General features: G+C 39.0%; 2 protein-coding genes across 4 annotated transcripts in view; both read left to right on the top strand.

Moving 5' to 3' along the window:
- The window catches only part of SLCO1C1 (solute carrier organic anion transporter family member 1C1), a 61,577-nt gene extending 34,579 nt beyond the window's left edge, over positions 1–26,998 (top strand). For 2 of the 3 annotated variants that reach the window (XM_075553064.1, XM_075553063.1), the window contains 6 exons: positions 3,481–3,676; positions 7,764–7,929; positions 11,118–11,302; positions 15,002–15,066; positions 25,145–25,262; positions 26,776–26,998. In XM_075553064.1, the coding sequence (XP_075409179.1) occupies positions 3,481–3,676; positions 7,764–7,929; positions 11,118–11,302; positions 15,002–15,066; positions 25,145–25,262; positions 26,776–26,998 (953 nt within the window). Of the gene's footprint in view, positions 1–3,480; positions 3,677–7,763; positions 7,930–11,117; positions 11,303–15,001; positions 15,067–25,144; positions 25,364–26,773 lie in introns of all 3 variants that reach the window. The other variant, XM_075553062.1, reaches the window with a different exon arrangement.
- Positions 26,999–60,468: 33,470 nt separating this feature from the next.
- Positions 60,469–126,546, top strand: SLCO1B3 (solute carrier organic anion transporter family member 1B3). Its single transcript, XM_075553326.1, has 14 exons — positions 60,469–60,531; positions 75,040–75,181; positions 80,275–80,407; positions 85,799–85,920; positions 86,859–87,005; positions 87,199–87,297; positions 95,584–95,826; positions 96,544–96,708; positions 97,863–98,058; positions 99,918–100,083; positions 102,322–102,506; positions 117,645–117,709; positions 121,494–121,611; positions 126,333–126,546. Exons 1-14 carry the CDS (start codon positions 60,469–60,471, stop codon positions 126,544–126,546), a joined length of 2,058 nt encoding a protein of 685 aa, XP_075409441.1.
- The last annotated feature ends 17,633 nt before the right edge of the window (positions 126,547–144,179 follow it).

Below are 144,179 nucleotides of genomic sequence, written 5' to 3'. Positions count from 1 at the left end.
TGTATTTGTGCTATGGCCAAGAAGGGAGGCCTGGTGGCAAAGCGGGTGATGCACTGGGCTCCTGACCACCAGCTGCTCCTCATAAACCTACCAGGCAGTTCTCCTCTGTCCCATTGGGATGCTGGAGCTGAAATTCAGTCAATGACAGTGAATGAGATGACAAAAGGATACCCAAACAGGAAGACTAATTGTGTTTTTTCATCCGCTTCCAGTTTTCTATTGGAGGTGAAAAAGTCCTAATTTTCCCTTGCTTTTCTTTCTGTAAAATTTAGATCTTAATACTTATTTCTTACAACATTAGAGTAATACTGTGAAGTTTTCATTCGTAGCATGGAATTTTAGTTCACTCCTAGAGAAGCTCTGAATGCATCCCAAGTTGATTAATGTGACTCGACACTTTTCATCTTAATTACTAAAGCTATCCTGCACCTATACAGAAATTGAAATGAGCTCTTCACAGTTGAGCTGCTTCACTTCTCTCTTTTAATCAAATCAAAACATTTCACACATTCTCCGAAACTTCTTTAGTGGTTAACAACAAGGATTAGAATCCTTAGCTTAAATTTTGCTAATGGAAAATTAAATGAGCTCTCTCAAATTTCTTTAGTTTCTCTGATGTTTAGATGAAAAGAAGTATGTATACTGAATTTAAAGGAAAATACTGAAACAATTTGAAACAAACTAATAGTCACTTTTCTAAATTATGCCTAATTTTAATGATAAACATTTTAAACAAATGAGTTTCATGAGAGAGAAGATGGTGTGTTCACCTCTTCCATGGGGTCAGGATCAGGAGAGAGAGAGAGAGAGAGAGAGAGAGAGAGAGAGAGAGAGAGAGAGAGAGAGAGAGAGAGAGATTGTATTCTTTCACCAATTTATAGCCTTGGGACATACAAGGCCCCTTAGCTACAGGCAGCACATATATAACAAGATGGGCAGTCTCCTGTACTAGACGTACCTGAGATCATTGGGGGATCAACCTAATACCAGTGGTGGGGCAGGTAGAAAGGAGTGGACTGTCCCGTGGGGAAGGGGGACAATAGTCACATGTCTGCTCCTATAGATAAGGGCTGCCAGATGCATCGTAATTAGCCATGTGCTTTTAAGTAGTAACATTAAGGTAGCACTATTATGGGAGGATATTGTGGAGATGATTTTTAATTAGGAGAACGTGACTGTGACGCTCACTCTTCTCCAACACACAAACATGAAGGCCTCCCACCACCCAGAATCCTGGCTCCCAGGCTTCTCGGTCATGAGCATCAAGAATTTGTCTGCATACACGCTCTTCCCGGTCCTCACTTTCCCACAACTAAGAACATATTCTTCTCCTGTACACTGTAGGACTAGACCAATTTAAAATCTCATAAGCAGAGCATGAAGAGCCTCTTTCCTTGAGGTTTTCCCAGAGGTATTTTCTCTTCCCAAGCTTTTCAACTTTCTAAACGTGAGGGAAGACCTGTTCATAATAGCTTAGTGTGATACTTTTGTCCTAGATATTGCTCTAAGAATTTATCTGGAATAATGTCAATTACTGTGCTCAGCAGCACCACATTTGACTTCGTCTTACAGGTGAGGAGACAGGTGACAGAACTAAGAAAATTAAGTGGCACAGCTGAAGGTCAAACCTGGCAGTGGGTGTCTAGAGCCTGGATCTGGAGTCTGGCAGTAGGAGTTTGGAGTCTGGCAGTGGGAGTCTGGAGTCTGGAGTCTGGCGGTGGGAGTCTGGATCTGGAGTCTGTCAGTAGGAGTTTGGAGTCTGGCAGTGGGGCTCTGGAGTCTGGAGTCTGGCGTCTGGCAGTGGGAGTCTGGAGTATGGAAGTGAGAGTCTAGAGTCTGGCAGTGGGAGTCTGGAAATGAGAGTCTGGAGTCTAGAGTCTGGCAGTGGGAGTCTGGAGTCTGGCAGTGGGAGTCTGGAGTCTGGCAGTGGGCATCCGGTGTCTGGCAGTGGGAATCTGGAAGTTGGAGTCTGGTTGGGAGTCTGCAGTCTGTCAGTGGGAGTCTGGAGTCTGGAAGTGGGAGTCTGGAGTCTGTCCGTGGGAGTCTGTCAGTGGGTCTGGAGTCTGGCAGTGGGATTCTGGTAGGGAGTCTACAGCCTGTCAGTGGGAGCCTGGAGTTTGGGGTCTGGCAGTGAGAGTCTGGAGTCTGTCAGTGAGAGTCTGGAGTCTGTCAGGGGGTGTCTGTCAATGAGAGTCTGGAGTTTGTCAGTGGGAGTCTGTCAGTGGGCGTCTGGGGTCTGGCAGTACGAGTCTGGCAGTGGGAGACTGTCAGTGGGCATCTGGGGTCTGTCAGTGAGAGTCTGGCAGTGGGAGTCTGGAGTCTGGAAGTGGGCGTCTGGCGTCTGTCAGTGAGAGTCTGTCAGTGGGAATCTGGAATCTGGAGTCTGGCAGTGGGAGTCTGGCAGTGGGCATCTGGGGTCTGTCAGTGAGAGTCTGTCAGTGGGAGTATGGAGTCTGGCAGTGGGAGTCTATCTGGCATTGGGAATCTGTCTGGCAGTGGGAGTCTGGCAGTGGGAGTCTGTCTGTCAGTAGGAGTCTGTCTGTCAGTGGGAGTCTGTCTGGCAGTGGGAGTCTGTCTGGCAGTGGGAGTCTGTAGTCTGGAGTTTGCATCCACTTTGTTGGAACTCTCCCTCATCTTGTTTTACATGAACATTTATCTGATTACTAATAAGGTTGAACATTTATTTAACAAGGTTACTATCTTCTAAATCCTTTTCTGAAGTGACAGAAGAGTTGTTGTAACATAAATTAAAAGTGTAGCCTAGGAATCAGACTGCTTACATTCAACTTTATATTATGCCACTTAACCATGATAATGAATGAAATCACTCTCTGAAATGGAGATAATAGGTCTACCCCTGAAGATTGTTGTAATTTCAAATATGACAGACAATACATTTTCTTCTTACTTAGAGGGCTGGTCTATTATAGACAGACAATGCATTCATGTTATTTATTGCTATTATTATCTAAGAGACTAGGCAAACAACCGTAACAATAACAAACTTGTTTGGCTAAGAAACAAACCAAGACTTTAAAAAAATTCTCTGCATTCCTGGTGCTTAATATTCTTTTATATAAAACTTTATCTATAATAGTGAAGATTCGCTGAATGCCATCGGATTCTTTCTGTCTTTTCTGGGATCCAGCCAGAATGGCATTCATTCATTGATTCTCTCGGGATTTACTGATTTCCTAACTTGAGCAAGGCATTGTCCTATACAAACTCTAAAATGATTGACTTGAGCTATCCTTTCTCCATGACCCAGTTACACATCGAAGATTCCAGGAAAGTATTAATGTGTGCCAGTCTCGGTAGATGATAGTGACTGAAAGTTGTCATAATTTAAATGAGTACAGTCTAGTAATGCACCAGGCACTATGGAATCACTTTGTATAGTTACAGAGAAATTATTCTAGAGACTACACATTATAGTGATTCAAAAGATTGATGCAATGATGTATTTCTCCTGCTCCTCAGGGCTTATCAACATCCCGGCAGTGGCTCTTGGAATATTCTCTGGGGGGATAGTTATGAAAAAGTTCAGGATTGGAGTGTGTGGAGCTGCAAAACTCTACTTGGGATCATCTGTCTTTGGTTACCTCCTGTTCCTCTCCCTGTTTGCACTGGGCTGTGAAAATTCTGATGTGGCAGGACTAACTGTCACCTACCAAGGGTATGTCCACTTATTACATGAAGGGTTGGCTGTTTAATGAAATTAATTATGCATGGATTTTGAGACTAGATTAACTTTGTTTTCAAACATTAAAACTATGGGAAGGAAATGATTATTTTAATGTGACCCAACTGACTCCACATGACTTGGGATCGGTTATTATAGACAAAATTTGTCACCTCAAGTATGCCTCAGAGAGATTTAGCAAAAGCTACACCTATACTCACTTTAGATAATAGGCCTACATTACTAACGGGGTCAAGTTATCATTGAAACACAACAACAGAGACCTTGAATTTTACCTCTGACAGTTCTTAGCTTCTTAGTTGAATATAGATCTATGGATTATTTAATTCAGTATAGATTCACTTTTCAAATTGCCTTTTAAGATTTTGTAAGACTTAAGCAAGAAAGAGTTCATGGAAGATGTATTTGACTGCCACAAAATAAGTGCTTCATTCATGAAGAAAATATATTCTACGCCTGGATAATCAAGGAGGTTTTCATGCCATTCTAGATAGTCTGTGTGTCCTTAAATCACATGCATTTTCAGAATACAATGACTCTTTCGAACGTGGCCCCCACGATAGCTCTCTCTAGTTGGGTTCCTTACAGTTGGTAAGAGGATGTTTATGGATGCGTTCAGAGTCAGGCTCTCTCAAATGGATGTGTGACGGCACTTCTAAATCATGTCTGAACCACATTTGTCCCTTTCAAAAGACCTTCCCATCACTCCACCTCTGACCGTTCCCAGAAGCAGCTCTCTGTATCTATGTGTTCTTGTTGGGCCATCAAGTCCATTCTGGTCCATAGTAACCCGTGTAACAGAGTGGAATGTCATCATATCTTTTTTTTAAATGTTTGCTATAAGCAGTGGATTATACATTGTCCTGCGAACCACAAGCTATGAAGTTCAAAACGATCAGCTTCCCCGCAGAACGATGAGGTTGTCTACTCCTGTACAGATTTGCAGTCTCAGAAATCCAGAGGAGTGTGTTTTACTTGGGCTACATAGAGTCACTATTGAGTCACAGAATCAACATGGTTTCTGAGAGTTATCACTTCAAGATTGATAGATTTAACCTAGTACAGTATTGTTTTAGCAAGAACCAGAATGTACGTAAAAAAGGATTACTTGTGAACATAATTTGGAAGGGAGTCCTGGAGAAAGGAGATGCTCTGGGGCATCTCTATTAGACCCTCTGAAACACATGGTCAATGGACAGGGACAGAGTACTTGGTGTTTTACAATTTACAGAGTACATTAACTTGCATTACCTCCCTTATATTCTCAGAACATCTTTACTAAGTGAGTTTTGTTATCTCCATTTATAGAATATAGTGTTTAGAAAGGACTTGAAAATAGCGTGACTCAAAAGTTACTATCATTTTTTCACAATAACATACACACAACATATAGATACAGCAAATTTAGAAACCTCAGTAAAGGTGTGCTTACATAATAATTTATGGAATGTTGAAAATCAAATAAAAGAATATAGTCATTCCATAAAAGAATACCTTCTTTTTCAAACTAGTCACCTAGAATGATCATTACTGCTTTGCAGTAATACAATCTTTGTTTAAAAATGAATACAACCCTTCTTTTAAAATTGGTTTGCATATTTTTGAGAAATCCTCAACAATAGCAAAGACTTAGTCTGCAAGAATCTCTTTGGAATTGGAAGGTGTGAAATTAAAAGAAATAAATAAATGAAAATGAGAGGCCAACATCTCTCATGCCTATTTTGAAATATTTTTAATCCCTTGGATATAAAAACATACCAACCAACAAAAAAAGCATTCTTACCAATGAGTCTCTCTATTTCGACTCGTAATGCCCCTGTGTCGGGTTTCGGAGGCTATAGGAGCAGATGGCCTTATCTCCCTCCGACAACGCAGCTGATGGGTTTGAACCACCATCAGCGTGGTTAGTGGTTAGTAGTAAGTCTTGGGACTTACCTGACCCTTCTTGGACATTATTTTGAAATATTTGTGAAACATTCTTGCCATTGACATGTTTAATCATAATGCTTTGTCAACATAGTTTTATTATAGTAGCTATATAATTAATTTATGCCTCAAGACCTCTATAGAACAGTGTAGAATTTCCCCTTGGTTTCCCAAGGTTGTTATCTTTATGAATGTAGATTACTATATCTTTTGTCTGAAGAACTGCTGTTGGGATTGAATCATCAATGTTTTGATTAGGAGCTGAGCATTTTAACTACTGCACCACCAGGGCTCCTTAAAACCCTTTAAAGCAGCAGTTCTCAACTTGTGGGCCGCGACCCCTTGGAGGGGGGGTCCAATGACCCTTTCACAAGGGTCACCTGATTCATAACAGTAGCAAAATTACAGTGATGAAAATAATTTATTGTTGGGGGTTTACCACACATGAACTGTATTAAAGGGTCACGGCTTTAGGAAGGTTGAGAACCACTGCTTTAGGTGATAAAATTAAGTAACTTTGAGTAAGAGAAAATAATAGACTTAATAAAATCACACACATACACAAATCTTTCTAAGCTTTATCCTGAGTTGCTTTATTCCAAAAAGCTATTTTGGTTCTGGATATTAATTCAGCTTTAGTTTTGATAATGAAAGCAATTTCTTTCTTGCAATAATGGGGGTAAGCTTGATGTGAGACAAGGATTCTAATAAATGGTATAAAGTTGAGCAAGTTGCATACCGTCTCTGGACCTTGCTAGTATGGCCAAGTGAGTGAATGAGTCCGGATCGCTCCAATGTTCCTTTCGGCTACAATCTTCTATGCCTCCGCCCTACATTCTCTATAAGGATCTCAGTAGTAACTGATAGCTATGGAAGAGAATAAAATTACATTTTTGTGTAGGCCTGGTTAAGTGCCCTTTTACTCTAGGGACATCTCAAAGGTTTGTCTTTACCTTCCAGGTAACTATCGAGTGCCGCTATAATAAGAACAGCAAAGGGGGCTGGTTTTAGGCAACACACATTTATTTTCACGTAATTTAGGAACAAGAAGCATGAATTGAGGACATCCATTTTAGAGGCAGGTTTCCTGTGTTGGCACTGGATAAAAGTCCTTATTTTTACTAAGCTTCTGTTCCTGACCAATCATTTCTCATGGCTTTGCATGTCTCTTCACCCATCTCTGCCCTTGGATTGCTTTTCTTTTATATCTCCACAGAGATTGACTGAAGACACACCCTACACTAACCCTGCCTCATTAACATTGCAGAAGCAGCCCATTCCCAGTAGAACCAGAAACACAGGCATAAATGTTGGGATTTATAATACATATACCAAGGAGATCCAAATTTATTAACTAACAGTATTTAACCCATAGTCATTTTCCTTCAGAATAGGACATTACATTGATTAAGAAATTATGATCAAAACCAATATAGGAAATAACTCTCAAGATTATGGGCCCAAATGACAGATTCTTCCTCCAAAATACAACAGCAATCTCCTTGGATTAGATTACTTCCCAGAAATCCTGATTCTTAGATACCATATGTACTCGAGTATAAGCCAACCTGACTATCCACCGAGGCACACCTAATTTTACCACAAACACTGCATAAAAAGTGGGTTGAAAATCTTGGCTTATACTCGAATATATACAGTAGCTATATTCCAGACCTTATTCTTGGTGCTGGAAACAATGAAAGGGAATCAAACAATTAAATCTTGCCCTCACAGAATGTTGATTCTAGACTGAGTATTTAAGTAGCATCACCAATTATTTCAAAAGTTTGCTTTGCTACTTGCCTTTATGGACATTTTCACGTTTGCATGGAAATATTTCAGATTATACTAGAGCCAGTACACTGCTGTCAAAGCAATAAGCTAAGAAAAAACCGTGTGCGAAGGAGTACACTTTCCAAGATAACTGTTCCCAGGAAGCTGATGGATAATGGCACACTCTTTATAACCAGAAGCTGGCATTCCGTTAGCTGATTTCTGATGTCAAGTGTGTTTCCAGTGTGTCGTCTTTGTAAGCAGTGTCATTTGTATCACCCAACTCATAAACATGATTTTAAAAAATTGAAGAGGCTGTCTGCCGCATGGTATTGACGCAGAATCTTCTATTCCTTTGCAGAAGCAAAATGGTCTCTTCTTCTCAAGAAGCACTATTTTCCGATTGCAATTCGCGATGTAAATGTTCAGAGACAAAATGGGAGCCCATGTGTGGAGAAAATGGAATCACATATGCATCGGCATGCCTTGCTGGCTGTGAGAGCTTCACCAGGAATGGAGCAAATATTGTAAGGAATCTCATCTAAAATCCATCCTTTGGGGTCTACTAGAGCATATTGAACTTCGAGAGCGCAGAGGAATGAACGTCACAGTCCACCAGCGCTGATAGGAACCCTTGCTTTTACTGTGCTCCTGAACGTTTGTGTGAGGGATCGAGAAATGTATGCCCATCACTAGTGGAACTGAGCTTGTTGAAATGATTGAGATAAGAATTAGAACCAACAACTGTAAAAAGCTTTTGTATCAGATTTTATTCTTTCATTTAATTTATGAACTTTTGATGAGGGATGTGAACTTTTGATGAGATCATACGGCTAAATAAGCTCTGCGTTGCAATCCACATCGCCTGACCCCAAGACCCATTGTTCTTGTAGATTAAGGGTCAGGACAAATCAAGGCCAGTGTAAGGAGTCCAGTCCCAGGCACAAGAGGACTTGTAAGAAATTAGTGGTTCTGGCACGAGTCTGCATGTGGAATATAAACTATTATGTGAAATAATAAGAAGAGCAGATGAGTGTGAATGAAGGAAGATAGTGTTGGCAATATAGGAAGGAAAGCCATTGTGAGAGCATTGATATACGACAACATTAATAAATTAACAATATTTATCACACCTTTACATTTCTGTCCCAACCTTTGTGTTGGTGCTGACTCCAACCAATCCTACAGGACAGGACAGAACTGCGTCTGGGAGTTTCACATACTGTAAGTGTGTGCAAGAGTAGAAAACACCTTCTGAGGAATGGCTGGTGGTTTTGTACTGTAGATTCTAGGATCACAGCTCAACGTGTAACCACGACACCACCAGGTCTACTCCTAGGGATAAAGCACAGGGGTTAGACCACTTAAAATCCGTGACTAATTGAATCCACCTTTATCGAAAAATTTGGAAGGGTTGCAAGTTCAACCAAAATTGAGTTTACATGTGCTTATCAACTAAACATTAATACTGAAACACATCTGTACTCATAAATGAACACTTGTGGATATTCTGCTTATTGTATCATGTTTGACTTAAGAGTAGGACGCTCGGGGCTCTAGCAATTATGCATAAGGCTAACACAATGATCTAAAAAAGTTTTTGTCCAATCTCTTTTCATATTTTATTTATTTTTATTGTTATTCCTTTGTCTACGACTATAGGAAGTTTTGCCCAAAGCACAACTAGCATTTATTAAGAATGTTGCATGCAAGGGATTGAGAAAGTTACTGTGTTAGTTTGTGTAGACGAGAAACAAATCCAGAGACATTGATATGTGTATAAGAAAGAGCTTTATATACAAGAGCACTGAATATTGAGAAATTATCCCAGCCCAGTCCAGATCAAGTCCATCAGTCCAATATTAGCTCATATGTCTGATATCAATCTATAAAGTTCTATTCAGACTCACAAAACACATGCATTGATGCTGAATGCAGGAAGATCAGAGGCCAGTGGGTTGAAGGTCTTGTGGATCCAGTGGCAGTGTAAGCAGCTCAGCATTGGCAGGGGTCTCCATGTGTCTCCTCCGTCTCTAGAGTTCTAGTGTAGCTGCATGTGTCTTGTCAACAGAAATGTCTCGTGGGAGTGAGCCTGTGTCCCGCCTTCAGTGAGTTATTTATCTCCATAGCACCTCCAAATGAGGTCATCAAGCTATGACCTGATTGACAGGCTAAACTCCACCCCTTCACTCTTAATGTTCTCGAATTGACAACAGATTATGTAACTACCACAGTTACTTTATATATATATTTAAGTTTAAACCTACCATATATACTTGAGTATAAACCAACCCGACTATTAGCCGAGGCAGCTAATTTTACCAAACAAACTGCATAAAAATGTGCTTAAAAACTGGCTTTTACTTGAGTATTTATAGTAATATATTTGAATCCCATGGTACTCAAGAAATTGGATATCATTATATCCATTTGCCTCAGAAGACAATTGAAGTGCTACAATAAGGAACTTGCCTAAGCTCACATTACCAAGAAAGTGGAGGTTAAGATTAATAATTTTTTCCTGACCATAAAATAATCTATATTATCACTTTCTGAAAAATGATTTTTATTGTAGGTTTTAAAATTCACAAACTCATCTATGTTGGAAATTACAACTAGTTTTATATATATACACACATAAATTTTTAGAAAGAAACTGATCAGATAACCTTATTCTTTGCTAATTTTCATGCACTAAAAATAGTTTTTCTTGTGACCACTATAAATACTGTCCCATCTTCACCCTGTGCCCATTGCCCATTTTTAATGCAAATGTACCAAAGTTGACAAATGATGAATTCAAATCAGTTGCCTAAATTGGGCCAGACATTGTTTTAAGTTTCAGATGTACGATGATGACAAACAGGCCCTATCTGCCTTTTGGGAAGCTACATCCTTGTGGGGAAATCGGTTACTGATAAGCACATCACCGTGGTCAATAGTGGTGATCACTGTGTGAAGAATGCAAGTCCTGTTCTTTTGAATGGCTGCTCCAGGAAGGCCTCGCCAATGAGAGCTGAACAGACGTGTGCAATGCAGCTGCTCACGGTGCCCCATCTGCAAGAAGCCTTGCTCTGGAAGAGAAAGCACAAAGCCATGAGGAATGGGCAAACTGGCTTGAGGCTTGAGTAGGCGGAGTTGGGAACTGACAAGTGTACCTGAGCAGAGGGAGAATGGGAAGAGTGGTTAGCACTGAGATCAGAGGGGAATTCAGATGCTGCATCGTGAAGAGTTTGTCAAGCACTGTAAGAATGTGATCCTCTACATCGACGTACTGGGAAGTCAGTGTCAACTGGAGGGCAGTGACCAACCTGACTGACATTTGGACACAGTCACTTTATGACCTCTGTGAAGACAGGGGATGGCTGGAAATGAATGGAAGCAGCTTGACTCTGAAGAGGCCATTGCTGTCATTAAGATAAGAAAGAGCAGGGCTTCCGTGTGGATGCAATAATGAAAGAAATGAGCACGGTTTATAGGATTTGCTGAAGAACAGACTCTGCAGCATGTAGACCAACTATAGGCTCGTTGGATAGTAAATGATGTTTCTGTGTAGATTTCACTTTGGTCTAACAAAGACAAGTTCAAAAAAAATTTTCCCTGCTGATTGACACAATGCTTGTCTGCTGCACAGGGGGCGCCTTTGAATATGTATTTATCTCTGGTTTTATTTAATATTACTGCAATAATTGGATATTTCCCTGTTGTGTTTCAGATATTTTATAACTGCGCCTGTGTGGGAATCCAACCATCTCAATCAGGAAACTCTTCTGGCACTGCGGGCAGATGTCCAAAGGACAATGGGTGTCCCCAAAGGTTTCTGTACTTCCTTGCTGTTTCAGTCATCACATCGTACACGCTATCTCTAGGTGGCATACCTGGATACATATTGCTCCTGAGGTGAACATTTATTCTCCCAACTCTGAATTAAAATGCAATGTCATCAGCAAGAACCGTGATTCAAATTCTGTTCTGTGAAATCATCTTGATTCCTTGTAAAGTGGTCCACGTTTTTCTATCACTTGTGTTTTCTACTTTAGGTTTTGGTGTAAAAAAATCTGCTTAAAAAGAGTTTTAAGATATTTGGCTAGCTGCTAATCTAGAAAATGACCTTGGTGACCACACCATTGTAGCCAATGCATTTATTAGACTACTTTCTAAAGCTGGTGGTATAGTAGTAAGTACGATACGCAAAATGTGTTTGGGATTGAATGTAGCTTCACTAGATTTATACAGGTAATACAACTTATAAGATACTTTAAGAGCTCGTCTAATACCACAATGTTTTACATTTGTTATTTGTATAAGTAGGCAATTATCTGTAGGCATTTCATGACTGTTGACATAATTGAGGATTCTGATTCCTGAATAGCATGTCAATGATCACAGTTTTTTAATGAAACCCTAAAAGAATTACAAAACTATATAACCATTGCATATTTAAAAATTAATAATTCATCATTTTAATCACAAATTTAAATAATAGTTACTGTGTAATTCCTAGAGTATTGTAAATACTCATGTTTAAAAAGTATAATAATTAAGAGCATCTTTTAGATGTATTCCATGGTGTCTTCAAAATCACCCAATAAGCCTTAGCTGCATAGTGGTTAGCATTGAGTATGCTAACTGAAAGGTCGGTAGTTCAAAACCGCCAGCCAAATCATAGGATAAAAGCAAGGCTAACTACGCCCATAAGCAAGTTACAGTCTTGGAACCCCAGAGGGGATTTTACCCTGTCCTACAGGGTCGCTATGAGTCCAAATTGACTCAATGGTAGTGAGTTTGATTTTTTTTTGCTTTGCTTTAATTGTCCATACTTTTCCTTCAATTTTTCCCAATATATTTGTTTTATATTCTCCTTAAGGAGGTATTATGTATTTTACTTTGAAAAGTTTTAGAAATTATGCTAGATATAAAACAAGGTTAATACTATGGAAAACAAAAATATGAACACTAAATAAGTACAATTTCTATTTGTAAAAACTTATGTGAAAAAATAATTTTTGGTCAAATATGTAACAACTTTCCTGTCTTCACGAATGTCCTTACAGAATATAGTTTATGCTTAAACATTTTAATTGATCATCTTATTATACATTCCTATAAATAACATATAAAAATTCAACTTTTAGAACATAATATGACCAAGATTCTCTTTGATTATTTTTTCTGATTAAATTAAATTTTCAAATATTATTATTAAACAATCATTCAAAATAGCCTAAATTATTACTCATAAGAGGTAAAATTTGCTGGAAATCAAGCTTTTATGAGATTCAATGAGTGATTCTTAAATTAATTCCTATAGTAACCATTAGTGAGATTAACAAAGAATAGTGCATTCTCTTCTAATTTCCATATTTTATACTACAAAATTTACTTCACAAATGAAAAAGAACAAATAATTTCCAAATCTGTTGTTCTCAAAAGGGAGTGTGGATAACTGAGGTGTTTGTTTGGACAAATGACAGCACAGGTTTAGAAAGAGCAGAAAACGTGGTCCTAAGGTTTCCAAACAGTGTTATTCTTCCCAGGCAGACATTTCTTCAACTTGACAGGTAGCCACCTGGGCCAAGTAGAGAATCGGACTTCTACTGTACCCACCTCCCATAGTGGCACTTCCCTACTGTTCATTTTTTAAGTTTTCTTTACATATTATTTATATATTGTACAGTTCAACAGTTCAATCCTATTAAAAAGAGTTGTACAATCATCACCACAAACAAGTTTAGAACATTTTCTTCTTTTTTGTACTCATTGTTTTCAGTTCCCAACTTTAAAATGGGTCAAAAGAGAGAGCAAATGATAAGCTAGTACATCTTAGCCTAACTACATCTACCATAATTGACTTTACAATGCTTTTTGGTGGATAACAATCCTGTTCAGCTATTCATATCTCTCTACTTTGGTCTGAGGGGATTCACTGGCTTAATCCATGTGTGGACCCTATAAATGGATTTGGAGATTCTATTGTCATCTACTGGCTGCTACTGAAAACCAGGTGTTCACAATTTAAGTTCTGATACCATTACCTCCTTCATATGTGAATTCAATTGCCTACGATCCTTGGATCACACAGGCAGCTGATATGCTTCTTCCATGGGAATTTAGTTGATGACTGCTTGTTGGAAGACAAACCTTTAAGAACTCGTATACTATTCCTTCTGATAGCCTGGCACCATCTGATGTCTTCACCACACATTCCTAAAGCACCCACACTACCAGTCTTACCAAAGTGTTGGTGCTTGATGTCAGATAAATGCCTTTGGGTTGAATGAGAAAAGTTGTCGTTTTTTCCCCTTGTAAGGCAGCGATGAACTGTTATAGCACAAATTGTGTACTTACTTACACTCTGTAACAATTATATATCAACATAATTATTAGTATTTTTATTCATATGCCAATCAGTTATATTTATACAACTGCATTAATTTTGCTTTTATTATTTTAGTTACGCTCACACTTAGCTAATAAAATCAGTCCCCTGTTATCCCGTCCTAATACTTCATAGGCCACAATAATTATTTAGGTCAATTGAGTCCTGGGCTTTTCAACTAAAACTCTCCCAAATTTGGGATAGGTTATTAATTATTTTTGTCACTTCAGTTTTTTTCAATTTCTTCTTACTTTTCTTGTTTTATTTTATTTTGCTAAGTACCTATGATTTTACTCTACCTGAAATCATTTAAATATGCCCTGTAATCTGGCAATTATCTTCTAGAAATATTCACTGTATAAACTCTTTGAAGCATCACACATAATTTGTGTTGTTAGATGCAGTGGAATATTTCACTTCTAGAAATATCCACTCTATAAACTCTCTGAAGTGTCACACATAATTTGTGTTGTTGGGTGCAGTTTAGTTGACTCCAAGTCATAGCAATCCTTTGCACAATAAAATGAAACACTGCTTGGAGCCAGGCCACCCTTGCGATTGTTATGTTTGAACCCCTTGCTGTAGCCGTTGTGTAAATCCATCTCATTGATGGTCTTTCAAGTCCTTGCTCACTCTCCACCATGCATGACAGTCTTTCCCAGGAACTGGGGTCTCCTGATGGCATAGCCAAGGTCCAAAGTGTGTGAGATGAAGTTTCACCATCCTCACTTGGAAGGAGCATTCCAGATGGCCTTCTTATAAGACAGATTTACCTTTTTCTTCTGGAAATCTATAGACTTCCAATATTCTACATCACTGTTATAATTCCAATGCCTCAGTTCCTCTTTGGTCTTCTTTACTCATTGCTTAGCGTTCATAGGCATACATGGAGATTAAACATATTACATCTTAGGTCAGGGGCACTGCAATCCTCAAGAGTGACATTTTTGCTCTTTAACAGTTTGAAGAGGTCTTGGCAGCAGCCTTCCCCGGTGCAGCACATCATTTGGAGCATGGCTTTAAACCCGCTGTCCATAAAAGCCTCGCAACCTTCGAGTCACAGTCAGCTCAACAGCAGTGTTTTTTATGCTTTGGGTTTTTAATGCCTAATACGTGATTGACTTGTCCATATATGCTATTGAGAACTAATATAACTTCATGTGTGTTGCTTGTTTTAACTGATTATATATAAATATTTTATAATAATGTTTTGGTTTTAGGTGCATTAAGCCACAACTCAAGTCTTTTGCCCTGGGCATCTACACCCTAGCAGTGAGAGTCCTTGGTAAATATAATCCAAGCTGTAATTCACAGTAGCTATTAGAAGTGTATTTCAAATGCCTTTCTAAATAACTTTGCATAATTACCATTTATAATTAATTGAGCAGTTGGTTAAGTCTTTTTATCCCTCCCTCCTTTTCAACTTCTTTTCTTCCTCCCTCCCTCCCTTTGCTCTCTCCCTCCTTCTCTCCCTCCCTTTCTCCTGCTTTAAATCTCTCATTCTTTTCACCAAAAATGAGTGTCAATACTTATTTTCAATACTTTCCTGAGTTATAATAAAGTAACTTGATAAGAGTAATGGCAATTTTTGTTTCATAATCTTGCTTCGTCTATGATTAGGCTATTGTCAATAGGCCATTGCTGTTAGGAAAGGACCCTCTGAAATGAAAGTAGGAAAAAAATGCTTATGACAATTTCCAGTTATTTAAATGGAAGAAATGATTTCCAACTATGTTTAATGTGCTTCTTAAGGATCTGCCATTAAATAGAAAGCTAAGATTATTCAAGTAATTGAAGCAATATGGTTTTAAGTTGGTGATTTTTTCAATATAATTGATATATTTCTTTTGACTGTGAGGTGTTTATAATATGTATTAGTCAAAAGTCACAGAAAACCTGAGTGTATGAGACAGATAACTATGTCCTTAAGGAATTTATATTCTAAAAGAGAAAATGAAATAGTTGTGTATGATCCTCTGCCATTTGGCAGGGCGGGGTGGTGGCGGGGGTGGTAGATAAAAATCTCTCTGGGATTAAAAGCAAACTCATAGCTTTAAACATTTGAAAGGAAGTTTGACTTGCATACATCCTGACATAAATGTGTACAGAAAGTATACAGGTTCAATCTAATCCTGATGAAATTGTAGAAGTAACAAAATGGAAGTTTATGCCATATGGTATAGAGGTGATCTAAAAGAAATATGAGTTATTGACCTTGAACTATATTCCTGAACAGTATTGGCCAGTCAGGAATTGGCCTCAATATCTACATCTCTTTGGGTATTTTTAGATAGGTGTGTTAGTCTGGGTACTTTAGAGAAACAAAGCCACAGAAACCCATGTATAAGAGAGAGTTTTGTATTAAGGTTAAGTGCCTGTCAAGAAAACATCCTAACCCAGTGCTGCCCAAGCCCACAAGTCCAACATTAGCCCATATGTCCAACACCAATCCACAAAGTTCTCCATCTCACAAAACACACGCAATGATGCCGACTATAGGAGGAAAGCTGAGTCAGTGAACTTGTAAGCATCTCAACCCTGGCAGGGGTCTCCATACGGCTGCTTCAGGACCCAGGGCTGCATTGGAGCAGGTCCATTAGGCTTCTCCTTGGGGATGTCTTACAGGAAGTCTTGCCAGCTGAAGCAGGGAATTGGCTAATGCAGCTGCACCCTGGTCCGACCATCAAGAGACCTGAGACCAAAGAACTCAAAAGGCGAGGCTTACAGAGCCATTTATCCCTCCACCCTTGTCTTAACCCTCCATGTATTTATCGACCAGGCTGGCACAATAAACTAACTATCACAGTAGGCTATAGTGTAAACAGAGGTTCAAGCAACAGAAATTATTCATAAAATTGATTCTGTCAGAAATATATATGTTTGAAAATATAAAAACTACCATAAGCCAGACCAATAAAAAGTTGGTAAGCTGGGGGACAGGTTAGAATTTATATAATAGGCAAGGGACTAAGACCCCTATTATATAAACAATAAACTCAAAGATCTCATTGCCATCAGTCTATTCTAACACCTGGCTAGTAAGTAGGGCATGTAGACAGCAACTGCCCCTGTGGGTTTCGGAGGGTGGAACGCTGTCCTGGAACCAAAGGCTCCAGCTTTCTCCCTCAGAGGAGCTGGTGGTTGCCCATGGCTAACTCAGTGAGCACCAATAGTCCTTGCACCCACTTCATCACCAGATCGAGACAGCGCCTCTTACGGAGAAGCAATTAGCTAGAAACCCATTAGAAACATACACAAAATATATGAATAGCCATTTGGTAGAAAAATAAAAGCAAATATCTCCAAATATGGGATATGATCCCCTAATTCACAAACAAAGGACAAATTATGTTAAGAGCCCATTGATTGTATATCAGATTGGCAAATTATCAAACTTTATTCATAATGTACGGAAAAACAGATGTTTTTGCACATTACTCTTGGTAAAATGGTGCCATTGCTGCAGAGTTATTTGGCAATTGCTATCAAAATTACGTGTCCATTTACTTTTTCATCCAGCAATCCAACTTCTAAAAATTGACACCAAAAATCTACTAGACAGATCATGAAATAATTCTAGTTATTATGTGTAAGTCGTAGAGTCCTGGCATTATTTATTGTAATGGCAAAGGACTAGAAGCAGTCTCAATGTCCAATAATATGACTCTTATTGATTACACTATGACAAGCCCACATATAGTATGCTATGCAACATTAGGCAGGAAGGAGAAAAATCTCTCATTTAGCAAGTTCATTCCAGGATACAGTATTAAATGAAAGGAAGCAAACTATTAGCAATATCCAAAGTATGTCATTAAAAATAATGACAGGATGCCTGTCCTCCTGTAACTTCACAAGGAGCAAGTGGAATCAGGGTCAACAGCTGACAGTTGATTCCTATACGTTGGGAGTCAAACATATCTCTTCTCCCTAACTGTTTTCACCAATTCTAATGACAGCTCTGCCTGGCTGGGTTTCCCTCTCTGGGTTTCCTCTGGGTTTGGTCATTTGTTGCATAGACCATATTCATGATTATGGGATTGATTGGGGAAGTGATCGATTGCAATTCATGGTCCCAAATGCCCCAGGACACCTCAGCTGTGACTGCAGGCAGGTCTCTTAGTCAGCTCCTCGGTCCCTCTGCAAATGTTACAAAGCTATTTGGCGCCACCATTAAGTACTCCGAGGCACCCACTCCTCCAGGACGCGCATGCGTGCAAGTACTCAACCCTCCGGCTCCTTGGGTTGGCCACCCCGTGTAATCACCACGCTCCTAGAAACAGGAAGCTCACTGCTCTTGTTCCCCTCTCCTCTTTTTGTGGCCCCCAGGACTCGGTTGTTGCTTCTTGCTATCTTGTGCCATCTCTGTTTGTTTTTTAATTAACTAATTTATTTTAATCGTTTTATTGGGGGCTCATACAACTCTTATCAAAATCCATCCGTCCATCCAGTGTGTCAAGCACATGTATCCATTGGTTGCCATCCTCATTCTCAACATTTTCTTTCTACTTGAACCCTTGGTATCAGCTTCTCATTTATTCCCTCCCTTATGAACCCTTGATAATTTATAAATTTCTATTATTTTTTCATATCTTACACTGACCAATGTCTCTGTGTGTCTCTTGAATGTAAGAGGCTCTCAGCCAGGAACCCCAGGTCCCAACTCTTCCTGGTCGGAGTGAGTTCTCACTTTCTACCTCTGGGATGGATCATTTCAAGTCATGTCAAATCATGGAATGGGTGTTCCATATAAGTTATTTGTATGGTTCCCTCACACACAAAGGGCCATGCACTGTATTTGCATTTTTAGCAAGCTGTCTTTATTTGTGTAGTTCCCACTGCCCCCGCCCCAAACATTTAGTTGTAATTACAAAAGTGTGACTAGAAAGGCCATGTAAAAGCTACCCATAGTATGTCAAGTGCCTTTTACATAATAAGTGTGGAAAAGTGAAAATATTATAAACACCCAAAAGTGTTTGCTGTTATTTTAAAAGAAACATTGAAAGCATAAACTAGTAACTAATAAAAAATTAATTGTCTATAGTGGGAAAAGAGAAGAGAAAGGATAAGATGTAATTGAAACTCTGGAAAGTAATTTGTTATACAATTTTTAATTTGAAAGTATGTAAACTTCTTATAATTTTAATTTAACAGGAACAAAAAATTCTTTTTAAAAAACTGTTTTGATAGTCTTATCATACTGGTATTGTTATGTTGAAATAGTTGTATCTTTTAATGAATTAAGTAAGGCCTTTTTAATATCTGAAATGAATATTTTCAGCATAATGGAAAAATGATAATAGTCTAAGATAAAACAAATCAGTACAAATCAATCCTTGAATTTGAATTTAGAGCAATGATAGAAATTCACTGTACATTGGTACAGATAGCAACTGGAAATACAGGGAATCCAGGACAGATGACTCCTTCAGGACCAGTGGTGAGAGTGGCGATGCCTGGAGGGTGGAAGGAATGTGGGGTAGAAAGGGGGAACCGACTACAAGAATCTACGTATAGCCTCCTCCCTGGGGGATGGACAGCAGAGAAGAGGGAGGGGAGAGATGTCAGACAGAGTAACATATGACAAAATAATAATAATTTATGAATTATGAAGGGCTCATGAGGAAGGGGGAGTGGGGAGGGAGGGAGGGGGAAAATGAGCAGCTGATATTAAGGGCTCAAGTGGAAGGCAAATGTTTTGAGAATGATGATGGCAACAAACGTACATATGTGCTTGACACAATGGATGGATGTATGGATTGTGATAAGAATTGTACACGCCACCAATAAAATGATTTTTAAAAAGAAATATAGGGTCATGTTTAGTGCTCACATGACAAACTTGAGGAGATTAACCTAAAGTAAGAAAATTGAGAAACAAAATAAATTAAAATAATTTTATATATTAAAATAAAAATTGAATATGAATATGGAAAGTGAAGCATAAATTTTAAATATGTTGGATATTGAAATAAATCAAATATATAAAGTTATGAGTTCACAAGGTACTTAACAAATTTAAGGAATATTGGACCACGAACTCATTTTGCTTAAAAGAAATAAAGGGGATACACAGTAAATAAAGGTAAAATTCTTAGTCATTCCAATAGAAGGAAGTATAGACTCTTTTAAAAATTCTATGGAGGGAGTTATTGTTTTATTATTTTGAGGGAAGCTGCAATCACATGTTGCACTCTGCATTTAGCTACCATGTATTTGTGAGCTCAGCAATCCCCTCTCTTTTGTTATTTGTGTATGTGATATTTTAGAGGCCAAGACAATTGTTTTGCAAAATATTTCACCATTTTGATTTGTCTGTTGTTTTGCGTGTGTTTATATGAGGGGTTTCTAAAAGTTCCTTGAAACGTTCCATCTGACATCTTGAACAATTCCATTATCTTTTAAGTCAAGAGCTATTTGACATTCCCTCATAGCCAGATGAGATATTTGGGGCAAGGATACTACACGGGTGATGTGTGCTGTGTGCTCCTCAGTACATCAGATCAGGGAGCACAGAGCTTGCTTGGGGCCAGTGGCGTCCATCAGCTTTCTAGTATTGTAAAATATAATTTTGTAGTTCCTGAGTAATCTGTAATATGATCCTTTGAGATGATGTGAATATTTTGTTTCTCTCCAAAATCCTTCACCTAATGTTTTATTGATGATTCTTGATTGAAGCAGTTACAACATGAGTTACCTTTAAACAGACCCGTTTAAATATAAAATATTTAAAAATAATTTCTATTTGTTATTAAAGAGGAACGCTTTGTACCTAAAACTTATAGGTATCATAAGTATCTTAGACATTTTTCATGCAATGAGAATATTTTATTATTTTGAGCATACAAAGCAATTCTCTAACAGAGGCGGCATATGTAAGACAATTTTTTAATGATTTAAAGCTCAAAGGCCAAAAAAGGTCCAGGCAGTTGATGTAACTGAGGGAAGTAGACAGGGAAGAAGCAGTAACAAGCAGGAAAGTGAGCGCCTTGTCTGCCAGGAGGGAAAGGAGTGCAGGAGGCCGGTTAAGGCAGCTGCTATTCAGTTCTAGCCAACTGTGACCAAAGGCTGCCAGCTATCAGAGCTTTTAAGAGCATCCAGAAATCTGGGGTTTTATGTGAAATCTCCTGGGTTTGAAATATTGGCTATGAATTTTTTAAAATCCTGGGTAGACCAAATGACAAATGTTAACAGACCCCCAGTATGACACACACTGCATAAACTTGAGTTATGAGCAGATAGCACGCTGCAATGTATTTTGGTGAAAAGGGCAAGAATTTGTGGAAGTGACTAATTGATCTTGCTAAAGACCAGGCTTTCTCTGACCCTTCACAATGATGTACAGGGTAGCGGTTTATGAGACGTGAAGGAGTCTGTCTTACACAAATTCAAGGTGAGAAGTCACTTGATGGAGCTGTGCTGAAATTTGTATATAAGAGATATTTGTGTTCCCCGAAGAGGGACTGAATTTTCAAGAAGCAATTATTGAGAATATACTAGGGTCTCTAGCACAGGGAGGGAGCCATGGTAAATACTCCCTGGAACTTAGAGCTTAGCAGGAGAGACAGGCTGTAAACAAGCCTTTTCAGAAGTGCAAGTGCTACGGAATGTAGAGCAGAGGAAATGAATGATGTTCAAGATGTCAGACGTAACTCTCACTGAAGGAATAACATTTCATCTGAAGTTCAAAGGACAAGTTGTTATTAAGAGGAAGAAAGAGAAAAAGTAATGTATTTCCATTTTTTTTAAATGTACCTCCAGACTTTCAAGCACATATAAGGTCTTTCAGGGGCAGGGACTGTAAGTTACTGCTGGTGAAACAATATGGGTAGAGACACTGAGGAAGGGGATACAAGATAAATATATAACTTTTGTCATTAAACTGTACATGTAAACATTGTCAAGAGACTGCACATTTTGTTGTGTACATTTTCACTACAAAAAGGAAAGATAGTTTAAAGAAAATTATAGCAAATGTACAAGAAGAAGCATATTCTAAACCCTGAAAGAAATCCACTCAAGATGGTGTCTGAAATATAGAGAAAAGAATATTTCTCACAATGAAGCTGGAAAGACAGTCAGGACCAGTAGATAGCAGCACTATTTCAGAAAAAAATGTCTTGAGAAATCATCTACTTAAACAAATGACCTCAATAGTGAATAAGAGTCCCAGACACATAGTGGGTACATGTTGGGCTGCTAACTGCAAGGCCAGCATTTCTGAACCACCTGTTGCCTGTAGGAGAAAGATGAACTTTCTACTCCCAGTAAGGGCCACGGTCTCGGAACCCCACAGGGACAGTTCTACCCTGCCCGGTAAGGTCACGATGAGTCAAACTAGACTCAATGGCAGTGAGGTTTTAGGGAGGGGGTGGGGGGTTTGCCCTGCCAGATGACATGTCCAACATTCATGAGACAAAAATCTCACCATCTTTGCTTCTAAGGAGCATTCTGGTCGTGTTTTTTCCAGACAGATGTGTAATTCTTCTGGAAATCCATAGTACAGATCCTAGTCTACACCAACACATTGGTCCAAGAGCGACAGTGCTTTTTTGGTCTGCCAGACTTAGTTTGCAGCTTTGCACACATAGTAAGTGATTGAAAATATCATAGCTTGGGTCAGGCATGCCTTAGTATTCCAAATGGCATCTTTTCTTTTTAAAACTTAAAATAGCTCTTTTTTAAAAAGTTTATTTTTTTATTAATCATTTTATCGGGGGGGCTCTTTCAAATCTTATAACAATCTACCATTCAATTGTACTAAGCACACTTGTACATATGTTGCCATCAATATTTCCAAACCATTTTCTTTCTACTTGAGCCCTTGATATCAGTTCTTTTACCCCCTCCCTCTCTCACCCTGCCAACCTCTTGAATCCTTGATCAAATAAATATTATTGTTGTTTTATATCTTATACTGTCAGCTGTCTCTCTTCACCCATATTTCTGTTATTCCTTCCCCTAGGGGGTGGGCTATATATCTAGCCTTGTGATAGGGCTCCCCTTTCTCCTCCCCACCCCCTGCCCCACCATCACCCTACCTTCATGATATTGCTACACCCACTACTGTTCCTGAGGTGTTTATCTGTCCTGAACACCATGTGTTGAGAGCTCTTATCTGTACCCATGTGTGTGTACTCTGGTCTAGCCAGATTTGTAAGGTAGAACTGGGTCATGGTAGTGGTGGGGGGGGGCTTTCAGGAACTAGAGGAGTGATGTGTGTTTCATCGGTGCTATAGTGCACCCTTGTTGAATCATTCCTTCCTTGTAACCCTTCTGTGGTGACGTGTACAATTGTCTACAGATGGGCTTTGAGTCTCCACTTCAACTCTCCTCTTTCCCATCAATATAATTGTTTGTTTTGGATCTTTTGATACTTGATACCTTATTCCATCAACATGATCACACAGGCTGGTGTGCTTCTTCCACATGGATTTTCTTGCTTTCCTGCTAGATGGCTGCTTGCTTAACTTCAAGCCTTTAGGACCCCAGACTCTATCTTTTGATAGCCAGGAACCATCCATTATCTTTACCATATTTGCTTATGCACCCATTTTTTCTTCAGTTATCATGTCAGGAAGGTGAGTGTCAAAGAGTGCCAGGTTATTAGAACAAAGTGTTCTTGTGTTTGGGCCTTGATTAGAGGCCCAAAGTCTGTCTTCTATCTTAATACTTAACATATAAATATATGTACACTGGGTTATATCCCTTTCATTATAAATTAATATATTTACATATATACATGCCTATAGTTATACCTCTGTAAATAGCTGTTGCCACCTACTTCTTTCATCTATTTCCTTTCACCTTCTACCTGTCCCACTATTGTGCTCACCCTCCATTCAGCTCTCAGTAATTCCTCTTGGATACATTGCAATTGATCAAACCCCACCAGGCATTATATGCCCTCCTCGCCATCAATTTTAGGTTTCTTATTCCCTTATCCCTGAGTTTGTTGGCTCCCTGCCCCCCTCCCCACTCCTCCTCTCCCATGTCCCCACAGGACCAACCAGTCCCATTGCTTTCTCTTTGGGATTGTTTGTCTTGCCTATCTTATATAAATAGACATAGGGAGAAAGAAAGAAAGAAAGAAAGAAAGAAAGAAAGAAAGAAAGAAAGAAAGAAAGAAAGAAAGAAAGAAAGAAAGAAAGAAAGAAACCCAATGGATAGTTTGGATAGCTCCTGGTCTGTCTTCTGACCCTTTGAGTGTTCTCCAATCGGGTCTGATGAGGTGCCAAGTCTTGTACCCCACCCTCCCACCCCCACCGAGTCAGAAGTCTATTTTGAGGATTTCTTTGGGAATTGGTTTCTTTGCTCCCTTTGCTGCAATGTTGCAGTCCCTTCTTGTTTCACCCAGCTGTGCATGGGGCAGGCAAGGCACAGATTACATACAATATCTCCAGTACTATCCCCTGTAGCTCTCTGGGTCAGTGAGGGATCATTGAGGCCCTATGGTCCTCTATGGGCATTGGCTGCTCCAAGCATGGATATCATCCCTGGGGCTTGGTGAGTAAAGATGAGTCTCTCTCTCTCTCTCTCTCTCTCTCTCTCTCTCTCTCTTCCTTTTAGTTTGCACCTATATGTGCTCTGGTCAGAACCGCCACTCTCCCTGGTCTGTATCTTCAGTCCTGTCTTTCCTCTCTGTGAGTTCACTGCTCCAGGCCAGTATGTTGCCCTCGAGACTTGGTGCTCAGGGATGGGGTCTGGTCCCGCTCTCTCATTCCTGTGGAGACATAAACAATACCCTCCCTGTGGGTGTGTTAGTGCCCTGCTCCCCCATCACCCTGAAAGAGCTCTTGTGTAGCAGAGGCTCCCAGTGCCAGATGATGTTTGGTTTCTGGAAGGCCGCTTCCATGGGCATGTATTCTGAATACAAGTAAAATCAAATCTTTAACAACTTCATTCTTATCTCATGTTGTAGTATAATCCACATTTGAGGCTATTGTCTTTCATTTTTATAAGTAAATGCTATTCATCTATTATGCAAAGTGTAGTGACCTGGGAGCAGATTAAACATGATGGTAGTCATGGAGAGGGCGGGAGGATTCTTGGGAAGATGACTTCCAAAGCTGTAACTTTAGCAACTGGTGACTAGTGATGGAGGGACCGATCCGTGGAGGAAGACAATGACCTTACATTTGAAGAAGCATTATCCTGGAGAGAAACAAATGGTGGTTTTCCATGAGATTGGAATTTAAGAGAATAGATGATGGATAGAGATTTTGAAGGTGTCCATAACTAATTGTTGCCATTTTTGTTTCCCAAACACTAATTATTTGATTATAACAACATGGGTCCAGTAATCTGCATTAAAAGACTACTCGAAAGATGTGTCATTCTAGTAACAATGATTTCTCTCACAGCAGGAATTCCAGCCCCCATATATTTTGGAGTTTTCATTGACACCTCATGCCTCAAATGGGGTTTAAAACGCTGTGGAAGCAGAGGATCCTGTAGGTTATACGATTCAAACACTTTCAGGTACCGTGTCAAACATGTCCCCGCTCCCTCAGCGCTATACTATCCCAGTCTTTCACAATGCTGCTCACACGCTTCTTTTTCCTGTGGCTCCATCGCTTGTAATAAATAAAACAGCCTAATCCAATAGAAGGGTCAGCTTTATCGGATGCTATATTATATGGTTATTTGGCTAGCACTTTGATTCAACCCCCCCACACACACACATCCATACACTTTACTGCCATTTTTAATATGTAATCATCAAACGAAAATGACCTAAAATTCCAGAAGAGAGTAGAATTTTAAAAGTTTATCCACACAAATGCATAAGTAATTTCCCAAAACTCAGAAGCATTTAAATTCAGGTCACACTTTTGGTTTAATTCTCTTCTTTTTCAAACGGAGCCAAACTGTACCATTGACGTCAGATGTAATCCCCCTGGGCAAGAGTTGGATTTGGCTCTAACTCTGTCTGGATTTTATTGCCAAACTGATGTTCAATTATTCCAGTACTTGAAATGCATGAGAGTAAAAGGTTCCGTGTGTGTGTGTGTGTGTGTGTGTGTGTGTGTGTGTGTGAGTAGGGGTGGTGGGGCACGTCTTTTCACTATGGAATCATTCAGTTCAATTCATCAAATATTTAGAGTCCTTATTGATGAAAACTTCAATGACTTAAAGTAAGGATTTTTCTTTTTAGACTGATAAGCTGATTATTTTTGAGAGGAATAAATTTGGTGTTGATTCGTGTAAGTTGGATGTGAATTGAAAAGATGATCTCAAGTAAGATTGAGTATTTTAGCAGGGTCTGATGTTATGTGAGAAATTTATTTTAGTCTTTGAAGGAGACCTGATCTGGAAGTATAATTTCTGGTTTATTCACATTTGCTAAGACTGCATTCAAATCAATATAAAGACAGTATAACTCAATTGGAGGCTAAGAATATGTTTGCAGGGGGAACTAGAATGAATCTTTCACCCTGTCCTTCTGTGATTAAGTGCTTCTGAGAGATTGTATAACTGAAGGCTTCTCGTGGAAGGGATGCATTTTAATGTCGGGTTCATTACGTCATTCTGGCCTCCTGAGAGCACTGATTCCACTTAGCATCACTTCATTGCACTTTTTCTTCTGAAGTGAATCTGGTCAAAGTCTGAAGGAGGGAGGGTAACCACATTGTTCTTCATTGGAACCTGAACACTTTGCAGAGCAAAAACTGCACTATGAAAAATTACATGGGGAAAGAGTAGCATAAACCAAGGCTGTCCCAGATGAATAGGAGTATGTTCTCTTTATCTAAGCGAACAATTTAGCAGAAGATGAAAATGATTAGGTAGTTAGTATTCATTTAAAATGTTGGCACTACTAAGATATTGCTTCATATTAACGAATGTTCTCCAATTGTCTGTGCTCAAAGTAAAATCTTTTGTACCTGGTGACTCTTCATTTTTAAAGAAAATGACCAAGATATTATGACCTTTCATTTCTATCTGGGGAGTTTTTATAATTATGATTGAGATTTTTCCTCTCTTCTTTTAGACACATATATCTGGGACTAACTGTGTTGCTGGGAACCGTGTCCATCTTCTTAAGTATTGCACTGCTTTTTGTTTTGAAGAAGAAGTGTGTTACAAAATATCAAAACCTTATGACCATGAGAGAAAGAGCAGCCATTGCCACAAGAATTGGGAAGGAAATTTGTACTACAAATGACCATTTACTGCATCCTAACTACTGCCCAGGCAGGGAAACACAACTTTAGAAAAATGGGGACTTCAACCATGTTTTCTAATCTCTGGAAATTCTGCCAGCGAGTGTTAATCAGATGAATTTACTCTTCGTTCAAAAACTCTCCAGGTTGTTTTTGATCCTAGGTGTATACTACATAGAAAACCTGATAATAGATGAAATTCAGCATTACAGAAGATACATGGTACAGAAGATACATGGTACAGAAGATGAAAATGTTAATAGCAAATGTACAAATCCTTCATATTTCTTACTCATGTTTATTTTGACCTTGAGTCCATCGATATATTAGCTGTATTACTAATAGAACAATTTTCCTCGCTGCCTAGTGGGCATGCTTAACATAATTTCTAAATAGGGTTACTTGCCTAAGTTAAGGTAATGCTGCTAGAAAATTAAGTGACATCTTGACTTCATGTAAGTGTCACTGTGATGATGATTATGGAGAGACTCAGAACATGTAAAGGAAGATTGAATTTTAAGTTTCTTTGTTTTGAAATACAGTATTTTCTCTGAGAAGTATATAGGGTCAAATGACCTTCGGGGATTAGAATTGTGGATTATAGGCTTTCTACTGTTTAATTGCTTGTGCTAGATGTGTGACATTATGAGTGACTATGAATATAAAGTAATAAACTTAATCTTAACATTCTGGCATTGCTGTCCTATAAATTCAATTAATAAAAAATGTTATCAAATATAATTGGAAGCATGTTTATTGTATATCAACAGCTCCCTACTTCTGTAGATGATATGTTCCTAAAACCATGCTTGTAAAGTTGAATTTCAAAAGTCTACATACAGTAGACTTAACTATGATAATGGAAACAGAGAGTCACAAGTAAGACTGGGTGTGGTTCCTCCTAGGACTCTACCAACCATCCATCACAGGGCCAGTGGGACTTTTAGAAAAGAGTTTTTCATTGCTACAGCCTCTCAGAGAGCTCTCTGTTTCTCTGGAATTGAAAATGTCAACTCGGGGATTTCTGCTTCCCTAATGTGCTGGCATTCTTTAAACTAGGCTAGATTGCTCAGCTGTCTACCATGTCCCATTGTCAATTCTATAATACAATACTTTTTCCTTCCTTTGGCACTACTGCACAAGAAAGAGAGACAAGGTAGAGGATGGCTATCCTTGGAAGAGAACCTCTGGAGTTAGCTCTGTCTCACCATCCAATCCTGTCTGCCCTGTGAATGCAGCACACCAACCCAGGGGGAAAGGCGGGAAGGGCAAGTTGACTTAGGAAAGAGGCACAGAAATCATTCCTGCATGCATATGCCTTACAAATGCACAGGGAAGGACAATGGCTTGACTGAAGTGATTTTCTTGTCAGAAGGAAGGTGCTTCCATCATTTGATCTTTACAGTATCCTTGATATTAAAATCCCCAGTGTACATATTACAAAATGGAGACAAGGAAGGGCTACTCAAATTGGTTGAAGACAATGGTAAAACCCAAATCTAAATATAAAATTGTCTTTTAAAAATATTTCTAGTTCTTAAATACTTCCTTTCCCCCACTATCATGATCCCAATTCTACCTCACAAATCTGGCCAGACCAGAGGATGTAAATTGGTACAGATATCAACAGGAAACACAGGGAATCCAGGACAGATGACTCCTCCAGGACCAGTGGTTAGAGTGGAGATGCCTGGAGGGTGAAGGGAACATGGAATAGAAAGGGGGAATTTATTACAAGAATCTACATATAACCTCCCCCCCGGGGGATGGACAGCAGAGAAGAGGTCAGGGGGAGATGTTGGACAGTGTAACATATTACAAAATAATAACAATTTGTGAATTATGAAGGTTTCATGAGGTAGGGGGAGTGGGGAGGAAGGGGGAAACAAGCAGCTGATATTAAAGGCTCAAGTGGAAGGCAAATGTTTTGAGAATGATGATGACAACAAATGTGCTTAACACCATGAATGGATGGATGGATAGTTATAAGAATTGTATGAGCCCCCAATAAAATGATTTTAAGAAAAGAAAAAGAAAAAAAGAGCTACATTTGTGTAATCCCCAAGGAGAAATTCTACTCTCTCCTATGTGTAAGGTGATTTTAGGTCAGAGGTTTTGGTATATTTTTGTTCTGGGGTAAAAATACTGAATGTTGCAGAAAGCATCAAAATAAGATGGAAGGAATATATGCCATGTCCCTCAAAAGAAAAGCAAAATCACTGCCATTAAGCTGATGCTGACTCATAGTGACCCTATAGGACAGGGTAGAATTTCCCTGGGTAATTATTAATCTAGTTACTGACTCTATAGATTTACCTATCCTTGATTTCATAAACTGAAAAAACATACAAAATAAAATCAAGAAACAAATAACAACAACAAAAGCCTAACAACAATGTCAAAATAAACTGAGAAAACCCTGAAGAAAGCAAAGCATAAAATATTAAAAACTGAAAAGCAAGCATAAAATATTAAAAACTGGAACGAAGTCAAAATAGACCAAGCGAGAGAGAAAATGGCAAGGTGGTACATTTTAACACAACTGCCTCTGCCATAATTGGCTTTACAATGCTCTCTCTCTGAGAACAGTGTGATGCACATCTGTGCACTATGGTCAGAGGCTCAATTCCTTGTGGGCTGCTGCAAATGAATTTTGACTTTCCACTGTCCTACATAGCCTTCTGCAAACCGGGTGTTCAGCATTTAAGTGTTCAAAACAAACCTTTAGGATACCAGGCATCATTCTTTCTGATAGCAGGACACTACCTGATTTCTTCAGCACAATTTTTTATAGGGCTATGTCAGAAGAACTAATTGTTATAAGGAGTATTGTAGTTTCTTAAATCAGCTACAGGTTAGTGTAAGGTAAATTCTCATGATATTTCCTCTTGCCTCATGTGGATATGAAAATCGGACAACGAATAAGGTAGATCAGGGGAGAGTTGATGCATTTGAATTATGATGTTATGAAGAATACTTAAAGCACCTTGGACTTCCAAAAGAATAAACAAATCTGTCTTGCAGGAATTGCAGCCATAATGTTTCTAAAAAGTAGGAGTGGCAAGACTTTATCTCATATGCTTTGAACATGTTATCAGTTTGTGGGAAATGACATTAGGCTTGATAAAGACTACAATGCACAGAGAGTATCATAGGACCAGCCCCACCATGAGACACGGCATCCCTCATTGACCCATAGCACTGGGGCACAGTGTGGGAATGGTGTCCAATCCAACCCCACCACACCGTGGCGAAACTCTAACAGCATGCAGTAGAGCAGCAAGGGGAACAAAGCAATGAAGTCCCCAGGGAATACAAAAAACAGACTTTGGGGCCCCATCAGACTCAACCAGAAACACTCCTAAAGATCAACAAACATACCTGCAACTATTTATAGCCTTTTCTTTTTTTGTCGATGTTTTTGTTGTTGTTGTTTTGTTTTGCTCTGTATTGTTTATTGTGCTTATTTTTTGTCTTTGGGTGTCTATTTAGCTAGATAAGATAAGCTGTTAAAACAATCCAGAGGAGAAACAATGAGACCAACAGTTCCAGGGAGACATGGGAGAAGGGGAGGTGGGGGAAAGGAAGTGGGTGTTAACAAACTCTGGGACAAGGGAACAACAAGTGATCTAAATTGATGGCAAGGAGAGTGATGGATGCCTGGTAGGGCTTCATCAAGGACAATGTAACCGAGAGGAATTACTGAAACCCAAATGAAGGCCGAAAATAATAGTGGGAAAAGAGGAAATTAAAAGGAAATAGAAGAAAGAACTAGGAGGCAAAGGGAATTTATAGTGGTCTAAATGCAGGTATATATATAGTGGTCTAAATGCAGATATATATATAGATATAGATAGATGATAGATAGATAGATAGATATTTATAGGTTAAGTATTAATGTAGCAGATGGACATTGGGTCTCTACTCAAGTACTCCCTCAATGCATGAACACTTTGTTCTAATAACCTGGCATTCTGTGATGCTCACCTTCCCTACACTATTGCTGAAGACAAAATGGGTGCATAAGCAAAAGTGGTTTAAAAAAAAGCTGATGGTGCCCAGCTATCAAAAGATATACCATCTCGGGTCTTAAAGGCTTTAAGATAAACAAGCGGCCACCTAGCTGAGAAGCAACCAAGTCCACATGGAGGAAGCACACCAGCCTGTGTGATCATGAGGTGTTGATGGGGTCAATTATCAGCCATCTATGACCCAGGACAAAATCATACCACTGTAAATGGGAGAAGGGGTATAGAGTGAAGAACCAAAGCCCATCTGTAGACAATTGGACATCCTCTTACAAGAGGGTCACAAGGAAGAGACAAGCCAGTCTGTGTGCAGTATAGCACTAATGAAACAAAACTTTCCTCTAGTTCTTTAATGTTTCCTCTTCCCCACTGTCATGACCTCAGTTCTACCTTATAAATCCTGGTAGACCAGATCATGTACACAGGTACAAATAAGAGTTGGAAACACAGGGAACCCAGGAGAATTAAACCCCTCAGGACCAATAATGAGAGTAGGGATACCAGGAGGGGAAGGGGAATATGGGGAGGGAGAAAGAGGGAGCCAATCACAATGATCTACATATAACTCCCTCCCAGGGTTACAGACAACAGAAAAGTGAGTGAAGGGAGACACTGGTCAGTGTAAGACATGAAAAAATAATAATTTATGAATCATCAAGGGTTCATGAGAGAGGAAGGGAGGGAATAGGGAGGGGGGAAATGAGGAGCTGATAAAAAGGGCTCAAGTAGAAAAAACGTGTTTTGAAAATGATGATGGCCAACATATGTACCAATGTGCTTGACACAATGGATGGATGTATGGATTGTGATAAATGCTATACGGGCCCCAATAAAATGATTTTTTTAAAAGAAGAGTGCCTGTTAATGAAAGATTTCAGTGTGGTAGATGGACACTGTGGCTTAGTCATGGGCTCAAACATAACATAATTGTGAGGATCTTGCAGGGTAGGGCAGTGTTTCACTGTGCTGTAGACAGGATTTCTGTAAGTCATTGCCAATTTCATGGAACCTAATAAAATGAGCTGTTTCTTATTTATATTTTAATGGTCTTTCTTAATGAAAGTTTATTTTTCTTAATGGTTTTTCGATTGATTCTTTAGCAGTAACATTACCAGGTGAGTATCGGGAATCTGAGCAGAGGAGATGACCTGTTAAAGGAGATGACACCAAACGACTGTCATAAATTTTATGTGCTATATTTCAGCAGAATGGTTTCATATGAAAGAATATCTCTGTAGTTAGAATGAAAAAAGCCTTTTTCATAAATCCATTCAGAATTACTTTACAGGGCCTTTGTCACCACATGAGTGGGTCAGCATATTGTGAGGTACCTTTGGCCGAGATTGCTACTTACCTAGTAAATAAAAAGTCTGGGACCATTGTGGAATGGAGCCATGAAAATAAAGTGTATTCCAGAAGGATGTAGGGTCCTTCAAACTTTTTAAACCGGGGGCTAGTTCCTTGTCCCTCAGAGACGTTGGAGGGCCGGACTACGAAAAGAATTCTTACGCACACTGCATATATCTTATTTTGAAGTAAAAAAATACAAATGGGGCAAAATGGATAAATGTCCTTGGTGGGCCGCATGTGGCCCGCGGGCCATAGTTTGAGGATGCCTGAATCGAGGGTATTAGCAGTTAGATTGGTATTGGGTTGCTGTAGTTTCAAATTACTATAATTATAGGATTTCAGCCTACAGTGTGATCTACAATTCAATGTAAAGAAAGCCAATGCTGCACTAGCAAGTAATAGCATATTAAACAGAAAAACTGAATATGTCTGTGTCCCAGTATATGCCTTAGAGTGTCTCTTAATATTATCATAGTGTATGATCATCAAGTTGGTGCCACGCCATGAGGACCCGAAAGGATCACCACCCATCCTGTGCCAGCCATCCTGACCATTGTTCTTCTGCTTGCGCCCATTGTTGCGGCAATTGTGTCAATCCATTTTATTGGGGGCTTTCCTTTTTGTCACTGCCCCTCTATTTTACTGAGCATCAGTAGTGGGATTCAGATGGTCCTCAGGACCAATCCCTACATTTTTGTTGAGTTCAGTGAACATAGCTGTTAAAATGGCACTTGGAATCAGGATTCTCTCTAAGGTGGGGGGCTGGGCAATAGAGAATGTGGGAATCACAAATTTACATTTCTTAGTCTTTTATAACATTCATCTGCACAACAGCATATTCTAAGTGTCCATAATAATGTTCATTTAGTCCATTGGCACAGAAAACTTAGAACTATGCTTGTAGTAGTTATTTATTCATTTAATAAAATTTGCTATACTTTTGACAATATATTACATTTTTATTCCCTTGCATTTGTAACTTCAGTAAACACAGACCATAAACAAAGAGAAAAAGTGCCAATCAGAATAACATGTTGTAATTCATTTCAGTTTTATGTTACACCCCAGATTCTCATGCTATATCAAGTGAATTATACAATTCTTCAACGTGTTCAAAAGGCAAGAATATTGTCAAAACTTGCTGTTAAGTTGAGCAGAAGCAGAAAGGGGTTTTTCAAAGATGAACTTAATTTGTTCAGAGAAGTGAAGTCACCTGTTTCTCCTCTATCAACTATGACTACTCTCGAATTGGCCTACCTCTAGAGCAGTGGTTCTCAACCTCGAATCAGGTGACCCCTGTGAAAGGGTCATTTGACCCCCCCAAAGGGGTTGTGACCCACAGGTTGAGAACCACTGCTCTAAAGGTATGGGCTCCTCCTCCAATAGTGAAAAGATGGTTAAAGATATCTCAAACGGCTGATGGTGCTTGCATAAAAGGGAAGAGTATTGTTAGTGAGGGTGCCAATCAAGAAGCAACATGGAAATAGCCTGGACAACAAATTTATTTTTTTAGATATTACTTCATTTTTTATTAATATTTTAAAACTCATATAACATCATCTAGTTTGGGTACCTCTTTTATTATTTATATTTAGTATTAACTGCATAAGATAATAAACTACATTTTTGTATATATTTTTATACTTAAAACGATCATCAGGGAAGCAAGCCAGTCGCTAAGTTATTTGAAGCTCACCACTGCCACGCAAGATGTTCTTCTGTAGCGACTGGTTTCTCCTGACAACATCTATAACACATGAGACAAAATCTCACCATCCTTGCCTCTAGGGGCATCTGGCTGTACTTCTTCCAAGACAGACGTGGCGGTGTTTGGGCAGTCCATGTATTTTCAGTATTCATCAACAGCATCATCCAAATGCACTCATTCGTCTCCAGACTTCCTTAGTCAAGGTCCAACTTTCACATACGTGAGGCAATTGGCAATACCATGGCTTGGGTCAGGCCTACCTTAGAGTTCAAAGGTTCAAAGGGACGTCCTTGCTTTACAGAACTTGAAAGAGGTCTTGTGCAGCTGATTTACCCAATGAGTTGAGTAGTTTGATCTCTTGACTGCTGCTTCCACGTGCATTGATTGTGGATCCAAGCAGGGCAAAATCTGTTTATCGTGCTATTACTTGTTAGTGCAACTTTTGGTTTCTTTACATGGAATTGTAATCCATCCCATAGGCGAAAACCCTATGATTATAGTTAGCAGAAAACTACAGCAACCCAATTCCAATGTAACTTCTAATACCCTAGATCCTTCAGGAATGAAAGTTTGGTTAAGACCACCTGGCAAAGAAGCATGCCCAAGAGCAGTGATTTCTGAGGTATAAAGAAATACAGAAATGGAGGAAAGCATTTCTAAATACCAACTAAAACCACCTGGCCAGTTGTAGAAACAAGAGTTGTGTTTGTTAAAAGTATTTCCTCTTTTTTCTCTATGCATCAAATATGTTTGTTTTGGTCATTGATAAAATGCAATCTGTAAATGGAGTTAGTCCATTTATGTTTAATTTTACCTTGTTAAGTACAAGTATGACTTTATCTTTATTTAGAGATTGCGTATTGTTTAAGGAAATGTATATAGGTGCCACCTTGACGAGGCATGGGCTGTGGCGGTGAAGGTGTTTGTCAACTTGGCTGAGCCGGGATTCTTAGTAAGAACATTGGCAGTAAGATGGGGTACTCCCTGTGAATAAATAGAATCTCTTCCATGATGAAATCTGCTATGAGCTGCCATTCAAAACGAGAGTTTCTTAGTGGATGTGACCTATTTCCAGTATATGTCATTGTTCTGGAAGGGCTTGCTTGCTCTTTGCTGGGCCTGAATTCTGCACCTGACTCATCATCTGACTTCCAGTGTTTTGAACTTGAGCCAATGGCTTGTTGTATTGTTTGTTGATCCTGGCTGTTAGCAGCTCCCAGATATTGCTTCTCCAGAGAACCTAGCCTAACACAGAGACCTGAGAAGACAGAGTAGAAACCCCACAGAGTTTCCTAGTCTGTATCCTTTATAGTAGCAGATCACCAGGACTTTTAGTCTACAGAGTTGCTGGGGAGTTCAAGCTACCAACCTTTCAGTTAGCAGTCCAGTACTTACCGCTGTACCGCCAGGACTGGCAGTGACTTTGGAGTATCTATTACCACAGGAATCAGAGTAGCAACACGATCTAATCTCTGAAATTGTTATTTAACAAAAACACGATCAAGTCCACAGAGTGAAGTGGCATTATCATAGTCCACAAAATCAGGTTATTTATTAGCTGGGCGAGGTTTGGGATGAGGGCAGCCTGACATCTTGTCCTATGATCATTCCACTGAGACCTGCCATTTGACCAGCCTGAGTTGACAGAAAAGGCCTTTGAAGTTTCAGATGAACAAATTTGGAATAACATCTGATGGGAAAACCCAATAACTTTGTAAATAAATCACTTACAGTCATTTAGCATGAGATTTGGGGGATTACATATATTTACTGCCAAAGCATTACATAATCTGAGCCCAATCTACCTCTCAGAATTTACTTTCTCCCAGCTTTTTAAACTCATTCTGCTCCCCTGTGGCCAACTTGTGGTTCCATTACATCAAGCAGCCTCTCTAGGATCTTTTCCCTGGCTGTGTCACCTGCCTGGGATATCTGTGCCCGGCGCTTTGCTCGGGGTACATTCCCTCTTTGTTCAAATGTTAGCCCTCTCCATGCCTTCTGTGACTAAGCTATCTAAAATAAAGCCCCCATCCCATTAGCCTTGCTTAGTTTCTTCATGACAATTATCTTTCCTTAAAATACATATTCTTTGTAATATATATGTTGCAGGCTCCACAGAGAGTCAGGGAACAGTTAGGATTCTCCACTGCAGTGAGCCTGGAATCCAGTAGACACTCAATGACTGATGACCGAATGGCCAGCAACTGCATCCTCAAACGAGAGAAGCTAAAAGCAAGAGTCCCAAACTTTTCAATGTAGAAGGTTTCTTTTTAATTAAAAGATAATGTTGCCCCTAAAAACAGTATAAATAAATGTCACCCAGTGAAAATCAACAAGCGTTGTTGTTATTCATGTTTTATATGAGGAGTCTTTCACAGAAAACTTTTATTAAGGTATTATTTACCATTTATTAGCATTTACTGCTGAGGTTACTCAGGTGGATCTACACATGAGGCCTTTTAAAAGATTTCATTTTCTAGTATCCAGGCTCCAACCCCAGTACCACTCAATTTCAGATTATACAGTGCTTTAGGCCAAAACTGGCTTGGATTAAATCCATATTTTAAAAACCCAAGCATTGATTTATTTCATGCCTAAGGCCAATGTGATTGCAACGTGCTCCATGCTTTAGAAGCAAAATCCAAAGTAGTGAGAGATTCCAGTCCCAAGACAGAAAAGTATTCAGGAGCCTAACAAGTGCATCTGTTCTGCCTTATTCCCAAACATATTTAAAAAAAAAAAAAAAACCTTACCACAGCCGTGGCCATTTTGAAAGTATATTTTGTGATTAGATGCTAGCCAGTAGATCATTTGTTATAATTGTGTTTGTGATGAGAGCTTGCCGGTGTGCGCTTTTAACGGAGCCTTTAGTATTAAATAACATCTAGACCTCAAATGCCTGGGAATTCCCAAGTTCTATGTCCCTTTGCTCATCCACTGCCCTGCCCACGTCCTTCATCTCTCAGGGAATCGCTTTGCTCTCACAAGAGCTACCTACTGTTCACTTTTCTTATCCATAGGAATCTCCCAGAGACCCACGGGCAGGATCAGCCAATGCGCTCACAACTTCTCACTCTAGTTATTCTTTCAACCTGGGAGCCCAAGGTAGCTCGAGCAATTGAACTTTCTGTGCAAATGAAACTAATTAAAGCTCTGGGTCAGAGATAAAGTCCCACTGCAATATTCGGTTTTGCCTTTCTGTTGCATTCCCGCCAGAGGATAAGGTCCTATTTCCAACTATTAAACAGTTATTTTAAAAGAGAAAGAAAAACAACTCTTTCTTGATCCTACAGCTCCCTCTAGTTACTATTGTATCTCTCCTCTTAATTTTTATAGCTGTTTCTGTAAATATCTCTATAAAGTATTAACAATTATTATTCAATAAACAATGATGCATAGGTACTGTGCTAAATTCCTTAAATGTGTGATCTCTTTTAATAGTCTGAACAATGCAAATTTGAATACAATGGTATCCCTGAGTTAAAGATGAGGGGGAAACTGAAGCTTAGAGAGTTAACCTATTTCCACACAGTCACAAATATGTCCGCAGGCTGGGATTCAAAATCACACTGTTGGGGTCTTAGATACTTAAGACTTATCGTCTGTACTAGCTCAATGCCCATTCATTCTACAATTCACTAGAACGATATTGTAAAGCTTCTGACTCAATTAGAAAAACATGACTTTTTGTTTCGATGTTAGTTTGCCTTCATTATTTTTTTTTCAGTTTTCCTCCAGAACCTTTCTTTACCTTTTCATATTTATTTGTCTTTCATTGTTCCCTTCTGAATTTCTCTGGTCTATGTGTTCATATGTATACCTTCCCTTAGGTTTTCTTCTGCCTCTTATCCAACGATGCCTTCTATAAGTGACATTTGGTGGGAAACTGAGGACCAGGAAGAAAGCGTATGTGTGGATAAATGCTTTCTTATATTTAAGACGCCTGGGAGGCCTGGTTCTGGGTGGAGGCCTTCACATTTGTGAGTTAGAGATGAGTCCCAATCACATTCTCATAATTAAGATCAATCCCCACAATATTCTCCCATAATAGTGCAACTTTAAAGTCACCTCTTACAAGCACGGGGCTGATTGCTACCGGCCAGCAGCTTTATCAATAGGAGCAGACATGTTGCTATTGCTCTCCCTGCCCAGGGACAGTATATCCCCCTTACCCACCCCACCCCAGCAATGAACTCAGGGGCCTCTAGGGTTAGGGTACAGTCCACTTTGTAATGTATGTGGTTACCTGTCATTAGGGGGGCTTGCATGCCCTGAGACTATATAAGTTGATGTAAGAATCCATTTTCTCTCTCTCTTTCTCTCCCTCTCTCTCTCTCCCTCCTAGACCTGGTTCCTGATACCATGGAGGTGAGCACCCCAAATCTCTTCCCTTTAATTACACAGCTGTCTCCTAGGACCCATACAGAAGAGGGTTCGATGCCACAACATTTCTAATTGGGCACTTTTCCCTGAGTTCCAGGACCAGAGTTAGCTATTTGTCACATCTTAACCAAGATGCCCACAAATATCTAAAACTTAATTTGTTTATAATTGTACCTATATTAGTATGTATACACGTGACTTTTGCAAATATGGGGAAATCTACAGTAGAACCCCGGTAATTGACCACATCAGTACTCGACATAATTGGATTTTGACTTGAAATGTGGAGAAGATTTTTCATCGGAGCTCAAACAAAGCATCGGAATCCAACCTGACTCAGGTGATTTTTTGTAAACAAGAGCAGTTCGTGTTTAGGTCACTCAGTGTTAATTGGCGTTGTTAGTACACGTGGTTTAAACCTTTTGCCGCTGTGTCTCAAGCGTTTTCCTATAATTTTCTTAGTTTTTGTGGCTTTTTGTACTCCTTTTAGATAACATGGGTCCTAAGAAAGAGTCTTTTGAAAAGAATCTTCATGATCAGGAACTGTTTAATCGTGTTATCGATATTGTTGATGATAATTTAGTAAACCCTTTTAGAAAACAGTTAAGGAAACGCCAAAAGCAGACCACATTAGACAGTTGTTTTGGGGTTTTTTTTTGTTTGTTTGTTTGTTTTTAGAGAATGCCAGCCAGGTCCTAGTGAAAAAGGGTTAAAAAATGGGAAAAACCTCCTGAAGAGCAGCTCCCAGTTGATTTTAAGGAAGGGGATTCCCCTTCCTAACAATGACTCTCCATCCCTCCTCTCCACATCCATGTCCACAGATCCAGATCTTCATCTGTGTCAAGGTATGGGCCAGACTGTAGTTGTTAAAAACTTTTTTAATATTATGATCCTTATTTAAATTATATTATTTAATTCCGAACTTATTTACTTTGAAATTTCTGTGTAATGTTTTGTATAAAAAGGCAAGGTTAACATAAAAATTTGGTGGTTGAGAACAGAGTAATTATTTTCAGTTATTTATGGCAAAATTTGATTCAGAATCAGAACTCAACTGTATCGCATCTTGACGCTCCTTCTAGAACAGATTAGCATTGAGGTCCAGGATTCTACTATATAGGGGAAAACTCCATTCTCAGGATTATGTAAGCCGATAGATAAAGGTAAAATTGTTCTTAATGTCAGTGTACAGAGCAAGTTTTTTGGACAGATTATTTGGCTAAACAGTCAGTAAGAGAGAAGATCCAGGCCCCGTTTATATGATCAAAAGATTGACACTGAAAGTTCTCACCTATTATAAGTTTTAATATGGCACTCCGTAGGAAATGAGAGCAATAACTACAAGGGAGTCAAATTCTCTCAAGCCTTTCCCAACATGGTCACCTAGTATGTATGCAGGCAGGCCATCCAATACCTGTCACAGCAACTCAACTTTGCCATTGGAGTGTAAAAGTAAGCAAAAACACTGCACAAACATATGTGGTTGTGTTCAAATAAAACTTTATTTATGAAAGTAGAGAGGACCAGATTTGGTCCTCGGTTCCGTTTGCCAGAGTCTGCTGAAGATAAAACAAACAAAACAGAAAAACCAAATAAGCCATAATCACCAAAGCATTTCTGACAACATTTTAAAAAATCATCTACTATTTAGTAAATATTTTGGACATTTTGATGACTTTAAAATTCAAAGATAGATTCTTTATTCATGAGCCAGAGTATTAGTGGAGAGGAAAATTCCCAAGTACCTACAGTTTACCTACAACTAGTCTATGGACAGAGCCCTGATGGCATAGTGGTTACTCATGGGCTGGTTCTGCAAGTTTGGCAGTTCAAACCACCAGCCACTCCAAGGGAGAAAGATGAGGCTTTCTACCCCAATGCATAGTTATCGTCTCATAAACTCACAAAAGCAATTCTCCCCTACCCTGCCCTCTAGGTCTAGGGTCACTACGAGTCAGCAAAGATTCAATGGGAGTGGGTGAGCAGTCTCTGAACTTCTTGAGGGCAGTTACTATAACGTATTTGTTAGTGCAAATATTCAGCATCTACTATATTGCTTGGCATATAATCCTGTTCAATAAACGTGTATTGATTGGATGAACTGACCGAAGTCTTTTTTGACACTGGCGTGCTGGACTCAATCTCTAGACCAAGTATCCTATTCCAGGTCCGATGTAAGTGATCCAAATGTGTTTCTGAAACCAAACCAGTGACCGTCACAGTGACTCTGATTCATGACAACCCCGTGGATGTCAAAGTAGCATGTGTACCCTCTGCAGCATCCAGGGATTCTTCTAGGGTGTATAAAAACAGAGCCAAAAATTAAGGCCCGTTTTCATTGGCTTAATTCCTACTCCCAGCAACTATGCAATAGTAGAATGGCCTCACAGGCTTTCCTAGTGACGGGTTCAAGTCGCTGACTGTCACTTCTCAGCCAGGAGTGTACGCACTTCATCACCAGGATTCCTCTACTGGAGTACACAGATGACGAATAAGCAGACATCCGTTCCCACTCGTTGTTTCTTAAAGTGTGACAAGAAAGCTGGGTCTTCTAACAAATGTTGAGTGCATGTGAAAAGGGTGGTTCTCTCTTGCAGGGCCCTACGTAACCCTGAGACTAACCAGGCTGTCTGAGCGACAGCTGCCGTTCCTCCAGGTGCGACTAATCTTGTCTAGATGGCCTTAAACTACTGTTATGTTGCTTGTAGCTTACTATATTTTCTTGAGCAGTAATTTAAGCACATTCCCCCTTTTTAGAACTTCAGTTCATTGGAGTAATTTTTTTCATAAACATATTAAGAAACCACCATGTGCAATAGTTGTATTTTTTTCAATGATCCTGCTCTTAGGTATTAACAGTTCTTTGTTAAATATTGAATATTCTTTTATAGTCTATGCAGTTCAGAAGAGGCATTTGAGGGTTTCAGAAGCAGCGCAGCTTTGTGTGAGGAAAAAAAGTCTTGAGAATATAAAACATTGGTGCTTAGGGAGTAAAACCCTGTCTTGGATAGAGATATTAGAAAGGACATCCAGATACACTGATCATATATTAATAAAAATAATAGTGATAATATTTTAAATACCATCATAATATAGTATTTTTAAAGCTTCTGAAATTTTATTTTGCAAGATAATTTCTTTAAATATATTTCATGTTAAGTGATTCATTAAGGATATCACTGAAAATCTCATCTCCTTTTTTGAAAGAATATATTATTACATGTGGGCTTAGAAAAATACTACATACAAATATCTCGTGTGCAGGATTATAATGAACCAAAGAACAGTATTAGAAGTAAGGATATTGAAGTTAGGGTCACAGGTGTATGCACCAGGAATATACAACATACTAAAGTAGTCAGAACCTGTAGTTGTCTTAATCTTTATTAAATGTTTGCTATATGAATGCTTCTTTTTTCTTGCATTTATTTATTGATTGATTTATTTATAGTAAATGCTTTTATTGGGGGCTCTTACGTCTCATCATAATCCATACATCCATGATTGTGTCAAGCACATTTGTACATATGTTGCCATCATCATTTTCAAAGTATTTTCTTTCTACTTGAGCCCTTGATATCAACTCCTCATTTCCCCGGCTCCCTCCCTCCTTCATGAACCCTTGATAAGTTATAGATTATTATTTTAATATCTTACATCATCCTCTGTCACCCTTCACCCACTTTTATATTGTTCATCCCCCTGGGAGGGGATTATATGTTGATTCTTGTGATTGATTTCCTCTTTCTTCCCCCACTCCCCATCTTCCCCTTCCCCTCCTGGTATCACTATTCACATTGTTAGTCTTGAGGGGTTTATCTATCCTGGATTTCCTGTGTTGTGGACTCTTATCTGTAGCAGTGTACATGTTTTGGTGCTGTGTGATTTATAAGGTAGAAACGAGATCCTGATATTTGGAGGCAGGGGTGAGGAGCATTAAAGAACTAGAAGAAAGTTGTATATTTCATCAGTGCTGTACTTCACCCTGCCTGGCTCGTCTCTGCTTTGAGATCCTTCTGTAAGGGGATGTCCAATTGTTTACAGATGGGATTTGCGTTTCCACTCCATGCCCCCCCACCCCACTTCACATTGGTATGATTTTGTTCTGGGTCTTAGATGCCTGATACCTGATCCCATCGACACCTCATAATTACATAGGCTGGTGTGCTTCTTCTATGTGGATTTTGTTGCTTCTGAGCTAGATGGCCACTCATTTATCTTAAAGCGTTTAAGACCCCAGATGCTATATCTTTTGATAGCTTGGCACCACCAGCTTTCTTCACCACATTTGCTTATGCACCCACTTTAGAGGAAAGAATTAGGAGATAAAGGATGTTTTATAGAGGTCTAAATACAGGCATGTACATATGTAAATAAATTTATATATAATGATAGGAAAATAGATCTATATACTTATATCTGTATGTTAAGAATTAAGGTAGCAGAGGGACATTGGGCCACAACTCAAGTATTTCCTCAACGCAAGAATACTTTGTTCTAATAATCCAACCTTCTGTGATGCTCACCTTTCTGACATGGTGGCTGAAGACATAATATGGTATTTTAAACATAATTCACATGCCATAAAATTCACCTGTTGAAGCATAAAATACACTGGTTTTTAGTATAGCTGCCATCATTATCGTCTAATTTCAGAGCATATTCATCACCACAAAATTTAAAGTTGCTCTTCTTTCTCCCTCACCCTGAATTCCTGGCAACCACTGATCTGCTTAGTGTCTCTATGGATTTTCCTGTTCTATTTCATCTAAGTCGAATCATGTGTGCAGCCTTCAAATGGTTCCGTAATTTACTCTTCTTAACAGCCTTATAAGAGAGGTGCTGTGGCCATCCTGAGTCCACAGACACGAGGACTACATGGTTACCTGGCAAAGTCACACATACTAGGCAGCAGGGCTGGGCTTGATGTCCAGGCAACTCTCCTCAGAGTGTATTTATTCTCCAGACTGGAACACTAGTCTCACCTCATCGAAGGTGTTTCATGAAACGTCATTTTTAGGGTAACAAAGAATGAGCAGATTAGGTCTTTGAGAAAATATAGAATCCATGTTTAGGTACAGTGTACCATTGTAATCAAGCTGGTGGGCCCAGTGAGAAACAGGATCTTCACTTGAAGTAATAATAATGGAAGCAGATTCAAATTCTTGGGGGACATGTGCTGACTGTTAAAAGACTAGACAAGGGGAATGGTTTCCAGAGGGGACCATCATTAAAGAAAAGAAATGTTACTAGTGTTAGTTAACCAAGAAAGAAACATCAAGAGAGGAGTAACCATGTGAGAAAGTTTATTGTGCCAACCTGGCTGATAAACACATGTGGGGTTAATTGAAGGGCGGAGGGATAAATGGCTTAGTGAACCTTGCCCAAGGAGAAGCCGCATGGGCCTACCCCGATGCAGCCCTGGGTGCTGGAGCAGCCGTGTGGAGACCCCTGCCAGCGCTGAGATGCTTATATGCTCACTGATTAGGCTTTCCTCCTGCAGTCGGCATCATAGTGTGTGTTTTGTGAGATGGAGGAGGACTTTGTGGATTGGTGTCGGACTTATGGGTTATTGTTGGACTTGTGGGCTTGGGCAGCACGGGGTTGGGATGTTTTCTTGATGTGCACTTACCCTTTACCCTTGAGAGAGTTTTATATACACGAGTTTCTGTGAATTTGTTTCTCTAAAGTACCCAGACTAACACAAGAGGCAAGCATGTTTCTGGGGGGAAACGGGAGAAAATAGGGTGAAGAAAACTATGAGACTGCAATGTAGCTATGAACCCAAGAAAGGAGAAAAAGAAGGAATTTTCAATGCAAAGGCTCTAGAATCTTCCACACAAACTCAGACATCAAAGGAGCTCAGCCCTGCCGACAAAGGGTCTGCTTTACCCCTGTGTTCCTTTGTAAGGGGCTCAGCAACCCAAGCCATGAGCAGCCTTGGTAGAGACATTAATAAGAACCTCAGAGCTCAGCAGCTGAGACCATTGATTATATGTTTCCTGTAGGTAGAGATGTGGGAGGTATACTTTAGCAAGACCCCAAATATTGTGGTAATTCACTATAATAATCATCACAAATGTAGTTTACACCCAACCCCACATACACTATATGCCTTTTTTAAGTTCATGAAAATGAAAAGCATTTTCTCAAGAACTCTATGAAATATATATATATATATATATATAATATGTTTATGATATGTAGGTGCCTGAAACACAACCCATGGACCTGAAAACCTACATTTACTGAGCCTATTAAGCTTATTACACTCATCACAAACTCTACTCACAGGATATTTTTATATCCAGCATCCAGGAGCTGTTAAATGAATATTTCAGTATATCTTCTGGAAGAGGTGGGAGAGGGGAGGCCAGTGGAGTAAGAGAGATGATAAGAGATGCAGATAGTTACCAGCTTTTGTCGTTATCTAATCTGTTGTCAATTTCTTATACACATATGAGTGTCTGTGATGGGTTTCTCTAGTCAACCCAGACTAGCACACCACCTTACTGATTTTCTACTGCTGCTTTAATGAATCATCACAAATTTAGTGGCATAAAATCACACGAATTAAGTGTTTCACAATTCTAAGGAGGTACACGGTAAGGATGTACAAGATTTGGAATCAGTGGTGATGGGCTAAAAGCAGTGTATCAGCAGGATTGGTTTTATCGGGAGGCCCTAAAAGAAGAGACCTTCCATTTCTCAGTGTTACATGTTGGGTTTCCATCCACACGTCCTCACTTTGAAGCCACCAGCTGCTCCCGGGACGCTCTACCCTGTCTTAGAGGTTTGCTATGAGTCGGCGTGGAATCTACAGCAGAGAGTTCTTGAACGACCACTGGTATTTCTTGGCCTGTAGTTCATTTCCCTGTTTCAAAATGCGGACTTACGATCTCTGCTTCACCACATTTTCTTTTTCTTTCTCAAGATTCAAATCCCCTGCTGCCTCTCTCTTCTAAGAACACTTTCCGTTGTTTTAAGGACACCCAGTATTCTTTTCTAATCTAAAGATCCTTCATCAAATCACCACTGCAAAATTTCTGGTGCCCTATAAATTAACATGAGCAGGTTCCAAGGATGAAACTAAGGCTATCTCTAAGGACCATTGTTCAGCTTACCAGACCACTATGCTCAGCTTCTTTCCATCTGTGGTTAATAAATTACCTTATATTTTCAAGGGGCTCTGCTAAAGTAGCACATCCTGAAAACAGACACCATTCAAATGTTGATTTGATTATTCACTGTTTTAGTCAGCAAATAGTAGGTAACCACTAAGTATCTGGAACTTCTATATTTTCTGAAGAAATAAATGGTATGGCTACTTCCTGCCCTTATGAAGTTCAAGGTTGCCTCAAGCTCTTTATTAACCCATGTGTTAATGACCCCTACCTCGCACCCCTCCCCCATCCTGTGTGCTTATGTCTTCCCTAATTCAAGTCTGCTTTCCTAGTCTTAAATCCTATAGGACCATCTTGCAGGAAGGATAGGACGAGAACTGAATTAACTTAACCATATCACTTCTGTAACGTAACTAATTTATTTAGCATTAACCTACTCAGATTATGCCTCATGGTTCCATTATTAAATTTATTTTATGGAGCCTAAAATCGCAGGGGAATTTTTTGTAATATCCCAGGTATGGGTTCAATTAGTAAAGGCCCTAATCCCCTTTGAATAAGGCTTAGTCGTTGCATACAGAGTGTCCCCAGAAAGAGTTGATTCCTGGAGAAGGAAAGTTGCCTTGGCGACCAAAGTGCTCTGTGCCTACAGAGAGACGTGCACCTCTTTCCGTATCCATCTCTGCGGATCCGAGTCTGCCTCCACCTACTGGCTGAAGAACTTCACAAATCTCCTGACCATCAGGTATGGTTCATATTTGTTTTTTATTTGTAGGCATAATATCACTCATTTCTCCATAGGCCTTTTCCGTTCTTTCAAATCTCTCAATGTTCTCTAATCCCAGCTTCTGGATTTGTTAAGATGAACCATTAGTGGGTTCTGTTATGAAAGTTGTTAGGCAACTAGAGCTCTCCAAGTTATCCAACAGGATGCCTGATGCTTTGAAAAAGTTCTTGGGACACAGCACACACTGCAACAGTCCTGAGTGAAATGTGCGAGATGATTGCAGGAGATGTGCTCATTACAGGAACTTCATCATACACGTGATGGACAGGCAGATGCCGTTGCTAGACAGACTATTGTGAGAAATGTGAGAGGCCTTTATTGTGTCCTGTGGGAGAAAGCAACATAAGAATTCCCTAAGTGAGTTGGAGTTGCCAGAAACTTTAAAGAAAAACGTGGTCTGTAGTGAGGAGAATAAGAACAATTGGAATTTCTGTTAAGAAAAGCAAAACAAAACAACAACAACAAAAGTCAAACTGATGCTATTCAAGAGAACACAGTTCTGTCCTTTAAGTATGAAAAAAAAATTGGATGCAAAGAAAATTAGAAAAATCTGAGAGAAGTATCTCTATCATATGAAATATATTACAGGATTCTGCCATCAGATCCTGCTGAAATAAAATCAACATTGAGATTCCACTTTGGAACAAATCAATCAAGATCTAGATATCTGCATAAGGATAAAACAAGAGGGGCAATATTTATGGAGGGACTTTTTGTTTCAATATTTTTGGAAAAGAGCTTAAAATTAGTTTTACAAAAGGAACTTATATTCTTAGAAATAACACTTTTAGATCTATGACATTATACTGTAGAAATAATCATAGATACATTTAAATATTTACACAAAATATAGTCACTACAATATCATATATAAATTGAAAACACCAATTTTAATCTAACATGTTCAGAGAGACCATACATTCAGGCTTTGTTTTTAGGACCAAATAAAGGTGAGACGGAAGGAGAGAGATAATAGAGCATTGTCTGTACCTCTTTTTCAATAGCCTAATTATTTAGTTTTTCAGGACTTGGAAAAGGGTACAATTAAAAGTAAAAACCTTTAAAAACAAAACTTCTTAAGTAAGATTTTGAGACACTCTGGAGAAATATATGTTCTTCTGCTGCCTCTCCTCAGTCACAGAGCAGGTCATTTGGGGGAAGTTTTGCTTTCTAAGATGATTGCCAGGAGTCATATGTCGTTGCTATTGGATGCCATCGAGCCAGTTGCAGTCCTGGTAGAGGTCGAACACTGCATAATAGAGCCCATGCTGCCTGGTCCTGTGTCGCAATCACAATCATTGTTCTGTCTGAGCCAACTGTTAAAGACACTCTCATTGCATTTCATTGAGGGCCTTTCTTTCTCTCAATGCCCTGCTACCAGCCACGATGCTTTCTCCACAAACTTGTCCTTCCTGACCACATGTCCCAAGAATATAAGCCAGAGATGGCCATGTAAACATAAATTATATGAATTAAATAATATTTAAAATTTCCATTTCCTCATCATACTAGCTTCATTTGAAGAGTTCAATAGGTGCATGCTGCCAGTCTGTACCATATTGCTCTTTCAAAAATGCTTTTATGCACTGCTCTGAAGTCTCAGCAAATAGTTAATACAATGTCTATGCCTTATTGAGCAGGGGTGAAAATTTATTCCTCCATTGAGCTTCAAAAAGCCTATTATTTAATAAGAAAGTTTTATTTTCCGGGACTTGTCATCACTTTGGTGCAGTGAAAACTCTTCATATGCTCAGTTGGTGATCAAAAGGTTGGAGGATTGAGTCTACCTAGAATTGCTTGAAGCCATGCATAGCGTTGTGTGAACAGAACAAAGGAATACTGCTTGATGTGATTGCACTCTGGAATGATATGATATCTGTATTAACTCCCAATAAAATGGTTTTGGGGGAACAAAAAGAAATGCATCAATTCTTTTTTCAGTCTTCTTTATTCAATATGCAACGTTCACATAAATCTGAGGTAATTGAAAAGGCCATGGCTTGGGCCAGACACATTTTTGTTCTCACAGTGACGCATCCTTGCTGTTCCACATCGTAGAGAGGTGTTTTTTTTTTTAGCTCTTTTTTTAAAATTTTATTTTATTTTTATTTTTATTTTTTTTAATTTTTTTTTATTGTCAGCAAGCAATGCTGTATCATTTTATTTTTTTTAATTTTTTTTTAACAATTTATTGGGGCTGATACAATTCTTTTCACAGTTCATACATATACATACATCAATTGTATAAAGCACATCTGTACAGTCTTTGCCCTAATCATTTTTTTTCTCTTTTCTTCTTTTACATGTTATTAGGGACTCCAACACCTCTTACCACAATCCATACATATACATACATCAATTGTATAAAGCACACCCATACATTCCCTGTCCCAATCATTCTCAAGGCATTTGCTCTCCACTTAAGCCCCTTGCATCAGGTCCTCTTTTTTTTCCCCCCCCTCCCTCCCTTTTCCCCCCTCCCTCATATGCCCTTGGTAATTTATACCTCGTTATTTTGTCATATCTTGCCCTATTCGGGGTCTCCCTTCCCCCCTTCTCTGCTGTCCCTCTCCCAGGGAAGAGGTCACATGTGGCTCCTTGTAAACAGTTCCCCCTTTCCAACCCACTCACCCTCCACTCTCCCAGCATCGTCCCTCACGCCCTTGGTCCTGGAGGTATCATCCACCCTGGATTCCCTGTATCTCCAGCCCTCATATGTACCAGTGTACAGCCTCTGTCCTATCCAGCCCTGCAAGGTAGAATTCGGATCATGGTAGTTGGGGGGAGGAAGCATCCAGGATCTGGGGGAAAGCTGTGTTCTTCATCGATACTACCTCACACCCTAATTAACCCATCTCCTCTCCTAAACCCCTCTATGAGGGGATCTCCATTGGTCGACACTTGGGCCTTGGGTCTCCACTCTGCACTTCCCCCTTCATTTAATATGATATATATATACATATGTACACATACATATATACATATACACATACATACACACACTTATATCTTTTTTTTTTTTTGCATGGGAAGAGGTCACATGTGGCTCCTTGTAATCAGTTCCCCCTTTCCAACCCACTCACCCTCCACTCGCCCAGCATCGTCCCTCACACCCCGTAGAGAGGTTTTGTGCAGCAAATTTGCCCAATATCATTTTGCCCAATACGTCCTTTAAAATCTTTATTGCTGCTTCCTTGAGCACTGGTTATAGATCCAACTAAAGTGAACTCCTTAACCACTTAGATCTTTTCTCCATTTATCATGCTATTATCTATTGACCCAGTTGTGAGAGTTTTGTTTTCCTTTGATTGAGTTGTAATCCATACTAACGGTTGCCGGTTTTGTTCTTCATCAGCAAGGGCTTCAAGTCCTCTTGCTTTCAGCAAGCACGGTTATGCCATGTCCATACTGTAGGTTTTTAATAAACGCTCCACCAATCTCGGTGCTGTGTTCTTCTTACAGTCCAGCTTCTCGGGTTATTTGCATACACATTGAATAAGCAAGATAAAAGAATACAGCCCTGGTGAACATCTTTCATACCATGCAATAGACCCTTCTTCTGCCTGAGTGACTGACTCTTGATCCATGTATAGCAGCAGTTCTCAAACTGTGGGTCGCGACCCATTTGGGGGTCAAAAGACCCTTTCACAGGGCTTGCCTGATTCATAACAGTAGCAAAATTGCAGTCATGAAGTAGCAACGAAATTAATTTTATGGTTGAGGGGTTCACCGCAACATGAGGAACTACATGAAAGAGTCATGGCATTAGGAAAGTTAAGAACTGCTGATGTATAGGATTCAGATGAGCACAATGAAGTGCTCTGGAATTGATTACTATTTTTCTCAAGCTTATCCATAGTTTTTATAGTCCACACAGACTTTGAATAGTCAATAAAACACAAGCATACATCTTTCTGGTATTCTTTGTTTTCAGCAAAGATTTATCTCATGGCAACCACAATGATACCTCTTTTTCCATGTTGTTGTTGCTTTCTTCAGACAGCTCCCTGTCAATATAGTACTACAACCATTTTAAAATTATCTTTAGCAAAATTTTGCTTTTATATCATAGTAATAAGATTGTTTGATAATTTTCACATTCTGTTGAGTCACCTCCCTTTGCAGTGGATCCAAATATTCATCTAGTCCAGTCTTTCAAATTTCTTGGCATAAACGACAGAGTGTTTCCAATACTTTTTCAGTTTAATGAAACATTTAAATTGGTCTTCTGACAATTTCTGGACCCTTGGTTTTCTATTAATGTTTTCAGTGTAGTTTGGGCTTCTTCCTTCAGTGCCATTGGTTCTTGATCAGGTCTTTTGGGTAGTTACTCTGTGTATTCCTTCCATCTTCTTTTGACGCTTCTACATCAGTCAATATTTTGCCCACAGAATCTTTCAATATTTCAACTTGAGGCTTTATTTTTTTTCAGTGCTTTCAGCTTGATAAATGATGAGCATTTTCCATTTTTGTTCTCTAACTCCATTCCTTTTCACATTTTATTATAATAATGTCCTTTGTCTTCTCAAGCTGCCCTTTGAAAAGTCTGCGTGGCACTTTTACACCCTCATTTCTTCCATTCACTTTAGCTACTCTATGTTCCAGAGTAAATTTCAGAGTCTCCTCTTTGATCTTTTCTTTCATTCCTATTTTTTTTAAATATCTGTTGTCTTCCTTCATATATGATGGTCTTGGTATCATACCAAAGCTCATCGTATTTGGTACAATTATTAACTCGCATTAACTCCTTAGTGTTCAATGAGTTAAATATATTCTTTAGATGTTCTCAAAATTCAGATGCACTATCTTAAAGATGACATTTTTATTCTTATGGACTTATTTTAGTCTTCTTCAGCTTCAACGTATATTGAGAGTCAGCTCCCAGTCAGCCCTTGGCCTCAGTTTGGCTGCTGATATCTAGCTCTTCCATCATCTCATCCCACCAATGTGGTCAATTTGGTTCCTATGTATTCCGTCTGTAGACATCCATGTGTTTGGTTGCCATTTATGTTGTTGAAAAAAAGTATTTGCGATGAGGAAATTTGCAAAATTCTATCTCCAGCTTCATTTTTATTAGTAAGGCCATATTTTCCAAATATGGATCTTTCCTCGTGTTTCCAACTTTCACGTTCTGATTTACTTGACTGTGCAGCCCCAAGCCCACCCTGCTGCCTTAGATTTATCACTAGCTTTAGAGGTTGGTATGTAAGTTTGAATGATATTTATATTTAACTGGATTTCCTTATATATGTATAAATACTATCCTATCACAGACAGCATTGTACTTCAAGATAGGTCTGGAAATGTTATTGTTTCCCAGGAATATGACACCATTTATCTTGAAATTGTCATTTCTAGTATAGTAAGCCATGTAATTGGCTGATTCAAAATGGCCAATACCAGCCCATTTTCACTAATGCCTAGGATGTCAATCTTTAAGTACTCCATTTCATTTCTGACAACTTCAAATTTGCCTAGAGTCAGACTTTGTACACCCTACATTCCAATTATTTATCGAATGGTGCATTATTTCTTCCATACCTAGTAGAACGACTGAAGTTTAAAAAGCTTATTCACACCAAGAGGTGGTTAGGGTATGATGGACCTGAAACTTGCATCTCACGGACTGCTGTCAAGGAGAGGCCAACACACAGCAAGTCTACAAGGCAGAGTAGAACTGCCCTTGTGGGTTTCCTAGACTATAAATCTTTATGGAAGTAGAAAGCCACTTCTTTCTCTCATGTAGTACCTGATGGTTTTGAATTGCTGACCATGTGGTTAATAGCCCAACACACAATTGACTATGCCACCAGGGTTTTTGCAACTTGCATACTCTTCTAATAAAATAAAAAAATTACAAAACCTCATTAGAAAAAATCAACTGAGAAATCTTAAAGAAATAAACATACATTTACTATATGATTGAGACATTTCAATACTAGGTGTTTATTCCCCCCAAAATGAAAACATGTATCCACACAAAATTTTTTAAATAATTTTATAACATTTTATTGCCTCAAATATGAAACATCCTAAATATGCATTAAGTAAAAATACAAATTCTGTTAGAGGAATAAAATAGAATACCACTCAACTTTGAAAGGGATGAACTATTGACATTCACAAACCATGAGTGAATCTTAAAATAAGTGTGATGAATGAAAGAAGGCAAAAGAAGTACGTGCTATCTGATTGCACCAATGTCAAACTCTAGGAAGTATTTTCCTCTGTAGTGACCTAGAGAGGGTCAGTGGCTATCTGCGAATGTAATGACAGGAGGAATGGGGAGTAGAAAAGTTCTGAGAATGATTGTTATGTTTATTATCTTGCTGTCATTAAAATGACCAGCAAGAAAGAAAAGATCAGCCTGGGTGTCAGAAGAGACTCTGAAAGTTGCTCTTAGTGATAAAGTAGTGAAGCTAAATAGAAGAAATTATGAAATCAATTCTCTAAATAAAAAATTTCAAGTAGCAGCTCAAGAAGACAAAGTCAAATATTATCGTAAAAACCCAGAATTAGAAAACCAAAGGGGACAAAAACACTTAGCATATCTTAAACTGAAAGCACACAGGGAAAAATTCAAGCCTCAAGTTTCAATATTGAATGAGTCTATGGGCAAAATATTGAATGATGCAGGAAGCATCACAAGAAGATATAAACGATAAACAGAGTCACTGTACCAAAAAGAACTAGTCGACATTCCACCATGTCAGGAGGTCCCATATGACAAAAACCAAGGGTGCTGAAGAAAAAATTTCAAGTTGCACTAGAAGCATTAGCCAAAAAAGAGGCCCCAGGAATGGATGAAATGCCAATTGAAATGTTTTCACAAGCTGATGAAGCACTGGAAGCACTCACTCCTCTCTGCCAGGAAATTTAGAAGAGAGCAACTTGGCCAATGAATGGAAGAGATCCATATTTGTACCCAGGCCAAAGAAAGGTAACCGAACAGAAGGTTCAAATTATAGAACAATATTATTGATATCAGAAGCAAGCAACTTTTTGATTAAGATCATCCAACAAGAGTTGCGGCAATACTTAGACAGGGAGTTGCCAGAGGTTTAGGCCAAATTCAGTAGAGAACATGAAACAAGGGAAATCATTTACTGATGTCAGACGGACCTTCGCTACAAGCAAAAAAATACCAAAAATGTTAACTTGGGTTTCATAGACCGTGAGCATCATAACCAACTATGGATAACCTGGAGAAGAATGGGAGTTACAGAAACTTCATTGTGCTCATGTAGGAATTGTATATGTATCAGGAGGCAGTTGTATGAACAGAACAAGGGAATACTGAATGGTTTAAAATCAAGAAAGGTGAGCTATAGAGTTATATTCTCTCACTGTACATATTCAATCTGAATGCTGAGCAAATCATCCCAAAAGCTATATTATATGCAGAAGAATGTGGCATCAGGATTAGAGATAGACTTATTAATAACCTTCAGCATACCTTGCTTGCAGAAAATGAGGACTTGAAGCACTTAATGATGATCAAGGACTGCAGCCTTCAGTACGGATTACAGCTCAATGTACCACAGACCAAAATCCTCATATCTTGATAAATGGGGAAATTGTCAAGGATTTTGTCTTGCTTGGATTCACAATCAATCTTCATGGAAACAGCAATCAAGAGATCAAAAGACGTATTGTATTAGGTAAATCTGCTACACAAGACCTCGTTAGAATTGTGAAGAGCAAGGATGTTACTTTGAAGCCTATGTTACACCCGATCCACTGTGATATTTGCAATTGCCTCATATACATGTGAAAATTAAACATTGAATAATGAAGACCTAAATTGAATAGATGCATTTGAATTGTGGTGCTGGAGAAGAATATTGAAAATACCATGAACTGCTAAAAGGATAAACCTGTCTGTCTTAGAAGAAGTAAGGCCAGAGTGCTCCTTAGCGGTGAGGATGGCAAGACTCGGTCTTACATATTTTGGACACGTAACTGGAAGAGACGAGTCCCTGGAGAAGGAGATCGCGTTTGTTAAAGCAGTGAGGGAGAGGCAGTGAGGGAGAGAAAGAGCCTAAAGGAATGGATGGCATCGTGGCTGCAACGAGGGACTTAGCCACAGAAACGACTGTGGGGATGGCACAGGCCTGGCCAGTGTTTTGTTCTCTTGTTCATATTGTCACTATGGGTCAGAATCGACGGCATAGTGCCTAACACCACCGCCACCACCAAGGGTAATCCGTAGATCAAAACTCATTTAGTTTCACATTTTATGTATGTGAAGCTTATTGTACACTCATCGATCTTCAATAAAACAGTTCAACAAACATATCTCCAGCAAATACTTTGAAAATCTCATTTTCCCCTGTGAATGAGCTGTAAGAAGGAACACAAAAGCCTTTGTCTTCGAGTAGAATGTGTTCAGAGGAGAGCTATGCGCTCCATCAGATTTCCAATGGATGCCTTTTGTTTCAGGGGGAGATCCTCGGTCCTTTCTCATGAGTCACCTCTGCGGTGGATTCATACTTACAATAACTTATTTTTTAAATTTGCAGCTTTTAAGTTAACACCTAAGCATAGTAACTGTTTGTACCCCCCAAAGACTACCTTCAAATGATTACCAAAAATCACCAAATCCCTTGTCACTGAGTCAATTCACAGCCTCAGAAGCCTGATCTGGGCTCATTGTGCATTGACATCAACCTGATCACAGTGGTCTGGGCTTTGCTTTGGTTTATTTTTTTGAGAAGTAAGGGCTAAAACCAGTAGGTAAGGGGCGGTGATGGCCGAGTGGATGAGGCATTGGGCTGTTACCCTCAAAGGTCAGTGGGCCAAACCCACAAGCTGAACTGCAGGGAGAAAATGGGACTCTCTAGCCTTTTAATGATCTACAGTGTGAGGTACTTTAATGGAGAAGTTCTGCTCTGTCTTTATAGTGTTGTGATAAGTTGAACTTCCTGGGTAGCAGTGGATATACACAATCAATGCTCACAGAAGCAGCAGTCACGAGATCAGATAATGCATTGCAGTGTGTAGCTTTGCTGTGCCAAATGACTATAAAGTGTTGAAAAGCAAGGATGTTATTTTGAGGCTTAAGGTGACTCTAGCTCAAATCATGGTGTTTTCCATGGCCTCAGATGCACGTGAAAGTTGGACGTTGACTGAGGAAGACCAAAGAACAGCTGCATTTGAATCCTGGTGCTACTGACAGTACCAGGGACTGTCACAAGAACAAACAAATCGGTCTGCACCACCAGAATACTCCTTAGAGGGACAAATGGTGAGACTTGTTCTCACTTACTTGGAACATTTTTCAGGAGAGAATAATCCCCAGAGAAGGACGTCTTGCTTGATTTCTACTGGGAACAAAAGGAAGGCCCATGGCAGGATGAGTTGACACAGCGCCTGCAACCATGGCCTCAAACATTAGACCAATTGTCAGGAGGGGGGTAGGAGTGAGCCGTGTTTCCATGTGTTGTACTTGGGTCATTGTGGGTCAGAACTGACTTCATGGCACCTCACAACAACCTTCACAACAGTGGGTGCATGAGTGTATGAAAACGTGTTTGCAAGGAGAGTTTTCTTTGTTAACTCCACAAGGCTGTAGTAATGCACTGCTGTAGAAGAACTCTGATGGTATACTGGTTATGTGTTGGCCTGTTTATCGTAATAGCAGCAGTTTGAAACTACTACCTGTTCAATGATAGAAAGCCGAGGCTTTCTATTCCCATAAAGTTTTACAGTCTTGGAAACCCACTAGAGCAGTTCTGCCTTATCCGAGAGGGTCACTGTATGTTGTAATTGACTCAATGGTAGTGAATTTTTGTTGTTGTTATTGTTGTTTGCTTGTTATTATTATTATTTTTAAGTATGACTTCAGGGTGTACCCTCAACCTAATCACTTCTGACAAAAAAGGAATAAATTACATGCTCACACTCACAGGGAAAGACTGATATAAGGAATCACAACATGTCCAAAGCAACTAAAAAGAATAAAATTTACATTGCTGAGAACTTGAGTTGGACTTTTTTCTGCAGAGCTATGAGAAAATAAATTTCTATTCTTTAAAGTCACCTACTTGGTATTGCCATTAAAGCACCTATAAGTATCAAAGACCCTAAGACACTGGAGTGTTTATTCTAAGTGACCTAGGAAGTCAGTGGAAACTTTTAAACACAATTTTCACAAAGAATGATTTTTGTATCAGTGTCATGTTTGACTCTTTAACCATGATGAATTTCTTACTGTTTTTAATATTTTTGTTTATTGGTGATTACATAATTGCTTCTCTATGATTGTAGAGAACATCTTGACTTCTTTAAACCTTCTTCTAGTTACAGGTTTAAATGATCTGTGTGTAAGGTGATGCTGTTAGCAAGCCGCAGAGACAAATTGGAATCTAAATTTATCAGAGGCCACAGACTGCCCAGATGGTCTCATAAATAAATGTCAATCATATTTTCTTTATTTGGTCGGTTGGTTGTAGCAAACATAGGCAATTCTATTGATCACGACTGTCATCATGATGTTGACTTTGAGAGAACGGTTGCCACATGTCTTTCTTCTGGCCCCCCTGCTCTTCTGCAAACACAAAGGGTGTAATTACTTACAGAGCACGCACAGAGAAGGGCATAGAAAATGCTCTTTGGCCTCTGGAAACACTCCAGAATGTCACCACTGCTAGTTTTAGGTTAGGGATTTCTAATTTCGTCAGGTAATTTGTACTGTCCCCAAACTAGTTGTCATGGCCTGTGCAGCAGTGCTGTCGAGCAAATGCAAAGTAGTATGAGGGCGTCTACACTCATCCTACTCTGAATGGAAGAGCAGTTAAATGCTACTGAAAAGGAGCTGAATCTCTGTGGTTCTCAAACCAGGCATTACATAAAAAATCGTGTGACGTGTTTATTAAAAATGCCTTATCTTTGTATGTTCATTCTTACCCAGCCCTACCACATGCATTTCTTTTAGCTGTGGGATGTTGTTTTAATGAAGAATTCTGGTAGATTCTGACTCAACAGAGAAATATTTGGAATCCCTTCCCAATTCTTCTTTGTGCCAGTTCTACAGGCCCCAGGCCCTGTATTTTCTGCTTTATTCCCCTACATACTCTGTGGATCCCCTTATGAATCCACTTTTACAAGAACAAAACAAGAATCAAACCCAGCGTCCAAATAACTGTAAGAGGAACGTTAGTGTATATTGTTGTAGGTAGATCAACGATTGCCCTATGACAGCGATAATGGGTAAGAAGATTTTAATACACGCATTTGCTCGTTGCTATCGGCATTTGTGCTGTGAGGACAAAATCTCTATTGTATTCATATTTGTACCTCCAGAATCAAGTCTAGTGTCTGTGGTATAAAAAGCTCTGCCACTGAGTCAATTCCCATTCACTATATGACAGAGTAGAACTGTCCTTCAGTGTTTCCATGGCTGTAAATCCTAATCTTTCTCTTGAGGAAAGGATGGTGGATTTGAGCCAACAGCCTTTTGGTCGGTAGTTCAGCCCGTAACTTATTACACCACCAGGGTCAAATAGGCTATCAAAAATATTTGAGTAAGTGAATGAAAAATGAATTGCATTTCACCTCTATTCAAGAAAAATTCAAGTGGGTGGAAACCTTCCCTTCTCTAGAAACCAAATCCAAAGGAAGACACTATGTGACTTCTTTTCCTTATGTTTCTATATAAGCAGCCTATTATACAAACTAATCTTGACTTTTGTAAATATTTTTAAATAATTTATATAATTGATCCTGTACTGCATCGCTACTTTCCTATCTTCAAGAAAATCTCATCATATTAAAACTGTATTCAAGAGCCAAGTAAAAAGAGTATCTTTTGATTCTTTGAATTCTTAAATAGCTTGAAAACCCATTTTAATATTTTCTTTGCATTCCTTTGTTTGGAAAGAATTTTGAATACCTGGACAATCTGATATGTATGTATTCCTTAAAAACAAAACAAAACTTATATAGTCATATTAATTACATAATCAAGTACAAGCATTTCTTAGAAGTAAAAATTGTTTTTAACTTAAAATAAGTTATAAATTCTGAGAAAGTATTGATATAACCTTTAAAATATAGGAATATAGGAATAGCAGACTTCTGGAATTACCTAGGCAATTTTCTTCTATTTGTCTAGGTCAGTGACCTAAAGAGGTGGTTAATCATCATTAGACTAACAAAAAAGAAAGGGTGAAAAAGCTGACCGTCAAGGGATTTCAGCAACACGTAAAGGGATGGACGTGGTGATGTCGGAGTGGCTGTAGGATTCTAAGTCAGGTAAGAGCTTTTGAAATTCTCTAATTTTAACACTTCTACATAAGAATTCTTCACAAATGTTAAAAAAAGGATTTTAATAATCACATTAAATACTACAAATTTACTATGTATTGAAAATAATCAAATATCTTTTCTGGACATAGACATACATCAGAATTATATATTTTAAGGTTTATTATAGGCATATGTCATAAGTACAAAATAAAATTGAATTCCTGTTGCTATTTATTTTCTAGACAAGCTGAGCCACACATTTCTAGAAAACAAATGAATTTCTGGTTGCCTTCTTAAAATTGCTACAGGACGATTATTTTTACTAACTTCACCGAATTATTAGATCAGACCACTTGGCTTTTCATTCTACCTCCATGGAAGAAGTGGAGGGCTGTTAGTTCTTGAATAGGAAAGGGAGGAATCTCCAGGTTACTGACTGACCTCCACTATGACAGGAAAGGAGACTCGTGGGCTTCCAAAAAGCAGGTTCCCCATAATGGATCTGCCCTGGGCCTGCAGGATTTGCGACGAACTCACAAACACAGAGGCGGGGGTGAAGAAGGCCGTGCAAGTTGTCACTGCAAGGGATCGGCAGTGTGGCAGAAGCTGTCATAACTAAGAGTCACAGGCAGAATATCAAAGAGAGTATATTTGGGCAGAATCACCACCAAGAGAGGGGGAGAGCGGCAAGGGGGAAGGGGGAAGAAGACATACATAAAAGGAGAGCAGAACCTTGGGGGGGGCTTGGGGGGGTCATATAGAGACAGTGGTTCTATATGACTGAAGGTGATCGTGGGTGCATCGAGATATGACACCACAGACTAGGTCTGGTTTAATTTTAGATATAGTAAAGATACGAGCTTGATGGTTCAGGAACTTGTGAAAGAGTCTAAGAAGGTAGATGTATTATAGCTAAGGAGAAGGATAAGAGACAGAATGAGTCAGTCACAAAAAACAAAGCCCACAGCTGTGAGGGAAGAGCCTTATGAAATATTTGTTCCATAGACAAGGGAAAAAATATATCGAAAATGAAAGGGACACAATCTACCTGTCTAGGTCAAAATTTATTCATAGAATTTTGATAAAAGAATTGATTCAATGGCAGAGAATTTGGTTTTTATTTTTGTTTAGTAGCAGGCACTAAATCCTTGTCCGTTAAATAGATAAATAAAATATACTTAAAACATATTCTGTCACTGCTGAATAACTAATATCCATATATCTGTGCTTGGTTGTCAGCATACAAAAGTATTTTCGATATTAAATTTGCTATTATACACATATATAAACAAGAACAGGTTTCTAAAGCTTAGTGAAAGTATCATTTTTCTATTTACAAAATGAAATCCAATGAACTGCATTAATTTATTAATATTTAGATAGGGTTCTTTGTGGAACAAAGCTCAAAATTATAAAAGAGACTAGACCCATTGGTTGGCTAGAGACTGGTAGTGCCCCTAAGCCTGGGCTGGCCCTTAGTCATTCTGCAGTCTGATTTGAACTCCCTCCCACATTAGGAAAACTGGCTAATGAAGCTGAAAACGTCAGCATATTTTCAAGGGCAAAGTTCCGAGGGTTAGGAAAGAAGGAGGAATGGAAATTGGGCACCGAGGGAGGAAATGGGATCAGGGATGGCTCACGGGGGGGGTGGGGTGGGGGGTGGGGGGGGCTGACAATGGATGAGTTGACACAACATGTACCAATTGTTGAATGTAAAACTGATGATCGAGTTTGTAAATCTGTACCAAATTCACAATCTCAAATTCACAACGCTAAAAAAGAAACAAAGGTAGGGAACGCTGTATTGAATGCGCCCACATTTTTAAAGAGGAAAGTTACATATCCATTTATGAATATAACATAACTCTGATAAGCAAAACAAACTCCTTGCCATGGCGTCAGTGCTAACTCCGAGTGACACGCTGCGGCATAAGGAAAGTGTAACTGCGGGAGGAGTAAGCCCAGTCTTTTTCCCGCGCAGCTGCAGGTGGTTTCCAACTGCCAACGATGCGAATCACAGCCCAACCTGGACCTGCTACACCACCAGGGTTCTCTCAGCTCTGATGAGATTATTAAAGACTGATAACATTAGTTTCCAAGATATGAAGGTAGACATCTGGGGAGGCAGGGTTCAGAGGGAGAATATTCTCTATATCACTTTTTGGTCTTTTTCATTTTAAATTATATGCATATATTTTCTCTTCCAAAATAAATGAGCAAAATTTTTGTTCTCTCAAGATGAGGTTAGTCGAGCAGCTCCAGAGTCTGTGAGAACTAGTTGGCGCTCACTTGATCCTGTTTAGAAATCCACATCTTCTCTGCTCCCTGAGAATTTATTCCAGTGGCATCTCGCATCAGAAATCTTCTTTAAAAAAACCCTCAAACCCATTAGTGTCAGTCAATTCCAAGACATGGGGCTCTGTGTGTTACAGAGTAGAAGGCGTCTATAGAGGTTTCTTGACTATGAACCTTAAGGAAGCCATTGTCCAGGTGTTTGGTACATAATAAACCACCCCCTGTAGGTTACTAGAGAACAAACGGGGCCCTCCGGGGACCTTCTTACGTCACTCCAACAATAACTCAAGCTATTATATTTTGAATATCTAGTATGTGCAAAGCATTATCTAGTACTTTTCAAAATTATAAAGACAAATTATTTTTTTCTTTTAAATATTTATTATGTATTTATGCAGAAATGTTTTTCCTTTTAAAGTCTGCAATTTAACATTTGGCTCACACAATCTACTGGGTGAGTCTCCATTGTCTTCTTCATTTGTTGTTCTGAGTTTCCCTCCCTGACTTTATCAAACCAGCTAAATTACAATTCCCACTAGGCTGGGACTATGCATAGTTATTTTAGTTTTTTAATTCTCCTTTTCCCTTTGTATCTAGTTCTACCCTACTAAACACATTAGACCCTGAGTTAGTATAAGTGGATTTATTGTTTGGATGATTGATAATGCTGTAATTAATTTTTAATTAATTTTTTTAAAATTTCCCCCCCTTCAGAGGCAATCATTTCCAGTCAAGAATTGATGAGAACATTCTATTGGTAATTGTGGTACAAAGATGGACCCAAATCATCCTTTGAATGCAACAACAGAGGAGCAGCCAGCCAGCAAAAGGAAAGCTAGATGCTGCGATGGATTCAAGGTAGAATGAGTTTCATATTTCCAAACTGAAATAAGTAAATGGGGAAGTTATCACTTTTTTAAAAGTAGATAAGTTAAGAAGAGCATTTTTTTCAAATTAGCTCTCATTAGAGCACACATTAAAACATTTTTAAAATGCACATCTTGATTTAAATCTATCTGTATATCTGATGACATTATTGCTTTGGTGATATTTCAGGTGTTTGGATGTTTAATACTGGTGAAATTTAGAAATAGTTTGATGACATTTTCTATTCCTTGATGCATCAAAAGATATTTGTTAATGTGAGAATAATAAAAGAAAATGTTGTTAATGAATAACATGCAACACCAAAAATTGCATATTTGATCATTTGGAAAATTGGTCTATGGTCTATTGGTCTATTAATTGGTCTATGGTCTTGATAATATAGAGCTATATAGGTTATAATATTATATGTCATTATGTATTATATTATAAATAATTGCATATAACAAAATTCTACCATCAAGCCAGTTCATCCTGATTCATGCTGTTACGTTGTCAGGTGCCATGAGTCAGTTCTGACACATGGTGACACTGTGCCCAATCCTGGACCATCCTCCATCTGTTCCTATGTTTGGCCCCCCAGGAGCAGCCATCTCCTTGAGGGAACGTCCTCTTTTTTGCTACCACTCCATTTTACCAAACACGATGTCCTTATCCAGGGACTTGTCTCTTCTGACAACATGTCCAAAGTAATAATATAGTTTCTGAGTCTGTAAATCTTTACAGGAGCAGATATGTCACCATTCTCCTGCTGAGAAACTGTGGCTTTGAACTGCCAGCCTGGAGGTTAGCGTTTCAATGCAGACTAGACAGTTCCACCAGGGTGCTTTTATAAGTATAATACACAGAGATAAGCACATAAAAGGTAGTTATATTATCTTTAAGATATGTATATCTTTAAAAAATAATTTTATTGGGGGCTCATACAACTCTGATCACAATCCATACATGAATTGAATCAGGCATGTTTGTACAATGTTACCCTCATTCTTTTCCAGGCATTCACTATCTGTTGAGCCCTGGGTATCAGCTTTCCTTTTCCCCACCCCTCCCCACCACCCTCGTAAGCCCCTGATAGATTGAATATTGTTATTTTCATCTCTCACACTGACCACTGTCTCCCTTCCCCCATGTTTTCTGTTGGTTCTTCCTCCTGTAGAGGGGTGTATGATTCTGTGTCTATCATTGCGATCGGTTCCCCCTTTCTCCCTTCCTCTCCCCCTTGTCCTCATACCCTTCTGGTAGCACTACTCCAACTCCTGTTCCTGGAGTCTGTGTGTCGTGAGCTCCCATCCCTCTCTATACCTGTGCACATGTTCCGGTCTAGTCTGAATTAGGAAACAGCACTGGAGTCATGGTAGTGGGAGTGAGGAAGCCTCAAGGAATGAGAGGAATGTAGTGTGTTTCATAGATACTTTAGTGCACCCTGGTGACTCATCCCTTCCCTGTGGCCCCTCTGTGGGGAGATTGTTCCACTGTCTACAGATGGGCTTTGGATCTCTGCTCCAGCCCCCTTGTTCTCAATAATATGTTTTTGTTTGTTTTGTGTCTGCTGATACCTATTACCCGGTCCCTATGACTCCTCTTGATCGCACCAGTATGTGCTTCTTCCATGTGGACTTGTTGCTTCTCTGCTGAATGGTGCCTTGTGTAACTTCAAGCCTTTAAGACCCCAGATGCTATATCTTTTAATCACCAGGCACCATCCGCCTTCTTCGCCACATTTGCTTATGCACCTGTTTTGTCTCTAGCAATTGTGTTGGGAGGGTGAACATCTCAGACTGCTGATTGGTTAGAACAGTGTTCTTGTATTGAGGGAGGGTATGAGCAGAGAGCCAAAGTCCATCCCCTACCTCAGTGTATTGCTGTATAAATATATATACATGGGCCAATACCTCTATTATGGGGATTAATGTATTCACATATGTACACTACTATGTTTATACCTCTATCCATTTCCTTGCTTCCTTGGTCCGTCCTCTGCTTTCTTTTACCTTCCTACTGCCCCACTGTCACTTTCCCCGTATTTCTTTCTCTTAGTACCATTCTTAGCTAGCTTGCTGTTGCTCCTACACCCCTGCGCCCTGACCTCAGATCCATATCTCCTCCTCATTATTGACTCCAATAGTAGTTTCCTTTTTTCTAGCGGACTACTAAAAAAATTCTGAAATAACAATGACAAGACCAGGCCCAAATTCCTGGGGATGAGTTAGAAAAGCCATTTAATATTCCCATATGCATGTTGGCAATAGTAATAAGCCTGAAATTTGGTTTTATCACAAAATCTGGGATATTAAATTGTGTAGACTGTATGGTAATGTTTAGAAATAGGACAAAGTACCACTTGAGCACATAGTAGTAGATAATTGTTTTCCCCATTTTATAGAAAACTAGGGCTCATGGAATTTGAGAAGTTTGCCTAAAACCACCTAAAATTTAGCTTGAAATGCCGGGAGGAAAATGTCAAGAAAAGAAAAATCCGCCATGGATGTCTTTGACTAATATCCTAGGTTCATTTCCTTAGTCAAATTCATAGTGTTTGCCAGCTGAATAAAGATCACAGAGAACAGACCCCATTGCAATAATGTTACAGATGGGTTCTTTGGACTTTGCTCAGGGCACACGAAGTCTGCTTTCAGAGATTGTTTTCAGAAAAAATTCTCTCTCTGATAATACATTTGAATAATATTTAAGCAGAAGAAAATCATTAAAATGATATTGGTTAACGCAAGTCTATGATGATCTATTGTCGGGGGGAAATACTGTGTGCTGTATTATTTGCTCCTTTAAAAACCATGATCTTGCAATCATTTGGTTTGTGTGTGCGTCAGAAGCTAAAATCAATAAGCAGTAGCTGCTGGCACAGTTGAAGCGAAGCTGCACAGCCGTGTGCAACGTGCATGTGCACAGAACTGACAACCGGAGACTCCGAATACCTAGTGAGAACGTCCTGCATTCCAGACACTGGTCTGATGTCTTCTTAAAATTTAATTGTTCAAAATATGTAACATAAAGCATAACATTTCCTTGGTTGACCTTTTGCCTGTGATTCACTGGCATTAACCGCATTGATAATGTTGTGAAATTCTCATCACTGCACATGTTCGGAAGTTTACATCACCACAAACCCTTAAGCAAATCCCCCCCGCCACGCCTTTCTCTTCGTCTAGAATCTGGTCATCTATAATCTATCTTCTGCCTCTAGGAATTTGACTATTCCAGGTCGTTCATATAAGTGGAATCATACATATTTTCTATTTATGTTTGTCTTAATTCATCTAAGTTTTTAAGTCTAATCACTTTGTAGCCTGTGCCAGACTTCCATTTTAGTGACATAATAATATTTTGTCTATTAGCTACGTTTTGTCATTTGTTGAGTGGCATCTAGGTTGTTTCCATATTCTAGCTATTAAAGAATAATTACATATATATATACATTTACATATATACTCATATATATACACCTATGAGGGATATTGCTGGGCCATATGATAATTCATTTTTAGGAAGACAAACTACTTTCCACAGTGACTATACTGTTATACATCATACAGAAATGATTGAGGATTCATTCTTGAAGAGAAAACGACCAATCTGTCTTGTTTTCCTTATTTTAAATATCATAGTGGGCAGGGAGTGTTATCTCATCTCAGTTTTTATTTGCATCTCCCCAATTACTGATGGAACATATTTTGACATGCTAGTTGGACATTTGTGCATGTTCTTAGGAGGATGTCTATTCCTGTCCTTTGTCAATTTTTTAATTAGGTTGCTTTCCTTTCTATCGTTAACTTGTAGAAAGTTCTACATATATATATAATAAATTCTTCATATTAAATCTTTATCAGTTATGTGATTTGCAAATATTTTCTCCCATTCTCTAAGCTGCCTTTCCATCTTTTTAATAATGGTCTTTGGTGTGTAAATGTTTTCCTTTGGATAAATCCAATTTATCTTTTTCTCTTCTAGCGCTCATACTTCTGGTATCATATCCAGAAACGGAACTGCCAAAGGCAAAGCCACAAAAAATGTACTCCTGTCTTTTCCTCTAGCAGTTGTGTTCTGTTAGTTCTTATATTTAAGCCCGTGCTTGAGCCCTCAAGGTGCAGGGATGAAGCAGTTGTTTGCTAACTGAAAAGGAGGCAGCTCAAACCCACCAAGAGCTCCGCAGAGGAAAGCCGCAGCACTTGCCTTTGCAAACATCACAGGCTTGGAAGCCCTCGGGGGCAAGTCTACCCTGTCCCATGGCCCTGTCCTAAAGTCACTGACTTGGAATCAATTTGATGGCAATTATTTTGATTCCATTTTTTACTTATCCCGCTTGTTCCATTTTTTAATTTAATGTTTGTATCAGGCATGGGGTAGGATTCCAGCGCCCTACATTTTAGCTGAAAATGTGGTTACTCCAGCACCATTTATTGAAATGATTATTTCCTCTACTGAATGAGCGTGGCACTGTGTAAAAAAATATTGGCCACGTGTATATGGGTTTATTCCTGGATTTTTATAATCTTGGTCTATACGTGTACTCTCCTGCAAGTAGTAAATCATTTGGATTCCTATAGTTTTCCATTAAGTGCTGAAAAGTGAGACTTCTCCAGGCTTGTTCTGTTTGAGGACCTGTTGCAGTTACTCACGGCTTCTTGCAAAGTCATATGAACGTGAGGATCAGCTTTTCTGTTTTTTGCAAAACAACCCATTAGTATTTTGATAGAAATGGTGTAGAATCTGTAGATTCCGTTGGTTAATATTGGCATCTTAACAATGTTGTCTTCCAATCCTTGAATATAAATATCTTCCCATTTTTAAAGGTCCACTTTAAGTTCTTTCACCAATATTTTGTAGTTTTTAGTGTACAGGGATTTTGCCTTTCTGGTTAAATGCATTCCTCAATATTGTTGTATAAGAAATTAAACGAGAAACTAGATAGTCCATATTCCTCCTCCATTATCTGACGGAGTGAAGGTACAGTGGGATACACATTGGGCTGCTACTATAATCTAATGTCAGTGGTTTGAATCCACCCAGCACACCAAACCAAGGCTATCTACTCCCATAAATAATTACAGTCTTGGAAACCCACCGACGCAGGTCTACCTGTCCTATAGGGTCACTGTGAGTTGGGATTGACTTAATGGCAATGTTTCTAAATGATATTTAATTGAAAGTTTAGAACTCTACAGAATCTGCATGTTTCATTGGGTTTTGTTTGCTTTTGTTTTGAAATAGAAAATTGATACTATTTCAATATCTAATGAACCCAGGTGGTATACTGGATTAAATTTTAGGTTGTTAATCTCAGGTCAGCAGTTTGAACCCAGCAGTGGCCTTGGAAGAAAGACAAGCCTTTCTATAAAGACTTATAGCCGCAGCAACCTAAAGGATCAGTGCTACTCTGCCCTATAGGCTTGCTGTGAGTCAGCATTGACTTGATGGCAGAGAATTTGATGAGATCTCAGTAGCTTCAGTGTTATATGACTATTCACACTTTGATTTCTTTAATCATTTTTAAAAACTTATCTTTTTCTAGGCATTTCTCCGTTAGGTTTACCTTTTCAGTTTGTTAGTATAGCTCTTATCAATTTCTGGGTTTCCATTTTAATTTTCATTTTAATGTATTCATTAATGCACATGGTATTTTGAAGTGTACTTTTGTGTCATAGATAAATTTGAAATCTACTTACAAGTTGTTGTTACTCATATCGATCATGATCACATTGTGCTCTGATCATGTCTTTATGATCCTGTGTAGTTCAGATCTTTTATATTCTTTGTAATATTTTGAGTGGTTGGTAAACTATAATAGAGAAAGAGGGTAGAAATTGCCTATTTTCCCAGTAGTTCTTTACTTTTTTGCCAGTGTGTTAGTGAGTTAGTAAATGTATTATTCTATAACTATTTTTGCTTCTATCAACATGTAGAATTTTTCTCTATTGCTATTATATATTTTTTAAACTATTTTTATACTATTGTACAGATGCGGTTTTCTTTCAGTAGTAGTGATCTTTATCCATTCATAATGAAATTTAATATTTCTTTATGCTTTGAGTCAGTCTCTCATGTAGGAATTATAGATAGAAAATATTTTTAAGCTAGGGAGTCTGCTCATTTCATGTATTACACATGTCGACATATTGGACTTCTTTCTATCACCTGTGCTTATTATGCCAACTTTCTCCCACATTCCTTCTCAGTGCATGTCTTATGTTTTGGAAGTTATATCTTTTCCACAAGAAGGCAAACACTAAAGCAGGTTCTCCTGTGCTGCGTTGTGCCTCCTTGCCTTCTAGCATTTTGATATCACCTGGATTTGAACTCTGTGGTGTCTAGAGACTATGGCTAGTCTCTCTTCTCTCCTCTTTCTGATATTATTTTTTTAAGATGCTAACAGAAATTTGGTCATCCCCGCCCTACCCTAATTTATTCTGAGTGATATCTTTAATTTGATTCCCCAACTTCTCCTTTACATGTTGAATCTTAAATAGTATTACGTTTTTAGAATCATTTTCTACTTTGTAGTGTTTATTGTTTTGCTATAAGGTTGCCTCTTAGTGTTGTGTTAATTGTTTTTATCTTTGGTGTGTTTGTTATAATTACTATAAAGTCCTAATGAATGACTGCTAAACCTCTGATTCTTTTGGTTTCTATACCCCAATTTGGTTTTGTTATCACTTTAGCTGGGTTTGTTTTGATCAAACTTTCACCATTTGGGTGTATAGATTGCCCTCTCTCTGCTGGTGAGGGCTGCGCAGTCGGGTAAGAGAAAAAGTTGGACCCTTGTCTGTGGGACTTCCAAGACGTCAGGAAGAGAGGAAAGGGACCGAGGCTTAGGGACACGCCTGCCAGCCCCTAGAAAGCCCCATGCCCCTCTGTACTCGGGCAAACACACTCAGGTCCGTGAGCTCGTAGCCCATAAGGGAGAAACTGATTTGAGAGCGGTGGGAAAGAGATGGGGGTCACAGGTGACCTCGTCAGTCTCCCAGGACGGATCGCAACAAGGCAGAGGTCAGACAAGCTCCCGCTTCCATCCCTTTTTGCCCTATTCTGACACCAACCATCTCTCTCACAGCACTCATCTTCGGAAAGGCTCGGTAATTCACTGCAGGGTCATACAGAACTTACAGACAATGGTCCCGATGACGGGGTTTATTAAGGAAGGTGGCAGGTCACGATTCAGGTATGAAATTCCCAGGAAGGCTATGGATAAAAGTAGAATCCCAAAATCCATTTCAGATTAAGTCTTCGGTGAATCATCGCTGACCATAGCCTCACTCTCAGACAGAGTATTGTAAAATTCATTATGACACATGCAGTTCGGTAAAAATGTAACATCTAATCGTGTGATCTCCCCTTTGACCTATTTTAAATTTGTTCCAGTTTTTAATATTTTCTAAATTCTTTTCTATTGAGATTTTTTTTCTGTTTTGTTTTGTCATTGTTGTTGGGTTTTATTTTGCTCTGTGGGGGGTGGGGAGGGGGTTGCATGTTTTCTGTATATATTTCTAAAATCCAGAACAAGTAAATCTATAGAGACAGTAACTGGATTAATAATTACTTGAGGACATGGCAGAAGGTGTTGGGGGTAAATGGGAAACCAGCAACAATAACCACAAGAAAAAAGAAAACGTTCAAAAATTGATTGTGGTGATGATTGCACAACTTTTCTTAATATGATCGATCGACTGAATTGCATGATAGGCAAATTACATGCCAATTGAAAAGACATAAAGAAATGCTCAGGGTACAGATGTTTGGTCAAGAGCATGTTTTCTCTTTGGGCAGGCCTCCTTATGGCCTTCAATCTTGGCCTGACAACTCTGCCCTCCTCATACAACATTACAATGCTCTCTTGGGGTTGATAATTAATGCCAAAAGGTATGAAAGCCCAGATACTCTAAGCCTCAACTCACTTCAGCTTCAACTCTGTGGGTAAGCAAGCCCAGGTCCCTCACTTCTGTGCTCACAGGGGCCCACTCCCCAAGATAGCATCTTGCCCCAGCACTACGCTTTAGATTCTCGGTGGACTGTGAAGCCCACAGTTCTGTCCCGGGCACTCACCCCTGGTCCTGTTGATGCTACCCCTCGCTACTCCTTGGGTGTCAAAGCTGCTTCCTGGATCAGAGAAGTTCAATGTGCAGGAAGCTGTGGGTTCAAAGCACTGCTGGCTGTTTGACACTGGTAGTAAAATCTGCCCCCCACCCCCATTCTTCTTTTGAAATGACTCACTTTCTACCTCAATCACAGTTGACTCTGTTAGCCATCCTTCACAATGGAATCACTTAATACAATCTTCCTCCACCTTCTTATCCAGCCAGACCCACTGGAAAACAAAGGCCACTTGGTGGGAATGACAAAGGCTATGGCTAGAAGAGGCGTGTTAAATAAAATCCACTGCCTTGCAGGAGGAGACGATTCTCTCGCATGGCGGAGTGTTGACGGAAATGCCTGGGGAAGGAAGGGCCCAAGCCTAGTCCAGCCTCAGCCTCTTTTCCTCCGTGGCTCTGTGGAGCAGGTTTTCTGCACTACTCTGATTTTGTTTCTGGGAAGAGTTGCTACTGATAGCAGGTCATAATGTGGAAGCCATTGACGGCTAACGGCTACCGAATACATACAACTGTATAACGCTATTGAAGGAATCAAACTAACTTAATAGCCAAGCAGTATTATAATCAGGTAAGAGACATCATAGCTGAGGGGGTGAGCCAAGATCAATACAAGCAGTATGGGGCCCAAGGGACAAAGGTATAACTAAAACAGGCTTGTAAAGATTTAAGGGCAAATGTCTCTGTTTGTTCAAAGCTTTTTCTGACCCTTTTAAAGAACAGTGACTAGTAAATGATTTAAAAATTATATAAATTCTCCATTTTGAATCTCTAGAATATTTCCAAATATTAAAACTAAATGGATAATAGAAAGCAAACAGCTTATGACAGAAAATCTTAAGTTTTAAGCACCTCAGGGTAATTATGTAGACAATTGCTAAGCTATTGCCAAAGGCTAACGGTTGTTATAATTAATATATAAAACTTGACTGCTGTGAATCAATTCGGACTTACAGTGACCCTACAGCAGGGAGAGTAGAATTACCGCTGGTGTTCCGAGACTGTCCGTCACTAGGAGCGCAGCAAACCTCACCTTTCTCCTTCAAGGGAGCTGGTGCTTTCGAACTGCTGACCACTGGGTAGCATACCCAGCACGTAATCCACTCCAGCACCAGGGCTGTCAAAAATGAAAAAGATGCTAACCGCAAGATATGTATTTGGACAAAGCAACTGGCAAAATTCTTAAAATGAGTCAATGTGCTACCTATCTGTTGTTTTATCATCCTGTGGTGACCTGTTCACTGCTATGGAGCTGGAAAGTATGCCACCAATATTTCAAATGCCAGCAGAGTCAACCCTGGTAGACAGACTTTGGGTGATTCCACAATAAGTCAGACTAGAAAGAAAGGCCTGGAAATCTACTCTGAGGAGTAGCCATTGAAAGCCTTCTGGATCACAGCAGAATATTGCCCAACAGAGTACCAGAAGTTGAATCCCCTTAGGTGGAAAGCACTCTAACTACATGGTAGCCCAGCAATGAGCTCCTGTACATTAGCCATCAGTTATAAAACTGATCCGGAACCTGGCAACACCCCTCCTGTTGCATGTGGGTGTCATGAGTCCGAGCCAGCGCAATGGAAACGAAGGGCAACAATCACTTGATAATAAAAAGAAAGACAAAAATGAGTCAAAACAGGGAAATAATGAGGAAGAAAAGGATAAAACATAAATATGTAAGATTCTTTCTGAATGTATTAAAATTTATATGATGCAAACTTATTTTTTAATGAAGATGTACAGAGAAGAAAATATTTTTAAAACATAAAATTGATAAAAATGTAAATTAGATCTTTGGGGTGGATATCTACCACCCAAATTATGCATCAGTATGCATCTGCCACGTGCTTTACTTTTTCCTCCCTGTTCTCCAGTTCACATGTTGCTCACTCGCGGTTCTAGGTCACACAGAAACAGAAGGGAGACCTTGACATTCAACACACGTCCTGCTTTTTAAGTGCTGAAAACTGTTGGCATACTTAAACGTGCAAAGTTTCAGAAACAAGTCTGATATTAATGAGAAGAAGGGAGAAGTATAAATCAATAGTGACCTTTCAAATGCCCTCTGTGTTCCATGTGCTTACAAACATTCACAAACACAATTTCCCCTGAACTTCAGAACAACACTGTGTTAGATAGTACTTACAGTCCTCATAGAGGAGGAAGCTGAAGTGTAGTGAATTGTGAATGTTTCCATCACTCTTGTTTTAAGCTAAAAATCAAAGGGTTAAAAGTGCATTTGGACTGTCTGATTTCAAAGCCTGTGCTCTTCCTTTGTCCAAATTCTTGCCCTAACCCTGCCACTGAGAGCCGTATGGCTGGCTGGCCTGTTATGAATGCTTGTTGTCCCAATGCCTGTTGTCTCTGTCTAGCATTTTTAAATCTATCGGATGTTTTGTAGCTCGGTTGTGAAATCTCCCTATCTTAAATTCTCTGACTTTCGGTATTGGTCTTCCAATGCTTTATCATTGGAGGTTTTTAGCTTCTGAGAAAGCCATCATATCGTTTTATCTGTGATCTGTATCTGTTCGAATGCCTAACATCCTGTTTCATAGACAGGTGTTACATGAGCACAATTAGGTTATACACAATTTGTGGTGATGATACATACAGTTGAATACCATTGAACAGCCAACAACACACAGGAAAACATCTCTCTGGATGGAATCTGGTTTCATCAAAAACCCATCTGACATCGGCAAAGATATTCCTTATTCCATATCCTCCAGAAATCAGCTTGAATTTCTGGCACATCCATGTCAACGCACTGCTGCACCCATTTTCAAATTATCTTCAGCAAAACACAAAATTATTTGCAAGTGATAGAAGATACTGTTTGGTGGTTTCCACATTCTGTTGGGCCATCTTCCTTTGGAATGGACAAATGTGGATTTCCTCTAGTCAGTTGGTCTTCCCTGTTGCTCGTCATAGACCGATGAGCGCTTCCATCGCTGTATCCATACACTAAACCAAAGGGGAGGAATTAAAAGGCAATGATTAAAAGGCAGTCAGAGATGGGTTCTACGGTGAAACTTCCTGCATTCAAAACCTGGCTGTGGGCCTGGCCAAATTACAACCTCTCTAGGCCTTCATTTCCACAGAGATCAAATGATTGGTAATACAATCCACCTCACTGGGGTGAGAAGGCTAACTGAATCAATTAATGTCACGTGTTTGGCATATGTAATACGGTGTAAGTCCTGGCTACCTTTGTCATCGTTATTCTAATACACAAAAAACCCTAAGGATGAAAAGAAGAAAACAAGGACACATTATAAGTAATTAAATAGTAAGCAATGAGATTAGAGATAATTTCAAATCATTCAGTGCCAAAAGGTGAATTGACTAAATGTACCTATTAAATGAAAAAAAGGCAAAAATAAAACTAAAGGCTCTCAAATGCAATTAAAATTTTACGCCAATTAAAATAAAAATATATAAACATTAAAAATGAAGAAAAAAGTAAGCATACAGTATCAGGCACTGCAACATTGGACACATAGACAATAGCTGGTGGTCTGACCCATGGACACCTTCTGTCACATAGAACGAAACATTGCCATGTCCTGTGTCATCCTCAGAATTCCCAGCAGGTTGGAGTTTACTGTTGTGTCTACTGTTGCCATCCATTTCACCAAGGTTCTCCTTCTACTTCAGCAAACATGACACGATTGGCTACCTTCAGTGACTGACCCTTCTAACACTGTATCTAGGGGCCCTGGTAATACAGTGGGTTATGCTTTGGGCTGAACCAAAAGCTTAGGGGTTCAACGGCACCAGCCACTTTGCTGAAGTAAAAGGAGTCAGACTGTTTCTATAGATGTACATCCTCAGAAATCCGATAGAGCAGTTCTATTCTATGCTATATGGCTACCGAGTCAGAAGATGTGAAAGTCAGAGAATGTTCCATGGCTATCCTGAGCTCTTCTGTGGCTCATCAGCACCTCGTCTACCACCAGGCTTTTCCTTCTAGGTTGTCTTAGTCTGAAACTTCCATCAAGACCTCTCTGCATGAGTGATCCTGCTTTTGTTGGAAATAGCAGCGGCACAGCTGTCACCATCGCAGCCACGTGCAAGCCACTCCAATATCAATAATGGATAAATAGACAGTGAATAATATTACTGCTATTGACCAATGTAGAATTCAATACTAAAACTATTAAAGACACACAAAGTCATATTTCAGATAGATAAAAATGAATAGCTCTCTAAGAATGTATCAAAAGAACTGGTACAGTATCTTTAGTGATTCTCTTATCGGCGCATTGTGATGGAAGGCACCAAGCAGCTTAAGGTTGAAGTCCACCCTCAGAGGCCAAGTGATCTACTTCCTAAAAGTCGGCCATCGACAACTCTATGGAGCACGGCGCTGTGCCAGCATAAAGATGGCCACCATGAGACAGAATCAGCAGCAACAACTCAAGAGGAGCTGTTTGGGAAGTGATGGGAAAGACTTAAGATTTTCCTAGGAGTGAATGGTCAACAAAGGATAGAACATGCTCTGGTTTTCATCCACGTCCTGTGCTGAGAGGAGACAAAGAGAGGAAGGCAAAAGTCTATTGCACTGACCTCGACTAGAGAGGATGGTGGCTTTATCCAGTGGTGTAGAAGTTTATTCAGTTTTGCTTCTAGACAAAGATGCGGGCTGTTAAAAAAAAAAAGGATGAATCAATGTGTTTTGTTTTGTGTTGAATAACATTTCTATAATCACTGAGCCATGTGTTAAATGTCAGTTGTTAGTGCTGCTGGTTGAACTTTCTATTGCCTCATCCAAATTGCTGTTTTCAATTGACTTCCTGGAAATCCTCCCTTGGAGAATGTCTAGCGACGCCCCTCCCAGCCTACACTTATGAATAAAGAATAACTTTTTATCTTAATTGTCTGAAACCATCACGACTTTTTTGGAAATCAGTTAATGGTGTTAATTATAAATAGTCATCCTTGGTTTTATGGCTCTAATAGTCTGATATTTTAAGCAAGTTACCTATGATACTTTATCAGTAGACTGATACTAGGATTAAATGGACTACGAAAGATAAATCAGTATAAGGTAAAGTTGGCAATGCTTTTGAAATCGAAAAGAATGTATTAAAAGAAGAAAAGCTATTAAATCGCACTCACATGTAAACTCTATGTAGCCCTTTGATTAACCCTTCTTCCCTTTTATTTTGATTTCCCCCCCAGGTGTTCTTCACGGCCCTGTCATTCAGCTTTGTTGCTAAAGCACTAGGTGGAATCATTATGAAAAGTTCCATTACTCAAATAGAAAGGAGATTTGATATATCATCTTCTATCGCTGGATTGATTGATGGAAGCTTTGAAATTGGTAATTTTTATTTCAGTTTTAATTGTAGAGATAAAAAAACTGTTCAAATATATTCTACACCACAGCTTCTCAACAGCTTCTCAATAGGGCTGAATCGACCCCCCCCCCCCCATCACCACTACTTTCCCATGCTTGGCTTATCCGGAACAGTATGGCAATATCAGGATATATTTTTGGTTGTCACAAGTAGGGAATGAGGAGTACTGATGGCATTTAGTAGGTATAGCCCAGGAATACTCTTAAAAATGCAATGTCCAAGATAGCCCTTCTCAGCATTTTATATATATATATATATATATATATATATCCATAGTAAAAGTGGTAAGGATGAAAAATAAATCTGCACAAACTCACTGCATGCAAAGTCAGACCTGTGAGATTTGCCTTTCTTTTCTCCAGTAGTCCTGGTGTGGGAAAAGCTTGGAAGAGAGAAAACTGTGATATATCCGATTCAAAGAAGGAGAAGCAACTTACACACAACCTATATTAGCTTTCTATTGTTTAACTGGGTATAGAATTTAAGGTTAATATTCTCTTTTCTTTCTTTTTCCCTTATGAATTCTGACTTTTCACACTTTGGAATAAATTATGTGCTCACCTCCCTCATTCTTCCATTCGCAGCTTTATTCAAGCTCTCTAGAAAAAAGTGAGAGTGTCTGTCTGTGTAACTTACTTCACTATACATCTCTTTCTTATGTAAGGGATTAATTCTTACAGGTTTTGTTAAACGTGGTCTCTATTTTACAAATTGCTTGGAAACAATTTAAGTTTTGTTGGTTTTCTTGGTCCCCCCTATCTCTGAAATCTGTGAGTTCAGGTCTCTTTGTTGCTCTTCTGGTGCACCTCTTCCAGGAACTTTCTTTTTTTCAGAAAAAACTCAAGCAGATGTCACATTTTCTACACCCTTGCTTGTTGGAAATAAAAATAAGAGATCAAGAACTGTTTCCTCAGAACATTTTAAACATGTATCCACTCTTTTATAACATTGTTATCACAGGCAAAAGCACGACCTGTAAGATTCTCATTCACGCATATATTTCTTTGCTTTATCCCTGAATTTGGAAACTTTAGAAACCTCTAACTAGAACTGCTCTTTTTACATTATTTCTCTGTCACCAATGGAAATTTTCATCTGGAAACTTAGTTTGTCCATACCCTTAGGAGATTTGTTTTTTAATTTGTGGCTTATTTCCCCTGTTTTCGAATTTTTTTTTTTTGCTTAAGTACCATTTTATTTTTATTTTATTTTAACAATTTATTGGGGCTCATACAATTCTTTTCATAGTTCATACATATACATACATCAATTGTATAAAGCACATCTGTACAGTCTTTGCCCTAATCATTTTTTTCTCTTTTCTTCTTTTACATTTTATTAGGGACTCATACAACTCTTACCACAATCCATACATATACATACATCAATTGTATAAAGCACATCCATACATTTCCTGCCCCAATCATTCTCAAGGCATTTGCTCTCCACTTAAGCCCCTTGCATCAGGTCCTCTTTTTTTTCCCCCCCTCCCTCCCCATTCCCCCTCCCTCATATGCCCTTGGTAATTTATACATCGTTATTTTGTCATATCTTGCCCTATCCGGAGTCTCCCTTCCCCCCTTCTCTGCTGTCCCTCTCCCAGGGAGGAGGTCACATGTGGATCCTTGTAATCAGTTCCCCCTTTCCAACCCACTCACCCTCCACTCTCCCAGCATCGTCCCTCACACCCTTGGTCCTGAAGGTATCATCCACCCTGGATTCCCTGTACCTCCAACCCTCATATGCACCAGTGTACAGCCTCTGTCCTATCCAGCCCTGCAAGGTAGAATTCGGATCATGGTAGTTGGGGGGAGGAAGCATCCAGGATCTGGGGGAAAGCGGTGTTCTTCATCGATACTACCTCACACCCTAATTAACCCATCTCCTCTCCTAAACCCCTCTATGAGGGGATCTCCATTGGTCGACACTTAGGCCTTGGGTCTCCACTCTGCACTTCCCCCTTCATTTAATATGATATATATACATATATACACATACATATATACATATACACATATATACACATACATACACACACTTATATCTTTTTTTTTTTTTTGCATGATGCCTTATACCTGGTCCGTTGGGCACCTCGTGATCGCACTGGCCGGTGTGCTTCTTCCATATGGGCTTATTTGCTTCTGAGCTATAGTGTCTGGGGTCTTAAAGGCTTGAAGGTGAACAAGCGGCCATCTAGCTCGAATTTCTTTTATATCTAAATAATTATTAATTTTTTAACTTTTCTGTGAATTTGAGGGAGATTTACACAGCACATCTTCACTTTTACACTCAACCATTCAGACCCATTTTGTTTCCTCTCACTGAGTGCAATGTCCTCAGTGAGACATCACTTGTACTACTTCCTCCCCTGCCTTTTGTTTCCATTCCTTCTCCTTTCAGAAGGAAATATCCCCCTGATATTTGGACCCAGCCAATCATGACTAAGGGCCATAGTCTTGGGCTTCCACTGGTCTCTATCTGACCAGTAACACAGATCCTTTTATGATTTATTTTTTTCTATTATTTATTTCTTAACTTTTTAATTTATTGGTGTGTCCCCATAATATGCTCTTGTGCCATTTTCTGTGTTGAAATTTCTACATGTTAAAATTCCTATATGTACATTTGTGTTGCATTTTAAAATTCTATTTTGGTTTTCCTTATTCAATATCAAGCTTTCACATATATACGAGGCAACTGAAAACACCATAATTTGAATCAGGTGCCCCTTAGTCATCAGAGTAACATCCTTGCTTTTCAGCACTTTGAAGAGGTCTTGTTCAGCAGAGTTACCCAATACAGCATGCCTTTTGACCTCCAGACTGCTGCTTCCATGAGCAATGATTGTGGATCTAAGCAAGATGAAATCGTTGACAACATCAATATGTTCTCTATTCATTTTATGTCACCTGTGGGTCCTGTTTTGAAGATTTTAATCTTCTTTTCATTGTGTTGGAATCCATACTTAAGGTCACAATTCTCAGTCTCCATCAGCAAACGCTTCCAGTCATCCTCACTCTCCGCCGGCAAGGTTGTCTCCTCTGCAGATAGACCAGGCTCTCCGCCGGCAAGGTTGTCTCCTCTGCAGATAGACCAGGTTGTTCGAAGACTTCCTCCAATCTGGATGCCACATTCTTCTGCTTATCGTACAGTTTCTCTGATGACTTGTTCAGCAGATAGATTCAAAAATTGTGGGAAAATGATACAACCCTGTTGCACGCCTTTCCTGGTTTTAAACCATGCAGCATTCCCTTGTTCTGTTTGCATCACTGCCTCTTGATCCATGTCTAATAAGTTCCTCATGAGCACCATGATGTCTTCTGGAATTCACATTCTTCTCAAGGCTATCCATAGGTGTTATGAGCCACACAGTTGAATGCCTTTGTTTTGTCAATGAAGCATAAGTAATCATCCTTCTGGCATTTTCTGCTTTCAGCCAAAATCCAACGTTGCCCTTGTTCTACATTTCTTCTGATCCTTGTTCTACTTTTCTTCTGATTCTCACCTGCACCTCTGGCAGCTTCCTATCAATGCACTGCTGCAATCATTGTTGGATGATCTTCAGCAAAATTTTACTTCCATGTGATATCAATGACGTTCTATAATTTGAGCGCTCTTTGGGGTCATATTTCTTTGCAATAGATACAATAGTGGCTCTCTTCCACCCAGTTGGCCCTCTAGCTGTCTTCTGAATTTCATGTAATGGATGAGTAAGTGCTTCCAGTGTTTCAGCAGCCTGTTAAGTCATTACAATTGGCATTCCATCCATTCCTGGAGCACTATTTTTGGCTAATGCCTTCAGAGCAGTCTGAAATTCTTCCTTCAGCATCACTGGTTCTTGTTCATGTGCGACCTCCTGAAGTGGTGGAACATTGACTAGTTCTTTTGGATAGAGTGTATCCTTTTCATCTTCTTTTGATGCTGGCTGAATCATTCAATATTTTGACCATAGAATCTTTTAGTATTGCAACTTGAGTATTGAATTTTTGTTGAATTCTTTCAGTTTAAGATAGGCTGAGCATGTTTTTCAATTTTGGCTATATGTTTCTAAGTCTTTGCATATTTCATTACAATATTTTACTTTGCCTTCTCAAGTGCCCTATGAAATTTTCTGTTCAGTTCATTAATTTCATCATTTGGGCTGGGTGTTTTCTTTCCATCAAATATTCAGTAATTCTTGGTCCTCTGTTCATTATTATGCTTGTAGCTCCAGGTGGATCGGTGTCCACTTGAAATGCGCTCCTTGCCCTTTTTAATCTAGATGATTATGGCCAACATCAAATCTCAAATGTTCTCTCCTCCAGGAAACTTTCTGATAACTCCTAGTTTTAGGTTGGAAGCATCTTTCAGGATGTAACAATCCCTTTCTGGGGTTTAACACTATTACTATCCACTTATCTATTTTTATCATTGGCAATTAAATTCCTTGAGGACAAAGTGCCATGTTTTCTTATTTTTATATTTTAGGTTTAGTTTTTGTTATTCTTATTGCTCAATCTTTTGTTTGTTTGGCTTGGTTCTGGCCCCTAACACCATGACAGATTCATGATGGGTTTTTTCATAAGAGTGAGTGAATAAATGCATGAATGAATAACATTTTTAGTTCAAGAGGATTTTTTCATGCTTTTTCTTTTTTTAAATAAAATCTAGTCAACTTAAAATTTCACAATAAAATTGTATTTCATCCACATTGCCAAGTAATATAATTTTTATCTCAAAGTGTTTTCTACTTACTATGAGTGTCAAAGAACTTCACAGTGAGTGCTTTAATGTAGGTGAGTTTCAGCAACTATAATTGTGAAGCCCAAGTGGTGTAGTGGGTTATGAGTGGGGTTAGTAGTTTGACCTATCCGTGACACTACCGGAGAAAGATAAGGCTTTACTCTACCCTATTGGGTCAGTAGAAGTCCAAATTGACTTAAAGACATGGAATTGGGGACTATGTATTATGCTTTATTTGCATTCATTCTGAGATATGCTTGGCCACTGGACACAAAATTGTATTCAATGTTGCTAAAAAAAAGTATCATATAAAATAACTTTTGTTTTCTTCCAGGAAATTTGCTTGTGATTGTATTTGTAAGTTACTTTGGCTCTAAGTTCCACAGACCACGATTAATTGGAATTGGTTGCATCATTATGGGAACTGGAAGTATTTTGACTGCTTTGCCGCACTTCTTCATGGGATAGTAAGTGCCTTAGTTGTCTAGCGCTAACATAACACAAATACCAAAAGTGGTGATGTTAAGGAACAGAATTTATTTTCTCACAGTTAGGAAGCTAGAATCTGAGTTCAAGGAATGACTCTAGGGGAAGGTCCCATTTTTTCCATTTCATCCTCTAGTCGCTACCAGCAATCCTTTTAAGATTCCTTTGTCTCCATTGCAGCCTTCCTTTTCCCCATGTGTTTCTAATCTAGTCTTTAAAAAAAAAAACATTTTATTAGGGGCTCATACAACTCTTATCACAATCCATACATATACATACATCAATTGTATAAAGCACATCTGTACATTCTTTGCCCTAATCATTTTCATTTTTTTTTCTTTTCTTTTTTTACATTTTATTAGGGGCTCATACAATAATCTAGTCTTCTTACAACTCAGAGGTGAGTAGATTTAGAGCCTATGATTTGTGGGTTTGACCTAATTGACATGACAAAAGAAAGCCCTGTTTACAAACAAGATCACAGTCACAGGTCCAAGGAGTCAAGATTTCAATATATCCTTTTAAGGTATACAATGAGTCCAAGATTTCAATACATACTTTTAATAGTATGCTAACCAGTTTTCTACTGTGAATACCAATCATATGTAAATGAGTAGTACAATTTTAGTTGTTTTCTTTAACACAGGCAGTCACCTTTTGAGAATGATACTCCACATAATACATTGTAAAATGGGATACATTTTCTATGTAGTTACTAATTAGTTGTTTTTCAGACTATAGTTTTATAGACTTTGATATATGGATAGCACTAAAAGTGTACAGTTTCAGAGGACAGTAATGAACTACTTGTGTCTATTTAATGTATCATATACATTTATTGCCTATAAGATTTTATTTCACTTGTTAAGACCACTACTAAATCCCCTGAAATATTATTTTTTCCAAGCTGAACTCCACTGAAGTTCATTCCCTAAGGGCACTGTGTGGTTATGATGCTAATGAAAGAAAATTGAAAATATCCATGCCTTATATGAAGTGGTTGTTGTTAGACAACATAGATTTTTTTTCCAATTCATAGTGGGCCCATAAACTGCTCCCAAATATTTTCGGATTGCTAGCCCTGTCTCTGAGGCACTTCTGTGTTTGAACTGCCAACATTTTGGATAGTAGTTGAGCAATTAACAGTTTGCACTGCCCAGGCAACTATAAAGGAAGTAGAATTTATATTGCAGGTAAAGTTAATGTAGCCAGCCTAAGGCTACTTCTCTTTATCTTACTACTCTGCCATCTATAGCTTCAACGTCATGGCTCAAATTATGGAAACATTGTTCATAATAATATCTCCATACAAAAAGAGAAAAAAGGAACAAAGAAAAAATAAAAAGAACCAGAGGGTTTACAAAAATGCTGAGGCTTAAAAAGTATTTCCAAAAGCACAACACTTCTATTGACTTCACATTGACCAGAAGTTAGTGTTACATCTCAACACCTAGATATAAAAGACATTGCATAAATTATACTTGATTCCAGGCTCTTTTGTTCCCAGCTAAAATTTTCTGCCTTCTGTTATTATGAAAGGAGAGAAGAAAAGATACTGATGAAAGATTAGCTGTTTCTGTCAATGACATCAATTGCTTCTACATTGCCAAATGCAACAATCATGCCTTTTAGGCATAATATTAATTCATGTTTTATAAAGTATTTGACCTTCAAAAGAACTTTCTTCTTCTTCTTCTGAGAACTTGTTTCAGTATATTATTATCTTTTGATTTGTCTTAAACATATGTCATCATTTGCATCATTTCCATTCTACGTGGTCTTTATGAAACATATGGGTGTAAGTGCAATTATCCCCTATATACAGTAACCTTTTCCTACACTCACAAGCTCTCTATAAGTACTCACCATCGGATCTCTCCAATCTTACATTTCATGTGCATTTTTCATTCATATATTCAAAACTTAACTTATCATTTTGTCGAAACTAGTTCCTCAGGTGTTTTATATTTTCTATTTTAGTAAATGTTCCTTTGGCTGCTCAAAGTAAAGTGAAAGGTATCATCCTAGACTCTTCCTTCACTTTTACACAAATGATCACCAAATCCTGCTTGCTGCTCCATCTACCTGTCTGTCAAAATGTTCTTGCTCTCCATTTTTAATCTCCACTAGCCTAACTTAGGGAAGCCATGGTGGCATAGTGACTTCCAGTTGAACTCGGTTCAAAACCAGCAACATTTCCTGGGGGGAAAGAGGAGGCTTTCTTCTCCCCTAAAGAGCTTCAGTCTAAGAACCCCACACATGCAGTTCTACTTGGTCCTGGAGGGTTGCTATGAGTCAGGAGTGATATGGTGGTAGTGAGTGAGTGTGAGAGTGAGAGCCTTAACCTAGTTTAGACTTTCATTATTTCTGGCACCAATTTCTTGATTCAAATCTCAACTCTAAACTCATATTTGAAATTACAATATTCATTTTTGAGCACAATGCTAATTATTTTACTCCTGATTCAAACTTAACATTTCCTAAAGCAGTGCAATTCAATCTTCAAATGCTGAACAAAATTGTTCAATAAATTGTTCCAAATGATAGTGGCCAAAACTTAAGCATAAATAAATGTTAAAAATTAGAATAGAACAGAATAAAATAAATAATATAAAATGCATATGAGATAAATGTGGTTGTACAAAACCTTTGCTTTGGTTGTACATATATTTGTAAATGCATGGGTATTTCAAAGGAACCCTAGTAGCCTACTGGGTTACATAGAGACTGCTCACCATAAAGTCAGTAGTTTGAACCCACCAGTGCTTTTGTGGGAGAAAGAAGAGTCTTTTCTGCTTCCTTTAAAAACAGTCTAAGAAACCTACATGCTCAGAAATCTACAAGACAAATGTGTTCTGTCCAATAGGCTCATGAATGAGTCAGAATCAATTCCACAGCTGTGAGTTCTTTTAGTTTAAATGTGTAGTGTCTATTTTGACTGTAATGAAAAATATATTTTACTGTTAGTCGCTCCCCAAAATATTGAGTCATTGGCCTAGAGTTAATATACAAACTGATTAACATTTACAATGCACTCACTGATTTTGTCCTTGACTATCTTCCTACATTTATCTTTGATTGTGCCCACAATTGAGGACTACAACTTAGTCCTACCAAACTATTTGCATGTCTCAAATGTGCCATATCATATCACACCTTTGAATATTATGTTTTCAGTCTTTCATACTTTACCTGCTTACTAAATTCTTATCTATCTCATAAGATTCATAGCACATTTTATTTTCATTATAAAATATTCTCCAATTCACTTATCTTCACTTCCAAGTCAAGCTAACCTTTTTTCATTCTGTCAACCCAAATCTTGCATATTAAGATCATTATATCTTATATGTACTTGGTGGCAAGAGTTTGAAATGACCTAAGGACACTATTATCTCAAGTGTGCTATAGAAAATATATATTCATTGTCTATCTGGAAGGGATAGGCAGGATAAACGAGTCAGAAGAGAGAACAATGGGATGACAGTTCCGGGGGGACATGGGAGAGGGTGAACCTGGGGAAAGGAAGTGGTTGTTAACAAACCCAGGAACAAGGGAACAATAAGTGATGCAAAATCAGTGACAAGGAGGTCTGGCAGGGCTGGATCAAAAACAATGTAAATAAGAGGAATTCCTGAAATCCAAATGAAGGCTGAACATGATAGTGGGATAAGAGGAAAGTAAAAAGAAATAGAGGAAAGAACTAGGATGCACAGGACATTTATAGAGATCTAAATACAGGCATATACAGATGTAAATATATTTATGTATGATAAGGGAGGAAATATATCTATGTACATATATTTATAGGTTTAGTATTAAGGGAACAGATGGACAGTGGGCCCCTACTCAAGTACTCTCTCAACACAAGAACACTTTGTTTTAACAATTCAGCTGTCTGAGATGCTCATCTTCCTGGCACGGTCGCTGAAGACAACTGGTGCATAAGCAAATGTGGTGAAGAAAGCTGATGGTGCCCAGCTATCAAAAGATATAGCATCTGGGGTCTTAAAGGCTTGGAGATCAACAGCCTTCCATCTAGCTGAGAAGTAACAAAGTCCACATGGAAGAAGCACACCAACTTGTTCTGATATGATAGCTGAAGAAAAAGTGGGTACATACGCAAATGAGGTGAAGAAAGCTGATGGTGCCTGGCTATCAAAAGATATAGAGTCTGAGGTCCTAAGGGCTTGAAGATAAATAAGCAGTCATGTAACTGAGAAACAACAAAACCCACATGGAAGAAGCATACCAGCCTATGAGATCAGGAGGTGTCAAAGGGATCAGGAATCAGGCATCAAAGACTAAAAAAATCATAGCATTGTGAATGAGGGGGAGTGCAGAGTGGGAACCCACGGTCCATCTGTGGGCAATTGGACATCCCCTTGAAGAAGGTTTGCAGGGAGGAGACAAGCTAGTCAGAGTGCAGTGTAGCAATGATGAAACATACAACTTTCCTCTAGTTCCTAAATGCTTCCTCGCCCCCACTATCATGATCCCAATTCTACCTTACAAATCCGGCTGGACCGGAGGTTGTACACTGGTACAGATAGGAACTGGAAACACGGGGAATCCAGGGCAGATGATCGCTTCAGGACCAGTGGTGAGAGTGATGATACCGGGAGGGTGGAGGGCAGGTGAGGGAAAAACGGGGAATTGATTACACAGACCTACATATAACCTCCTCCCTGGTGGACGGACAGCGGAGAAGCAAGTGAAGGGAGACATCGATGGTGGAAGATATGACAAAATAATAATAATTTATAAAGTATCAAGGGTTCATGGGGGAAGGGGGAAATGAGGAGCGAATACCAGGGGCTCATGTAGAAAGCAAATGTTTTGAAAAGGATGAGGGAAACAAATGTACAAAAGTGCTTGACACAATGGATGTACGTGTGGATTCTGATAAGAGTTTTACAAGCCCCCAATAAAATGATTTGATTTTTTTTAAAAAGAAAATAAAATGTACATTCATTGATGTGCCTTATCTATTCATTTTAGTAAATATTTTCCTAAAACTTATAAAATATCATTATAATTATCAGGAAGATTAGAGTGCAATGAAAAAGACAAATACAGCTAGTAGTTAAAAAAATTATTCGGCAACCCAGAATATTTTATGTATTGACCTGAATAGAAGTCCGTAGAATGAGAGCACTTTGAAAGCCATTTTGTCTAAGGAGTTAAATGGTCTCACTTAGGGAAGTCTCCCATGTGCTTTCACCGATCACCTCTCTTAAAGTGTCGACTGGGAAACGGTTACTTAGAGAAGAGAGCAGTACAAATAGCATGAATAACTCGTGTGAATGTCAGGAGTCAATGAAAATATTCAGTAAATAAGCAGCATCTTAAATCTCAATATGTTCTTATAGTTATAGGTATTCTAAAGGACACAATGTTAATCCATCAGCGAACTCAACATCAAGCTTCTCATTCTGTTCAATGAGTCAAAACGTATCACTCATTAGAACACCACCTGAAATAATGGGACATGGTAAGAATGGATAATCATGCTCAAATTCATAAACTTAATTACAACTCTAATCAAAAAGATCTTATTAGCAAAACTTATTAGAAAAGCATTGACAGTTTATCCATGATCAAAATCACTGTTGATATACTTTGTATGTAAAAAGCTTTTAGAAAGAAGAAAGATTCCATTAGAAAAATTGGCATAGAATGTATGCATTTTAAAATAAGAGGGAAATGCTACAAATAAATTAAAACAGATAGCGTTACCCTTAATTAAAATGCAAATCATAATACCAATTAAGGTTTTAAACAGATTATAACACATTATGAATTATAATTAAAGTGTTTTAGCCTATTAGAATTCAAAAAGGTTAAAAAAAGACATGAACTTAAGGGAAAGTGTACTGTTGGAAGTGTGTAAATGTGTAAGCTCTTTGGGGATATTAGTTATCATTAAATATTAAAGAACAAAAATGTTCATACCCATTTAACTCAACAATTCTACTTTTACTTATTTGTATCAAGAAAATAATTAGGTATTTAAATAGGGTTATTTATAATTATAGAAAGACATTCCTATTTGACAGAATAAAAATAGAAATATTTTACATGTAAAAATAGAAAATTGACTAAATAAATTATTTTTTAAATTTTCATTACGCTGTTAAACATTAGCATCATAAATTTTAATAATATTATAAATTATCACAGGAGCTTAGAAAAAATTGCAACATGAACTGGATATTAAAGTATACAATATACCTAAAGAACGTTACATGTATTTTTATGTAATGAAAGGTATATAACAAACATTAGAAATTGCTCTCTGTGTGTTGTGAGATTGAGGATGATTTTTGCTTTTTGATGGCACTTTCAAATTGTTTAACATGAACGTGAATAAATGAATAAATAAGGAGTTTAAAATAATGTTTAAAATGAAATAACTTTTTGTATCAATAGGCTGTGCAAAGGAGTCTGGGTCACACATGTGGATGTATGTCTTGCTGGGTAATATGCTTCGTGGAATTGGGGAAACCCCAATAGCACCCTTGGGAATTTCTTACATTGATGATTTTGCCAAAGAAGGGCATTCTTCTTTTTATTTAGGTAATGTACAGAAAATATTAGATGGTAATCACTTCCCCCCATGTCAACCCTTGATTTGATCATGTATTTCTAATCTCATTTTTTACTTATTAAAATATTTAAAGAAAATGTACTGTTATTTTAGGAACATATTGAACAATTAAGAAACACATATTATTGGCATCTGATAAAAATTCATTTATAATATTTTCAGGTAGTTTGAATGCAATAGCAATGATTGGACCAGCCATCGGCTTTCTCCTAGGATCTCAGTTTGCTAAATTGTATGTGGACATTGGCTACGTAGATCTAAGTAAGTATACCCAGAAGGTACTAGGTTAGTGCCTTTCTTTTCAAGTCCAAGAGACCATATTCACAAATAGTTCTTTCTTTCCATAGTCTATGATTTAGTACTTCTCCAAATATGTAGAATATATAGGAAATAAACATATTCATAATCCAAATAAAACATAAATTCAAATTCTACACCAGGATTTGAAATTAATTATAAAGTGAGAAACGTAGCATGTTAACATTTCAGACCTATGTGGCTTTAATATTTAAATCCTATGAATAATGGAACACTTAGTAACTGCCTGCTTGTTCTGTGTTACCGCAGTTCTTGAATTACCCTATCATCCAATAAACCTCTTTTGTTTTGCAACAAGCCAATTTGTTTTGAATTCCTTAATCTGAAACAACCAAATAGAAAATGTTCCTCTCCCAGAACTGACCACTTCATCAAGAAGATTCCTTTTTGCATGGATTCTGGTTTGGATGTTGCAGGACAAAAGGTAACAGCGTCCTTTGCTATAACTTCCTGTTTAACTGATGCCTGGAGTGTGGAGGGGTTCACAATCTCCACTGTGTGCTTTGTCATAGATCCCTCCCTAGCCCTTAGCATATAGTAATATTTACTAAGTGCTTGCTGAATGCATAAATGAAGAAAATAACATAAATGACATTTATGATCTTCCTCTTTACTCTTCAAGAATAAATTTTTTTAAATTCCTTTCCATAGAGTCAATTCCAACTCATAGCGACCAGATAGGACAGGTGAAAACTGTCCCTGTGTCAGTCTGGAGCAGAAAGTCCCACCTTTCTCCCACGGAGCGGTCTGTCGGTTCTGACCAGCTGATGTGGTGGACTACACCCTAATGTGCATCACTGCACCAAGACTCCTTCCTTCCAGAGCCATCGAAGAAATAGTTCTATGTCTCTTCCCTCCTCTCTAATCTTATTGATCTCAACGAGTGTGGGTGATTCATTCAGAATGAATCAAACATTTGTGGATTTCCCTCTCATGTTTTGGAACATGACAGAATGATATCTATCTTAACATATAATGTTGAGTGCAGTCTAAGCAAACCAAACTTTCTATTTCAACAAGACTTGAGTTGACGTCAGAGGGCACTAACAGTGAATTTATACTTGTAAAGCTAAAGTAGGTGTTAACAAAAATACTCTATATTCTAATTTAGATGTGTGAATTGGAGCAGGGAAGGACTGATGATTTAATAAAATTCTCATGACCTACGAAGCAGATCTTCCCATTAAATTGCAAGCAAATACTCCTCATAAACAATCAGTGGAAAGTTGCATATTGTGGTGAGGCTAACTCAATTATAGTAGGGAGTCCAAATAAAGATGTGCTAGAAAGGCAAGCTGGATGATCGTCTGAAACACTGCCAGTAAAAATCCTATGGATTGAAATGATCCAAGAACAGTTCAGAGAGGGAGTGTGCAGGGTGATCATGAGTTGAGTAACTTCTTATCATTGCTTTGTCTCACTAAAAGCACACAAATAAATGCAGAAAGTATGTGGAATTATAGTTTTGTAACATTCCTAATAAACTCAAAAAACATTCCTTAACCACTAGTTTAGATTCATGGTGATTATATATATATATAACATTTTATTAAATATTACAATATATAAAAATACATGACAATTACATTGCATCAGGTAAATCTGTTGCATAAGATCACTTTAAAATGTTAAAAAGCAAGACTGTTACTTTGAGGATTAAGGTACACCTGACTAACCATGGAATTTTAAAATTTCTTTTAAAAATCATTTTATTGGGGGCTCATACAACTCTTATCACAATCCATACATACATCCATTGTATATAAGCACATTTGTACATTTGTTCCCCTCATCATTCTCACAACATTTACTTTCTACTTGAGCCCTTGGTATCACCTCCTTATTTTCCCCTCCCTCCTCCCCCAGAGGAACCCTTGATAATTTATGAATTATAATTTTTTTATATCTTACACTGCCCAATGTCTCCCTTTACCCACTTCCCTGTTGTCCCTCCCACAGGAAGGATGTTATATGTAGATCCTTATAATTGGTTCTCCCTTTCTACCCCACCTTCCCTCCACCCTCCTGTATAGCCAATCTCACCACTGGTCATGAAGGACATGTCCTGGATTCCCTGTGTTTCTGGATGGATTTGTAAAATAAAATTGGGATTATGATAATGGGTAGAGGGAGGAAGTATTCAAGAGCTATAGGGAGGTTTGATGTTTCACTGTTGCTATACTGCACCCTGACTGGCTCATCTCCTCCCTGTAACCCTTCCTTCAGGGGATGTCCAGTTGCCTACAGATGGGCTTTGGGTCCCCAATCTGCACTCCCCCTTATGTACATGATATGATTTTTGTTCTTTGATGCCTATTACCTGATCCCTTCAACATCTCATGGTCACACAGGGTGTTGTGCTTATTCCATGTGGGCATTGTTGCTTCTCAGCTAGATGGCTGCTTGTTTAACTTCAAGCTTTTAAGACACCAGATGCTATGTTTTTGATAGCCGGGCACCATCAGCTTTTTTCACTACATTTGATTATGCACCTGCTTTGTCTTCAGCGATCATGTTGGGATGGTGTGCATCATGGAATGCCAATTTAATAGAACAAAGTGTTCTTGCACTGGGGAAGTACTTGAGTGGAGATCCAATGTCCATCTGCTGCCTTAATACTAAATCTTTAAATATATGCATGTAGATCTATTTCTCCATCATCATAAATAAATATATTTATATATGTACATGTCTGTATTTAGACCTCTATAAATGCCCTTTACCTCCTAGTTCTTTCCTCTATTTCCTTTTACTTTCTTCTTGTCCCACTACTATGCTCAGCCTTCATTTGGGTTTCAGTAATTTCTCTCAGTTATATTGCCCTTGCTGTATCCCTACCAGGCCACTCACACCCTTCTTGCCACTAATTCTGGATCACTTGTTGCTCCCTTGTCCCTGTTTGGTCAACACCACCTCCTTTCCCCCACCTTCTCCTCTCCCATGTTACCCCGAACCTTCGGTCCCATTGTTTTCTCCTCCAGACCATTCATTCAGCCTATCTTATCTACATAGATCTACAGAGATAATAATATGCACCAAAAAACAAGCCATAATAAGACAAAGCAACAAAAGAGAACACAATAAAGAAAACCAGTGAACAAGAAAATAACAAATTAATTTTTAAAATAAAAAGCAAAAAAATATGAAAAACGTGTAAATAGATCAAGGTCTGATTTTTCAGCCTATCTTATCTACATAGACCTCCAAAGATAATTATATGCATACAAAAACAAGACATACCAAAAGAAAGTGACAGAAGAAAATAAAATGACAACAACAAAATAAAATGACAAAAAATAAATTAAAAAATAGATAAATAACAAAAAAGAGAGAAATTTGTAAATAGTTCAAGGTCTGTTTGTTGACCTCTAGGAGTGTCCTCCAGTCGAGTCCGATGGGGTACCACGCCCTGGCCCCAAAGTCTATCTTTGCACTCCCTCAGGACCTCCCCGCTCTACTCCCCCTGCTGCTCTGCTGCATGTCCTTCGTGTTTTATCTCATTGTGGTGGTATCAGACTGGGCCAATCCTGACACTATCTTCTGTGTTGTCAACTGTAGGGCTGTGGGTCAGTGAAGGACGTCATGTCTCATAGAGGGATCAGTCATATAGTCCACTCTGTGGATTGGCTGCTCTCAGCAGGGTATCTTCCTCCAAGCTTGGAGGGTCAGGATGTGCTCCACTCTCTCTTCCTCCGCCTTCATTTGCTCCCGTATGCTCTGATCAGACATTTCCTTCTCCCTGAGCTATAGCTTCAGTGCTGTCCTCTTAAGTAAATTCTTCTGGGGGGAGGGGTGGCTATCCACGTAGTTGGGATTGGGGCCAGGCCCTCAGACCCCTATGCCCCTTTTGCATTTTTTTAAGCTTTGCTCAGCAGAATCATATTGTACTTGTCCTTTTGTGCCTGGCTTACTTCACTTAACATAATTTCCTCCAGTTCTTCCCATGCGACAATATGTCTCACACGTTCATCACTGCTTTTATTGAAGCGTAGTACTCCATTGTATGTATGTAGCACAGTTTTTTAATGCATTCGTCTCTTGATAGAAATTTGGGTTGTTTCCAACTCCTTGCAATTGTGAACTGTGCCGCAATGAACATGGGAACACAGATATCTGACTGTGGTTTGTTTCTTGCCTCTTCTGGATATATGCCCAGTAGGGGCATTGCTGGGTGGTATGGTAGCTCAATTTTCATCAGTTTTAGAAATCGCCTGATCTATTTCCATAGTGGCTGTACATACCTATAGGTCCACCAGTAGTGGATGACAATTCCTATCTCGCCATAGCCCCTCCAACACTTGTTGCTTTCTGATATTTTGAATTGGGCTATCTTTGAGGATGTTAAGTGATACCTCATTGTTGTTTTAATTTCTCTTATGGCTGACGACCAGGAACATTTTCTCATATATTATTGGCCTTGCGGATTTCTGCCCCTGTGAAACTTCTGTTTAGATTCTTTGCCCACATCCTCAGTGGGCAGTTAGGTTTTTCTTATTGTAAGCTTGCAAAGTATTATAGATTTTAGTAATAAGGCATTTGTCCGATGTGTCATTGCTAAAGATGTTTTCCCAGTCCGTAAATTCTTGGTGAATTCTTTCGATGTGCACAGGTGATTTATCTTCAGCATATCCCACTTGTCACTTTTTGACTCCTCTGTATCTGTATCCTTTCCTATTTCTGATAGCCTATGTATTCCTTGTTCTCAGGTTTGTCCCAGTTCCCTCATTAAAGGCCCTAATTGTTTGGGATTTTACCTCAAGGTCTGTGATCCACCTTGAGGTTATTCTTGTGCATGGAGTGAGGTAAGGGTCTTGCTTCATTTTTTTTGCAGGTGGATAATTTCTGGGTCTTTATCTCTTTTCCATTGGCCTGAATATCTGCCGTTATACCAGTACCACACTGTTTTGACTACTGTGGCAGTATAATATGTGCTAAAGTCAGGTAGAGCAAGCCCCCTTATTTTGTCCTTCTTCTTGAGGAATTCTCTGCTTATTCTGAGCTTCTTCCTTCTCCATATGAAGTTGGTAATCAGTTTTTTCAAATTCTTTGAAGAATGATGGTGGCATTTATATCAGAATTGCATTAAACTTATATAGTGCCTTGGGAAGAACTGACATCTTTAATATATTGAGTCTTCCAATCCATGAGCATGGAATAGTCTTTTATTTGTTGAGGTCACACTTGGTAATCGTTTTCTATAATTTTCCTCATACAAATCTTTCATTTTTTTAGTCAGGTGTATCCCTAGATATTTTAATTTGTGCTAGGCTATTGTAAAAGGTACTACCTTTTTAATTGCCACTTATGTGATCTTGTCTGATGTGTAAAGCAGACTGATATACGTCTGTTTGTTGATCTTGTATCCTGCCTCTCTGCCATATTCCTCTATTGCTTCCAACACTCCACTTGTGGAGGTTAGGGGATTTTCGATGTATAGAATCATACAATCTGAGAATAATGATAATTGTGCATCTTCCTTCCCTAGATGAATACCTTTGATGTCTTTTCTTTGTCTTATGTTGTTAGCTAGGACTTCCAGTATGATGCTAAATAGGAGTGGGGACAAGAGGCATTCTTGTCTGGTCTCCTTTTTCAGTGGAATTGTTTCTGTCTTTTCTCCATTGACTTCCATTTTGGGTGTTGGTTTTTCATATATAACGTGTATTTTCTTGAGGAATTTTCCTTCTATTCCTATTTTCTTGAGTGTCTTAAAGAGGAATGGGTGTTGAATATTGTCAAATGCTTTTTCCACATCTATCGATATTATCTTGTGGTTCTTATCATTTTTCCTGCCAATATGGAGAATAATACTAATGGTCTTTCATATAATAAAACATCCCTGGATCCCTGGAATGAATTCCACTTGGTCACGGTGAATTATTTTTTATATGCTTTTGTATTCTATTGGCCAGTGTTTTGTTAAGGATTTTTGCATCAATGTTCATTAGGGCTATTGGTCTGCAGTTCTCAATTTTTGTGGGACCCTTGCCTGCTTTAGGTATTAGAGTTATTCTAGCTTCATAGAAAGAGTTTGAAAGTGTTCCATCTTTTTCTATGTACTGAAAGAGTTTGTGTAGGATTGTGTCAGTTCTTCCGTGAATGCTTGGGAGAATTCTCCTGTGAAGCTATTTGGCCAGGTGGATTTTTTTGTTAGTTATCCCTTGATAACCTTGTCTATTTCTTCCATTGCTATGGGTCTGTTGAGGTTCTTGACATCCATCTGCGATAATCTAGGGAGGGATGGTGTTTCCAAGTATATATCCATATCTTTCAAGTTGTTGAATTCATTTGAGTACAGTCCTTCATAGTACTGTGTAATTATCCTTTTTATTTCATTAGGGTACAGTGTAATGACCTCTGTTTCATCCCTCATCCTTGCAATTGACATTTGTTCCTTCCTTTCTTTGTTTAAGTTTGCCAGCGGTCTATCAATTCTGTTAATCCTTTCAAAGAAGCAACTTTTAACTGCATTAATTTTTTTCACAGTTTTCTTATTGTCCCTCTCTTTTATCTCAGCTTTGCTTTTTATTATTTCTATCATTTTACTATTAGTAGGATTGTTCTTTTGACTGTGCTCTAATTGGTGTAAGTTTTCTGCCAGCATATCAACCACAAGTCTCTCTTCCTTTTTCTTTTTTTTTCTCTCTTCTTTTTTCATGTGTGCATTTATTACTATCAGCCTTCCTCTGATACCTGCCTTTTCCGTATCCCAAGGGTTTTGGGACATCGTGTTAACATTCTCATTGGTTTCTAGAAACTTCCTGATTTCATCTCTGATCTAGGTCAATACTCACTTCTTTTGCAATCAAGAATTATTTATCCTCCAATTGTTTGCCCCTTGTTTTCATCACCATCCTTCTGTTGATTTCCAGCCTTATGGCACAGTGATCAGAGAGAGATGTCTATATAATATCTATGTGCTTGAATTTACTCAAGTTCAAGTTGTGACCCAGCATGTGATCTATCTTTGAATATGTGCCATGTGGGATTGAAAAGAATGTGAATTAATCTGCACTTGGGTGGAAAGCTCTGAAAATATCCATCAAGTCAAGTCGTCCAGTTGTGCTGTTTAGATCTGTAGCCTCTTGGTTGAGTTTCTTTCCCAGCGATCTGTCTTTTTCAAAGAGTGATGTATTAAAGTCACCAACTATAATTGTTAAGCCTGTGGTTTCTGTTTTCATCTTTTGGAGTGTTTGATTTACGAATTCTTGGGTCTCTCGTTGGGCATATATATATATATTTATTATACTCACTGGTTCATGGTCTACTGTTCCCTTGAGCATTATATAGTGACCCTCCTGTACCTTGAGATCAGTGTTGTTGGATATTAAGATTGTTTTGGCATGACATATCTAGTTCCTAAGTGGAAACCAACAATCAAACGGGAAAAATTTCATCAAACTGGCATCTTGAAAGATGATAAGCACTTATTCTATGTATTGAGACCCTAATTTAACCAATCATTTCTTAGAATTTTTTGTTATAGAACATTAAGGTTATAAATTTAAACCAGATTTGTGAAGAATTGAAAATCCATTGTATAAAATAATTTAAAATATATTACTAGATAATTTTATATAAAGTCAATGTTTTCTCTTAATGGGTTTTCTTTTAAATGAAGGAGTATTGATACTATTTAAATTGTACTTTAATCTTTTATGGTGTGTGTGTGTGTAGTATATCCATATAATATCATAGTATTTGGTAAAAACTGAATAATATAGATAAACTTGAAAATTTTGTGACTGCAGACATGGATATATGTTTGTGTGAATCAACTTCTGTGAAGTATCTAGAAGAGATTAGCAACTAGGTTACTTTAGTCACTTTTAAATTCAATGTTTATTGTTTGTGTTTTAATACTAATACCACCTACCATGCTGTCAAGAGAGTTAGAAATGTCAATCCCTGAGGAAAAGTCTGCTCCATTGTTAGCTCTGAGAATTTCTTGTAAACTGCTATAAATGTTAGTGTTAACAGTGCTTTCTTGATCTCAAAATTGTTCAGGCTTAGGCAATGATAGCAATGTTATAACTGGTATCTGGACAATCATGGTAATATGTCCTTCTGACTCCAAAGATTAAAAGTATGAAAAAAGAAAATATCCTCGATTTGATGAAATTCTTCTTATTTCCTTTTTTATGGAAAACACCAATCATTCTTATACCCAGCATTAATTAAGTTTCAAAGTGATTTTAATGACTTTACTTTTATACTTCTTTATTATAGGCAGTATTCATATAACCCCTAAGGATTCTCGTTGGGTTGGCGCTTGGTGGCTTGGTTTCCTTATGGCTGGACTCTTCTCCATTATTTCTTCCGTGCCATTCTTTTTCCTTCCCTCAAATCTGAATACACCCCAGAAAGAAAGGAAAGTTTCAATATCTTCTCATGCTTCCCAAACAAATAAAGAATATAAGTTAAAATCCAAAGTAGTCAACTATCAGCAAAATGTTGCTGTAAATGTAACTGGTAAGTATTTTATGGTTTCATTCAACTTGGAAATGCTAATCCTGTGAAATGGAGGAATAGGTTATTAAAAAGGGTGATTCATACCCCAATTATTTTTAGTTAGCTTTTTCTGCACTAAATTTAGCTGAGTCGTTTTGCTAATAATTCAATTGAAATGAATTCATTTGTTAGTTTTATGGTGTTTAAAAGAGAAAGAAGGGGACCAAAGAAGGGAATTAGTCATATGGTGTTTAACAGAGAAATCAAACAAAAACTAAAATTATCTGCTACTTATAAATCAAAGAGTATATATATATTTATCTATTGATCATTGAATAGCATACTCTATGAGAGTGTAAGGGACTGTAATACTTCATTAATTCCCGTGAGAAATGCTACCATGATAGTCTAGGGGGATCTAATATTGTCTCATAATATTTTATGAAAATTTACATCTAGTTGATGATTCTGAGAATGGGCAGTTGCAATAGAGTGTTTTAAACACTCTACCAAAACTCACTAAAATTAAGTTGATTCTGACTCACAGAGACTCCATAAGAAAAGGTAGAACTGCCCCTGTGGGTTTCCATGATTCTTTAATAGAAAGGGAATAGAAAGTCTCATTTTTGTGTTACATATTTATGTAATCTTATGTAATTTATATGATATTTACAAAATTGAGGTAAAAATATAGATATACATATATAATGTAATTTGGATTATCCTATTTTCTTATAGGTTTTATCCAGTCTTTGAAAAGCATCCTTACCACTCCTCTATATGTTATATTCTTGGCTTTGTCATTGTTAAATTTCAGTGCCTTTGTTGGTAGTATTACATATATCTTCAAGTACATAGAACAACAATTTGGTCAGTCAATAGCTGAGGCAAACTTTTGGATTGGTAAGACATATTATTTACTTATTTGTTTAATGAGATTTGCCAAGTATTAGTGCTTTAAATTACTGTAAAGGCTCATTTTGTTTGTGAAGGTGACTACATATTTTAATAAGCATTATGTCTCCTAGGCTTTTGCAAATTTAAATTTGTCAAGCTTGTGATATCATTATTCCATATTTAAAATGAAACTTGTTATGTGAATAAGCCCCTAAAGGAAATATTCTGCATGAAATAGAATACATAGATATGGTTTCTGCATAGTTGGAGTATATTATTTAGTGCTGGTATCCTAAGAGAAATTATTTTTAATATAATTAGCATAATTCCATAATTCAAGGACTTTAATATCATAACTCAATGTCTTACATAAAGTTAGACACTGATGTTTTCCAAAGAAACCCCAATTTAAACATACATCTGCACCATGAAAACAAATACCACATTTTAGAGAAGTTCTTTGGTACTGTTTTTCTTTTCTAGGACAGATTGAGATAAACTTACTAAGGTTGGTGTTAGGTGTCATAAAGTCAATTCTAATTTATAGTAACCCTGTATGAAAGAGTGGATTTTCCATCCTGGGTGCTCTTGGCTGTAACATTCACAAAAGTAGATAGCCAGGAGGCTTTGATGGATTCCAACAATCAACCCTTTTTTATTCCAAATAAAGTTCACAACCTGATTATTTTGTTAGAACACTTTATTTTCAATAATTCTTGCAGGATAATGAACTAGAAAAGTATGAGAAGGATAGATCATTTAAATATGACTAAAGATATGTAAATTCCTGTTTTGTCATCTCAATAGATATAAAGAATTTTAGATAATAAATGAAATTTGGATAGGCAAAAGGATGGTATTTCTATGTTGTTATCTACTAGGGGAAAACAGCCTCATAGACTTCATCTTTTAAGACATACACAAATATTCTCTATAACTGATTTTTCTATAAGTGATACCAAATTTTCAGTATAGGAAGGAAGAAATTAGTTTGTGTCTTTCACATATTAAACTGGCCCTCTATTTTTATCCTGGCCTGCCACCTATCTATTGAAGAAGTGATAAAAGCAGATGAATTTGGTGGGGATACACTGTGTTTCGTGCATAAATATATACCAGGGGTAAATCTATCTAAATAACATTTTTCTTTTTATTTGTAGGACTCATCACCATGCCTACTCTTTCAGGTGGATTTTTAATAGGAGGATATATCATTAAAAAATTCAGACTTAGCTTGGTTGGAATTGCAAAATTAGCCTTTGTTGCTTTTATGGTGGCTTTAGTACTTCAACTGTTTAACTTTCTACTGATGTGTGAAACCAAACCAGTTGCTGGCCTATCCCTGACCTATGATGGGTTTGTACATATTACATATCAACTGCATAAAATAGCCTTAACATCATTCTATCCAACCATCATATATCCCCTGAGTTTATTACTTAAGATTCCAAGAAACTGTGAGCTGTATAAAGTCACTCAGGATGTCTACATAACACTGTCAGTTCCAAGGACTCTCTGATTGTCAGGCTGGGCTTATCTGGTGGCCAGTACCCAGAAAATAAGCACAGTTTTGTACCATCTCCTCAGAAGAAGGAATCTAGAGATACAGGAAGATTTTTCCATTCACCAAAATTTCAATGTATGTCAAGATCTTTAGGAAACAGTAATTTTCTTCTGGAACTCATAATTTAATTACAGCAAATAACAGATACGATTTACTGAGTGTTTATGGGCAGCTAGTCACTGAGCTTAGTTTCTAAGGTATGCATCAATGCATGGCTTTTAAGAATGAGCTTTGATGGTCCTTGGGACTCCCTGAGACTTATCAGAAGATCCAGAAATTGAAAACAACTTTGATTACACTGATATTACATGCCTTCTTCATTCTCATTTTGTATAGTGATATTTTCTAAAGGCTACAAGATATATGATGATATCATAATCGGATGGCTAATGATATGTATGCTTATGTATATTTGTGTGATAAACATTTTCAATATTAACTTCTAAGAGAGTATATAACAATAGATAAATTTTATACCAAAAACAAAATCAAAAACCAGCTTTGGGGTCCTCACTACATTTTGGAAGTTCATGAGTCCAAGAAGGTTTGGAGCTGCTGAATCAATTCGACCCTCCCTCCTTCCTCCAAAGTCTATGAGGTTATCATAAGTATGTTTGGCTTTGAAATGAAGCAACTGATTCTAGAAAAGGGAGTCACATTATTAGGAAGAAAACCAAAAGGAAGCACAGCTCTGTCGCATTGCGAGTTCTGGACACGCTCCTGAACTGTTCTGCTTAACAAGTTTCAGCAGTGTGTCAGCAAGTGGAATTGGGTAGTAGATGTTTTTCATAAAATTACTTGTAAGTTCTGAATTACTGGATCTACGTACCTTTTTTCTTTTAAATTACTGGCTCATTGAAATATAATTTATTATTCCTTCATTACTATCAGGTTTGCTTCCAAAATTAAGAATATTTTTAGAATCAAAAAACAAAAACTATAAATTGAAGGAGCAAAAAGATTATCGTGCAACTGTTCCCCACTGTGCCATTCTAGTCATTTTGTAAAATTGTATCTTATAATAATATGGCCATATTATAAAGTAAATTATGATAAGCCATACTATAGTTTCATTAAAATGTGAGGAGATTTGATCATCTTTCTTAATCTATTATTCTTGATTTTTCAAAAATTTTTCTTATGGGCTCTGCTTTGACTATCTTGAATTCTTTTCTCAAAGAAAAATATAGATGAAAATACTTATTTTAAAATTCAACCCCATTAAATAACATTCACAAGATAAGCATCTTTATGTTGAGCTAAGATGGATGTCCATCTAATGTTGTCATCTCAGTGAAGAGAAATGGAGTCCATCCACCCCACCCCCCACATACCCCTACCACCACCAGGACAAAATGAAGTGAATGAGCTAATGTGAAGTTTCTCAAGAGAACAACAAAGCCCTTGTTCCTAAGGCTTTCCAATCCACTTTGGTTTCTTTTTTTTTAGCTCTACTCAGCTAAGTCATAATTCATATCTTGGTAAAGATGGAGGATGAAATGTTAACCTGCATCATAAAGTTTAAAATATAAACTTTGCCTTTGATGTCATCTTTTATTAAATGTATCTAACTTAAGAGTAACTTTTTCCCCTCTCCTTCATTTTACCTTCTCTCGCTCTTTTTTGATATTTCTTTGTCATATATTTTCAGGAAAAAACCTGTGCCAACTCATGAAAATGTACCACTGTCTTATTGCAACTCAGATTGCAATTGTGATGAAAGCCAGTGGGAACCCGTCTGTGGAGAGAATGGTATAACTTACCTGTCACCTTGCTTAGCCGGATGCAAGTTCACAAGTACCACTCAAAAGCCTAAAGTTAGTATTCATTTGTATTTTCTCTTCTCTCCCAAATCAAAAGAACAGATTCCGCTTAATAAGTACTTACCAAATCTTTCTAAAACTAGAATGGCCAGTAAAATGATAAGTGATGGCCAACCTTTGGGGGATGGGGGTGGGAATGAGAACAGAAACTCAAAAATATCTGCCATTACCTGTAGCTGTAAGGTCACGTAACAAACCTCAGATAAAATCCTGCTTGAAACATGGGTAGATTTTTTCTGTTGCTTAAATTCCAGTTTGAGATCATTTTATGCTTTCCCCATAGAAATTGCTACTTGATGCATTTAGGGTTTCTTGGAAATTCCTCATTTGATTGAACATATCGTTTCCATTAAGTTAAAGGTGCTTTACTTTTCCAGACCTGGGGGAAAGTCCTGTGTGAAATCTTTGTCAGCACAATCTAACTTACCAGGGCAAATTTCATGTAGAGGTTCTGATATTCTTAGTGGGATCGCTACATTTTGAATTTTCAACAAATAACTGAGGCTTAAGTTTCACTTCATAACTTCAGGGTTTGATTTCTCTAAAACAGGTACATCTTCCATTCAGAATGAGTTAGTTCACTACCTACCTACTGCCAGCATGATTCATAGAAGGCCTTATATTTCTTACATGAGGCATTCTTGGTCCTTGCAAGTGCTCTGGGTAGTACTCAATAGATGGAGATTAGGGATGTGGTTCGACAATCCACCTCCAACCTCCAACTCATTCAGCATCCCGTATACCCGCAAACCCATTTGGTGAGCACTTTTACTATCACCAAAATTAGTAATATAAAATGCTACAATCACTGCTTTTGCCACGTCATCTGGAATCTACGTAATTTTTTTAATTTCCACCTTTCCCTGGACCATAATCCACCAATATTATAAAAGTACACCAGAAACATTGAAACTGGACCATAACCTTAATAAATTTGCCTAAACATGACCCCAAACTGAACTCTGATGTCTGCATCTCACATTGAAGCGCATAGTTAGTGCTTTCCAGTAAGAGTGCTTGATTAATCGATGAGGGCATGGTGCCTGTCGAGGATTGCCTGGGACAGATGTGCGCTAGGGGAGCTCTGTCTACCATGCAGACATCGTCTTCTGAATACTGACAATACCTATGCCATTTAGTAACTATTAAGATACTTAACCCCCAAATCTCAGTTACCAACCACCTCTTCCTAACCACCAAAAATAATATCCCTTGCACTCAATTTTGGATTTATTGCCTTTATAAGGAATTCCCCACAATTTATTCCTTGTGTAAAACCAAAGCTTGGTAAAAGGCCAACCAATATAAATTTAAATTATTTCTCAATTTCTCATTCAATCATTCATCTTTATCATGAAGATGCTCAAGGTGAATGTCCCTGGAATTGCAGCTTAACCTAGACTCAGAACATAATTTATTAAATCCACCTATCTACATAAATGGCCTCTCGGATTAAATTCCTAAAATAATTAGTTTAAAAGTGTTTCCTTCTGAACTCAATTCAGGCTATTCTGTTGTACTAACACTGTATTTGTTTTTGAAGTGGAGTTTCAGCACCCCTGTGTAACACTATTTCAGGATGCTGGCCCTATTCCTTTAACTGGAGAGTTATGGTTCCAGTATTCTCTAGACCAGCAGTTCTCTACCTGTGGGTCGTGACCCCTTTGGAGGTCGAACGACCTTTTCACAGAGGTTGCCTGATGCATAGCAGTAGCAAAATGACAGTTATGAAGTAGCAATGAAAATAACTTTATGGTTGGGGGGGGTCACCAAAACATGAGGAACTGTATGAGCCAGGGCATTAGAAAGGTTGAGAACCACTGCTCTAGACCATTGCTCCCTCCAGCGAGTCTATCTCTGTTATTTAGTAGGTCCTTAATATTTAAAAGATATTGTAGATGTGTTTGAGAAAGTAAGAGTGAAAGTTGGCAAAGTATTAATAAAGAACTCAGTGATACAATTATATGCACAATTTCAGATACTATTTAATGTCTTAAATTCTCACCTAAGTTTAAAATTGGGAATGAATTAAGTGTTAATAGTGGATTGCATTTCATTGCCTAGAAAAGTGACTAGGCAACGCTTTTGTCTTTCAACTATTGAACTGGAGTATTTTTATAGCTATTATTATTTCAGTTGAAATGGATGAGACTTGTTTAAATATAATGAGATGTATTGTGGCCTTTTCATATTTTGCAAATATATTCTGTAATTTTTAAAAATTATTTTTAGGTGTTTTATAACTGCAGTTGTGTGGACATCACTGCTTTCCAAAACAGAACTAACTCCGCCCATTTGGGTGAATGCCCAAGAATTGATAAGTGCAAGAGAAATTTTTACATATATATAGCACTACAAGTTATAGTTAGTCTTTGCACTGCTCTGGGAAGTACCCCTGGTATGATGCTGGTTTTTAAGTGAGTATTGCCTTTTATAAGCATATATAATTATGTTATATTTTAATTTTCTCATAATCCATTACATTAGGACTATGATACTGGAATGCCAGAATGTATACTAATTTTCCTCTTGATTCTTCTTTTTTATTAATTTTTTTTATTCTTCTATGAACAAAATCTAGCTTACATTCTGTCTTCTCTTGCCAAGAATCTTAGGATGAAGGCAACACTGATTCAGTCATAAAGGACTTCAGTATGTTTCTAAAATCTTTTCATTTCAAGATACCCTACATTCTGATGGGCCTATCCTGGTGAATCTTCACCTGAATTTGTTGAAAGAAGACTTTGGGGAGCCACATTATATAATATAAACTTCAGTTTCATTAATATTTCCAAGTTTTAAGTCCATCTTCATAATGGGTTTTGAACTAGTCTCTAATAATGTTCTATAAGACAAGAGATGGACACTTAAATAGAATTCCTTCTTTTTTCAGTCATACATGTATGTTTTTTAAACATACATGTAGAAATATGCCACACCTGACAAAAAAAGACTTGTATTTGGTGATTAATAAAATCCACACAATATCTGATATCACATAGATTGAATTCTGGCAGGCTAGACTGACATAAAGCAAGTAAATTTAAAAATAAAAAACATAGTTAAAAAGTGGTATAGTAATAATTTTTCAAAGAAAAGAGTGCTATTCAAGGGAATAAAAAAAGAAAAAACATATAAGACAGGTGAGGGGATGTAAAGAGGATTCAAGGAACACTTCTTATAAGACATGAAATTTAATCTAAAGATCTAGAGACAAACTTGAATTGGCAAAATGAGGGTCTTCTCTTTAGGAAGGGAATCTAGGTGTGTTAGGCAGGAAAGGGATGGGGTGTGGGAGGAATGAAAGCATCCACTTGGCTGGATCACCTAAAAAAATGATATAAAGACTTGCATACCTATTGTCGAATTGATTCCAACTCTATAAAACCAAGTAGAAATGCCCTAAAGGGTTTCTAAGATGTGATCATTGTAGAAGTAGACCACACATTTTTCCCCCTTGTGAGTTTTAACATGAGTTCAACTGCCAACTCTTTGGGTTTCGCCAGGCTGCTTTAGTGTCCATGGTTAATGTAGTAGGTGCTGGTGAGGAATACTGAACACACCAGGGACCACTAAAGCACACGCCAATTTGTCGTGAAAGTACAAGCAGAGTACTCTATAGAGGAAGGATGGCCACCTTCCTCTTACACACTTTGGACACATTCTCAGTCTGGAGAAGTACATCGGGCTTGGTAAAGTGGAGGGGCAGCAAAGAAAAAGGAAGGCCATTGACAAGATGAATTGACAGACTGACTGCCACAATGGGCTCAGTCATGGGAACAATTGTGAGGATGGTGCAGGACCAGGCAATGTTTCATTCTGTTGTGCATATGGTAGCTATTAGTGAGAACTGACTCAATGGCGCCTAACAACAGTATAACAGGTCTTAAATTCTGCGGGGTGAAAGGCCTCCCAGGTGTTTTTTTTTTGTTAATGGTTTTTCCTTTATCCTGGATTTCTTTCGTTTCCATATAAAATTGGTAATTGGTTATCCCATTTCTTTGTAGAATTTTAAAAGGATTTGGATTGGAATTGTATGGAATTTATAAAGTAGTATTTTTGGTAATAGTGAAGTTTTCACAATATTTAGTCTGCCTATTCAGGAACATGGTAACTAGTTTCAGTTGTGTAAGTTTCTTTTGGTTTCTTATAAGAGTGTTTTTATAGTTTTCCTTGTGTAAGTCTTTTGTTTCTCTGGTAATATTCCTAAATATTTTATCTTTTGTCTAGTTATTGTAACTCGTAGTATTCTCCTACTATCTTTTTCAGTCTTATCATATTTAATATACAAGAATTCAATTTATTTCTGTATGTTGATCTGTAGCCTACTATGCCTTCCATATTTTCAGTTATTTCTAGCAAGTTTTGAATGGAATCTTAGGGATTTTCTATTTATAGGATTATATCATCTGAAAATAAAGAGGAAGTTATTTCTTCTGTGGTTATGTGAATATCTGAATATCTTTTTGATGTCTTATACCTCTAGCTAAAACTATATAGTCATAGGACTATATTAAAGAAACATGGTGATAAGATAGAATCTATCTAAGTCCTGTTCACAGAGGGAATGTTTTCAATTGCTCTCCCTTAAGTGAGATTCAGGGCATTGGTTTTGCACATGTGACTTTTATTATGTTAAGATATTTCCCCTTTATTCCTATTTTATTGTTTTTATCTGGAATGGAAGATGAATTTTATCAAACCTTTCTGTATCAATAGATATAATCATGTGGTTCTGGTTTTTTTTGTCTATGTAGTGAATCACATTGATTATTCCTAATATTAAATCATCCTTGCATATTTGGTATGAATTTACTGAATTGTGATGCATTATTTTTTGTCAGGGGAAGCCAGCCCCTAACACATCCTTATGTGTCCGGTAGGTGCAATTGTACAGCGATAATAAGTAAAGATCATAGTAAAGTTATAGAGAGTATGAGAGATAGAAGTATTGAAATAAATGGAGTCAGACACAATTCATGGTAGCATGCTCACCTCAGCCCCTCTTGGTGGTCCACATGGAGGGAGAGAGAGATTTTAATGCTAGCCCAGGCTTTTTATATTCTCTGGGACATGTAAGCCCCCTAATCACAGGTGAGGACATACGTCACAGGAAGGGGTTGTGCTATAGGTAATGCAGTAATGAGAGGGGGTAATCTAGGGGTATCCACGCAATAGGAAGAGGAGGGATTGGGGGGTATACATGTGGCAAGATGGGCAGATCCTAGATGCAGGAAGGCAGCCTAACTTTGGATGTCACAGAGCCGATTTGGCCTGTTCCCTGGCTCAAATGTGAACTCCACTACAGGAACCAAGCTAATGTTCATAGGCCCCCACCCCTGTGGTGTGGGGAGACAGTATTCTGGCAGAGACTGCCTTCAGGGAAGATACCGGTAAGTGTCTGACCTCACCCCACAATTATTTTTTATGCTTTTTTGAACTCTGTTGGCTAGTATTTTATTGAATATCTTGGCATCTATATTGATTTAGAGATATTGGTGTATAGTTTTAATTCTGGTAGCATCTGCCTGGCTTAGGTGTCAGAGTTATAGGTCCTTCATAAAATGAGCTTGGTAATATGCTGTCCATTTGTATAGTGTGGAATAGTTTATGTAAATTATGTATGGTTACACCTCAAGATAAAGAAAAACAAAACCCCTCAAAACTAGAGCAATAAACAGCATCACAATAAATGGAGAAAACAGTGAAGCTATGAGAAATTAATTTTCCTTGAATCCACAATCAATGCCCATGGAAACAATAGTTGAGAAATCAAACAACTGATTGCACTGGGCAAATCTGCTGCAAAAAATCTCTCTAAAGTGTGAAAAAGAAAAGATGTCAGAAGACTAAAATAGCTTAACCCAATCCATGATATTTTCTATTGCTTCGTGTGCATGGAAAGCTGAACAATGAATAAAGAAGATTAAAGAATAGTTCATGCATTTTAATTATGGTGTTGGAAAGGTTAATGAATATACTGTGGGCCACCAGAAGAACAAACAAAGCTGTCTTGTAAGAAGTACAGCCAGAAGTGTTATTACTTAGAAGTAAGGCTAATGAGAGCTTGTCTCTTATAGTTTGGATGTGTCATCAGGAGAGACAATTCCTTAGAAAAGGATGACCTGCTTAGTACAGAGTCAAAAGAAAGAAGAAAAGAAAGAAAGAAAGAAAGAAAGGAAGGAAGGAAGGAAGGAAGGAAGGAAGGAAGGAAGGAAGGAAGAAAGAAAGAAAGAAAGAAAGAAAGAAAGAAAGAAAGAAAGAAAGAAAGAAAGAAAGAAAGGACTTTTAACAAGGTGTATTGGCACAGTGGTTGCAAGATGGGCTCAAACATCACAACAATTGTGAGACTGGTCCAGGACGGGGCAGTGTCTCACTGTGAGTCAAAAGTGACTTCATGGCACCTAACAACAATACATTTATTCCATAATTAGGCCTTCATATAGGGTTGTGTGAGGCTTGATTGACTAGAGAAACAACTCCACGGTCACATATGTGTAAGAAAGAGCTTTTATGTGTCAGGAAAACACCCAAGCCCAGTCCAACTCAAGTCCATACATGTGATACTAGTCCATAAGTCCCTCTGCAGACTCTTGTGGCCACATGCAATGGTGCAGAGTGCAGGAAGATCACAGGCTGGTAGGTACAAAGTCTTGGGAATCCAATGGTGATGGTGCTAGCACCTTTCAGAGTGGCTCGCCAGGAGGAAGGTGAAGGGGAGAAAGGGAAGGAGGGCCATTTATCTCAATCCCACCTCCAAAGGAGGCCATCAAGTTGCAATCCGATTGAAAGGTTAAACTTGACCCATATCTTCTTATAATTGCCGTGTTGGTACACACACACACACACACACACACAAAACCCAACACTATGACAAGGGTATTGCCTATTTGAAAATAGAAATAAAATTCTCTACTCACTGCCTTTGATTCTGACTCATAGTTACCCTATAGGAAAGAATAAAACAACCTGTCTGTAAGTTTCTGAGACTATAACTCTTCATGATGGGAGTAGAAAGCTTCATCTTTCTTCCACAGGTACAACTTTGTTCCTCAAAGTGACATCGTTGTTGTTTTTTTAAAATCATTTTATTGGGGGCATGTACAACTCTTATCACAATCCATCCATCCATTGTGTCAAACACATTTGTACATTTGATGCCATCATCATTCTCAAAACATTTGCTTTCTACTTGAGCCCTTGGTATCAGCTCCTCATTTTCCCCCTCCCTCTACCCATCCACCCCATGAACCCTTTATAATTTATTAATTATTTTTATTTTGTCATGCATTACACTGTCCAATGTCTCCACCTACTTATCTGTCCCCCAGGGAGGAGGTTATATGTAGATCCTTATAATCGGTTCCCCCTTTCTCCCCACCCTCCCTCCAACCTCCCAGTATCGCCAATCTCACCACTGTTCCTGAAGGGTTCATCTATCCTGGAGTCCCTGTGTTTCCACTTCCTACCTGTACCAGTGTACATCCTCTGGTCTAGCCTATTTTTAAAGTAGGATTGGAATCATGATGGGGTGGGGGTTGGGTGGGGAGAAGCATTAAAGAACAAGAGGAAAGGTCTATATTTCATCATTGCTACACCACACCTTGACTGGCTCGTCTCCTCCCATGACCCTTTCTGTAAGGGGATGTCCAGTTGCCTACAGATGGGTTTTGGGACCCCACTCCTCACCACCCGCCTCATTCACAATGATATGAATTTTTGTTCTTTGATTCCTGCTACCTGGTCCCTTCGACACCTAATGATCACACAGGCTAGTGTGCTTCTTCCATGTGGGCTTTGTAGTTTCTGAGCTAGATGGCCATTTGTTTACCTTCAAGTATTTAAGACCCCAGACACTATATCTTTTGATAGCTAGGCATCATCAGCTTTCTTCACCACATTTGCAAAGTACCCATTTGTCTTCAGCAATCGAGTCAGGAAGGTGAGCATCATGGAATGTCAGTTTAATAGAACAAAGTGTTCTTGATTTGAGGGAGTACTTGAGTGGAAGCCCAATGTCCATCTGCTACCTTAATACTAAACCTATAAATATATGCACATAGATCTATTTCCCCATCATCCTATATAAATATATTTACATATGTACATGCCTGTATTTAGACCTCTAGAAATGTCCTTTGCCTCCTAGTTCTTTCCTCTATTTCCTTTTCCTTTCCTCTTGTCCCACTATCATGCTCAGCCTTCATTTGAGTTCAGTAATTCCTCTCTATTACATTACCCTTGATCAAGCCACACCAGGCCTCTTATACCTTCCTTGCCAGTGATTTTGGATCACTTGTTGTTCCCTTGTCACTGAGTTTGTTAACACCACTTCCCTTCCCTCACCTCCCACTCTCCCATGCCCCCCCCAACCATTAGTTCAGTTGTTTTATACTCCAGATGGTTTATCCAGCCTTTCTTTTCTAGATCAACTTACAGAGATAATCATATGCACAAAAACAAGACAGAGCAAAACAAAGTAACAAAAGAAAACAAAATAACAACGATAAAAAATCAATGAAAAAAAAAGAAAACCCTGTAAATAGTTCAAGTCTATTAACTTTTAAGAGTGTTTTCTGGTTGAGTCTGATGGAGTGCCACTCCTTGGCCCTAAAGTCCATTTTTGGTATTCCCTCGGGACTTCCTTACTCTGCTCCCCTTGCTGTTCTGTTGCACACCCTTAGTGTTTTGTCTTGGTATGGTGGGGTCAGATCGGGTGCAATTCCCACATTTTGTCTCCAATGTTGGCCCCTGTAGGGCTATAGGTCACTGAGGGATGTCCTGTGTCATAGTGGGGCCGGCCATATGGTCCTCTCTGTGCATTGGCTGCTCTGAGTGGGGATATCATCCTCACAGCTTGGTGGGCCAGGATGTGCTCCACTCTCTCTTCCTCCCCTTTCATTTGCTCCTGTGCGCTCTGATCAGACATGTCCCTTTCCCTGAGCTGTAGCTTCAGTACTTCCTCTGAAGTAAATTGTTTGGGGGGGGGGGATGAGGGGTTGTCCACATAGTTGGATTGGGGCCAGTCCCTCAGCCCTCTCTACTGGTTCCCTGCTTCATGCCAGTGTGTTACATTCAAATCTTGGAGCACCGAGTTGAAGTCTGGTCCCTCTTTCTCCATGGAGATATAAACAATACACTCCCTAAATCTATCATTCAATTAAGTTATTATCAAAGATTTTGAGAAGAATTTAAGTCCCATTTTCAGGGAAATATTAACCTATATCCAAATTCTCCCAATTTTCTTGCATGTTCCACTCTGCCTACATGAACAGAAAAGTTGGAAAACAAATATAAGTTTCCCATCTTGGGCTTCTCATATCTCAGCCAATGTTCTCCTTCACTCACTGTCATTGAGGCAATTCGGACTCACCGCCAGCCTATAGGACAGAGTAAACTGCTCCTGTGTGTTGTGGGCTGTAAATCTTTATAGGTGTGGACTTCATCCTTCTCCTGGGGAGCAGTTGGTGGTTTTAAACTGCTAACATTGTCCTTAACAGTCCACCTCATAACCTCCTATTGCACCAGAGCTCCCTCAGCAGAATACAACATGACTTTTTAAACCATTTTATTCGGGCTAATATAGATATCATATCATGGCACAGTTCAATCTGATCAAGCAGAATTGTACAATTGCTACCACAGCCAGTTTAAAAATATTCCATTCTTTCTTGTCTTTGCTATAAGGTTCCCTTCGCACACACCCTTCCCTCACTGGACCCTCCAGGAATCCTTATTCTACTTGTCTCTAGGGCAGTGGTTCTCAGCCTTCCTCATGCTGCAACCCTTTAATGCAGTTCCTCCTGTTGTTGTGACTCCTCAGCCATAAAATTATTTTTGTTGCTACTTCATAACTTTAATTTTGCTACTGTTATGAATCTGGGGACCCCTGTGAGAGGGTCCTTCAACCCCCAGAGGAGTTGCAATCCACAGGCTAAGAACCACTGGTCTATAAGCTCTTCAATCCTGGGTTTGATATACCAAAAAAGAAAAACATAACAAAAATTCAAAAGGACTACCCCCAGTGAAAAAAATGCATTAGAGATAAACCCCAATATAGAAAGAAAGAAAATAAGGGCAAGGAAATGAACTAGAACTTGTCTTCAGACAAGCATCTCTATCCGTTCTATCTAGTGATAGCATTCTATCCCAAGACAGTTATTCCCCTCTGCTCTACCTAATGTGTCTAAGCAATAATTCTGTCAAAAAGCCAAGACGTGATAAGTGTTCACAGTAATTGTCATTAAAGAGAGCAACGGAGGATCAATTTAAACTGTTGTGTCTTTTGTTAAAATCTGCAATTGGAATGAACATAATGTCACTGCTTGGGGTGCTTTGTGGTAAATGGCTTCTGATCGGATCATCAGTTGGCAGACCTTTTCAATATCAGATGTGAAATAGGAGTCACAGTGTAGTGCTGAATATTTTACATGATAATAGTGTGTGTGTCATGGTAAATGTATAGCTATGACATCTTACACATAGCTCCCACTTGCACTGAGTTGATGCTGACTCATAGAGACCCTATACAGGGTTTCTAAGACTGTAAATCTTACAAGAAAGTGCATATAATGATGTGTTTATATACAAGAGGGGGGAATGAAGTGATGACGTTTTAATGTTCAAGTAAGGTTTATCTCGTACAATCTTGGGCTTCCACTGTCATCCATAAACTTCTGCAAACCAGAATCTCACAGTTTAGGCTCTGATACTGATCCCTCCTTCAGCTTCGGATCACATGATTTACAATCCATGAGTCACTGACGATGCTGTGCTTCTTCCATGTGGACTTAGATGACCTCTCACTTAGATGGCTGCTTATTTGAAAACAAGTCGTTAAGACCCCAGATGCTATTTTATCTGACAACATCAAATAATTCCTTCCCCACACTCTGCTAGAGCACCACATCTTCTGTGTCCCCTTCCCGAGGGCGAGTGTCAAGCCGAACTTTCACTGAAGAACTAACTGTTCTTGGATTAGAGCTAGGATTCAATGTAAGCCCCAAGTCTAGTCTTGGATCTATGTTTTTCAATCTGCCTTTTGCTCCCTTTAGAGCCCTCCTTGTTAATTTATGGCAGAGAGTCTTACCTGTCATCTCCTTGGAGCATAAATACATCCTTTTAATATTGCCATTGATTAGGCCCAAGTACTCATTTTTCAAACATTGTTGAGAGAGGGATAGACAAGTAGACATCCCTATCAGAGGGATGAGGGATACTCATGAGAATGCCAAGTCAGGAGAGGGGACCGGGAGCAGACATGTCTGGGAGAAGACAAGTGAGTGTCTGTTGGTAGAAAAAGGCAGAGGACTGACTTCCAAGTGGGCAGAAAATGACTAAAAGTACTTTTAAGAGGTCTACAGGGGGAGTATCCCTGGTAAGATGCACCAAATAAGGAAAATCAGTCTGAGTTTCTGGATACATCCAGGGAACCAGGGCCAGGTGCCATAGAACACTGGGGCATTGAATGCTGAATCTTTAAGGCCCACAGTACTCTCCAAAGGCCACACTGGAAAGATCCAATTTGGGAACTCCAGTAGGTTAACTCGAATCTACCTCAAGCACTCCTGTAACTTGAGGGTTTAAGGCTGAACATGCAAGGTGTTTGAAGAAGCAGAGGACAGCAGTACCAAGTGTCCTGAATTGTTGATAGGTGGACAAATAGTGACTTACAATATCAATGCCCTACATGCTGCGTTAAGCTATACATCATTCCAGGAACCTGCAACTGACACAGTCAGTGAGACAACAAACCCCCATTGGTTTTGTAAATAGCATCCCACCAGGAAAGGATTTATTCTGGACGAGGGAATAATTCAGATATGGCGATATGTATTTAGCCTACATTGGCCCAATATCCCTATCTCAATGGTGTTTCCAATACAACTTTTAAGAATCAACAAAAATGAACATTGGCATCTCAGACCCTTGTCGTAGAATTCAACCAGGAACAAACTGCACACTTTCTGCTTCAAACGTCCTCTTAAGAACTCTGATATTTGAGACACATGGCTTTAACAAACGAGCATTTAGCATATCATCCCTGTTCGTTTCCTCACCCAGGTCACTTTACAGGGGAAGCCCTTTCTTGAATGACACTGTCACATCTACTTACAGGGAGCGTTCACGGTGCTCAGATGTCCAGTGTGCTTCCAGCTCTGGGAGAAGTGTGCGGCCCTCTGCAAAAGCTGGACCAGACACGTTCTATTATTTTCTCACTTAATAGGACACTGTACTATGTTTAATTTTCATTACGCTATGTTAATTTAATGCTTAGCTATGCTTCATTGTACAAACATTCTTAACTATTTTTTGCAATGACATACAACCTAAGTGGGTGTATTTTCTGTTAAAATTATGATATGCAATGTCTACACACCTATGCCTTATTTACCAGAATGGTAACACGTAAAATCAAATTACATTTGATATGGTTATAGTAAATTCATAATGACCCTTAGCAATCTCCGCATGCTTTTCAGTCTGTTCTGAGTCATGGACTTTATGAATGACCAAAGGAAACCCTGCCCCTTCCTGCTCATCCTCACCATTGTTATGTTGCGTGAGTGAAGCTGTCCTTTATGAGGGACCTTAACTTTACCAAGCATGACATCATTTTCCGTGGACTGCTCTGTCCTAACGTGACGCCAGTGAGAAAAGGTCTTCCCACCCTCACTTCTAAAGATTATTCTAACTGTACTTCATTCAAGACAAATGTATTTATTCTTCTGGCCATCTGTGTTCCTTCCAGTATTCTTTGCCAACACTGTGATTCAATGGCATCGATTCTTCTGTGGCCCTCCTTCTTGTCTGGCCAGCTTTCACAGGCACATGAGGTCATTGGAAACACCAGGTGCACCCTAGTCCTCCTCAAAAGGGCACCCTGGCTCTTCAACACTTTAAAGAGGTCTTGTGCAGAAGGTTTACCCAATGCCATGTGTCCTTGGACTTCTTGACAGCTGCTTCCGTGAGCCTTGATTGTGGGTCCAAGCAAGATGAAATCCCTGAAAACCAGTATTTTCTGTCTATCACAATGTTGTCGACTGGTCTTGTTGTGAGGATTTTGTTGTCCTTCTATTGAGTTGTAATCTATACCAATAATTGCAGCTGGATGAGCAGCAGCAAGTGCTTCCAGGCCTCCTTGCTTTAAGCGAGCAAAGCCGCGTCAAAGTTGTTAAGATGACTTCCAGCCATCCTGATGCCATCTTTTCCTTCATATGGTGTAGTTTCTCTGATTATTTGCTCAGCTTATAGACTAAAGACCTATGGTGAAAGATACAACTCTGACACACACCTTTCCTGATTTCAAACCATGCAGACTTCCCTTATTCTATTCCTATGACTACTTCTTTGTTCTTGAACAAGTTCCACCAGAGCACAGTTAATGGGGAACAAAAATTACTGCCATTGAGTCAATTCAAACTGAGAGCAATATGACAGGGTGGGGTAGAACTGTCCCTGTAAATCTTTATGGGAGTAGAAGGCCTCATCTTTCTCTAGTGGAGCAGCTGGTGCCTTGAAGGTACTGACTGCCCTTGTAAGTTAGCAGCCAATGTGTAACCCCTAAGCCACCAGGGTTCCTAAGCACAATGAAGTGTCCTGGAATTCCCTCTCTTTTCAGTGTTATATTTAGTGTGTTGTGATCCGCACGGTCAAGTGCCTTTGCACAGTTAATAGAACAGAAGTAAACATCTTTCTAGGGTTCTCTGCTTGCAGGAATGATATCCCTTCCTCCACATCCTCCTTTGAATCCAGCTTGAATGTCTGACAATTCCCCAGAAATGTATAGATGCAGCCATTTTTGAATTATCTTCAACAAAATCTGTAGTGTTCATGATATTGTTTGCTAATTTCCACATCATTTTTGAGTCACTTTTTTTGAAGTGGAGACAAATATGGATCTCTTTCAGTCAGTCAAGTAGCTGTCTTCCAACTAGTCTAGCTTGACATAGACACTATTGTTGAAGCATTTGGGTGCTATTCAATTCCTTGAAGCTTGTTTTTTGCTAATATCTTCAATAGAACTAGGATGTCTCTCAGTACCATTGGCTCTTGATTGTATGCTACCTCCTAAAATGGCTGAATGCCAACCATTTCTTTTTGGTACGGGGATTCTGTTCATTCCTTCCATCTTCCTTTGATACCTCCTGCCCCATTTACTATTTTGATCATAGAATCTTGTAATATTACAACTTGAGAATTAAGTTGTCCTTCAATCCTTTCTGATTGAGATATGCTGAGTATTCCTTTTTGGCTTTCCAAGTGTTTGAAGATTTCATCATAATATGTTACTTTGTCTTCTCCAGGGCCCTGTGAAACTTTCTGCTCAGCTCTTTTACTTTTCCTTTCTCTTCAGCTACTCTGAATTCAACAGCGAGTTTCAGAGTCCTGTCTGACATCTACCTGGGTCTTTTCTTTTCCTGTTTAAAATCGTTTTAATAGAGGTCTATATAGCTCTTATCTCATGTGTCCAGCACATTTGTACATGTGTTGCCATCATCATTTTCAAAACATTTTCTTTCTACTTATGCCCTTGGTATCAGCTCCTCATCCCCCATCCCTTTTCTTACTAAGTTTTCCATGTATGACAATATTCTTGATGTCCTTCCACAACTTCACAGATTTTCTGGCATTAATATTCATTGATTAAATCTACTCTTGCGATGCTCCCTGAATTTGGGTGGAATATACTGAAAATTGTGTTTTGGCTTTGGAGGACTAGTTTTAATTTTCTTCAATTTCAATATGTACTTATATTTGAGCAGTTACCAGTCAGTTCCATAGTTGGGTCCTTGTCTGATTGTGCCTAATGATATTGAGCCAGTGTTACAAATATCTATTTAATAAGCAAAAAATTGTCAATGAATATAAACAATTTCAAGTTTGAAGACTATCTTTAGAAAATTATTTTTGAAGCCGAATGCTGTATGAAACACCAGACTTATTAGCTATACGAATAATTGTTCTGCTCTCATATCTGCATTTAGTACAAGCACTCTAAACCTCAATATTCTGTACAAATAATCCCCCTTAAGCCTTTCAAGTGAGCCAATAATTACTGACACTATAATTTGATCCAGGTGTTTTACCTACTTATATTGTATTTGATTCTCATGACATAAGAGATAACTATTATTACTACCACTTAGGAGGTAAGGAAATGAACTGAGACCAAGAAAGGCTAAATCACTTCTCTAAATTGCTTGTATGATATGAAACATTATCTCTATTCTGAATGAAAAGAATAGCATGATATCTCATAGGAGTCATTTAAGTTATTTAATGAACAAATAAATCTACTTATATTGCTCTTTGCACAAATACATCCAACTAAGTAGTTCAAGGAAGAGGGGAAAAACCGTTTTTGGTACCAATTAATTTCAGGGTTCACTTTTTAAACTGCAATTTGTAGACTCAGTCACTCAGCCACATCCAGATAAGTTCAATTCACTTGAAATGTAATAGGCTAGCACAGTGTATTAGTCTGAATGTACTAGAGAAACAAACTCAGAGAGACCCATATGTGTATAAGAAAGAGCTTTATATACAAGAGCAATTGAATATTGAGAAAACATCCCTGCTCAGACCAGATCAAGTCCATAAGTCCACTCTTAGCCCATATGTTCAATACCAATCTCTAAATTCCTCTTCAGACTCACACAGCACATGCAATGACACCGAATGCAGGAAGATCACAGGCCAGTGGGTGGAAAGTCTTGTGGATCCAGCGGTGGTAGAAGCATTTCAGCACTGGCAGGGTCTCCACGTGGCTCCTTCAGCTCTCGGGGCTCTGGCTGCATCAGCATAGCTCCACCGCGCTCATTGTCAGTAATGTCTTACAGGGAGTGAATGTGTATCCCACCTCCAGCGAACTGTTTTTCTCCTTAGTGCCTTCAAATGAGGTCATCAAGCTGCAACCTGCTTGACAGGCTAAACTCCACCCCTTCTCTCTTAAGTCTCAAGTTGACAACAGATTATGCAACTACCACACACAGGGATAGGAGTATCACCAGTTTCCTTCAAAGCAGAAAACTGGAATTGTGGGTATAGAACTCTAACTGCCCGAGTGAGTGAGTTTCTCAGAGGATAAAAAGCACGCTCTCTACCTTTAAGAAGATAATCACTTTAACTAGGATATAGAGCACTCCTTTCTCGTCTCCTGCCAGTTATATTATAAAAAGATCCATGGTGGCCTGTGGTTTAGATATTGAGCCTCTAATTGAAAGACTAGTGGTTCAAATCAACCAGCTGCTCTGCTTGAAACAGATTAAACTGTCTTCTTCTATAAAAATGTATACATTCAGAAACCCTAAGAAACATTGCACTCTGTCCTGTAGGGTTGCTATGGAATTTGACTAGATCAGTGGTTCTCAACCTGTGGGTCGCGACTCCCTTGGGGGTCAACTGACCCTTTCATAGGGGTCACCTGATCTATAACAGTAGCACAATTACAATTATGAAGTAACAACAAAAATAATTGTATGCTTGAGGGTCACCATAACATGAGGATCTGTATTAAAGGGTTACAGCATTACGACGGTTGAGAACCACTGGACTAGATGGTGTTGGATACTTCGTTTTAAGTGTTTTGTAAACATTTCACCATTTCTATCTGACCCTATTAGTACTCATTACCCACTGTCATTGTGTTGTTCCCATTTATATAGACCCTGTCAGACAGAGAAAAACTGCTCCCTGGAGGTTCTGAGACTGTAAATCTTACAGGAGCAGCTACATCACCTTTCTCCTGTGAAACAACTGTTGATAGGCTCCAACCGCTGACCTTGTGGTCAACAATCCATCTCATAACCCACTACATCACCAGGGCTCCTGTACTGCGGTCAGAGCGCCTGGTAAATCATGTGCATTGCTCTGTCAGGAATGAGTCATTGAACTGTCGGCATTACATTTGCTGACAGAACACTTAGGCATGCTCTTGAAGGAGCCCCGGATTGCACTGGTAGCTAACCACAAGGTTAGTGATTCAAACCCACCAGCCACTTCTCAGGAGAAAGATGAGGCTGCCTGCTCCTAAGAAGACGTATAGTCTCAGAAACCTATATAGAAATTTGAGGAGTCAGAACCCAGTCCATGGCAGTGCGTGTTAGTCTGGTTGGTTCTGTTACATAGGATTTTTCTGTTAACATCAATGACAAACTAATGAGTGAAAAGAAATCTGCTAAGAGTTAGACTTATATAACAATGTCTGCTCTACCCATATGGGCTGTCTCAACTGAACAGATGATGTGAAATTGAAATCTTCATCAGCATAACAAAGTCTGGTTCAGCCACTATCTCAAGATTTTCATGAAAATCTAATGTGAAAATGTTTGCTAAAATGTCTTAAAATCATGACTAGAGATAGGATAATTGTTGTTACCATTCAGTTGTTGATATTTTTAGAACAACTAGAAATATAACTTTAAATAATGCAAGCTATTTCCTTGAGAGATTTTATTAGATCATGAAGAATTATATTAAGAAAATATTAGATATTGAGCTCAGCTTTATGTTTTAGAGATGTTTATTGGTTCTTTGCTTTTATCTTATTGCAGGAATGTTCAACCAGAGCTGAAGTCACTAGCAGTGGGTTTTCATTCACTGACTATACGATCACTAGGTATGATAAATATAAAACTTACAACTTCTTGATATAAATATCATGCCACAGCTCTAAAACAAAATGTCATTAATTTCCATAGAAGAAAATTTTAAAAGGTGGTATATGTCAGAAGTATTACTATTTGTGTGATAAATGAAAAATAATAAAAGAGTGAGGGCAATTGGGTGACATAAAAGAAATTTAATTATTAATTTTAAAGTCCAAGGGGATCATTAGAATTTATATTACTCTCTCTAATGGGAAAGTCTCTAACTCTTTCTAAATAGAATTTTTTTCTACTGCCCAGAGTGGACAGCCTTCATGTTGTTAGAGGTTAGGACCCACAGCAGTACATGAGGGCTGGAAATGTGATCAGATGGAGATTGTGCAAATCCTCAGAAGCTAACTTTAACTGCTCCACTGCCAGCTGCCTGGATCACTAGGAGCCCTTAACCTTTCTCAGAAGGTAGAAATTCAAAAGGAATGAGAACTCAAACTCCAGAACTGAACATCTTGGGTTAAGGCAGTGCTCTGTGTAAAAACAAACTCAAGTCTCAGAGATTAAAAGCTTACTCCTAATTTTTCAAATAACAGATTTAAGAAATAAACCTTTATCCCTCTCTGCCATTTGCTGTTTTCCACCACGAGTTTCTATTGTTGCTAGGAGTTTAGTAACTTCTAACCTAACCCCTGCCGGTGCCCTTTGAAAGACCTATAAAAGTTAGTTACCTACTCCTGGGAGATAGAAAATGGGCACTCAACATCCGTTAGTGCTTCACAGAGATTAGGGTAGATGAGCGATCGTGGCCTTGAGCAACCATCATTGGAAGAAGTGGGAAGGGTAAGGATCTATAATTCCTTTGGAAGAAAATGAAAGCCACAAACCTGAGTGGAGAAATTACAATGAAGAAGCCACATCTCCTCCAAGCAATGGGTGAGGAGACAGAGTCACCCTGCAAGACCCATTACAGCGCCCTCCCCAGGACTCCCTTCTGTGCTTTCCTAATCTTGCAGCTTCCACCCATCTTCCCAGTTCCTGCAGATCCAATGACGCCTTGCTCCGAGTCGAGTCACAGAGCGGGCAGATGGAAATACAATCTGCGTAGTTAGCGCTCCTCCTCACATACTGAAATCAGACTTTAAAAATAGGGAAAGAATAAATTTAATAAGAGGAAATTGCCTCAATAACTCAAATATGTAAACAAAAACTGGCATCCTAATTGTGTGCCTATTAATTTCATATGTCCAATAGATGAGCATGTCACAGTGTATGTTAGCAGAACCTGATACCACTTCTATTAGAAAAATACACAGTCTTGGATACATAAATGTAGAAATTCTGGAAGGTCTATATGGATTATTAAACTGAAAAATATATTTGGAAAATAGATTGTTAGGTGTTTTAGCAATCTAGTAATGATTAAAAGCAGGTGTGTTATAGGAGAGAATTTATTAACAACTGAGTCAAATCAGCTTTTATGAGGAAATTAAATATGTATATTTCTTTTTCATTTTCAAAGTTTGGTTATGATTTGTAGAAGACTGTCAAGTTCTTATCCATGAAATCAGTATAAACTTTCTTCAAATATACTGACTTCAGGGACCATCTGTCTATCAGTCTATGGCTTCCCACAAAAGATTGAGACACTAAAAATTAAAGACTAAAAACACATGGAATCAGTAAAACACAAAATATGAATCCTTACCATTCTTGATGAAGCAAGATAAAAATTTTAAATCATGCATTAAATTTTAAAAAGAGAAAAATAGAATCACAAATTCATCTGCTCCATCTGAAGGATCAATCTCTTTTAGCATGGTCCCCAATGTTTTGGCCAAATTATCAAAGCTTAAATAAGGAGCCAATCTAAGAGTTTAGTTTTAAAAGCTAAAAATACAGACAGGTGTTTCTTTTAAAAGACAGCATACATGTTCCTGAAAAGCCTTGCATTGTGCATTATTACACACTAAAAAACAAAAATCAGGTTATGTACAGATCTATGAGAACCTATGCAACATGGTGACCAGACACTAACTTTAAAAAAAAATGTCACCATAAACCATGTCCTGGACAGTTTAGACTGCCTCTAGTCTAGAGATCTTAAAATGCAAAAATTCAGTAAAGAGAAATAATGGACTATGTTGGTCTGTTTAGACTAGAGAAACAAATTCATAGACATGTATATGTGTGTAAGAAAAGAACTTTATCAAGGAGCAATTGAATAATAAGAAAACATCCAAGCCCAGACGAAGTCAAGTCCATAAATCTGCGATTAGCCCATAGGTCCAGTACCAGTCTATAAAGTCTTCTTCAGGCTCATGAAGCACATGCCACGACACTGAGTGCAGGAAGATCACAGGACAGTGAGTGGAAAGTCTAGTGGGTCCAGTGGTGGCTGAAGCATCTTAGTGCTGGTGTGGGTCTCCACATGGCTTCTTCAGCTCCAAGGCTTTGGCTTCCTTCAGCATAGTTTCATGTGGCTTGTCAACAGGAATGTCTTGCAGGGAGTGAGTGTGTGTCCTGCCTCCAGTGAGACACAGTGATTTATCTCCTTAGCACCTCCAAATGATGTCACCTAGCTGCAACCCAATTGACAGGCTACACTCTACCCCTTCACTCTTTAATCTCCAGTTGACACCAGATTATGTAACTACCAAAAGGACTGTGGGATTGAAGGACACCAGAAAGTGGAAGTAGATTTCTGAGAACAAAAGAAAATGCAAATAGCCACTATACTAGCTCTCCATGCCTAAGACAAATTACATATGGATCAGTGTACATTATATTTTTATTGATAATAATGAGGCATAATTAATTGATATTATAGAAAATGCATTGCCATGCAGCATTCTTTTTTTTATTAGGGGCTCATACAACTCTTATCACAATCCATACATATACATACATCAATTGTACAAAGCACATCTGTACATTCTTTGTCCTAATCATTTTCAAAGCATTTGCTCTCCACTTAAGCCCTTTGCATCAGGTCCTCTTTTTTTCCCCCTTCCTCCCCGCTCCCTCCTCCCTCGTGAGCCCTTGATAATTTATAAATTATTATTTTGTCATATCTTGCCCTATCCGGCATCTCCCTTCACCCCCTTTTCTGTTGTCCGTCCCCCAGGGAGGAGGTCACATGTAGATCCTTGTAATCGGTTCCCCCTTTCCAACCCACTCACCCTCCACTATCCCAGTATCACCCCTCACAGCTCTGGTCCTGAAGGTATCATCCACCCTGGATTCCCTGTGCATTAAAGTAGAGAAAAGGTGGGTTAAAGCGCTCTGAGGTGAAAATGGCTGTTGGGCTGCTAAGAGATCTGCTCCCCAACAAACCAGCTACTGAAGCCCCTCAGAGGCACAGGTCCCCTCTGACACACCTGGGAGTGTGCTGGGTTGGAACTGACTAATGATCAGTGACCAGAGCTGGTGATCGGATCTCTCTGAGTAGCTTAGAAAGAAGAAAAAAATATGATTGACATCAATTGTAATTGAGCTGCTCTGTCCACAGAGGATTTAAAGATAAGAAAAAACTATTGATAAGACATTGAAAATGACCTAATGCTGTTTGCCTTACTTTCATCCGTCGATGGCGTGGTACCCAAGCAATGAATCGGTCTTTTTTCTAGGAGAGAGCACATTTCCAATGCAATTTCACTGCCCTTTGATATTTATGTTTATCACGAAGTAATGGTTGTTGATGAATTGCTGGAAAATAAAATTTCATTCATTACTTAAATATATCAATAAGGATTGTTTCCCAGAAGATTTGGAATGTTTACATCTTCTCATCTAATGTTTCAGGAGGAATTCTAGCTCCTATATATTTTGGGGCTCTGATTGATAGAACATGCTTAAAGTGGTCCGTCAACAATTGTGGGAAGCGAGGAACTTGTAGATTATATAATTCCAAATTATATGGGTAAGTTGTATAAATGTTTTATTTATTTGATCTATTTATCTGATGAAAGAATGAAATGCTATTTTGGGTAAAAAAGAATAATAGTAAATATAGCTACCATTTGATGAGCTCATCATTTGCATTTAGTATCGTGCCAAGAAATATTGTATCTCATTTAAATACTCATAGAAACTGTAGGCGATGTCTCATTTTCATCCCATTTGATGGAGAAGTAGCAACTTTCCCAAGCCATACTAATAGCAAGTCAACTGATAACAAAAGTTAATACCTAAAAGAGATTGGATTTATATAGGCCACCCCCCTTTCAATGCCACTTTGAATGTGTGAGACTTTCTAAAATCCAGCCAATGATCCAACCGCATTCTTCAGTCTTCTGCTAGGGCTCCTGCCCCTTTTCGAAGTCTTCCATTGCAGGGCTTTGACTCATGAAGGTTCTCCTTTTGGTCACCATGATGAATCAGCCAAATTGAAAACTCCAGTTTGTTCGTCTTGTGCTTTGTTGGTCATGACAGAACTGGCTCAAAGTCTTGCATTTAAGGACCAGGAGTAAGAATCTGGAGGCCTAGGGGCATAGAGGTTAAGCATTGGGCTGCTGCCTGTAAGGTGAGCAGTTTGAAACCACCAGTTTCTCTCTCTGAGGGAGAACGATGGGGCTTTCTTCTCCCATCAATGGTTACAGTCTCTGAAACCCCCTGGCAAGTTCTATCCTGTCCTATAGGATGGCTATGGGGCGGAATCAGTTCGGTGGCAGAGGAGTGAGTGAGTGAGTCAGCAGTAGGAATTGTCCATCTACCAGAACCCCAGAACACAGAGAGGGCCTACATCAAACATTCCCTGTTGGGAAAAGCAAAACAAAAAACTTCTCATAAAAGTGAACAACAATTAAAGTTATAGTCCCATAGTCCACTTCTTTGGGAATACACAAATTGACTAGTTGATATTCTGTCAATGGGAGGGAAAGGCAAAAAGTCATTTCTGTAATTTTCTATTCCTATGGAGAGATGTTCTAGAAAGGATATCGGGACCTTCTGAAAACATAAATTGATTAATTGCATATCAATCAAATACATGCATTTAAAATATGAATCCATAATGTATTCAAAGAAGCCATGTTAGGTTTTCTTTTCATTACCTAGGAAGCAGGTAAGTGTGTATGATTAAACCCCAAGATTACAATAAAAAACAGGGAAAATCAAATGTAACCACTGTATTATAAATCTTATCTTAAGTAAATAGACAAAAAAATTAAAGGAAAAATAAATTTCAATCAAAAGTATAAAGAACAAGTATCCTAAAATAAAGACCTCTTACAAACCTGTTGTGTTAGGCTGACTTGTCTAGAGATACAAAATCAGTGACACTCATCTCTGTATAAGAAAGAACTATATCAAGGAGTAATCTGATGCCCAGCAAGCGTCTCAGTTCAGTCCAAGTCAAATTAAGAAGTCTGATGCAAGCCAGGACTCTCTTCAACTGTAGCTGCAGCCTGGTGATGCAGAAAAGTGAAGCAGGAATACAGGAAAGTCACATTCTGGTGGTACAGAGTTCTGTGGATCCAAATTTGGTGGCAACACAGCACCTGACAGCTCTCCGGTTTGGGCAGTCCACCTAGGGCCTCGCTTGAAGACAGTCAGAATACCAGGAAGCAGGAAGGCAAAACAGCAGAAAGAGATGGAGTTTCCCAATTTCTCCCTTATAAGAAGGCCACACCCCCAAGGAAGCCGTCATCAGGCTGTGACCTGATTGACAGCTTGGATTCCACGCCTACACTATCATGCATCTTTAAATTGACAACCCGCACCCACACAAATGAAATATCTAGTATTTCTTAAAGTAAAAGAAACACTAATGTCTAAGAACTATGTTTTCAACTTCACATAGTATAAGAAAATTGCTAATTAAAACCATTAAAAATAGTTTAACTTTGTTTTAAAACGATTGGAAATAACCTAAACATAAGTAAAACACATATGAAGGTTGAGTTTATGTTGACTTTATCATATTTTATACAACAAAATATCCTGCTGTAATTCTAGTAAAATTAAGTATAAGTTCTTAGATGGAATTAAAATACAATGAACCTTTTCCAGCAGCCTTTTGAAGCTCCCTTGGAGCTAAAAATTGTATAATGAATGTCATTCAACCTCAATTAAAACTGTTAATAGACATATTTTATAGAGCTTGGCAAGACTAGATCATTATGAAATGGAGCCAGTAATTAGTGCTTCATGGTGCTTCACCACTCTTTGCTTAGCAGTACGGTCACCTGGGGAATTTTGTAAATTGCTGGTTTTTATGCCCCATTGGAGAGATTTTTTTTCAAAACCATTTTGTTGGGAGCTAATACAGATGTCATATTGTTCCATAGTTATATTATATCAAGGAATATTGTACAATGACTACCACCATCAGTTTCAAAACATTCTCTACCTCCTTGGTAGAGAATGATATCAGCTCCCCTTTACCTTCCTTCCCACACTGTACCCCCCAGGAAGCCTTATTCTATGCCCAGTCCCTATAGGTTCATCGAGCCTGGGTTTCCTATACTCAAAACCAGAAAAACAATATAACCAAAATTCAAGAGGGTTACCCCCAATGACAAAATACATCTGAGATAACCCCAATATGAAAGCGTGCAAGTGTGCGCTGGCACACACACACACAGAGAGAGAGAGAGAGAGAGAGAGTGTGTGTGTGTGTGTGTGTGTGTGTGTGTGTGTGTTTAAAATCAGATCAGGCCCAACATGGATCAGAGGGGGGAATCAACTGACAAGATTTTAACTGTTAAAGACAAGTTTATCATTTTGATCTCTTACAATCATCTATCCAGGGCACTCTGGTACCTAGTTTTTCCCATCATCCCCTTCACTATGGCTAGAGGGAAATCACCAGGGTCCTATTTGCTGTGTAGCTCTCACAAATGTAGCCTGGATGTCCACTGTCATCCATAGCATCTTCTGCGAACCCAAATCTCATAATTTAGGCTCTCATACTCTTTCCTTCACCTTTGGATTATATGATTGGCAATCCTTGAATCCCTGATGTTAGTGTGCTTCTTTCATGTGGACTTAGTTGACATCTCACTCAAATGGCTGCTTGCTTGGAAACAAGCCTTTAAGTCCCCAGGCAATATTTTATCTGATAGTCGGGCACCATCTAATTGCTTCACCAAACTTTGCTATAGCACCCACCTTTTGTGTTCCCTTCTTGAGGGTGAGTATAGAGCAGGGCCATGTTATAAGGATTAATTGTTCTTAAATTGGGGGTAGGATTTAGTGCAAGCCCAAAATCCTTTCCTGAGCCTATGTTTTCTTATCTGCCTTTGGCTCCTTATAGAGATCTCCTTGTTAATTTATGGTAGAGAGTTTTATCGATCATCTCTCTAGAGCATCAAGAGTTTCTGTTGATATTGCCATTATTAATCCCTGGTACTAATTTTTTTAACAATTGGACCAATGTAGGCTAACTCTATATCTCAATACCTGAATTATTAACTTTTACAGAATAAATCCTTTTGCAGCTGAACGGTATCTACACAAACAATGGGAGTTGGTTATCAGGGAAATTCTACAATAATATTCATTGAGACTGTCAGTCACAGTTTTGTCAGCATAATATATCTTAATATAGCATATAGCACATTGACATAGTAAATCAGTGATTGCCCACCTACTCACAGTTCAATACTCTTGATATCCCTGTCTCCTGCTCCGTCAAACATGGTGAATTTTCAGTCTGAAGTCCTCAGGTTACAAGTAACTAGTGTTTGAGCTGGAGTCCAGGTTACCTAGTAGCGTGAGTTTCTGCATCTGATCTCACTGGTGCAACCTTTGGAGTATGCTGTGCACCCTGACGATCCAGGGTTCAATATCCCAGTGCCCCATTTAAGAGATCCTGATTTCATTGGTTAGAGATGTGGTCTGAATATGGAGGGTGGGGGCAGTACTTTTAAATCTCCTCACATTGTTCTAATATTGAGAATCACAGTATCAAAGTATTAGACAGAGTCTGATAAAAAATCTACATAATGATTGCTTAAATTTTCCAATAGATCCCACAGCAGGGTCAGGTGAACTGAATTTAACCCCTAACTAAATATCAGATCTGTCAAGCAATAAAGGGATCACTATGTAAGATTTTGGGGGCAGAATGGGACAAAAACTATGAAACAAAACAAAATCATTTACAAAAGGAGGCTTGTTGGTCTGGCTGAGACTAAGGTCCTTAGTCACTATTCAGCTCTGAAACATAACTCATCCCCTGAGACTCATCTTTCAGCCAAATAATTCAGACCGACGGGGTGGACGTTACCATGGGAGAGGTGTGTGCTCCTTAGCACCTTCAGCCATAGGGGGTCAAAACAGGAGCAGAGTCTGTGGATTTTGCTCAGCAGGCAAGAATGGATTCCCTTAGATTATCTCACATTCAATACACTTTTCTTATATTCTGTTTCCAGTACAGATAAACGAATCTGTTCTTGAGAAAGTAAAATTCTAAAAGAGTACCCTTACTTTAAAAAAAAAGTACTTGGGTAGATCACCAACCACCCTTAATTTCTGTGACATAATAATCCTTTGATAATTAAAACACTAGATTGCTACCTTGACATTTTTACATGTAATTTGAAACTTCAAGCTTTTTTTTCTTTTAATGTTTTCAACATGTTGTTCCACAGATTTTAGAATTAATATTCATTCTTTTTCCACTCTCTCTTTTCACAGATACTCCTACTTTGGCATGGCTTTGAGCTTAAAAAGTGCATCACTTATTTTATTTATTGTATTCCTTTATGCCATGAAGAAAAAATATCAAGGAAAAGATACGAAAACATCAGAAAATGGGAGAAAAGTTGTGAATGAAGCAAACATAGAACCTTTGAACAATAATGGACATTTTGTATCTTCCACTGCAGAAGATGAGGAAACATGTGTGTAAGGAAAGAAGTTTTTAAAAACCAAACTCGCGGCTTTGTTTACAGCCAACCTTGTAGTGATTCTGTAAGATGTATTTTTTTTAGCAGAAGTATCTGGTACTTTCTTACTCAAAATTCCCACGCTCATAACAGCACAATGACTCAATCTTTTCATAAATTCATAATGAAACAAATGATAAATATAAAATAATGGAGATCCCCTTTGTTCTTGTACTTGTGACTATGACCAGAACACAGAAAATGTCAAAGGGGAGTTGGTGGGTATTTAAAGGAGGAAAAAACACTTGCTCAGGTAACTGTACCTCTTTTCAGATCAGTGGCCATGAAGGCCCCTCTTTACATTCCTCACAATCCTGAGTAATGGCCAACTCCTCTTTATGAAATGAAGAAAGATGAGAAGCTGGCAGACCTGAGCTGATGATGAAAACTAAGTAAAACCAACAAGAAGCAGCCAAAACACTTTCGGCTCAGCTGCACACAGTGTATGGAAGTCCCGTCAGATAGTAACCTCTTGCCTGCACAGGCCAAAAGCACACCTCCTGGCGGCCATGGCCCCTGTTGCCCCCACATGGGTGTTAATTAGCTCCTAAAAATGCAAACGTTTTCCTTGGAATCCGGTGTATACCTTTCTTGTTAGAAATGCATAAAGATGAAAGGGACCTGCTCTTTGGGAAACTCCTTTGAAGTCCAGAGTCTCCTAGTTCCTTGTCTGCACGCTTGTAATAAAGACTTTCCATCCTCCTCCCCTTGATGCCTTCTTTCTTGGTCAAAAAAACTGCAGAAGGTAGAACCCTTTCCCTGTAGACAATTTGTCAGCATTTATTTGGGGCGATCATGAAGGATGATAACCTGACACCTGGTTCTGAGAACCAGTGAGTTTGCCACTGAGCTGACTCTGTCACTCAGTGCCACCAGATCCCTGTCTCTAAGATGACTCCAGTGGTGGCCCTGGCCCCAGACCCAAAGATGGTAGGCCATGAGGATTGGTGAATGCTTTGTGTTTTGTCCTGGAAAGAGGGAGAACAGCTCCCTGGTGAGTATAATTTCAATGCTATCTAAGTGTATCTTTTGGCTCAAGACCCTGTGTTACATAGCTAGTGAGAGAATGGCCTTCGTGTGAAAGATGTTTATATTCTTTAGTCTTGTTCTCAAGTACAAGACTTAGTATTGCATACCTGGTAAGACAACGGTCTTAAAACAACAGGTGTTTATATTCATTGGCTTAGGCCCAGGTAATATACACAATGGAATAGTCTAAGTTGTATCCTGCTTGAATACACCTTTATAAATTGGTCTTTAAAACATATATATGTTCTGATTAAAAAATAGCCTAAGATAAAATTTTACCTAAGTATTTCTGGCCCCCAGTATAAATTGGATGGATGAAGAAAGGGGATCTTTAAATGTTACTTTCACCTTACAAGTAGATTTATTTTGTGCTACAGAGGGTCAGTTCTACAAGGAAAAACAAATCTGTCTTGGAAGAAGTACAGCCAGAATGCTCTTGAAAAGTGATTTCTTCATCTCACGTACTTTGGACATGTTAACAGGAGAGACCAATCCCTAGGGAAAGACATCATGCTTGGTAAGGTGGGTGGTCAGCAAAAGAGAGGAAGACCCCAATGAGATGGACTGACACAGTGCCTGCAACAAGGGGCTCAAAGATAAGGACAATTGTGAGGGTGCTGCAGGACTAAGCTTTGTACAGAGGGTCGCTAGGAGTTGGAACCTATTTAATGGTCCTAAATCACAAAAGAGAAGGTAAATAGGAAGGAAAAATATTATGTTGAAAATTTCACATCTCCATGGAAAAACAAAACTTTTCAAAGACAATGTAATATAATAGTGTAATGTACTGATGGGCCAATAAAACAGAAAAAGAAACTTAAAGTTTTACCTCAGTCCATAGTGTAGGATGAGAAAATCTAAAATCTCCCTACTCTCCTTAATCTTTCCTACATCACTCCTCTGGACCTAGAGCTGGACAGTCTCCCCCAACAGCGCCCTTCTAAGGGGTCGTTTCCCTGCCACATACTTAAAATGGTGCACCTGTAGGGCAGTTTACAGCTCCCTCTTTAAAGCAACATCCTCTTAGAGAGAAACCAATGGATTAGGGTATCAACAGGCCATAACTAATGTGGGTCCACATACAACACTCAATGTTTAATCTTCCTACATATAAGAACTCCAACAAAATACATGGCTTATTAACTCCATATTTTAAACCCCTTCACCTAGTGGCCAGATTATATGCAGCTTGCAAATGATATACTGATATTGAACCAGAAGTACCTAAGAATGCAAAGATGGTTACCATGGCTTTCATTATATAGAATGACCTGATAGGCAAATGATGCTTCAAACAAGGCCTCCAACAGGTACTATATATAAGTCGAGTATTATACTCGTGTATAAGCCGAGTTTTTCAGCACATTTTTAATGAAGTTCTTGTGTTAAAATTAGGTGCCTCAGCTGATACTCGGGTCGGCTTACATTCGAGTATGGACAGATTTGGGGCTCCAGCCAGCTCCCGGTAAGGGTTACTTAGAACACACATTCATCTGAATCATTGAGGTGAAGTATTCAAATCGAGTAAATCTCAAAGATGAGTCTCTGGACATCCAGACAATGATGTCATGCTAGATAGGAACAGTTTCAAGGAAGGAGAACAATGAAAATCTGAGTCTACAAGAGACGGAAGCTGAACTGCTTCCACCAAACACCTCAGCCGCGTGCCAAGCACGTGGCTCCCATCAGCGCTTTCCTTCTATCACAGCTATATGGATCCCAGGAAGTTGCCTTCATGTAAGGACACCAAAAGAACATTTCCCAAAGGAAGACACCAAAACAGCTGCCCAAGGGGATCAGAGGGCAGATGCAGCAGCAGAGATGGCCCAATATTCTCAAGAAATTCCATGAAATTATGAAATGTTTCCAGAGGACCTCGGACTTTTATTCTCTCACATCTCATTGGACGCCTCACTACAAAGATGAGAACTGCCTTCAAGCACAAGAGTGGGGGTGGGAGGAGGTCGGGTGTGGAGCACTAAACATGTCCAAGAGTGGAAGAAGCGCCCAATGGACTAGTAATGAAACCCACAAACCTCCTTTACCCCATCTTAAAGCAAGCCTAGGGCTCAATCCTTATAGAAAGGACAATCTGTTTGAATGGCTTTTCAAAGACATCATAAGCATCTAGCTGAAAAAGACAATCACCGAAATTATTAAAAATTAATCTATGCAGTCAACAACCCCCAAACACACTGTCTTTTTGTATTGGCATATGATTCATATGTCACACAATTCAATAATTCAGTCATATTAGCCAGAGTGGTGCAATCATCATTTTCTTCTTTCTTGTGTCCATTGTTGTTAGCTCCCCACCCACCCACAACCTCCCCTGCCTGCCATGGCCCTGGGTAATTGTTAATCCAGCAACTATCTCTATAGATTTGCCTATCCTGGATTTCATATACTGAAAAACATACAACACAAAAATAAGGGGAGGAGACAAAAGAAAGTGGATGAAGGGAGACATCGGACAGTGTAAGATATGATAAAATAATAATAATATTTAAATTCTCAAGCATTCATGAGGGAGGGAAGAGTGGGGAGGGAGGGGAAAAAATGAGAAGCTGGTACCAAGGGCTTAAGTAGAAAGCAAATGTTTTGATAATGATGAGGGCAAAAAAATGTACAAATGTGCTTGACATACAATGGACGGATGTATGGATTGTGATGAGAGTTGTATGAGCTCCCCCCCAATAAAATGATTTTTAAAATCAATTTATAAAGCCCCAAATATTAAAAACTAAAACCAGTTTAAAATAGGTCAAAATGGTGTGTTAGTCAGGGTACATTAGAGAAACAAATCCATAGAAACTCATGTATAAGAGAGAGTTTTATATAAAGGTTAAGTTTACAAAAGAAAAACACCCCAAACCAGTGCTGTCCAAGCCCACAAGTCCAACATTAACCCATTAACCCGAATGTCCAACACCAATCCACAAAGTCCTCCTCCATCTCACAAAACGCACACTATGATGCCGAATGCAGGAGGAAAGCCGAATCAGTGAGCCTGTAAGCATCTCAGAACTGGCAGGGGTCTCCACACAGCTGCTCCAGCACCCGGGGCTGCATCGGGGTAGATTCATGTGGCTTCTCCTCAGGGATGTCTTGCAGGAAGTGAACCTTGCCAGCTGAAGCAGGGAACTGGCTAAGGCAGCTTCACCCTGGTTCAACCAGGGTGATTATTGTTAGTTTAGCCAATGGTATAGAATTTGAAATTATACATGGATAAGACAGATTTTAAGAGGGGTCCAATGTCACAGAAGCACCCTAGGAAAAGACTAGCTGGTAGATGGTACAGAGATACCTCACACAATTGGGGCTTACTCTTCATGTCCTAATCTTCATGAACACCATCACTGATAGAACTGAGAATTTTCCTAGAACAGTAAAGACCCATTAAGTAGCTGTTCAATAAAACCATCCCCCAGTTTGAGCTGACTGTTTCCCACTTCATAGTTAAAATTTAGACCACAAAGCAAAGCTCAAAAAATTTAAATTATTGAAATAAAATGAACCATCTGACCATTATGCTATAAAACTAGAAACAACAACAGAGAGAAAGGAAAATAAACAAGCACATGGAAACTGAATGTGATCAATAGGTTTATTGTGCCAATCTGACCAATAAGAACATGTGGAATTAATAAGGTCACAGTTTGATCGGAGGGCAACAAGATAAATGGCTCGGCAAGCCCCATCTGTATCTCTCTTGCTGTCTGGTGATCAGACCAGCGTGTAGCTGCTTTAGCTGGTTCTCTGCCTCAACTTGTGAGCTATACTCCCTTTGGGACACCCAACCCATGGAATGTGTTGCTACAGCTTGAGGTTCCTTCAAGGCCTTATTCACCACAGTGCTGGTGTATGCATCTCTTGAGCTGGGGACTGTCGGATCCTGTCATCTGGCTGACTGTTGGTGACCCGCCCTGCTGTTTGCTGCCTGTGGCCGACTGCCTGTATTGTTCTATGGAAGACTCAGCTGTCTGCTTCCTTGACCTTGGACCCAGCAGCCCCCATGAGTTGAAGGACTTCCAGTATATTAACTGCTTCACAGAAGTGAATTGAACTGAGCCCTCTGTATTGCTATGTGGACTAATTAGCTGTGATATTGCTTTGTGCTATGCATGTATACTTATGATTATATGGATTTATAATGTCCTGGGATTGTTTCTCTAGAGAACCCTATCAGACACACTGAGTCATGCCTTACTTAATACTTATTGGGTAATGGGAGGACACATGTACTGTGCTACTATTGGTTGTGTTCTCTATATGTCAAGATTTGGTTGGGTGATTGTATAATCCAGATCTCAGATACTGATGTTTTGTATTTTCCCTGAAGAAGTTAAAAATTGAATTTAAAATTTCATGGAAGCAAATAGGAATGAAAACACAACATACCCAAACATTTGTTACATAACAAACATAGTTCTCAGTGCTATAGAATTTACAGCAATAGATGAGCACATCAAAGAAAGATGAATGGGACAAAACCAATAACTTAACGCGTTGGGCAAATAGAAAAGAAACAACTAAAGAAACCACAGTTGCCAGAAGAAAGGAAATAATAAAGACCACCGCAGAAATGAAAAGCAGAGAAGCAGTTGAAAGAGCCAGCAAGACTTTAAGCTGGTTCTTTGACAGAGTCAATACAATTGAAAAACCACTGGTCAAATTGACACATGAAAAAGTAAGAGGATGAAAATTGCCAAAAGAACAAATAAAACAGACGGCATTATAGCAGATCCACCTCAGATAAAGAGGATCATAACAATGTTATGGAAACGTTACTCCAACAACTTTGAAAACCCTGAAGAAATTGTCAAATCTCTAGAACTACGCTACCTCCATACACTATAACCGATGTTCTACAATGTACATAGGACATAGCAGTACACGGACAGGAAGTTACCAGAGGTTCAGGATGGATTCAGAAGAAGGCCTGGAACCAAGGATATCATTCCTGATGGCAGATGGATCTCGGATGAAATGAGAGAATAACAGAAAGATGTTTACTTGTGCTTTATTGACCACATAAAGGCCTTTGCCTGTGTGGATCACAATGAACTATGGATAGTTTTGAGAAGAATGAGAGGTCCAAAACACTCCATTGTGCTCATTAGGCCCTTGTATGCAGATCAAGAGGAAGGCTGCATGGCTTAAAATCAGGAAAGGTGTCTGTCAGGGTTGTATTGCTCACCATGCGTACTCACTCTGGAGGGTGAGCAAATCATCACAGAAGCATGAGGATTGGAGGAGGGCTTACTAACAGCCTGGGAGATGCAGATGGCACAACCTTACTTGATGAAAAAGAAGAGGACTTGAAGCACTTGCTGATGCAGATCAAAGATTGCAATGTTGAGTCTGGATTGCAACTCAGTGTAAAGGACAAAATCTTCACAACTGAACTAATGGGTAACACCACGATAAATGGAGAAAAGACTGAAGTTGTCAAGGATTGCATCTGTCTCTGATATACCATTATTGCTCATGGAAGCAGCGGTCAAGAAATTAAGAGATGAATTGCATTAGCAAATCTGCTGCACAAAATATCTTTTAAGTGTTGAAAAGCTGTGAGGCCTAAGGGTGCCTGACCCAAGCCATAGTACTTCTCTTTCTTAAAAAAAATCATTTTATTGGGGGCTCATACAACTCTTATCACAATCCACACATATATCAGTTGTGTCAAGCACATTTGTACATTTGTTGCCCTCATCATTCTCAAAATATTTGCTCTCAAAAAAAAAACAAAAAATATATATATATTTGCTCTCCACTTAAACCCTTGGTATTCGCTCATTTCCCCCCTCCCTCCCAGCTCTCCCCTCCCTCATGAACCCTTGATAATTTATAAATTATTATTATTTTGTCATGTCTTTCACTGTCTGAGGTCTCCCTACATCCACTTTTCTGTTGTCCATCTTCCAGGGAGGAGGATAAATGTAGATCCTAATAATCAGTTTCCCTTTTCTACCCTACATTCCCTCTACCCTTCGGTATCACCACTCACACCACTGGTCCTGAAGGGATCATCTATACTGAATTCCCTGTGTTTCTTTTTCCTATCTGTACCAGTGTACATCCTCTGGTCTAGCTGACTTTGTAAGGTAGAATTGGGATCATAATACTGACAGGGAGGAAGCATTTCAGAATTATAGGAAAGTTGTGTGTTTCATTGTTGCATCACAGCATACTGAATGACTCATCTCCTCCCCACGACCCTTCTGTAAGGGGATGTCCCATTACCCACAGATGGGCTTTGGGTCTGTACTCTGCACTCCCACTCATTTACATTGATATTTTTTTTTGTTCTTTGATGCCTGATAAGTGATCTCTTCGGCACCTCGTGATCACACAAGCTGGTGTGCTTCTTCCATGTGGGCTTTGTTGCTCCTGAGCTAGATGATCACTTGTTTACCTTCAAGCCTTTAAAACTGCAGATGCTATATCTTTTGATAGCCAGTCACCATCAGTTTTCTTCACCACATTTGCTTATGCACACATTTGTCTTCAGTGATCATGTTGGGAAGGTGTGCTTCATGGAATGCCAATTTAATAGAACAAAGTGTTCTTGTATTGAGGAAATACTTGAATGGAGGTCCAATGTCCATCTGCTACCTTAATAATAAACCTATAAATATATGCACATAGATCTATTCCCCATCATCCTATAAAAAATATATTTACATATGTATTGCATGCCTGTATTTAGACTTCTATAAATGCCCTTTGCCTCCTAGTTCTTTCCTCTATTTCCTTTTACTTTCCTCTTGTCCCACTATCATGCTCAGCCTTCACTTGGATTTCAGTAATTTCTCCCAGTTACATTGCCCTTGATGAATCCCTACCAGGCCTCTCACACCCTCCTCGCCACTAATTTTGGATCACTTATTGCTCCCTTGCCCCTGGCTTGGTCAACACCACCTCCTTGCCCCCCCCCCCCCCACATCTTCCCCTCTCCCATACCCGTGGAACCATTGTCCCATTGCTTTCTCCTCCAGACTATTCATCCATTTTATCTTATCTTATCTTATTTAGATAGACCTGCAGAGGTAATAATATGCACACAAAAACAAGGCATACCAAGACAAAGCGACAAAAGAGAACACAAAGACAACAACAACAAAGAAAACCAATGACCAAAAAGAAAAAAAATAAGGAAAAGCTGTAAACATTTCAAGGTCTGTTTGTTTATCCTAGGAGTCTCCTCCAGTTGAGTTAGATGAGGTTCCATGCTCTGGCCCCAAAGTCTATCCCTTACACTCCCTTGGGACTTCCCTGCTCTGCTCCCCCTGTTGCTCTGCTGCACATCCTTAGTGTTTGTGTTTTTCCTCCGTGTGGTGGGGTCAGACCGGGCCAATACTGACACTGAGTCTCCAATGTTGTCCCCCGTAGGGTTATGGGTCAGCGAGGGACATCGTGTCTCATAGTGGGATCAGCCATGTGGTCCACTCTGTCCATTGGCTGTTCTGAGTGGGGATATAGTCCTCCAGGCTTGGTGGGCCAGGATGCGCTCCACTCTCTCTTCCTCCCCCCTTCATTTGCTCCCCTGTTCTCTGATCAGATATGTCTCTCTCCCCTAACTGCAGCTTCAGTACCATCCTCTAAAGTAAATTCTTCTAGGGGAGGGGTGGTTGTCGTTGTAGTTGGGATTGGGGACGGGCCTTCAGACCCTCCACTGGCTCCCCTCTCCACGCCAGCATGCTGCATGCACATCCTGGAACACCGGTTAAGTCTGATCCTTCTTTCCCTGTGGAGATATAAACAATACCCTCCCCTTGGGTGGGTTAGTGCCCTGTGCCCCCACTACACATTTCTATCCTTTTTTTTTTTTGCTTCATATGCCTATGAAAGTTGGACATTGACTAAGAGAGATCAAAGAAGAATTAATACACATTAGAACCCTGACCATATCAGTAGTCATCATAATTAGATTTCGACAAGAAATGTTAAGAAAATTTTGCATCGGAATCAACCTGATGCACGTGATTTTGGTAAACAAAAGCAATTTGTGTTTCGGTCACTCAGAGTTAGTTGGCATTTAAAAAAATAAACATTTTAAATCATTTTATTAGGGACTCAAACACCACCCATCTCAATCCATACATACATCAATTGTGTAAAGCACATTTGTACATTCATTGGCTTCATCATTCTCAAGACATTTGAGCTCCATCCAAGCCCTTGGCATCAGGTCCTCATTTTTCCCTCTCCCTCATGAACCCCTGATAATTTATAAATTATTATTTTGTCATATCTTGCTCTGTCCCACGTCTCCCTTCCCCAACTTTTCTGTTGTATGTCCTCCAGAGAAGAGGTCAAATGCAGGTCCTTGAAATAGGTTCCCCCTTTCCAACCCACCCTCTCTATGCCCTCCCAGTATCGCCACTCGCTCCACTGGTCCTGAGGGAATCATCCGCCCTGGCTTCCCTGTGTTTCCAGTTCCCATCTGTACCAGTGTACCTCCTCTGGTCTAGTCAGGTTTGCAAGGTAGGATTCAGATCATGACTGTGGTGGGGGAAGGGGGGTAGGAAGCATTTAAGAAAGTTGTATTTTTGACCGTTGCTACATTGCACACAGACTGTCTCATCTCCTCCACAAGACCCTTCTGTAAGGGATGTCCAGTGGCCTACAAATGGATTTTGGGTCTCCATTCCGCACTCCCCTGCTCATTCACTATGGTAAGATTTTTGTTCTGATGATGCCTGATACCTGATCCCTTGACACCTTGTGATCGCACAGGCTGGTGTGATTCTTCCATGTGGGCTTTGTTGCTTCTGAGCTAGATGGCTGCTTGTTTACCTTCAAGCCTTTAAGACCACAGACGCTATTTCTTTTGATAGCCGGGCACCATCAGCTTTCTTCACCACATTTGCTTATGCACCCATTTGTCTTCAGTGATCATATCAGGGAGGTGAGCACAAAATGATACGATTTTTTTGTTCTTTGATGCCTGATAACTGATCCCTTCAGCACCTCTTGGTCATACAGGCTGGTGTGCTTCTTCCATGTGGGCTTTATTACTTCTGAGCCAGATGGCCGCTTGTTTACTTTCAAGCCTTTAAGCCCCCAGACGCTATCTCTTTTGATAGCCGGGTGCCATCAGTTTTCTTCACCACATTTAGTTGTTCACCCACTTTTTCTTCAGTGGTTGTGGTGGGAAGGTGAGCATCATAGAATGCCAATTTAATAGAAGAAAGTATTCAAGCATTGAGGAAGTAATTGAGTGGAGGTCCAATGTCCCTCTGCTGCCTTAATATTAACCTTATAAATATATGCACATAAATCTAGTTCCCCATCCTAATGTATAAATATATTTGCATATGTATATGGATTTATCTAGACTTCTATAAATGCCCTCTGCCTCCCATATCTTTCCTCTATTTCCTTTGACTTCCCTCCTGTCCCACTATCATGCTCAGTCCCCACCAGGGTTTCAGCAATTCCTCTTTTTTATGTTACCTTTGATCATGCCCCACCAGGCCTCCCACACCCTTCTCACCACTGATTTGGATCGCTTGTTCTTCCTTTGTCCCTGGGTTTATTAACACCACTACCTTTCCCCCCACCTCCCTGTCTCCCATGTCCCTACAGAACTATTGGTCCCATTGTTTTCTCCACCAATTATTCATCCAGCCTATCTTATTTAGACAGATCTCCAGAGATAGTAACATGCACAAAAACAAGACAGAGCACAACCAAGCAACAATATACAACAAAACAACAACAAACCAATGACAAAAACAAAACAAAACACAATAAAGAAAAACTTGTAGTTAGTCCAAGGATTGTTTGTTGGCCTTTAGGAGTGTTTTCCAGTCCAGTCTGTTGGGACACCATGCCCTGGCCCCAAAGTCCACCTTCCGCTTTCCTTGGGGATCTCGCTGCTCCATTCCCTTGCTGTTCTGTTGCACTCCCTTAATGTTTTGCCTCGGTTTGGCAGATTCAATCGGGTGCAATTCCCTCACTGAGTCTCTGGTGTTGTCACCTGTAGGGCTATGGGCCGGTCTGTGAGGGATGTCGTGCCTCATAGTGGGGCCGGCCATGTGGTCTTCTCTGTCCACTGGCTGTTCTAATTGGGAACACCGACCTCCTGGCCTTGTGGGCCATGATGTGCTCCACTCTCTCCTCCTCTGCTTTCCTCTGCTCGCGTGTGCTCTGATCAGATATGTCCCTTTTCCAGAGCTGTAGATTAAGTGCCGTCCTTTGATATAAATTCTTCTGAGGGGAGGGGCAGGTGTTCCCTTAGTAGTTGGGGTTGGGACTGGCCCCCCAGACCTCTCCACTGGTTTCCTACTCTATGCCAGCATGTTGCATTCACATCTTGGGCATCGGGATGAAGTCTGGTCCCTCTTTCCTTGTGGAGACACGAACAATACCCTCCCCTTGGGTGGGTTTGTACCCTGTGCCCCCTCTACCCTTTTCTTTTTATTATTATTTTTTCCTTTCCCCACCTCCTTTTTTAGTTGTCTACCATGTGTCTCCCTGTATTTGGTCTGGTCCCTGCCATATTACCTGGTCCTCACCCCAGGAATATTTGCATACCATCACTTTTTCCCTATGCCCCTTTTGTCTTTTTTTTTTTAAGCTTACTTCAGCAGCCTTTCAAGTATTTCTATATTTAAGCCAATGCTATCTTGAAGGCTGTTTTCTCTTTTTTGCCCTCTGGGTGAGGTTGTTCTATGTGGTGGTCTCTTATTTATGCTTGGTGTGTGTTGTTCTTCTGCCCATACTGGGTCGGGAAGGATCTTTTGTAGGGCTGGGTTTTTTTCTACCGTATTCTTTGAGTTTTTCCTTGTCTGGGAAGACTCTTACTTCTCCGTCTATCTTGATCGATAGTTTGGCTGGGTAGAGTATTCTTGGGTTCGCATTGTTTTCCTTCAATTTTTTAATATGTTACACCCCTCTCTCCTCTTCTTCATAGTTTCTGCTGATAGGTCTGAGCATATTCTTATTTGGGAAACTTTATATGTAATTGCTTGTTTTTTCCTAGCTGCTCTCATGATTTTCTCCTTTTCCTCAAAGTTGGATAATTTAACTATTATGTGCCTTGGTGACTTCTTCATGGGGTCCCCTCTTGCTGGTTTCTTTTAGCCTCCTGAATGGTTGCCTGGTTTTCATTCATTAAGCTGGGAAGCTTTCCTCCAAGAATTCTCTCACTATTGTTGCAGATGACTTCTTTAATGTGTCTTCCTCCAGTAACCCAATAAGTCTAATGTTGTTCTGTTAGGCAGCTTAGCCTAGGGAATTGGGAAGTCCATTTACGCATGCCCAGGAGAGCCAGCATAGGAAAGCTTGATTTTCCCGCTGGTGGGCTCGGATGGGCGTTACACCTGGAGCAGCCCACCTGGTCCAGGTGATTGCAATTCAGCAAATGGGATCAACCTGGGGTCGTTCACCACGCCTCCCCCGGGAACCCTTGAAAAGGCAGGGACCGGAAGGGAAAGGGGTTTGGCTGGTCTGGTTGTCTTCGTGGGAGGAGAGAGATCCTTGCATGACCTGGGGCAGTCTCTGCCAGGCCGCATGGTCAAAGGAATCCTATGGGTGCCGCATAAAACCTGAAACTTCTTTTAACTCTCATTAAATTCACTTGGATCACGAGCCCGGCTTTGGCGTGAAATCTTTCTCGCACGGAGCCAAGGACTGAGGTTGGAATTTAGGCCGGAAAGAGAGACCTTACAGTTCCACTTCATAGCATCAGACATAGCTCTTAAGTTTTCTTCAGCTTTTCTGATGATCTTATTAGATTTTTGTTTGCATTTGTTAAAGTCTGCTTGGCTCTCCTTCAAATCGCTGATGTGGTTCTCTGATTCCTCCAGTTGCTTCTCCACGTCCATGAGTGTACTACTGGTTTTTGTTATCTCCTCCCTAAGTTCCTGTATTTCTCTTTGATTTATGGCTTTTACCTCTCCTCTCATTTCATCCTTTTTCTGTATTGTTTCCCTCATATCCTCTATGACTCCAAGTAGCATTCTGAAAATTTCTTTCTGTGGCAACTCAATGTCTGCTTCCTCTATGCATGTCATTATGTTCAGGACAGCTTCTGGCATTACCTTCTGTTTCTCCCGTTTTTTCATTAAGGTCGTTGGGGCTGATGGCGTTGCTTTGTTTTAGATGAGCCAGGTGCCATTTTCCTGGGACTCGAAGAGCACTGGCTCTCTCTGGGAGACTTGTAGGAATGCTTCTTTGAACTGCCTATAGCTTATTTCACTATGGAACTAACCTACTACTTTATCCTCCTGTGACTTCCCTTTCAGGGGAGTGACCCAGAAGGGTTGCCTGCTTTGGTGTTGTGGAGGCTGGGCAGAGGTACCTGCTGCAGCTTGGAGCATTGAGGAGTGTAGGCTGAGCTGCCTTATGCCCCCAGGCACACAGGCAGGAATTGCTTAGTAAGAAGTTGAGCAGAGTATTCCCTGATGGGAGTCAACAGGGCTTTTCCCAGCATAGCTAGCTACACAGGATGGACCTCACCTAGCTGGGTGTGGTGCAAGTGTAAATGCCCTAGACAAAGGGGAGTAGTCTGGAGGTTAGCAGTAGAATGTGAGAGACCAAAAAAGAGGCAAAGAGGAGATAAAAAAGTTAAAAAGCAAGCCCCATGAACCTGAGGTTGTTTTTTTTTTTAAATCTCCCTAGCCAGCTAGGGTATACTCAAATGTAATTGTCTCTCACAGTCACTGGGCTGTAGCTCCTTGCTATTTAAAGCTGACTTTTGCTACAGCGGATCTTTGCTACGCTAAAAGCTGCCAGGCCCAGTAGTTCTGACATTTCTTAGCTAGGTTGCTTCTTATGCTGATTTATGTTAAGGGCCTCCCTTGGAGTTAAGCAACCAGACTTGGGTTTGAGTTTTAAACCAATAATATATATTTCACTCCCCCCCGCCTTTTTTTTTTTGCTTGTGATGTGCTCCTATTTGGGGACTGTCAGGCTGGCCCCCAGAGAGGGAGATCCAGCTTATTAGGGGGGTTGCTTCCTTCTCCAATTGGAACTAAATTTGCCCCCTGGACTCCCAACTTTCCGCTTATTTTCTCTGACACCGCAATCTTCCTAAGGTAATACTATATTTTTTCTTTTAATCTAAATTATGGCTACCCGCCACCACTCCCCTGGCCGTGGGCTCAAGGCAGCCAACCACGCAGAGAGCTCTGGAGTGGGGTTCCCCTCATGTCTGGGATTTTGTCCCCTCTAGGGTGTCTGCCTGCAGAAATTGCTATTCTTGGCAAGGGCACAGCGGGCGCCTGTGGGCTCTCCAAAGCTAGAGCACTTTAAAGCATTCTTGGTTTGCTTTGTGAGTGGATATCCCACGCAAAAAGAGGTTCAGAAGAAACCCTGGTACCCTAGTTCTAATTTCAGGACTCCACCTCCCTGTTTCCTTCGCCTTATCTCCCAATTTTCTGGTCTGGCAGCAGGATCTCTGGAGGGATGAGTCCTATCTGGTCGCATTTTCTTGTCCCCCCCCCCCACCTGAACACCTGAAGAGTTGGCATTGTTAATACGTGTTGTTTAAACCTTTTTGCTGCTGTGCTCCAAGCGTTTTGCTATACTTTTCTTAGCTTTTGTGGCTTTTTCTCCTGTTTTTAGATTTCAACAATATGGGTCCTAAGAAAGAGTTTTTTGAAAAGAATCATCATGATAAGGAACGTGTTATCGATATTGTTGATGATAATTTAGCAAACCCTTTTAGAAAACAGTTAAGGAAATGCCAACAGCAGACCACATTGCACAGATGTTTGTTGTTGTTTTTAAGAAAGCCAGCCCGGTCCTAATGAAAAAAGGCAAAGAAGGGGGGTGGGGGGGGGAAATACTCCTGAAAAGCAGCTACCAGTGGATTTTATGGAAGGGGATTCCCCTGCCAAACTATGACTCTCTCTCCATCCCTCCTCTCCACGTCCGTGTCCACAGATCTAGATCCTCATCCATCTCAAGGTATGGGCCAGACAGCATTTGTTTAAAAAAAAAAAACCTTTTAAATGTTGTGTTTTTTATTTAAATTATAATATTTAACTCTGAACTTATTTACTATGAAATTTCTGTGTAATGTTTTGTATAAAAAGGCAAGGTTAGGGTAAAATCTTGGTGGTTGCAAACAGATTTATCCGTTTTCAGTTATTTCTGAAAAATTTCAGTTATTTCTGAAAAAGTTGACTGCATCACATCTCGACACATTTTCTAGAAAAGATTAGCTTCGAGGTCCGGGGTTCTAAGACGTTTAAATTATGGTGCTGGTGAAGCATATAGGCAGTGCCATGGTCTTCCAGAAGAACAAGCAACTCTGCCTTTGAAGAAGTACAGCCAGAATGCCCCTCAAAGGTAAGGCTGGTAAGATTTTTGTGTCACCTACTTAGACTCAGTGTCAGTGGAGACCAGTCCTTGGAGAAGGTATCAGGCTTGGTAAAATGGAAGGGAATCAAAACAGAGGAAGATCTTATTGAAAATGGACTGACACAGTAGTGGAACAACGGGCTCAGCTATAAGAACAATTCACAACAGGAACAACATGAAAGTGGTCATACAGGATTCGCACATAGTCAAGGCTTTTTCCCTGACCTGCTTACTTCCACTGCTGAGTGTCTGGAGAGCACTCCACAGTTGGGAGTAAGTTGCCCTCGGGCAGAGTAAATAGTCATCACAGACAATCTCTGAGGAAGTGGTTTCCTAGAAGAAAGCCAGATTTTTCTTCAAGGTTGATGAGTTACCTCCTCTTTAGAAGGTACGTGTGATCCAAGTCACAGCCTGAGATCATGTTCCACTGGGTCAGGACACACCATTCAGGGAGTCACCTAGTGGAATTGTGCGCTGACTACAGCTCAGCTTCCTGTGAGCATCTTAAGTGCATCAAATGGTGCTAAAAAGAAGCTACAAGTGTTTAGGTTCAGCTTCTCCCATTTGCATCTCTGACAAGGAGTTGTGAGGGAGGCACCACCCCTCCTAATTTTCCTCTCACAGTGTCTCCAACTCTAGTTATTTGAATCTGTCAGGCATAGCTTCATTATTTCCATAGCTCCTGTTTATGTCAGTCACCTAAAAAGTCCCAGAATTTCAGATTCTCCCTCCTTCCCTTTCTTCTATTTTCCATACATCTAGTTTATCTGTACCTGCTATTCTCTGTTACTGAACGTCACCACTCCTTCTCTGTGACTCAGACCCTCATCGGCAAATACTCCATATCTTCAGACTCATAAGCGGCCAGTCTACTCACCATCACCCTCTCATAAAAATCGGCTTTCCACTGAGGAACCCACTTCCTCAGACACCTTGTGGGGTGACTGCTCAGTTTTTCTCACTCGTCTCTTGTAATTTGAAATAAGATTTTTTTAATACAGAATAAGACTTGGGAAAATAATTATAATTTATCAAGGGCTCATGAGGGAGGTAGAGGAAAAATGAGGAGCTGATACCAAGGGAAGTCATGGATATGTCAAGTAGAAAGAAAATGTTTTGAACATGATGATGGCAACATACGTACAAAAGTGCTTGACACAATGGATGGACGGATTGTGATAAGAGCTGTACGAGCCCCCAATAAAATGATTTTTTTTTAAACTTTGCTTCCTCAGTTTAGATTTCAGTCTATTCTCCTCAATTCTTGGTGATGGCGAGGGACAGCAGTTCTAAATTATATATCATCAGCCTGCAACACTCACTATACTGCCTTGTTGCAATCATGCCTTTTCTTACGTTACACTCCTCATTTCTGAAGATTTGAGCACTTGCCTCATATTTCAACATTATCCCTATCTTCATCGCAACCCTGTAGGACAGGGTAGAACTGGACCCTGGGTTTCTGAGACTGCAACTCTTTGCAGGAGTAGAAAGCCTCATCTGTCACCCTTGAAGTGGCTAGTGAGTTTGTATTTGATTGATCCCTATCTTAATCTTCATTATTTTAATACACTCAGAGATGAAGACACACGCACACATGGACACACAGCATATGTCCGGGTACATGGAGAGACTAAATGTCTAGAGTCACAGCACAAAAGTATAATATTAAATAGTATGACATCAAGTTGAAGGACGTGCAGAATTGAGCAGAGCAGCAGGTTTGGACTTGAGTGCAAATGAAGACATCCTCATATATTTATATTATAAATAAGTCAGTTACGGTCGATTGACACTTTCTCTTGCCCTCCCTCCTTGCATTCTGCTCACTATTAGGAATTCTCATAATTTCATATAACGGCTATCATTTCAAAGAGATTGGAGGATACAGAGGGACAATAAGGAATAGACAAAGGTGCCTCATCACTCGACTCTCTTAAGCCAGAAGGCCAATAAAACCAGTAAGGTCTTTTGTACATCTAAAATCCTTTCATCCTTTATACACACACACATATATGCATGGATCTGTGCATTATAGATTTTATTAAGTTTAATTTCTTAGCCGAAACTATATTTTAAACTTCATTCTGTAACAGGATTTATTGACACTTAGTGTTTTGCATCTAACTAGTGTTTTCATTAAAAGTGAGTGACATAAACACTCACGAATCTGGGAAAGGTCATATTTGACAATACCTGACATTATATAACAACAAATAGCTCAGTAAGCATTTGACTTCTAACTGTG

The sequence above is a fragment of the Tenrec ecaudatus genome, chromosome 6 (assembly GCF_050624435.1).
Source record: "Tenrec ecaudatus isolate mTenEca1 chromosome 6, mTenEca1.hap1, whole genome shotgun sequence".
NCBI classification, from domain to species: Eukaryota; Metazoa; Chordata; class Mammalia; order Afrosoricida; family Tenrecidae; genus Tenrec; species Tenrec ecaudatus.
This window is presented reverse-complemented; position numbering and strand designations above follow the sequence as displayed.

Bases quoted from the DNA above. Each gene is read 5' to 3' on its own strand.
- SLCO1B3 (XM_075553326.1), top strand. From the start codon at position 60,469: ATGGCGTCAGTGCTAACTCCGAGTGACACGCTGCGGCATAAGGAAAGT. The intron at 87,006-87,198 runs GTAATGTACAGA...TAATATTTTCAG, and splicing joins GCATTCTTCTTTTTATTTAG to GTAGTTTGAATGCAATAGCA. The intron at 98,059-99,917 runs GTTTGTACATAT...ATATATTTTCAG, and splicing joins CTATCCCTGACCTATGATGG to GAAAAAACCTGTGCCAACTC.